General features: G+C 42.7%; 11 protein-coding genes across 23 annotated transcripts in view; 6 read left to right on the plus strand and 5 right to left on the minus strand.

The window, feature by feature from the left end:
* Positions 1-384, plus strand: part of LOC139641706 (choline O-acetyltransferase-like) — a gene marked incomplete at its 5' end in the record, with an annotated part of 5,459 nt that extends 5,075 nt beyond the window's left edge. Inside the window, 1 exon segment of the mRNA XM_071516297.1 lies at positions 1-384. This exon segment is cut by the window's left edge and continues 48 nt beyond it. Coding sequence (XP_071372398.1) covers positions 1-384 — 384 coding nt within the window.
* Positions 385-2,593: 2,209 nt separating this feature from the next.
* cunh10orf53 (chromosome unknown C10orf53 homolog) lies at positions 2,594-3,218 on the plus strand. Its single transcript, XM_071512989.1, has 3 exons — positions 2,594-2,687; positions 2,811-2,930; positions 3,154-3,218. The coding sequence occupies exons 1-3, from the start codon at positions 2,594-2,596 to the stop codon at positions 3,216-3,218; spliced, it is 279 nt and encodes a 92-aa protein (XP_071369090.1).
* Positions 3,219-4,553: 1,335 nt separating this feature from the next.
* Positions 4,554-19,431, minus strand: ogdhl (oxoglutarate dehydrogenase L). Of its 2 annotated transcripts, XM_071515212.1 has the most exons (22): positions 19,222-19,431; positions 18,517-18,687; positions 17,529-17,631; positions 15,596-15,711; positions 15,333-15,487; positions 14,342-14,488; positions 14,124-14,214; positions 13,843-14,022; positions 13,586-13,714; positions 12,749-12,928; positions 12,486-12,638; positions 11,798-11,900; positions 11,483-11,611; positions 10,827-10,977; positions 7,888-8,015; positions 7,635-7,813; positions 7,058-7,129; positions 6,128-6,253; positions 5,376-5,448; positions 5,134-5,297; positions 4,846-5,000; positions 4,554-4,677 (listed from the first exon to the last, which is right to left on the minus strand). In XM_071515212.1, the coding sequence occupies exons 1-22, from the start codon at positions 19,429-19,431 to the stop codon at positions 4,554-4,556; spliced, it is 3,039 nt and encodes a 1,012-aa protein (XP_071371313.1). The 2 variants fall into 2 exon arrangements, with proteins under 2 accessions (XP_071371313.1, XP_071371397.1); XM_071515296.1 differs by lacking the exons at positions 12,749-12,928; positions 15,596-15,711; positions 17,529-17,631; positions 18,517-18,687; positions 19,222-19,431 and having other exon boundaries at positions 15,333-15,454.
* Positions 19,432-22,868: 3,437 nt separating this feature from the next.
* On the minus strand, positions 22,869-54,350 carry parga (poly (ADP-ribose) glycohydrolase a). 2 transcript variants are annotated; one of them, XM_071515637.1, is made up of 19 exons: positions 54,214-54,350; positions 53,602-53,704; positions 53,346-53,408; positions 52,373-53,032; positions 52,105-52,249; positions 51,083-51,205; positions 50,863-50,943; positions 50,457-50,531; positions 43,925-44,017; positions 42,272-42,426; positions 37,708-37,787; positions 37,526-37,586; positions 35,692-35,767; positions 33,532-33,679; positions 28,397-28,475; positions 28,115-28,223; positions 26,513-26,618; positions 24,936-25,064; positions 22,869-24,163 (listed from the first exon to the last, which is right to left on the minus strand). In XM_071515637.1, exons 3-19 carry the CDS (start codon positions 53,372-53,374, stop codon positions 23,982-23,984), a joined length of 2,331 nt encoding a protein of 776 aa, XP_071371738.1. In that variant the 5' UTR covers positions 53,375-53,408; positions 53,602-53,704; positions 54,214-54,350; the 3' UTR covers positions 22,869-23,981. The 2 variants fall into 2 exon arrangements, with proteins under 2 accessions (XP_071371738.1, XP_071371817.1); XM_071515716.1 differs by having other exon boundaries at positions 53,346-53,411.
* Positions 54,351-54,774: 424 nt separating this feature from the next.
* On the minus strand, positions 54,775-76,719 carry myofl (myoferlin like). 5 transcript variants are annotated; one of them, XM_071516173.1, is made up of 53 exons: positions 76,564-76,719; positions 75,928-75,983; positions 75,658-75,749; positions 72,223-72,331; positions 71,589-71,682; positions 71,110-71,267; positions 70,493-70,621; positions 69,999-70,061; positions 69,768-69,818; positions 69,566-69,596; positions 69,357-69,472; positions 69,095-69,221; positions 68,898-69,001; positions 68,732-68,800; positions 68,586-68,629; positions 68,415-68,505; positions 67,804-67,914; positions 67,548-67,661; positions 66,785-66,962; positions 66,150-66,274; positions 65,908-66,017; positions 65,469-65,661; positions 65,196-65,351; positions 64,926-65,057; positions 64,661-64,824; positions 64,094-64,208; positions 63,631-63,733; positions 63,358-63,497; positions 63,100-63,264; positions 62,686-62,773; positions 62,363-62,440; positions 62,006-62,187; positions 61,729-61,887; positions 61,429-61,530; positions 61,073-61,234; positions 60,779-60,944; positions 60,593-60,663; positions 60,481-60,495; positions 60,302-60,400; positions 59,629-59,757; positions 58,615-58,770; positions 58,274-58,365; positions 57,954-58,124; positions 57,680-57,828; positions 57,310-57,449; positions 57,065-57,153; positions 56,887-56,982; positions 56,548-56,689; positions 56,327-56,426; positions 55,737-55,930; positions 55,539-55,648; positions 55,272-55,419; positions 54,775-55,087 (listed from the first exon to the last, which is right to left on the minus strand). In XM_071516173.1, the coding sequence occupies exons 1-53, from the start codon at positions 76,649-76,651 to the stop codon at positions 55,049-55,051; spliced, it is 6,105 nt and encodes a 2,034-aa protein (XP_071372274.1). In that variant the 5' UTR covers positions 76,652-76,719; the 3' UTR covers positions 54,775-55,048. The 5 variants fall into 5 exon arrangements, with proteins under 5 accessions (XP_071372274.1, XP_071371948.1, XP_071372103.1 ...); XM_071515847.1 differs by adding an exon at positions 68,285-68,317 and having other exon boundaries at positions 63,100-63,497; positions 67,804-67,928; positions 68,423-68,505; positions 71,110-71,285; XM_071516002.1 differs by lacking the exon at positions 60,481-60,495 and adding an exon at positions 68,285-68,317 and having other exon boundaries at positions 67,804-67,934; positions 68,423-68,505; positions 71,110-71,285.
* Positions 76,720-78,451: 1,732 nt separating this feature from the next.
* On the plus strand, positions 78,452-81,837 carry LOC139639584 (centrosomal protein of 55 kDa-like). Its single transcript, XM_071514061.1, has 9 exons — positions 78,452-78,622; positions 78,792-79,049; positions 79,482-79,529; positions 79,815-79,965; positions 80,262-80,388; positions 80,510-80,702; positions 80,824-80,895; positions 81,288-81,410; positions 81,634-81,837. Exons 1-9 carry the CDS (start codon positions 78,452-78,454, stop codon positions 81,835-81,837), a joined length of 1,347 nt encoding a protein of 448 aa, XP_071370162.1.
* Positions 81,838-83,736: 1,899 nt separating this feature from the next.
* On the plus strand, positions 83,737-85,808 carry LOC139641118 (free fatty acid receptor 4-like). Its single transcript, XM_071515412.1, has 3 exons — positions 83,737-84,276; positions 84,420-84,551; positions 85,221-85,808. The coding sequence occupies exons 1-3, from the start codon at positions 83,737-83,739 to the stop codon at positions 85,596-85,598; spliced, it is 1,050 nt and encodes a 349-aa protein (XP_071371513.1). The 3' UTR covers positions 85,599-85,808.
* A 1,487-nt stretch (positions 85,809-87,295) lies between these two features.
* Positions 87,296-94,210, plus strand: LOC139640574 (cone cGMP-specific 3',5'-cyclic phosphodiesterase subunit alpha'-like). Its single transcript, XM_071514994.1, has 22 exons — positions 87,296-87,763; positions 88,293-88,445; positions 89,149-89,238; positions 89,410-89,550; positions 89,763-89,837; positions 89,955-90,019; positions 90,193-90,259; positions 90,383-90,430; positions 90,539-90,688; positions 90,901-91,044; positions 91,182-91,247; positions 91,472-91,618; positions 92,034-92,141; positions 92,276-92,385; positions 92,549-92,636; positions 92,807-92,907; positions 93,032-93,139; positions 93,325-93,388; positions 93,478-93,552; positions 93,659-93,742; positions 93,926-94,073; positions 94,170-94,210. Exons 1-22 carry the CDS (start codon positions 87,296-87,298, stop codon positions 94,208-94,210), a joined length of 2,541 nt encoding a protein of 846 aa, XP_071371095.1.
* A 5,901-nt stretch (positions 94,211-100,111) lies between these two features.
* LOC139641201 (leucine-rich glioma-inactivated protein 1-like) lies at positions 100,112-106,313 on the plus strand. Its single transcript, XM_071515525.1, has 8 exons — positions 100,112-100,308; positions 100,538-100,609; positions 101,329-101,400; positions 101,493-101,564; positions 103,162-103,233; positions 103,771-103,940; positions 104,092-104,256; positions 104,408-106,313. The coding sequence occupies exons 1-8, from the start codon at positions 100,112-100,114 to the stop codon at positions 105,223-105,225; spliced, it is 1,638 nt and encodes a 545-aa protein (XP_071371626.1). The 3' UTR covers positions 105,226-106,313.
* Positions 106,314-106,407: 94 nt separating this feature from the next.
* Positions 106,408-133,948, minus strand: mark1 (MAP/microtubule affinity-regulating kinase 1). 7 transcript variants are annotated; one of them, XM_071516814.1, is made up of 19 exons: positions 133,765-133,948; positions 130,520-130,720; positions 126,794-126,847; positions 117,664-117,712; positions 116,902-116,967; positions 116,416-116,486; positions 115,351-115,407; positions 114,939-115,175; positions 113,870-113,989; positions 112,830-112,929; positions 112,623-112,735; positions 112,361-112,514; positions 111,298-111,479; positions 110,928-111,019; positions 110,536-110,672; positions 109,647-109,887; positions 108,899-108,925; positions 108,225-108,269; positions 106,408-108,091 (listed from the first exon to the last, which is right to left on the minus strand). In XM_071516814.1, the coding sequence occupies exons 1-19, from the start codon at positions 133,813-133,815 to the stop codon at positions 107,746-107,748; spliced, it is 2,343 nt and encodes a 780-aa protein (XP_071372915.1). In that variant the 5' UTR covers positions 133,816-133,948; the 3' UTR covers positions 106,408-107,745. The 7 variants fall into 7 exon arrangements, with proteins under 7 accessions (XP_071372915.1, XP_071372761.1, XP_071372684.1 ...); XM_071516660.1 differs by having other exon boundaries at positions 109,647-109,898; positions 110,532-110,672; XM_071516583.1 differs by lacking the exon at positions 108,899-108,925 and adding an exon at positions 112,187-112,192 and having other exon boundaries at positions 109,647-109,898; positions 110,532-110,672; positions 112,346-112,514.
* A 6,933-nt stretch (positions 133,949-140,881) lies between these two features.
* LOC139640878 (EGF-containing fibulin-like extracellular matrix protein 1) overlaps positions 140,882-141,457 on the minus strand; it is a 5,854-nt gene continuing 5,278 nt past the window's right edge. The window contains exon 7 of the mRNA XM_071515105.1: positions 140,882-141,457. This exon is cut by the window's right edge and continues 1,543 nt beyond it. The gene's annotated coding sequence lies outside the window, so the exon portion shown is untranslated.

A 141,457-nucleotide genomic window follows, 5' to 3' on the forward strand; every position in this document is an offset into this window, starting at 1 on the left:
AATGGTTACGGGGCCTGCTACAACCCTCAGTCAGACCACATTATCTTCTGTGTGTCCAGTTTCCGGGAGAGCTCACAGACATGCTCTGGAGAGTTTGTCAAGGTTGTGGTGCAGGGACTCCTGGACATGAGGGATCTATGCAACAAATGCAACACTGGCTCCAATCCAACGGAGCAAACAAGAGGCAAGACACTGGAGATGCACACACAGACCGAAACAAACTGGCAAAGCAAAACGCAGGAGAGACCAGCTGACCCGACCAAGAATCAGCAACCACTGCCACAAGTTCTGGTGGAGACAGCAGACCAGACCAAGGCGGAGGCTCAAACCCAGACTTCATCTCAGGGAGAGGCCGGAGCTTTGAAGAACGGAAGTAAGTCATAGGAAACTGTAGATGCCATTGAAAATACTCAAGAGGTGTGATGTTAAATTGTGTTGTCGTGCTGCAACAATATATTCCTCTTGAGTCACTCACAAAAACACTGCACAAACTAGTTATACAAATGATCTGTAAACGTGTTTTGTGATATATTGTAAAATGTAATAAGTGCTGATGATCCAATCTGCATATTCTAACAGTTTAGAGATGTTTGGCTGCTAAAGAGGACCTTCTGTGCTGTTGTTACAAAAATGTTGCCCAGTTAAAAAATTGCAACAGGGGTAATGGGGAATCGAATTTGAGTTTTTAAATGAAATACAAAAAAAAAAAACTCCAGATAAAATAGAAAATCATTGAGTATTGTTTTGCACTAGATTTAAGTGAATCAGCCGAAGAAGTAAATTTATTGTTGGAAGGCTATCTGACTGAGAGTTAAGATCATTGGTGAAATTAGAGTTGTAGCATAGTACATGTAATTGAAAAAAGATGCCGACACACAGGGATAAAGCCCCCTTTTTTATGTCTGCAACATTTCACCCACAAGATCTCCATCATCAATATGATGATAGGGCAAAAGACATCTAGTCTGTGAGTTAGTTTACTGGTTGATTGTTTTACTATATGTCAACTGACATGTTGCATGCTGCTCTCTGAAGATTTATAGCCTACATTGTGAAACTAAAATCTTCTATGCAAATTCCATTTGTGTAGTCTTGATAAATTGCTGTGTCTATTGTACCTAAATGTGGTATTTGTAAAAAGGCTGTTTTAAAAGTATCCTGAGTTAAAATCAATGATCATATTACTAGACATTCAGTTCTACTGTACTGCCAGTATATGTCCTACACTGGGATCCATACTGTGTTAGTGTACATAGACAATAAAAAGCAATTGTCCAAGCTAAAAGGGATACTTTTTAGTTTCTTAAAGAATGTTAAGTGTGATGAATTGTGTATTTGTAAATTTATGAGAAGAAAATATAATATGAATTAAGTTATTATTTATTTTTGTATGACAGCCTAATGTTGCAGTTACAGAGTGTAAAATGTGAATTTGAAAAATGATTTAAACTTATTAATCAGAGGTGATCACTGTGTTTATGGCTATAAAGTTTAAAAACAATAAAGCTTTAAATATTGTATAAACATATCATGAAATAACATACAGTACTTGATATCTTCACATCTGTTCATCTACAATGGGCCACATTACTCTGCCTTTCATCAACATGTGACTGTTCTTGAACTGTTGTGCAAAGTAAATTAAAACAAAGAAACCAAAATCAACCAAAGACTTATATTTCTGTTTATAGAGTAAGAGAGCATCGTACCGTTTTTAAGAATGCAAAAACAAAAATCCTCCTGTTATGGCACAATCAAGGAGTAAACCTGACTGATCCTAAAAAAATGCCAGTCAAAAGCCTTTATGAAATGTAGCCTATTCCTTACACACACTCACTTGTTGTACATTACAAGGACTGAAGCCACTGGATTCATCAGAAACAGGACTACAACAACAAGCAAGTCCTCATCCATGTCTCATAACACCAGTAAACATTACTACATTACCCCCCCCCCCACACACACACACACACACACACACACACACACACACACACACACACACACACACACACACACAGAGTTCTATTTTTTTTCCGCAACACTAGAATGTATGTAAGCTGTGATGCAGTGAAAATTCACTGAATAGGCTTGCTATTACAGTCAATGTAGAGCTAGTAGAGCCTGGGGCAATGTGTCAGGGAAAGCTGAGAGACCTTTCCAAGAAATGAAAGAGTAACGTCCTGTGTGTGTAGCGTGTGTAGTGCAGTGTGTGTAGTATGCTGTGTGCATAAATACAAATAAAATACAGGAAGAGCCTATATCTGGGTATCTAATACCTGAGCAGCACACAGCTGAGAAGAAAGCATGTCGTTGTTTTAGTCGAGGCTTGATCATTCCGTTTATGGTTGAACTTGAACGCACCATGGAAACTGACATAGGCTAGAAGCTACTTTAACATGCTAGGTCTGAAGTTTTTCTTGCTCAAAGTTTTTTTTTTTCTTGCTCAAAGCGGTGTGTCGCGCAGACCAGTTGCATTATGACGTCAGAAACTAAACACCATTCGCTTCCTTGGAAACGAGGTCGCTTTAGCAACAGGTGCGTGAAGAGAAACAAAGAAGAAGATAGGGGGGTAACCTAAGTGTTCACAACAATGCCTAAAAACGCACAGGTGACCCTGCGTTATGGACCATATGAATCCAGCGGGCTAGTAGAGCACAGGACCTTCCGTCTGGAGGGTCTGCAGGGTAGCTATATCTCTTTTCTCATAGGATACAGTCGTCTGCTGCCTCACTGTTGTTGAAGTGATGTCATACATGTGCGACCATTGTGTTAGGTAATTAATTTCTATATATTTCTATCTGACAAAGCTGCATTAAGAGAGCATGGGCATCAGTGTGTCTTAGAAGAAACGAGTGACTGGAACATAGTGGAGCTCGTGGTCAACGGGGAGAGTGTCTACACCTGTGACGTAAAGCAGCTGGAGTTTGGTGAGTTTGGTTTCCATAGGCAGACAGGGTGAAAGATTCATGATGCCATAGGCTTCCCACCACTCCATGGTGATGTCAGGTGATTGACTGTGATGTAAGAAATAACATGATGTGTGAGAGTGTGATGCTGAGCTGAATTATTATTGAGTCACAGAGGAATAAAGGAATAAAGAAAAATAATGTATTGATGAAAGCCTAACAATCTGTTATTCTTTTCCCCAAGGCGGAGATGGTAAACTGGACCCTCTTTGCAAAGAGGCTGTTATTGCCGTGGACAATGCTTACTGAGGATAATAGAGGCCTCCAACTTGGGCATTAAATTAAAAATGCATAACACCCACAGAAATAGCTTTTTTCCATATAGTTAAACAGCAAAACACAAGGGGCTGTTATTTTGTGTGTTATTGCATTTTATTGTTGCATGAATTCACAGTTGTGTCGCTGATGATTGTGCTACTACTGTATGTTTTTTGCAGACAGTAACATTGTACATATTCCCTTCCTTTACAAATCTATACTTTCTTTTACAAATAAAATGCTAAGCATCATCTGCAACGAAACAATATCATCAAAGCATTTTATTAAACTATAACATGTTATTGCTCTGTTCAATCAAGTGTAGTGCAACTGCATCCAGCTGTGCAATACTCTTTTTCAATACCTATGTTTCAGTACCCACACTGACATGTGGATATATAAGCTTATTATTCCAATAACAAACTAAAGATACATAACCATTTTTTTTAAATCATTAAAATATGTAAAATTATGTTTGTGCACGGCTTATGGCTAAATCTCCCAGCGTTAACTGGAGAAGGTATGGCTGAACAGGAAGCATAATTATATGGAGCATTTCTAAACACAGTGATAACTAATATCAACTCTGTTAAGTACCTGGGGATTTTAATGTGACAACCGAGTGTCAATGTTACCCTCATCCCAAAGCATCCAAGGCTTTGCTGTGTTTACGTGTGTGTATCCCTCAGCCTCCGAAGACGAAGCTGAGCCGTATGTCCTCGCTAGAAAACATGGCTGCCTGTCTCCCTGCCAGCTGGCTCACGTCTCCTGGTGAAGTGAGGTGTGACAATAACTAGAGACTCTTTTACTAACAGCTAAGATAACCAAGGCAAATACAGGCAATAAACCTACTCAGAACTGATGTGTTAGATTTCAATAACAGTCTTCATACCTGTGATATGTGATATCATTCACATTCATTGTGTAGGTACACCGGTGCGGTGTTTTGTGTGCGTCTTGTAGCTTGTGCTATTCATCTACAAAAACCGATCTACAATATGTATCTCTAAGATTCAGCATAGAGGCAATGGAGGTATCTACTGTGCTAAAGCCACGGAAATTACAGAGATTGTCAGGAATCAGAACTTTGGTATGTGAAGGTTTCTACGGGTAAAATGATGTTGGCTAAATTAGGGACCAAACTGTCCGTAAGCACTCGGCTACACTGCAGATTGTCACAAATCTAAACTAGTTTGTAAAAATGTATAATTTTGCCACATATCAAAACTTAATCAATGGTCCTGGGTGGTTGCAGATGGAACTGCTCCTCCCTGCTTCTCGTTCTGGTTCTTGTTCTGGTTCTTGTTGTGGTTCTCCTGAGGGACACTAGAAGTTCCTCCCCTGGAAGGCGCTCAGGTTGAAAGCAGTGTCCATGAATCTCTTGAGCTCATTGAGGTGGGTGGACTTGTTCCCTGTGGCGGGAGCAGCTGCAGGGTCCCGGCCCACATACCTGAAGGAAACACAACAGGTTAGTTATATGGAGACCGTGCGCACTGTCACCAGTGACAGTGCGCACGGTAAAAATCCTTCACCTGATTCTTTATCTCCATTCTTACTGTTTGCCTGTCATAACACCGTGAACAAATCAGACCATATGACAAGTGAACTAATCCCTTACCAGATGGGCTTCTTATTGGCCACTACAGTGAGGAAGCGTGGCCGGACGTAATCATAGTAACCCATGTTCTTGTGCTCCTCCTGACACCAGATCAGTTCAGCGTTGGAGTATTTCTCCACCTCTGCCCTGACCAGGTCAAAGGGGAACGGAGAGATCTGTAAAAACAGCAGCAGAATGAGTGGGATATCGACAATGAAGTGTCTGTGAATTATTCAACAAGATCGCATCACGCCCTCCTCAAACTCCACATTGCATCACATACTCAGACTGATGAGAGGGATTAAGCACCTGTTCAAGTCTGATGATGGCGATGTCACTCTCCACGTTTTGCTGTTTCCTCTCTTTAGCCAGTTCATAGTAGACTTTGCCGGTGCAGAAGATGACTCTTTTCACCTGACCTGGGCTTTGACTTGCAGGGCCCTCGTCAGGAATCAGCCTCCTGAATTTAGTATCTGCAGACATGTGATCTCTATAATAGTATCCCAAAATTTAGGACTGTCACATTTCACAGAAAATAGGGAAAACTTTACCTGTGGCAAGGTCATCAAAACTGGACCTTGCATCTGGGTGCCTCAGCAGAGATTTAGGAGTGAATATGATCAACTGTGAGAAAAAAAGTGAGAAATTTCTGTCAAGTACAAACAACAGATTGATTCTGTCATCCGTATCTCCATTGTGTGCTTTGAAAAAACTCAAGAGATAAAAGTTTTTATCTCTTTTCACGCTAATTTGTTGCCACCATATAGCACGCAACGTTGACATTGGGGAAAACAAAACATTTCTTTAACAATCAAATAAATAAAACCCTTTGCTGCTCAACCAGCCGAGTCCATAATTTCAGACTTCTTCATAGAAAACAAAACAATATTATCCCCTATTGGCCCCCTCTCTAATTTGCTCAGGAAGTGATTTTCTCATGCTCCACAAAGCATTGCATTTACGTGCGACAGGGGATCAGTTAAGACATTCACTGTGGCTGAAAACTGTAAGAGACTGAAAAAAGAACTGTGCATATTCTAGGAAAGAATGCTAAAAAAGTTTAGACCCATACTACTGTTACTTAAATTACATTACCATATTTGTTGTTGGGTTAGAAATGCTATCAAAAGGTTATAATGTATAACGATCACGATAGGTCCTGCAAACAGACTATTTTCCTATTGAAGCATGGTTGTAATGTAGTTATTACAGTATTTCTGTCACTATGAAGTAAAGGCTCTAATCAATACATAGATCAAATATTTTCAAGACAAAGCTTTAGTAAACAAATGCTAAACCTTACCGGTTTTCTGAATGGCAGCAGAATCTGCCGTCTCAGCACATGGCAGTAGTTAGCAGGCGTGGAACAGTTGACCACAATCCAGTTACAGTCATAAAGCTGCTGGACTTCAAAATCTCCACTGAACTCCTTCACAGAAAATTAATTAAAAAAGGATTATGAAGGCTATCACAGTCAAAAAGAAAAAATCTAACTTTATGGATAGACAAAATTGCAGAACAGCCATGTTGGTTTCAGCCTTGGTTTGTTTTTTTTTCTCTTTCGTTTGGGTAGAAGATGTAGCGCATGAGCACAGCAGTGCACAAACCATATCACACACACACACACACACACACACACACACACACACACACACACACACACGGTAGAGAGAATGTTAATCCTCAGTATGCTCCCACTAATAGTTTGATCAATACCCCATTTGGAGATGAATCTAGTAGGCTTCTGCAGAGACTGCCTGCTGTGGTTTGCTCCTCCAATGCTCCCCTGTGCCAGCTCACCCTTGGGACCTGACTTATTGCTGAATGCTGAGGCTTTGAGGCCATAATGAAGAGACTTTTCAGCTCTAATGAAATGGACAATCATGCCATCACTTAAGTGGTCATGAGATCAGAATGGCCCATTGAGAGAGGAAGTTATTGGACACTAACCCCAGTTCACTGTGCAATGTAAATGGGTTCACAGTGGACCCCATTTCTTGGAAATATACGATCATAGATCGCCACATTCATCAAAATGGTATATATAGTATATATACGTATATTGGGGGCGTCCTGGTGGCTCAGTGAGGTAAGGCACGTACCATGTAAGTGTGACGTCCTGCGTTAAAATCCCAGGACCTTTGTAACACATCACCCCCCTCTCTTTCCTGATCTTTCCTAAGGTAAATGTATTGGGCCATATTGTAACTGTAAATTGTACATGCAGACATACAGGGAAGCGATCAGGGTCGTCTTTGCTCATCTGCAGGAAGCGCTCAGGTCGAGCTGAAGAATGTTCTGGACCCTGAAGAGGGAAGAGAAGAGAGGAGAGGTGGATATATAACAAGATGGAAGCAGAACTCACCCTAATATATACAGCGTTTCCTCTGTAATTGTATGCAGCTGTGGTGCTTGGGGGGATAATTCTAGTTTTGTCCCATATCTGCCGCTGCTTGGGTCTAAGTTATGTTTCAAGATGAGCTTGTGAGGTTCTAGTGCTAAAACAGTTTTTTAATTATAATAAAATCATTACTTCTAAAACATTTGGACTACATTTATTTTAGTTTTAGATGACAGTAAGCCTAAATTACAATACTGATTTTCATTTCACATTTTCTCTAGCGGTTGTAATTTCCTTGCAGTGGAGGCATACCACTGCTAAATTAATACAGAGGAAACACTGTATACATATATATATATGAGTCACCTCCAATTAATCATTCTGTAAACTCTAGAGAATGTGATATTTAATTATCAAATTCTATTTTCCAAAGCAGCTTATTCACATAACAGTCACGGTGCCTTCTCACCATTCCCTCCATGCCATGAGGCAGCAGCAGGACAATGCCGTTGTTGCGGACCCACTTGGCCTGGCCGGGGCTGATGAACTGGTCAATGATACACTGGGCTGTGTTGTGGAAGTCTCCAAACTGGGCCTCCCACAGGATCAGAGCATTCGGACTGGCCATGGCAAAACCCAGCTCAAAACCTGGAGTCACAGTCATCATTAACAGCCACAATTAACAGAGGACTTATCATGCTGTATTGTGTTTTCAGTCTTACCTAGAACTCCGTACTCGGATAAGGAGCTGTTGCAGACAGTGTAGGGGGCCTGGTTGGACCACAGGTGGTTCATGGGAACACAGAAACGTTTGTCCACCTCTTGATCATGTAGAACATGATGACGGTGACTGCCAAAAAAAAAGAGGGGAAGGGATGAAAGAAAGGACACAGTAAAAAATAATCGTTGTGCCAAGTCATCCATTTGTATATGGTACTTAAAAAGATTTTGGAGCGCATAGAAAATAAATCACTATAATGGCAACATCTGTTACTAAGAGAGCATAGCAATGCATCACATCCAGTTAAATGAATGGATGAACTGGATTCCAAAACAAAACCAATCACGCAAAACCATTTAAGAAGCTGTGACGCTTGCGTTGTATAGAACCGGGAGGTTTCCTGAGGAGAAAAGACGATGTATGGTGCGTAAAACTAGGGAGGAATATTGCCACAGGATCCAAAGATTTTCAGGACACCAAGCTGCCTTAAATGATGATGGTGAAAACAAGAGGTTTACTGAGGCATGGGGGATTTGTCAAAGGGTCGTCACACAGCAGGAGATGCATGCAAACACACATACACACACTGCAGTCAGTCTCCCAGCCCGGGACAGCCAATCCATGAAGAGCAGCCCGCTCACTCCTCATCTTCAGTCGGTATGGGCGCCGAGGCCCAACAGGAGTTGATGGGAGCAAAGAGCCAAGCGTTAACAAGCTCTGCCAGTCCGCTCGCTCCCAATGTAGGAGTCAGCCATCAGAACCAGCACGATGAGACAATCACTTAAAACCCCTTTAACATCACCCTAATGATGTCTCCACACACACACACACACGCACACACAGACACACTGAAACACACACACACAAAGTACTTGAGGTTATGCAACGGTCAAACGGAAGGGCTTCAGGAAATAACCGAAATGTATTGATTATTATCTTGCATGTGATGTATACTGTACACAAGAATATATGATTGTGATTTGATTTCTGTGACTAGTATCAACCATAATTATGTACTAATGAGGGCAGATACTGCATAATTGTTTTGTTTGATCCTTGCTCTAGATTTGCAGGATATTCACTTTCTCTTCAAGAAATCCTTTGATGAAGGGATCAAATTGAGAGCAGCCACCGCTAATTGAGGTAACATAATTTCATGTTTTCTTTTCTCAATACTCTCATACACTATGAAAAGAGGATCCAAAACCCTGATAAGAGTAGGGTCTTTCTCTGGGATTGCCTCATATACTGTGTCCCCACCTCACTCTTCTTCTTCTTCACACACACACACACACACACACACACACACACACACTCACACTTCCTCTGCCTGGGGGCCCCATTAGTCAAGGAAAGGGGTGCTTGGTGCAGCACACGCAACCCACCCAAACACAGACGACTGAATCCATTAGTCCACGCTGTTACGTACATCACAGAAACGCAAGCAGGCCCAGTCAGCTGTAACACGCCAATATGCTCAGTTCCTAAGAACTATGAAGGGAAACGAGGGGAGTGGGGGAAGAAAAAAATGTGTAGGTGTGAAGGAGGAGGAGAAAGTGAAGGGGTGAGGGATCCGGGGGGGGGCGGGGAAGGCATAGCGAAAAGGAAAGGTAACAGGAGAGAGACAATGTGCAGTCCAACAGAAGACAGTTGATTTAAATAAACAGCAGGTGACACAGAGGTGAGTGGTGGACGTAGCGCTTGGCTGCTGTCTGCAGCCCTTGTATCTGTGAGTTTATTATTTATTTATTTATAGCCAGGCAAATGATCCTGTTGAAGGGGACGCTGGAGGGAAGAAATACATGTCAGTTTTAAATGCGAGGCAACACGAAAGCCCCGTAACTCTTGTTAGTTAGTGTGATGTACGGTCTGTGTGCTGGGTGGAGAAGCGGTAGGGGACAGATGAGACAGGCGCAGTGAGAGGGGGAGCTGATTTTGTTCACGTGTCACTCGTTCCCTCCGTACCATGACAACACCATGTGGGCTTCACTGTTCCCAGGAGACTACGCTGACGTCTTTTGTCTGTTAGATTCCCAGCGCCCCACCCCCTTGACTCCTTCATACAGAGGAATGTTCCTAACCCTGTAACGCTGGTCAACGCATACTGGCCTTCACACGTGGCACAAATGTGCCAATTTGATCTCAAAATGGAAGTAGTTATCAATTTGGGGCAATATTAGGGGTGGGACAATACATCAAAATTCAATATATCGCAATACAAAAATGTGACAATACGTATCATGGGGCAGAAAAATGAATCGCAATATTAGCTACATTTTACTCATCCCAATTTTTCAAGCACTATCAAAATTATATTATTTGCACTGCATTGTTGTTTACATTCTAGCAAGCCAATGTCATTTCTAGAAAGATTTGTGGCTCAGAAAAACATAATTGTGCACAGCCAGACTTTGTTGTCATTGAACTTTTATATATTACATCGTATCGTGGTTGCAGTGAATCGTGAACCCCATATTGCATATCGAATCATATCCTCAGATAAGCATATCGTCCCATCCCTAGGCAATATCAATTTGAATTTCATTGTATGGGAATGATCAAACTCATTTTTGATTAAAAAAAAAGCTCAATTGGAGCAGTAGACAAGCTGCGACTCAGCTCCCAGGCCGAACAAATATAGGGTTGGTCGTAGCCTACAGATTAGAGAAACAGGCTTGTGACTTGGGAAAATTTGGATGGGGAAAGTCAGTGTGCTTTCAACACTCCCTTCCCTCAACAACTACACTTGAGGTGCCCTTCAGCAAGGCACTGCTCCAGTAGAGCTGCCCAGTGGCCAACAGCAGGAGGTTTTGCTGTGAGTGTGAAGCAGGGGGTTGCTACAAACAGACCTGAAACTTTACCTGAATGAATAAAAGTTCAGAAGCACTGTTAAAGAGAGTACCGATGCAACATCTGTCTGTCGTCTTCACATACACTCACCTGAAGGTTCCCCGCTCCACATCCTGCCCGCTGAGTCGGACATGGGTGCCATCTTTGAGAAGGGAGCCAAAAGCCATGTACTCCCCTAGAGCCCAGTCCATCTGACGCTTCTTCACCAGGTCCGCTCGACCACGCAGGATACGAGACACACCTGGAGAACACACACACACACACGCACACACACGGTCTCAATGACTGACCACTGTTTTTACAAGCAGCATGGGGATAGGGGAACAAAAATTAAAAGAAGTGATAGCTTAGGGAGAGCAGCGGGGAAAGGGGATGTAAAAAGCAATGGGCTGGCATACTGTATTGTAAATAAAAACCTCTGTGGTGGTCTAAACTGCTACAGCATGTGCCAAGCCAGCTGTGCAGGCCAGACACCTGCTGTTGGGGAGGGATGTGTTTACAGGTGAACTGCTTTTATTGACTTTCTGAAGATTGTCCCGGTAGAAATATGTCTATGCAAGGTAATAAAAGAAAAAAAAGTGGGACTGAGGTTTATGTGGTTTGAGGATCTTTAGTGACTTATACAGAGGTTTGAGTCCCATGCTTTTTCATGACGATGCAGATGTGCTCCTTTGTCGCATCAGCACCTCCATGGCGGCTAGACGTTCTGACTGCTGTGTCGTCCCGCACAAGGCAACGAGACTCACCAGTGTGGATCTTAAAATCTTCCAGGGGCACGGAGCTGGCTGTCTGGCCTATGTGCTGCAGAACCTCCTCATCCAGTCCTGTGGGGGGACAACTCATGCTCTTGGGCTCTCCCTCAGCTGTGAAGAAATCTACAGAGACAGACAGGGAGTTTGGAACAGAGAAGAAAAAAGTTGTTCACAGACAAGGCAGTCAATCAACAAACAAAAGCAGAAGTAGCATAATAAACAATTTAAGTCAGAGTGCAACAGAATGAATGTATGAATTGTTGACCAGCTATCTCTTGAAAGTTGACAAAGACAAGATACAGTATTTACCCGGCCAGGGGGAGTCTAGCCAGTGACGGATGTGTAAGATCTTTTCATCCTTGGAGCTGGTGTATGCCTCTTCGCATATCTTGTCATATTTGGCAACTTCTTCCTGTAACAAAAAAAAAAAAAACTAAAACTGACAGACCAAAACTGTGTGTGTGGCAGAGAGAGAGAGAGAGAGAGAGAGAGAGAGAGAGAGAGAGAGAGAGAGAGACATTAGGGGAATGAGGGGGGGGAGTCTCCACCAGCAGCAATGGTTCTGCCTTGTATTACAAATGGGTTTTTGCAAGAGTCCAAACACCAGGCAACACAACAGAAAACAGTGTCCATCAAGGTTCTGCAGTGTTGCTCTGGCATGCCTGTATAAAACAACATTCAGAATGGATGTTACCATCAAAGTTTCTGTTTTGGATGAAAAGCTTGAGTTATTCCACTGAACAACACCAGAAACTGACTACTTCAACTTCATTCAGCAATATATGAGTGTGAGGGATTGTGGGGCCGGGTGATGGAACTGAGGCAGTAAATTGAAACTCAACTACAGCAGTGCTGGCGCAACAAATTTACTTGCAGGGCAGGGTAATATTTAAGTATGATTTAATGCACTTAGTCCAGCGGTGATACACATAAAACTGCATACAGTAGCAGCCACCGATATATATTTAACAAGAGCAAACAGCGTTAGATCACAAACCTCAAATTCCTGCAGTGTCACCACTCCCTCGGCAATGAGCTTATCCGAATACTTTTTCAGCACATGCTCCTGCCGACGGATCTGCTTGTACATCAGCGGCTGGGTGAACATGGGCTCGTCCATCTCATTATGACCAAACCGCCTGTAACACACCTGTAAACACACACACGCACACACCGTAAAAACAGAAGCTATTACCACAAACAAAGTTTTAATTTTCTTTGCATTCCTCTTTAAGGCATCAAGGCTTGGTGATGACTCACCAGGTCAATGACGACATCCTTGTTGAAGGTGTTCCTCCACTCTGCAGCCACCCGGCACACGTACATGACAGCCTCAGGGTCATCGGCATTCACATGGAAGATGGGCGCGTTGACGACCCGGGCCACATCAGTGGGGTAGGGGGAGGAGCGAGCCACGCGAGGGTCTGAAGTAAAACCAATCTGAGAGACAATAATCATACACTCAGTCTGATAATAACCCATTTAGAGTCTGTAAACTTAATACAGAGGTATTTGCTGATATAACCTTACCCCACCCACCCCAGCCTTTACGCTAACCAGGGTCCATATCCTGATGAGTATGTCTTTGTTTTTGTCACTTTCCTTTTGCTTATGTGACCATGTTTCTGCTTGTCTTGATTGTGAAATACTTTGTACATTTTGTTCTATAAAAGTGCTATAAAAATAAAGTTATTATTATTAGTATTAGCAGTCGAAGCTAAACTGGGGCAGAGTTTACAGGCGCTGGGGCGGGAATAATACTTCATTTAGAGCTGATTGGTCGATTTAGACAAGTCTAGTGTCTACAAAAGACACTAGAACAAAATCCGAATGGCTTGTACAAGAAGGTGATTTAATAAGGTTGGGGAAATTACATCACTAACGTGATACAGATTTTTTACTGCTATTAGTACCTCCAAGTACTAATATCACCAGAAATATTAGGAATTGCTATATCCTAGGATACCCCTCCTTTTTTTATAGTAGCAGTAGTAGTAGCAGTAGTAGTATTAGTGAGTGAACAACAAAATTTGTGCATCATGGTATATGTGTCAGATCATGTTACAATATCTATTGAATCATTGAACCCTCCCATACCTGATTGTTGACCACCACATGGACTGTACCATGTGTGGTGTAGGAGGGGAGCTCACTCAGGTGGAAGGTCTCATATACAACCCCTTGTCCGGCAAAAGCAGCATCCCCATGCATCAAGATGGACATGACCTGGTAAACCACATCATGGACTCAGTGGGACCAAGTATTCATCTATGTGCAAATCTACATTTACATTGCCTGTACATCATGCCATCATGTTTCAAAACACAAAATATGCCCCCCTTGCCAACTGTTACCTTCTTTCCCTGAGTGTCTCCTCTGTAGAACTGCTCAGCTTTGGCCTTGCCCTGCACCACCGGGTCCACCGCCTCCAGGTGGGACGGGTTTGCCATGAGCGACAGCGTGATGTTCTTGTCTGTCTCACGGTTAATCCTCTCGTGGTACATCCCCAGATGGTACTTCACATCCCCTGAACCCTAGCAATACAGAAATACAGATGAAATAATGCATGAGTGGCGTCTCCAGAATGCTTTCCTCTGATAGTTTCCCACATTGTCGGGTATCTACAGGCCCATACCTCATCAGCAGCCTCTAATTTGGGGTCAAACTGGCAGAAGATCTGATCCAGGTCCTTACGAACCACATTGGCCAAGACATTCAGTCGACCCCTGGTAGAAGAGTTTACACTTAGTTTTAAAACATCCATTTCAAATGTGGTCCTTAGTGGAGATGAAGGACAAATGTAACTGTATGAGTGACTCAACCGATAGAAGAGAGAGGAGTAATGCACAGTACCGATGAGGCATCCCCATGATCACGCTGTCGATGCCTGCAGCGCTCGACTTATCAATGATGGTTTTCAGAGCGGGAATCAGCACCTCACAGCCCTCCAGACCAAAACGTTTCTCAGACGACCACTTCCTAGCCAGGAAGTCCTCAAACCTAGACATAAACACAGTTCAGATGTCGGGTTCATGGAGGTTTGTGCCACTAAGGGCAGCTGTAGGTCAGTCAGTAAAAGATCATGCCACTCCTGTGTATTTTTCAGTTAGGAGTGATATGTACAACAGCAAAGGCAACGGGTTTAATCAGGGATGATAAATCACTAAGTGCAGGCTGGAGGTTGTGCATGTAGTATATCAGCGTACATTATTCTGAAATGCAATAAGCCAACCATAAACAGAACGTAATTAATGTTGGGGCAACTTGACACCAAATGACACATCAAACATCGTCTGTATTGCGGTGTGTCTGTTATGTAGACTGATGAGTCCTGATGAGAACAACAATGTGCCACTGGCCCATTACTAAAGAGGATTTTTAGAACAGTATTATAAATACTGTATTTGGGATGCTGGTATTCAAACATTCAGCAAACTACTAAAAATTGTAAGGTCACATCCAAGAACCCCCAGTGACCTCTGAGTTCATCTGACAGAGTTGGAAGTGAGCGTAAGTGAAAGATAAAAAGCTGATCTTTCCTATTGATATTTTTATTAACAATGATGACAATAATGTTAATATCACTATTATTTGTTTGTTCTTTCCTCTGCTGTGTATATATATGTATATACTGTACATATACATATATCCTATTTGCTTGTGGATTTTAAGGAAAAAGGTAAATAAAGTTTAAATCATAAAAAAGAAGCTTATCTTTCCAAATTTACCATATAAATGCAGTTTTGTTTATGGGGTATGGGGCCCTGATGTGAGCTATTACTAAAAGAGAGGTGCAGTGTTGTCACCATTAAATATGAGTCAGTAATGTTTATTCAGTGCTAACCGTGTGGATCTGACCAGCCGGGCCAGCAGAGTTCTCTTCTCAGCATTAGTGAACTGCATGATCCCAGGAGTTTCAAACTTCTGACGGATCCACTGACACTGATCCACGTTGTTAATGAACATGAATTCCACCCCGATGTGACCACAGTAGGATGTCTGAAAAAGAAGAGATAAAAACATAGGGCAGAGTGTTATGACTTTCCCCCCACTATTCAGTACACACATGCAGAGACACAAACACTCACACAAACACTCCCACAGTACCTCCAGTCTGCGGATGATCTCTCTCAGGGGAAGAGTGGCCTCGTCTCCTCCGATGAAGGTGGTGGAGGGCAGCTGGAAGCTTTTATCCAAGTCAGACTCATCAAGACCATAGAAACCTTGGATAACAACGTGTGAGACAGAGACTGATTTGATTAAGAGACTCTCCAGAAAATCCAAAAACTCTCCAAAAATTCAAACCCAAAACATGTACTTGTCAACACAATAATATTGATAATGCAATGAGACCTGCCTACATCCAAATTTCCAATTATCCATGGCCTGAAATTTGAGTATATTGCAGTTTTAGATATGTTATATGGCAGAAGACCAGCATATCTTGTGATAACTGTTCAATCACAGTTTGAAGATGTGTAACTGCAGTGTGACTGTTATTGTGTTGAAAGGGTATGTTTTATTCACTTTTTGGGATTTACTTTTTGAGTTTCCCTTGGATTGTATTCCCTGCAAACAGAGGTACAGTATGTAATTTACAACAGTTTGATCTGAATAAATCGATGTGATTACAAAAACTAAGAAAATAAGGCCTTCGTTTTAGACGTTGCATTTTCAGTCAGTATTACAGGCTGTGGCTGTGGAAATAGAGCTTCATTATCGGCGGCCCCACATAAGTTTCTGTGCTGACAAAGCCCACCTGAGAGAGCTGGTCAAGCTCAAGATCCCAGGCAACACAAGAGGAGACAGGTGCAAATCATATTACGAACACAGCAAAGACAAAAGGGGCCGAGAATAGACTCATGTAGTATCAGCTGACCAAATAAGGGGCCACTGAGGCGGTCATTAGCTTTCATTAGTGAGCTATAGGCCTGGTGACAATACATAACGCAACGCTATGTCCTGACACACACTGATCACTGATAATAGCAGCCAGCAGAAACAGAGAAGTCTCTCTCTCTCTCTCTCCCTCTCCTCTTTAGTAGCTATTACTCTAGCCTTCGATCGGTTACAATGGCCGTCCCGCATCCTCCAATCCTCAGTCCGCTAAATGAAATGGAGAATGACAGCAGCTAGGCCTGAGATTAATGACAGCATTAGGCTGGCCAACCTGTATACAGACTTTGTGGAGAACTGTGATGGGGCCTGGTGTAGAGAAATACTGGACTTACACCCTTGGGTCTGATCGGCTATGCAACCCTGGATCAGAGAGGGTGTGTATGTATAATATGTGCATGTGTATGTGCTGTGTGTGCATTCATATGTGTATGTGCATGTATGTGTTAACCCTCAGTTATACTGAAGCTATTAGTGTAAGTGGGTCTATATATATAGAAATATAGTGTAACAGATACAAATCAAACATTTACATGACTAGCGTAATAAACCTTTTGATGTAAGCCCTGCCAATAAAAATAGCTTGGCTATGACTGAAATCCTTAAGAGCTAAGAGTATCCTGCGTTAATTAGGAGGAAGGACGTCCACACTGGGAATCTCATGAGCATAGGCCTATATACCGCCTGTGTCTTAAAAACCCCATGTGCCTTTGGTTAGGCAAGGAATTATGTTCGGGGGATGTAAGCAGGAATCCTGTAGCACATAGAATAAGAAAAGTAAAGTCTAAGCCTGTAAAAAAAAAACTACATCTAACACTATGCAAACAATTTATAATTAGGATGAAGACCTTGCATCTCTAGTCAACGTTTCGGGAATTAATTAAAAAAATATTTTCAGGTTGCCACGTATTTTTGAAATCACATAATCCGTTTTTAACAAATTCCATAGGAGCCTAGGTTTATGAAACTATCTCAGTAAAAGACCATGAAGAAATTCAACTCAAGACTAAGAAAGACAAAGAATTTACATGGTCACAATTTCCACTTTAGTTAGCTGTGATGTGTGTGTGATGTGTGATGTGTTTGTGTATGTGTTTGCGATGCACAATGTGCCTGGGATGAGCGCAGAAGCTGTGAGGCTCACCCAGTTTGTCGATGGTGGTGATCAGGTCAGAGGGAACGAAGGAGTCCAGGTCAGCTTCCAGGATTCCCAGAGGGTCTAACTGGGCAACATGGTGACCACGAATCTGCACAGAAAGACGGAGATGGACGAGGTAGGGATGGGGAGGCAGAGAAGAGGTGAGGGGGAGAAGAGGGGGGGGGGGGGGGTAACAGAGAGAAAGTGACAGGCAAGAAAGAATAAGGAAAGGGGCAAATCAGCGAGGAGCTAACTTGAGGACATACAGTATAAAACAGCTGGAGAATAAACTGACCCTCAGGAATAGGTCATCCTTACTGAGAAAACAGCCCCTTGGGAGGGTTTTTATGTACGTACAGTATGCACACACACACACACACACACACACACACACACACACACACACACACACAGACACACATTCTCACCAGGCTCGCAACAAGCTGGGAATAAAAATGACGCCTTTGCCAAAAGACAGAATTTAATAAATCCCTTGGATAGGTCCTCTAATTAATTTGAGGGCGAGGGGAAATGTTACCACCTGTTTTGTTTAAGTAGTCTCTTTGATATTTCCATTTTCAAAAAGCAGCCAGGCTAAGTAGGTTAGAGTTAATCTTGCAATTTGCATAACCTCATGCAGTGACAAACAAATTGTATATTCCTTTTAATAAGACGACACACAGTATAAACAGCTTTCATTGCCAATTGCCTCTGCTCTGGCAAGTCGACTGGATTTTGTTTGATACATTTTTCACAGATAGAGATACAAACAGTCAGCCAATTGTGGCTCTGGGCGGATGACATCATGACTCTGTACACATACTGACACTGTATTAAGATTTAAATGGATAGTGCCCTTGAGACATGTGATCAACCCGTTAATTTGTAATTATAATAAACCCACATTACATCATAAGGCAATAGCTGGCGTGTGAGTGTGTGTGTGTGTGTGTGTGTGTGTGCATCACAGCTGGGCTAGGTGAGTGTGGCGTACCTGGTAGGCTCTAATGAGTGTGTGCACAGCCAGGTGGTCCTCCACCACTTTCTGTGCCATGTCTGGTGTGTGGGACAGAGCGCGGCCCTGCAGCAGAGTGGAGGGCCGTCTCTCGTCCGCCTCACCAGACGGACTGGAGGCCTGGGCGTTACGGAAGAACGCGTCCCAAGACTGGAGAGACACAGAGAGACAGATGCATCAGAGGTAAACAGGTCCATCAGAAATATGGACTAAGATTATCAGAATGGCTTATTATTGACTGGAAAAACTCACATTTATGGACAGTTTGAAAGTGGGCTCTGGCCGGAGATATGGTGACCAACATGGGCGAGAGCAGTTACATCCTAACTGCAATCTGGCTACTAAATCAGCTGGGGTTCCCATGGTTACCCCCCCTCTTGATATGACCAAAAGACTGAAAGACTAGTTTCTAACAATGCTGGACATTCTTAGGCCCCTTGATTATATTTTTAAATAGTTTGAATGGCATCTTATCGTGTTAAATTTTCTCCACTCTATTCTTGAGTGAATGTGTGGCCTCTGTTCAGTGAAATGTGTTTCATTCTATGCTTGTCAGCACAAATCAAATTTCCATTCATGGACAAGAAAAGCTTCTTTTCTAGAAGCTTTTTTCTGTGGTTATTCATCCATGTATGAAGACAAGGCACATGTTGCACACCGATTTGTTTGATTTGATAGTGTTACCTCATGGACGTTTTTATGATCCTCCAGCCAGGCAAAGTACATCTCCTCAACATAGCTGGAGCTGCTGGCCACCGCTGAGGGAACCGCAGCCCCGGAGGAGCAGCATCTTCGGGGTTCAAACCAGCGCCTGGCCGCCCCGCCGCCGGGCCCCCGCAGCCACTGGCGCCCCCCACCCTTCAGGACACCCGCTAACGCCCGGAACTGACTCATGGCTGGGGGAGAGAGAGAGAGAGAGAGAGAGAGAGAGAGAGAGAGAGAGAGAGAGAGAGAGAGAGAGAGAGACCATTCCAGCTGTCACTTTCCGACTCAGACATCTCTACAAATTATTCACCTTTTTGCATGATCATGATTTATGTAAACATGGGAAACTGGAGTGCACGCCTGGGAGGCGGTTGTCACAGTTTTATACATCTTGCTAACTAGTTTCCTATTCCCTACAAGAGACATGTTTTCAGCGCACAATATCCAAGCTGCATATACTATGCATGCCAGAGCGCCCTGCACCTATAAACTAATTATGCACAGGCTCGTGGTTTAAATTAATTACAGGCGTTTATTTTCGATTGGAGTTCCACAGGATTTCGCAAATGCAGCACAGATTTTACAGAACAAGACGACAGCGTAAGAGTAAATAAGGTTACGGGATGGCCTGCGCGTCTCTTTCTGCGCCCAATCGTTGCAGCTGTAAATAGCGCGTAACCGCGAACCAAAGTAGGTCTGCTGCAGAATCTACCACTTCTACTTCACATACAAAGGCTTTCTCACCTTTTTCCTGTAAGATGCTTAACACAGAGGAGCGGCTCCTTAGGCTACAGCACCGAGATCAATGCCGTGACATTGCCTATGTCATTCTGGGTCTGTTACGTTGCGCAGGACCGCTAATCCCTCAACGTCAAAATAAATCTTTGTAATCTCCTCTCTATTCTGTGCCATTGGAAAAGCGCAGTATCACGGAACAGGAGAATGGTTCAACAAGCCGTCTATGCTCTATTCTTGCGATTGCATTTACCTTACCAGACAGCAACTCTCTTTTACTATTTTGTCATCGCAGAAGAGGGCAAGTAGGACAGGTAGCAGTGAAGGTGACACAGATCCGTTAGCAGCCGCGGCACGACACGCCCCCCTGTGTCAGGTGGTGCTGCCTCTGCACAGCGTACAGCCTGCTGCACCCATAGGTGCTGATGGAGCCCAGGTAACAGCCAAACACACAGTTACCATCATTACCTACAACTAATGATGTGATGGTAGATACAAATTATAATATCCAGTGAGTGATCATCATTAGGAAAACAATCACCAATACACAGAAAATCAGTTATATTTTCAGAAAAGCAATATTTTATTTAATGTTTTCCCTTGAAAGACTCAATCCTATTTTAGGCCTAATCTCATGCAGATTTGTGTCAGCATAAAAAGCAAATAAACTATCCTCTGCAGATACAAATTTGGTAAACTGAGTTCCTCCACTATACATCCTTGCCCACAAAAGAGCAACTATTTCTAGAGTAAATCTATGCTTGGGTCTTTGATTCCACAATAAAAACACTTTCCCCTCTCAAATGATTCCAAGTTAAAAAAAAATCTTAGAATCCATTAATTACAGTGTTATTTTGTTTATGGTGTTTAACAGTAATAGATGACCATAACCACTTTTTGTAATCAGATTACTTGCTGTAATCCTGTCAGTTTAAATCTATTAGTCCTCGCACACACAGCACTCATCATGAAAGGTATAATTTTTCAGTCTACGTTACATCATACATATGTCTTTCCCCTCAGTGTTAATTATATGAACCAATTAAACTTTTATAAAGACTGAGCATGAGCCATTTGAGCAAGTGGTTTCAGATTGATGGGCTTCTACCTTGAGTGGGTTAAACAATAAGATAATTGGCCATCCCTCCCTCCCTCCCTCCCCAACCCCACTCTCTTCCTCATCTAGATTTCCATCATTCATTCTTGCTGGCACTGAAGGAAGCAGTATTATCAATCATAACACAAACACACCATAGGGTAAGGGGAAAATGGAGTTGGATTGTGTTGCACTAGCCTCTACTAGAACAGTGTTTAGTGGGTCTAAATACCAGCACACCACATTAACAACAGCATCACAACTGTGTGTAGTTTCTGAATTCAGGCTAATCTGTTATCTTTTGTATATACTAGTAACATACAGTGCAGTCTCTCCTTTGAACAATACCAAAATGTATACTTTAACCATTAAACTGCTATTTATCTACATGCTTCTCAACACAGATAACCATAACAGTGAGAACAAAATGGTTTCTCCCACACTAACTACAGCATAGTCACTATACTTTTGACTCTAAAACTGTCTCCCTGAATAATAACACTCAGTCTTCCCTAAAAGAGAATTCTATTTCTTCCATTATTTGCATCCTCAGAGCATTTCTGCTTGCCGCTGCTCTCTAGGTGACCTGGAGAAGGTAGGGTCAGGCAATTATGAATGGAAATGCCATTTTGTGGTAGTGGCTCTGCTGCCTGACAAAGATGGAGTGAAGTCCAGTTTCTTTCTGGCGTTTTATTAATAGTGTTCATCGATGAAGGGACCTGTGCCGCTGGGTAACATTAGGCTTTGTGGTAAATTACATGCTGTTTAGAATAATTACCTCACTATTCAAGCCAAGCTTGGACCAGTTGTTCAATATTACAACCGTTTCTTGTCTAGGAAGTAATTGAACAACTGACCGCTCTCTCACCACCTCCCTTTCAGATTAAAATTGCTTCTGAAATATGCCAATTCTAGTTTGGGTTAAACAAAATACGTCATATTTATTGACTGCAGTTTAATATTCAGAGGAGCCTGCAACATTCAGTTAACCTTCAGTGCCACTGGGCGACGACCAACCCAAACAAGCCTTTTATTTGATCCAGGTGGAATCAGTAACCTAGATAAAGTTCATGTGCAGGCGACCCGAGCTCCCAGCAGCCACCAGCAGCCGGGTCTGCCAAACCAAACTGACTTTAGACACACATCCACAGCTCGTTTAGGCAATGTGGGGCTCAGTACAAAGAGCAGAAGAAGCAGCAGATAATGTGTAATCCACTTACCCAAGCCTACACACCATTTAAGGAAGTCCACGTCATGAGGTTATTTAGGAACCCTAATTCATCTAATAAAGCATGTTGCAGGCAGAATTAAATTTGTCTGAAAGCCCTAGGTATATGTGCCGTCTCACAAAAAATCATATTTCAAATTATTAAGTAATGCATGTATCATGATATTAAGTGATAGATCTGTTGTGTCAAAGCGCTGTAACAAACATGCAACATAAAACAGGAATTCATTCCCTCTGTAGAGCTGGCAATAAAACCTGCATTTCTAGATGATCTATGAATAATTTAACTAAACTGATGTAAAGAAAACATGCTCAGAGTACAGCAGAATGGCTTCTTGACATCATTTTAGGTTATCATTAAAGTGTTTGAGTTAATCGAAATAAGGCTATACAGTCCATAAATGTCTGATTCCCTTTTCTCTTTACCATCCCATTTATCCTTACAAGAGAATAAAAACGTCTTTGATAATTTTGCTTTGTATTGATTTGGCAATATAGCTGCTTCAACAACTTCCTCCATTTTGCACATCTTAATGACTTAAGCAAAGGAATACACTTTTAGCAGGACATATTTTAATTAAGAAATCATAATAAAAAGAGTACAGCCTAAAAACCTACAGTACTATGCAATACATTTACAGAATTTAAACCATTTTTTTTTATACCAACCCCATCATTAAATAGTATCCATATTGTCAATCAAAAATACAGTAAATAATAAAAAACATAACCACATCCCTAAAGCAAATGTTGAGTAAAAATATAAACAAAAATAATATTTGCGTGCACAAGTATTTCTATATCTGCTCACCCTTTTCATATAGCAGTAGTGTGCTTAATGCTGTACTGTGAGCTTTCAGTAATGAATTAATTTGGAGATGATTAAGTTACTCATAACAACAGAATCAACAATCTGAGATGAAGCCAACCATAAATTACTTGCGCCTGTGTCTCTTTCATCTCTCAAATGATTCTCTGTGACCATTTTATCAAATTTTTAGACTCATATTAAAATGAGCCATAAAGGGGATGATAATAATAATATGTGATGAAAGTCAAACAACCTAGAGGATAGAAAACAGCAGCATATATTGTGTAGAATATTTGAGAAATAAATGTTACCCATGCATAGACTACAGTATGGCATCTCATCTTTCTGCATTCAGGAACCTCACCACTGCCTGGGTATGGTAAATAGAGAAGACAACTCATCTAAAAAGTAGTAAACACAATATAAGACAAGATAACCAGGGAGGGTTCATCATGCCCTTGATATCAATATTGAAACTGTCCAGTCCGCACAACCATGCATATTTGGCCATATTTGGGTTTGATCAACCATTAACTCATGTAAAAACAAAATTCTCCACATCACATCTAGGCTAAAGAAAGGCCTAACAGCAATCAGGATTTACTATTGCTATAAGTCTCTGGAACGTCTCAGCACATTTGGTGACTCACTACAAGGCTCCTATAGTACCACCAGCGAGAAAAGGCAAAATCGTGTTTTGGTAGTTTGTGTGTTGGGATCACAAACTTAAAGGGAGTGTGTGAGTGATTGTGAGCAAGAGACTGAGAGGCAGAGCGCGCTGAGGTTTTTTGAACCTGGAGTCTCTTTTATAGAGTTGGTTGAGAGGGAGAGGGAGTGGGGGGGCGGCCGAGTTGCTGCTCCCCCTGGTGTTAATGACAGTCCGAAGTTAGGGGGGGCATCCCAGAGTCCTTGGTGGAGTCCGAGGCGTCGGCGGTCGCGAGGGAAGAGACCCTCTCATGGATGAAACCGTAGAGACTGACGTCAGGGCGGATGGTGCGGCAGTTCTTACACACCACACTGGAGTATTGGTTCAGCAGGCCGTACAGCCTCCCTGGGAAAGGAGAGAGAGAGGGAGGGAGAGAGAGAGAGAGAGAGAGGATTGAAGAGACAGGGGGTAGGGGTAAATAAAGAGGAAATATAGAGTGACATAAAACACGATTTGAGAGGAATAGACAAAAGGACATAAGGGTTGAGAGACACAGAACAAGAAAGAGACCGAAATTGGAACCGAAAAAAAAAAAAAAAAGAAAGAATGTTCAGTCTCATTTATAAATCAAACGCACATACACACGCACACAAGCCGTGAGCTTTTTCTCTGTAGCTCCACTTTAGGAAATGGATGGCTGCAGGGGAATTTCTCTGAAAGGCTTCAATAAATGTCAGCAGAAAGAAAAATGAAAGGAGGGGGAGGGGAGAGGCGGGGGTCAGCTCAGGCAGTAATCCACTCTGCGGCGGAGGCTGAATGGATGGGCTGAGAAAAGGAGATGGCCCATAAGGTGGAATAACTTAACATAGAGATGGACAATGTTCTGTTATTTATGCGCACTGTCCCTTTAATGAAGCCAGCAAGGACAAACTGCATGTGCTATACAAGCCTCAAGAGCCTTATAAGATACAATCCCAAGAGCACTACTGGCTGAAATCATCACCATTCCTGTCCATGATGTAATCTACTGTAGGGACTCAACAGATCTGTAGAGTGACCAACACCTAACAGTTTGCTGTGATCGCAGTATGGCCAGCAAGCGTAACTCATACAGTGACAGTACCGAGTTTGTGTGTGTGTGTGTGTGTGTGTGTGTGTGTGTGAGAGACAGCCTTACCCACAGTGATTTGTCTCTTGGTGAGGAAAGTGTGCATTTCATGAACATCTCTCATAAGCTGAGCGTCTCCAAAGGTGAAGTAGGCCACGTCTCTCCCAGCCTCTGCTGCAGCCATCAACTGAATCAGTGCTGAGAGAGAGAGAGAACAAGAAAGCTACAGAGAGATTCAGGCAACAATAATTTATCGTATTCGTTTCCTTCATTTCCACAAAGGATCATAAACGTGTAATCGACCACTGAAAATAAGTGGAGGGGACTAAGTAATTGGGCATTAAGCTAGATAAGGTATGGCTTCTGGCAGAAAAGAACATGAGTGACAAAGGGCAATTTGTATCGGAAAAGTAAATAATCCACCACTGGTAGCATTACCTCATCAACGGCGCTCAATCTTTTTAGCCCTTGCAAATTAGGTCTTAAGACTTTTAAATATTTAACAGAATGGATATTGGCTTCAGATTAATGAACAGACAAAACAAATCACCATTTGCAAGAGGTCTATAATTTTTACATCAATGTAACGGCCCATGCTTATGTAAGTACCACATCTGAAGTCAGCTGCGCAACATAAATGTAAGATATAGTTATTGCCTTCTAAAAATACCAGCTATGCTAATTCAGTGCTAATAGTGGGGGACCCCCGGAAGCTAATATCATCCTCAGGGACTTTGTCAATGAGTCCAGTGGATCTATTCATAGCCTGGTGCAGAGGAAATTAACACCTTCAGCTCTAACGGAAACTGTACACACAAATAACAACGTAACTCGAATCTAAAAACATCCATTTGCATTCATAATATAGAACATTTATGGAATATGTGTTTTTAGCACAGCACAGTCTCCATGAATCCAGGCTCCTTGAGCAACTATCAATGAAAACTCTTGACATACTTGTCCATGAACTGAATTAAACGTAATTAAAAGGTGTTGTGGTCCAGAAACACAACTGGCTTCCTCAGAATGACAAATGTTACCTGCGGAGGTGTGGAGTATCGAAGGGGACAGTAAGCGACCCCTGCCTATGCAGAGTGTAGTGTAAGCCAGCAGAGACCTGCCTCAGCCTGAATCTATGGAGTCCCTACCCTGTAATCAATCGCCCTTTTAATGGAAACCATAAATGTGTGTCAGCTGATCAATAAAGGGAGGGAAGGGATAGGTCTTACGTAAATGAGTGAGTGACACCCAAGGAGAGGGACTAATTGACCAGAGGGGATGAGAAAGACCTGCTTCTGCTAACTGCTGTACAGTTTATACAGCAGAAATGCCGAATGTCCTTCAACAGGGGCTGGGGAGGCTGGGACGAAGGGTGGGTGGGGTGGGTGGGGAGGCTGGGACGAAGGGTGGGTGGGGAGGCTGGGACGAAGGGTGGGTGGGGCGGATGGGTGGGGGGTGGGCGGACTCCAGAATGGGTGATCTTGTCTGAGCTACTGTGATTAAATCCCAGCTTGGGAAGAATCCAGGGTTATTAGTTTGATTTAAGCAATATGATGCATTTGCCGCCCTACATCAGTAGATCTAATGTATGAAAGAATGTTGATTCCTGCATAATTGGCTCTTGTTTGTAATTTAGCCAATGATACCTTTGAGCCGTGTGTCTCCACCAAAAGCCCCGCAACCCCAGTTGCCAGTGGCTACTGCAGAGAGGTGCTGGTTGTTGCTGTTATTTCGGAAGAATCCACAGTATGCCTGGGATAAATGCACATAAAGAAGGAGGGGGGAGGTGGGGAAGAAAGAGACACAAGTCAAATTTTTTCTCAGTTTTCTCCATGATACAGACATTCTTCTTTTCTGCTGATAGATGGAGATTGAAAAATAAATCAAGATTTTTTCCAGGATTTAAAAGGCTTAGGTGGTGTTGTCCTCAATATGGTGGGTTTCACATAGGCTGGACATCAAATAGCACATGTAACAATGTTAAGGGGCAAACAGGAGGTTACACCATAAGCACTTAAAAGACAAATGACAAGATTACAACCCAATCAGGAGCCATTTATGCAATGGACATATATGCATGATATTTTGCATGATACTTTACCTAAGACTTCAATGAGCAGGAAAAACACTGTATCATGTAACTGACCATACCAACACCTTCAATCGCTGTTGTGTAGTACAATGGAAACCAGCTGTTAGTATCATTGAGCTAAATACAATGGTGTTACAGATCACCGAGTCTTAAATTATCAACTCTGCAGCTGGTACCTGACAATATGTCAAAGGTCAACCCCATGAGCTCTGATGTTTTAAATAAAAAATGTCCTCCATGTCCAGTAGGGATGGCACAATATGTTTATCTCAATATATGATTTAATACACAATATGGGATTCACGGTTCGATACAACCACGATACGATGTAATAAATAAAAGATCAATGACAACAAAGTATATATTTCTGAGAGACAAATCTTTCTAGCGATCCCAGTGGCTTGCTAGAATGTAAACAAAAAGTGCAAACAATATAATTTGGATGGAGAGCTTGTGAAATTGTGATGGGCAAGAATAAAAAGGAGCTAGTATCACAATTCTTTTTTTTGACCCACGATACGTATTGTCACATTTTTCTATCGCGATATTTAATTTCAATATATCGTCCCATTCCTAATGTCCAGCATTATCCTATACTTACCTGAAATAAATATCTTTTCAAAAGTATCAACAATTGAGGCTGTGTTTTTTATGCATTTCATTATGCATTGTGTCCTTTAAGGAAAATCCTTGTGATAAATTGGCTCCCATAAAAATGAATGTGTACTGTTGAGGCCATTAGTGACAACAGCTACCTGAGTGACAACAGTGATGCTAGTAGCTGGACAGCTGTGACAATCCCGTCAATTGAAAGTGACAGCTGCTGTCATAGCTGCCCATTCTAAATGGCTTCAACTGTTACAACTCAATTCATGAAATACTCAATGTCTCGGGGCGTATTCAATACAATGAGGAAGATACTTGACAGATATTCCTCAACATGAAAGAGGTTGATGCATATTGAGAAAAGTTCTATGAGATGACAGCAGATGTCAAAATATTCCCAACTTAAATAAACCAATTCCTCAACTTGCCTTTCAGGCCTTCATTTCAACAATATCTGGGTATGCTTCTATTTTGGGAATGCATGATATTATGCCAGCCAACACCATTCTCTAGATCGCTGTGCCCACACAGACTGGGGCGTCTCTCTCACCTTGTTGAGCTCTCTGGTCATCTTCTCAGGGTGGAACTGCTCTAGGAAGTGCCTGAACTTCAGAGCATCCAGGGCCACAATCTCTGTACACCGTCTCTGCCAGTCATCCCTGGAAATGAAAGAATGAGGGTGAAGTAATGAGAGAGGTGGGACTGGAACTGCCCCAGAGGGAAAGATCCTCCCCTATTAACTCCATCTTGACTGTACTGGACTGAAGTTTGGATTTATCAGAGCAAGAATCCAAAAATATTACTATGTCATAAAAAAAAAATAGGCTAATACCTGGGAGTCTCATCCTTGTGGCTGTCCTTCCATTTGTAACTCTCAGCATAGCCTGAGTATTTACTGTACTGCTCTGTACCTGGAGAACAAGACAGACAAAGCCAAGAAAAAACTTACATTTAGCAGTCAGAGCACACAGTGCGCCTAAATCTATTTCAGCGCCTTATTTCTTAAATCAAATTTGGTGCTTTCTATCCTCCCCATGCGAGTACACAGTATCAGCTTGTATTGGATTGCCATAAATAAAGGCCATTGATTAAATAAGTAATCCGCTTTAGGGTTCGAAATGAAAAGCTTTCAGCCATAATAGGAAGAAATGGTTAGAACAGAAGAAGTTAACCTTGGCCACATTTGCAAAAGGCTTGCAAAACATTAAAGATTCTTCCTGAGGGAAACAAGCTCACAGTCTCACACATTTAATAACAGGATATTACACCTTTGTTACCAAGGAATTCGTTTTTTCATAACTTCCACTGGTATGTATTTGGGTCTAGCGTTTGAAAGATTTCATCATTCGTCATTATTATATGTAGTACTCATTGCAGAAAACGATGCCCATTAAAGCCTACCATATGCATTATGTATGGGGTACCTTGTTACACAGTATTTGAATGAACAGCAGGAGTTAAAATATCTGATTAACATAGCCTTTGAGCTTCTAGGTACTGGCAGAGATAAGTGTGCTACTAGCACAGTGGGGGAGTTTGCTATTTAAGTTCACAACAACTACAAAAGCTCTACATACAGTATTTCTAGAGCAATGCTCAATTTCATTCTGAGAAGGAAAGTAGCAAGTTGCTCTTGAAAAGCTGTAGGAAAATACCAGTGCCAAAAGATAAATACTTTTTGTTTTTAAAATTGAGTTAATTCAATTTCAAGCATAAAGAATCTACCAAGTTTTGCTGCTATAAAATGGGGTTGAAGGCTAAGGGTAAATTATTTCTTTCTGCCTTCCTATGCCAAAGCATGACTCAAGCTAATGGCGCTTTGGCTGGTGCCAGGAGACACACCAACAACAGACAGTACACTTAGGCAACTGAGAATTATGTTTCTATATAAAGCCTTGGCTGAGTGGGCAAAAACAGCCTTTTTGAAAGACCAAGGAACCACATCCCAAGTCCAGACAGCCAAACGAACCACAGTACTTGATACAACACCAGCGACTCCTAACGTCAAAAGGTAGACTGCCCATATCTCTCTCCATCAACACAGCTCTCCTTCTCATCCTTCACCTTGATCCTATTTATCCTGGTGACCGCCCATGACAGCATCCAGGCATACAGGCTGCCATCACTAGATTAGATCCTGGCCCTCTGCCTTCCAATCCGAATACGCCCATGGACAAAAAACGATGTGACGTATAGGTTCCCCATGCATTAGAAGACGCATGTGAGGACACCTTTACTGGAAAGGGAATATGATTAACCCGATAGAGGAGAAAAAGAGAGAGAGAGACAGAGAGAGAGAGAAGGAGATAAAGAGAGAGTAGAAGTAGAGACTTGACTGAAAGCGGAAACGGTGCATACGTGCAAGGAATATCCTGCAATGTTTTAATGAATCTATGGCATAACTGGCCCATTCCATTAGTGGAGCAATGACCTTAGTTAGGTTATAAATTCCTCTCTGTCCAAATGTAATAAAGTTAAGTGGAGAGGAGGAGGAGGGAGACAGGGAGGGATAGATGGAGGAAGGACAGGGAGGGGGACAGTGACTAACCGCTGAAGGTGACTCTGAAGGGACATGTGTGTCATAGGAGACAACATGGCACCATACAAAATAAAATCTTGGCTTTGTGGGTTTTTATATTGACTGAAGGGCACTGGCAGCTGTTTGTGTATGTGTGTGTTTGGTGGTGTTATCAATATGGGTTAGGGGCTCTGACCCTACACTGGCTCTTCCTCTCTCTCTCTCTCCTGCTGTTCAACACCACTCTGCTCCAGCCTATAAGCACTAGGCCATGTAGAAGATAGAGGGGGCTACGAGAGTGGCCATCAGACCATGCAAACCCTTAGTCCGTTCATATTTCGCTTGCCCACATGCAATTTATCTCCTCTGCTTGGCACAGCTTCAAAAAAGTCTGCAGCAACAGAATCAATCAAGTGCAGACATTTGGGAGCGGCGGTTTCTATTCGAGTTTCAGTGCGCAGACTGCTAAGTTATAATACCTGCCCTCATGTCAAGAGGATGGATTTATCAAACGGGATAATGATGCCTCTTGTGACGTCAAGAGCAAAAATGAAAGCCGGTGTCACGTCCCTGCGAAGTACAAGTACCAAAACACGACAAGCGGATGTAAAAGATTTGTTTTGATATGCTTGTTAGAGAGAAAGGGGCAATAAATTGGAAGCAAATATGGAGCTGTCATAAATCGATTGACTAATGAATCAATTCACAGTGTTTCTTTGTTTGCTGAGGGTAAGAGCATTTCCACTGGGGATTCAGGGTGTACAGGAGTAAATGAAGAGAGAGATGAGACAAAAAGTGATGAGGGAGCAATGAAAGAAAGCTCTTTCTTCATGACTATCTGGATGAATGGGGGTAATAAGTGATTTATGCATGCTCAATGATTAATGATTAAAAACACCTACACACATCCTATGTGCATGCTGTAACTTCACACTGTTTTTACTCATATTCTCATTTTGCCCTCATTTGTTCTATATTGCATATAATGATATATTTTAGTTTTTTTCACACTGAAAATATTTCATACTTTTTATACCGTTTATATTGTACATTTTGTCATAAATTTTTCTTTGCCACATTAAGTTCTGCTGCTACTACTGCTGCTATTTTGCACACTCTTTTAATGCAGTAATCCATACATTATATACTGTTTTCTACTTAGATTGTTCTAATGCTGAAATTAGGGGTTGTGCACATTTATATAACCCTCATTTTGCTATGTTCTTATTTTGTCATTTTTTCTTTGCTGTATCCCACTACTATTAGCTGCTGCAACAGCCTAAATTCCCCACAGGGATCATTTAATTTTCGTCTTACATTGCCATCTGTGGTCCAGAGCAAAGGCAACAACCCCTGACTCTAACCAATGGTGGACGAAGTACAGCTGAGAGGCAGGAGGGAAGGTGGGATGCTGAGAAGGGGAGGAGGGAGGAGGGTGAGAGGGAACGAGCGAGGGCGGGTCACTTAAACAGGTTGACTCAGGCACAGTGAGTTGGAGGTTGAAAAATAGAGCAATTCTGCTGGAGAGAAATGAAGGATAACTGGGCAGTCCCAAGTGAATCAATGCAATGGATTTACCTTCAGACTGGATGGAAGGAGGGAAAGAGAAAAAAATGAATGGAGTCCAATAAACACATGGGGCTCAATGAACGGGAGAAAATAACTCTCAGAAGAAAAAAAAAAAAAGGAGAAATAAACTCCTGAAAAGCACTGGACATTGGGTAATTACTGCTGAACTAGCCTAAAAAGAAGGATGGCATACACAAGAGGGGACAATATGCCATTAGGTGGATAACATTTGCCATTAGGTGGACGCTTTTATCCAAAGCACCTTACAGAACCATGAGCACATTTGTTTTTCACATGGGTGGCACCAGTAGGAACCAGTGTTAGAGCTCTGCTTTACCGTCTGAGCTGCAGAACGTTTACAGGGTTTGACAATAAGGACTGCTAGGGCCAGTTCATATGTCAGTCAGTGCCCGTCTTACTATTCCTCATCTGGTGTTAGCCTATTATCTTTGCCTCTCTGCGTTGCTACTGGCCCACCCTCCTCTCTGTTGCGCTTTCTCTAACCAATCAGATTGGGGTTGAAAATGACAAATCAATCCTGTACTGTTTGTACGTTTGTTGATGAATTCTCAGTAAGGTAGATCGAGCTGGCTCATTTTTTTGAAGGCACCAACATTACCGTAAAACACACACTCAATGCCCATGACACACCAGCCAACAGCAGCTAGCCTGTATGTTGTTGGCACAGCGGTTAGCTAACAACCTTTCATCATGTCTGATTAATGTACTGGCAAGATGGATGAATGGAGAGACTTAGCAGGCTCATGAATTTCCACTCTGGTTTAGGTTTTTTCTTCTTTTTTCCATTTTACTGATGATTCTGTTCATAGAAAAGCTTTTATCAGTTGGTTATGAGGGCTCATCCAAGAATAGAATAAGAGCAACAAGGACACATTTATAATGTATGAAAAAATTGTTATTTTCATTTTTGCCTGCTGGGCCAGTGAAAATATGCTAGGGGCAAGTAGAACTCTGACCTACTGGCCCAACTGGGCAAGTGCTCCATGACATCTTGTACTTGTAGGTCATCTCAGTGTAATCTTTTCATATGTTGGAAAATGACATTACACCTATGATGTGAAATTAAAAGCTTAAGCAGTGACAAATAATTTAAGTAATTTAAGCATATATGTGATACATACAGGAATCATACTTGTTGGCAGATGTACAGAAATGTGTACATATCCTAGATTAGATTTAAAGCTATGTCCCGATCTTTTGTGAGTAGATAGAACCCTGAAATGTACAGAATTAATTATTACATTCAGTCAGGCGCTAACTAGGATAATATAACACTGTACATAAGGCAAAACATAAAGATGTTTGCATGTTTGTGTGAGAAACGTATATGCCACTTTTAGGAAGTGACATAAGAGGGCAGGTGTTCCTCAGAATATGTGTCTGCACAACCAGACCACAGCGATACCTTCAATCTATCCCATAGATGAAGGGAGGACAGGGAGACAGCAGGGGAGGAGGGAACAGACAGAGTCAAATGAAAGAGAGACAAAGTATCAGAGACAGAAGATCACAGATGAAATTGAGAAAAAGAGAAAGAGTCAGAAATCGAGAGAGAACTTGCGACGTGGGAGAAAATATCAGGCACAGTAAGAAATGCCAGAGAAAGCAGAGTCTGAGAGCTGCTGAGACCAAGAAAAACAAAGAGAAGAAGGAGCAGGCTACAGAAAAGACTATTTGTTTATTTGTATGCATTGTGGGATATAAATAGGGAACATGGCCTGGCTCATTGACACCATTATGATGAGAGCTTTGAAGGGCTAATGGTCCAGCGTCAACACACAAAGAACCTGCTGCTATGGCACTCACTGCTGTGCCAAAATTCTGTCACTCTTCAAAACCAAGGAGCGTGTGTGAAGTACCTGTGATAATGAGGCATTCGTTGTATTCCAAAGCTTCTGTGAAGAGGCGAGAGACGATGAGTTCTGGGTTGATGAGGAATCTGATCTCCTCCTGGACCAGCCCTAGTCCTGTTACTCCTCCACCAACCAGCCTGTTAGCAAAGTCCACCTGGAAATAAACACAAATACACACAGCTCATTGAAATTGTGACTGAAATTAGTTATAGACATTTCATACTTCATTTTCGCTTCTTAACAGCTTTCGCCATCATTGGACTGTCAAAATGGAATGGGAGACCCTTGCTGAACTCAATTTATCCATGGTGTGCAAGAAAGGTTGAGAATCTGTTAAGACGTTCTGCAAATGCTTCCTAACAAAGTGATAGGCTAGGCCTTGTATTTACAACAAATCTTGGTTCAAATATGTTAATATATTGCCCTTTGTCCTGCCCATTCAATAGAGCTGAGGAGAGTTGTGCTGCAAGGTTTGGCTACCATCACTCTCTTCATTTAAACAAATGACTCTGTTAGCGTGTCCTTATTATCTGCCACCCACTGTGGCCATTTAACACAGATAAATATCTAAGGATCACAACACTGCTTCCTGCTCGGAAATAATCAACTTAGTGCATCGTAGCAAAACAATATACATGAAAATCAAGTCCACAGGGAGAAGTGAAACATGATATTATTATTTGCACCCCGGGCGGGATTGATCCCAGGCCAGCGGTACACATGTGGTTCCAGATGCTGAACCATTTCTGGGCACTCCAAACAAATTTTCTCAATTTCTCATGAAATGCTACAGGCTACAGACAAAGAAAACGTTACTACAGGATAAAGGATGTGTGCTTCCACCTTCACCAGCAATATGATCCCATTTAAATTGAAAATAGTTCATGAAAGTCTGCCAATATGGATTTTATTTTTACCATTATTAAATTTTCAGCTTTTTCAGTGTTTGATTATTGGCACAAAATCTGTTAAACAGCATTCAAAGTCTGCGATACACTAATTGTCTATAAACCCCAAATTGTTAATGGAGGACTTCAACATTCCCATATAGGCTTGAACCCCTGAATTGCAGCTTGTGGCTAGATGTAATACTCCTTTTTTCAATGCAAGAAATATTTTGTTGTGATGCTGGAGCTTCAAGCCCTGCAAGCTCCCTCCTTGTTTTTGGGGCATGAATAAGAGGGCAACCCATTCACTCACAATGCTGCTATTTAAACAGTCTGTCAGAGGTGAGGGTTGTGCTCACTGGCCCACAGCCACGTCACTCTGTGTGACAGCGGGAGCGTGTGTATGTGAATGTTTTCTCACAATCGCTCACCTCGTCATCTCCTTCACTCGTTTACCCCTAACCTCACCCCCTCACCCTTCAATCTCACCTCCTGACAGAATGACAGCCCGCTCCACCCTATCAAAACTCTGCACCCAACCAGTGTCCAGCCTGCTGAGGTAGCCATCAATCCGCCTGCAGAACTCTTGGCCCATTGGGCCGCCCCTGTGAGACAGCTCACCCCCCGTCATCTTTTTCTCCCTGCGCCCCTCTCTCCTCACCCCACCCCAGGGTCCTCTCCTCTACCCGAGCCCCTCTGAGCTACTCATGTGTACACATCAGCTGTCAAGCCAGAGGAAAAATGCATCAGCCACCGTGGAACACAGAGGGGAGCGAGGAGCAGAGGTGAATCAATGTAGACAGACAGGGAGCCGGAAATGTACACAGATATGCACAAAATTATACACCCGAATTTGAGCTAGAGAAAGTAGACAACTAGGCAGACAAGCAGTAGACTGGGTATGACCTATGAAAGCTGAAGGAAAGGCACGGACAGCCAGAAACATGTAGGGCTAGGTAATTTTTGTCAGGTTTTCTTTTTTTTTGCCACAGTAACAATCGCACAAATAGATGTAGATGATAGGCAGTCCATGGTACTCTAAGTCTATGGAGCCGAGCGAACAATCTTGACATTGAGTTTGTGTTGTCACTGTCACAAAATGAAGTGTTTTGCCATTGACTGAGAGGCATAGGCAGGTGTACTGACTTTCATAAGGCCAGGTAGACTGACTTTCATAAGGCCAGGTAGACTGACTTCAGTTACATCAGCAGTGGGTCCTCAGTACTGCAGTATAAATGAATACCAATCACTCAATGCAAAACTCCAAAGGAATTCCCACCTGCAGCATCCCGTATCCATCATCCTCAATCGTCCCCTCACAAGTGATATGAAGCCGTGTCAGCTGAGTCTGGGAACTGTGTAGAAAGATGAAAAAACTTTCAGTTACTCCTTCACTAAAGAGTAGTTAACACACAACCCATCATACAGTGGATGGTGAACTTGAATGACTGTCAATGTGCTTGTTTCACTGTTCCAAAAGGGGTAACACCACTGGATCCTTAGTCAATCATTTGTGTACCTGACAAAACCAAGCCTGCATTACATAACTTGGAAACACACCTGTGTGGAAAGATGTGCACAGTTTACAAAGTAAAGTCTGTGCATATTGAAAAAAAAGCTTGAAAAAAACATAGCTCTTGTTTTGAAGTTAAATAAAAGAATGACTTGAGACCCTTAAAAGTCATCTTTATGAATCATTATGCCTTGGGGAAAATACTAGGCATGAAGGAAGAGAAATGCCAGGGGACTGATCCAGCGCTCTACGGGTATTTGAATGCAATAATTTAATGTGCTATACCAGAATTACAGCTATTCTCTACAGTGCCTCCAGAGACTAATCAACCCACTTGACTTTTTCTGTATTTTGTGGTGTTGTCAAGTTGGATTGGGAGAGTCTGAACAGCTCGCAGGTAGCCAGTTTTCAGTTTTGTTAGGAGGACGCCAGCACACAGTTTTTCAACCACTTTTTATTATAGTATTATGGTCTTATCTTTATAAGTTGAAATTATCATCCTTTTCAATCAACACTACACTTCTTCTACCACCAACCTGTGTGGGCCAACGCTACAATCAACCACTGAAAGGAAAACCTGCTGTGGCTCATCTGTTGTGGCTAAGAAATTATGTGGAACATATCTGCTGGAAGTCACACAAGGACTTTAACATGCTTGTTGTGAAACAATTCCTATGCTGATTAGGTCATATGCTTAGGGGTCATTATCCTGTTGAAATATAAATATATATAAAGCACTTTGAAGTTCTCCACAATAATTTGCCTGTATTTAGTTCCGCTCATTGTTCCCTCTATCTTTAAGTCTCCCAGTCCCTGCTCTTGTAAAGCCCCTCCTCCCCCACAGCATAATTCTGCCACCACCATGCTTCACGGTAGGGTTGGTGTTAGATGGCTGATGAGCTGCGCCCATTTTTCACCAGACATAGCACCTTGCATCACAGCTAATGAAGTCAATTGTCGTTTCACCACAGAATCTTTTGCCTCATGCTCTCTTTCATGTGCATTTTTGTGAACAGGCTGCTGTCATTTGCCTTTTTTCCCCAAGGAGCAGCTTCCTTTTGGCCACTCTGCCACGCAGCCCAGATCTGTGAAATGCTGCACTGACTGATGTCCTTCTGGCAAAATCTCCCATTGCAGCCAAGGGCCTCTGTAGTTCTGTCAGAGCGGTCCTTGGGTTCTTGGTCAACACTCTGACTAAGGTCCTTCTTGTTCGGTAGCTCAGTTTGGTTGGATGACCAGTTGTAGGAAAAGTCTGGGTAGTTCCATATTTTTTTCCATTTTATAATGATGGAACCTACAGTGCAATCCCAACACTTTAGAAATCATTGTACACCCTCTCCCAGATCTATGCCTTCTCACAATTCTGTCTCTGTCTATTGACAGTTCTTTGAATTTGGAGTGTCACTGCATAGGAATTGAATACTGTGTGCAGATCACTGACAAAAAATCTATCTATTTTGAATTCAGGCTATAACTCCACAAAAAGGTGGAAAAAGGCAGGTAACACACTGTGTCTATTGGCTGCACATGTAAATGATTGGATGTAGACTAAAAGTATCCGTCATTAAATTCATACATGCAGTGGAATATAGTGTAGTACCTTTCCCAGTTTGGAGAGCTACTCAAACTTTGTCTTGTGAATGTAACAAGACCTCTGGGCCCTTGGAAAGAAGAAAAAATCAGAAATCAACAATTGTTCAACAACTAAAAAAAAATATAAAGAACAGAGGAGGAGCATTCAGTACAACATAACATGAGATATATTCTATATTTGACGCTTACTGATCTTTGTGACTCTCCTGAAGTAACACAACAGAGTTTTCAGTTTCTCGATCTTCTTTGGTGAAGAACCCTCGAATAATCTGAAAAGAAAGCAAAAGACAGTTTGAGTTCCCAAAAGAGATTCTTGTGGGCCACTGACATAATATAGTGAATTAAATGGTGTTTAGAGTCTCTGATCAATGCTATCTTTTTATATGAAATATAATTTTTTGGTATTAAACAAAATTCTGTTTTAGTACATTTTGGGGGATGGGAGGCATTAATGTTTCACTCAACATCATTATCTATAGTTCAATGCACAACCACGTTATGGCATGTCATGAGTCAGGTCAAGCTTTCAAACTGGCACGACTGTCTCTCCCATCTCCCTCCATCCTTTATACAATGGCACTGCCTGAGGCCCTGTTTCAGTTCTTCAGAGAGTCAACATAAAAACTAGAGGGGAGAGAGCGAGAAGGGGAGACAGAGAGAGAGTGAGAGTGAGAGTGAGAAAGAAAGAAAGAAAGAAAGAAATAAAGAAAGAAAGAAAGAGCGAGAGAGCGAGAGAGAACGAGAGAGAGCGCGAGAGAGCGCAAGAGAGCGCAAGAGAGCGCAAGAGAGCGCAAGAGAGCGCGAGAGCAAGAGCAAGAGAGAGAGGGGGAGAGAGAGAGAGAGAGAGAGCTTTGGGTGGACAGCTTAAACCAACCCCATTCTGGTACTCTCCCTCCATTAAAAGCAACCTAAGCTGATGTCTAATCACAGTTCAGCATTCATCTTTCCCTCCCACTGCCTTCTACCCACAAAAGGAAAGAAAGAAAAACAGAGGGGACAAATGAAATGACAAAGGTAATGCACTAAAAGCCCGTTAGCAAGACCAAAAAAAAAAAGCAAATTTATTGAAGGCAATCCCTGCTTATCGACTAGAGTTTTTCCCACTCATTCCATTTCTCACTCGCTGCCTCACTCTCACTCACATACACCCCCAACACCCCCCCACTCCCTTACTCAGTGAGGACAATTTGGCATAATGTACCCTGGAAGAGAACCTGCCTGTGACATAAGTGAAAAACTAGTGGATGGGGGTGAGCTTTCCAGTATAGCCACAAATCAGAGGTTGTTGAAGAGAGAAAAGCAATTAATTATGAAGGATAAAGTTACACCAGTAAATAAACATAGGAGTTGGTTGGAGATAGTTTTTATTCTCTACTGTAACCTTACCTACTAAATAATGTGCACCAGGAAACATAAAGTTTCTGACAACTGGACTAATACCAATTATTTTCTTGCAGATGAGGTAGGGCATCACATAGTCACACAGTTCATGAACAAAAAAACAGGATCTCATCTCAATAATGAGCTTTCATTATTGAACAAATTGTTTAACGGGTTTTCCTATGTCATTCCCTTCTCAGACAGAGTAAAACACAAGCCAAAGAGATAACTCTCTGGCTCCCTTCCTCCCCCTCGTATCTATCCATCACTTAACAGAGGACAAACCTTGACAGTTCTGCCAAAACAGCAATCAGCAGATTGCTTGCTGCTCTGCTTGTCCAAGACAGAGCGCTACTGTAGCCGATAAGCAAAGTGACGGACACTCCCTCAATTACGGGGGAAAGGGAGGGCCAGTAACGATCCAGGGCCCATTTTAGCCGGCGCTGGTTGTCTTGTCTTGTCTCATCTTCTCAGAAACACTCAGACTATTTTTTTTCTCTTCCTCTTTCCTGCAGTTGGCTGCAGGCAGAAATGCTGATAGTGAAGGCAGGGCCAACCTCCTGCAACCCAGCGCTGGCATGGGTCTTAAACAGCCAGCCCTGCCATCAGAATCAATGCTTACATTATTACACAGGCCTTCCCACTTAGCCCACCACTGACAGTTGATGGGGACGGAGATATCATGTGCTGATACAGGCACATTGAGATGACTGATTGTGACTGTAGGATTAGGGTTTAGATAAAATAAGGCAGTTGGAGGGGGGAAATGTGAGCCAAATCAAATGGTCACACAGATAATCAATATGACAATCCCTGGGATTCATAAAATAATACTGTTGAACCCCCAAGGGAGAGCAGATGGCTAATTAGACTAAAAGATAACAGTTGGGGCCTATGTGGATTGCTGGAAAAATCTAAATTACACAGTGCTAAACCTACCCTTCATGTTCTGTAAAGAGTATAAGCACTATCATAATAGAGTATGACCAAACCAACGTCTCCAGCTGTGTCTCCAGCCGTTATTGCATACCACTAATGAGAGCTAGGGTGCCTCAGAAAAATTTGGGAAAAATGAATTGTGGTGAAATCTGGACTATGTCCAGTGTTTATGGAGGTGCCTACAGTCCATGAGTATCAGAGCTGGTAACAAAATCCTTCAGTAGAGACAGTGCTTAAAATAGGCCACGCCCATCGTGGGGGAAACCGCTGCACCGCTTTCCATTCACCTTGTGTGACTGAATGTACATCATTGTCATTATTCCCCAAATTAAACATGCCTAAAAGCTGTTGTGTGGTGGGCTTCACAGCCAACAAACTTAACAACCGTGAATTACAGTGTTTTGGGCTCCCGAGTAAAACAGGGGAGCGTTGAGAAGAAAAAAGGGGATCTAGGCCGTAAGGAGAGAGGCACTGACAGTGGTACATGGTAGAAGAGGGGGGAAACTTTGGGACCCTGAGACTAAGTACACTTATAATGTGGCCAGTATTTTGTTATTTTGTCACTGGTCAGTTTACAGTTCAGTTTACTTCAGGCCACTGTGTGGATCATTTATCCAGCTTTATTGAAAAAGGACATTGATGGAGGCCAATTAAGTTAATTTTTTCAGTGTACCTTCTCCTCTCTGTTGGTGGCAGTGTGCTGAAATAATTCTTTGACAGACTTGTCTACTCAAAAACAGGAAGAACCTTGTCAGGCTGTCCATCTTCCATGTTCCTCCCGATCACCGCTTTTGCCGGTTTGTTAGCGATATTGTTTTCCCGCAGGGTGGGCGTGGCCTTCAAAGTGTGACATGCTCTGCAGTGTCTATAACTCTGTTTACCCCCCCGCAACAAATCCACTTCCTAGCTATTACCAACCCTGGCCAAATCTAGGTAAATATTACAAAATATTCCTATCAAATGCAATTGGGTGTCTGCTGAACACTTTCTTACCAAATGTCTTGAGCGGAAATAATAAAATAATCTAATCTAGACAAATACAACAACAATTAAGAAACCATTATCCAACAGACTAAGCCTGACTTCATTAACAAAGACGGATTCCAGAAAACTGTGAGGATGGACTGGAGTGCAGTAAGTGGAGTGTTGCCTGCACACTTTACAACAGTATAGTGGAGGCTACATACTTCAAGTATAACAATGGGATAGCTATTACTGTCATACATTTAGGCCTGACTAGAGACATGTATCATTCAACTCACTTCCACATAAAGTCAGAAAGATGAAGAGAGGCCACAAAGAGATGGATAGCTGTACACTTTAAAACATACAGTCTATCAAAACATTCATTTGTTTCAATTAGCCATCCCAGGCTTTCTTAACACACCACTGGGTTTGAGTAGGTAGAAACAGAAAACACCAATGAAACACTCCTACACTGACACTCTCTCCCACACAAAGCACACAACAGAAACCGGCCCAGAGAGATTCCCACTGCAGTCGCATCCTAAGCCTATAAGGTGACAGAGGCAGTTACAGCATACAATGTAATGGCACACAACTCAAAACAAACATAGATCTGCTGTGTGACAAAATCAAATTACAGACCACATGCTGGAGCTTTCTTTAAAGGTCAGATAGCTTTTCATGACCATACTGTATGCCAGCTGCAAAATATGGCAGTTATTTTGAAGAAACTTTAGTGCTGCACTGGAAACACTCAAAACACATGATGTTTACACAGCACTGACTAAATGAGCAGAAGCTGAGTGAAAATGTAGAATCCATCGTTTTGGGGTTTTCAAGGCAGTAGTGCCCCCTTATGGAAATATGTTTACTTCCCTCTAGATTCTAGGATCACTAAAAACAGAGCCACTCAATCCTTACACATGACTATGGTGGTTACACATGACTCTACCTGACTATGGTGTATAGCCCTAATAAATCATAGCTCATATCTTTAAAAAAAAGTATTACATTCCTACTTATTCGGGGATTCCACTTTTACTCAAAACATTGTGAGAAATCTGGCCCTGTAATTTAATTTGCTGTGTCTGTGGCCAACAAAACCTTGTTAACATGGAAAGTTCACACAGTGGTGGAGGGCTAGATATGAGCATAATGACCGCAGTGAGTCCAATCATGCTCCTGTCTGACAGCATTGTGAACTTCTCTCATTCTTCTTCTTGAAGCTTATGGACTACAGCAATGAAGCTAACTGAGGATCAATATCTGAGTCTGCTAAGGCCTACTCAGTCTTCTGCTTAAAGTAATGGGTTACAGAGGGACTCAGAGGGGGAATCTCATTTTTGTGAATGAAAAACATAGAACTCCTGCAGCGCCGCCCTGCCAACATTATGCTGTGAATTACCTTAGTGAGCTATTGATCATTGTTTTGTGTCCCTCCAGTTTGGAGGCAATGGAGTGTCTTTACCTGTAGAAGTTGATCTCAGGGTAATTGGAGTACTCTGACTTGCGGGAGTTGCGGCGGGGGAATGTGCAGAAGAAGGCATTGGCCAGCAGACAGGCTATCTGCTCCTGAGACAGAGTCAGGGAATGGTTCATCCTTGACTTCAGTAGGGGAATGGGCTGAGGAGCAGAGAGAACAAAACAGAATGAAGAAACAGGGAGTGCAAGGAAGGGGTGGCGACAAAGAAGGCACAAAAAAAAGAAAAAGTAGAGGGACAGGAGATCAGGGCAGGGGGGGAAAAGTGGAGACATGAGGAACGAGGCAGAAGAAACACACAAAGCTACGTGGGTGGGTGCAGTAGGGTCGAGGGGCTGATGGGGGAAGATAATTAGTTTAGCAATCCAGCAAGCAGGAGAGGCAGGGAGAGTTCCATTAGGTAAATGGGTGGTAGTAATTAAGGTCATGGGCTTCTTGCTCTCCCCCAGGCTGGCTCAGTCAGACCCACAGGGCCCATCCATCTCTGTTGATTAGAGCTAAAGAGCCTCCCAAGGCTGCCCTGATGGCTGATCAATACCAGCTCTAATAACACACACATAAACATTAGCCTTGCCGCTAAATACTGCAGAGAAAAGGGAGACAGTAGGAATGCTTCATTATCCAACCACCAGAAACGGTGCTCTCCGGAGGTGAGATCTGTACCAGAAGGGCCGTCCTTTAGGTAAACCTGAAGATGCTTTGACTTTCTGGCCGTGGTTTCTGTCTCCAATCACGACTAGAATGATTCTCATCTCCTGACCAAAGTGGGGGTTGAATAAACTATTAAATTAAATTGAAAAAACTGAATAGAGAATTGAATTAGAGACATACAGATCTTGGCATTCTTGTGTGTCCATGATAGATGACAGAAACAGAAATGAAGACAGATGGGTATGACATTTAAAAGATCTGTGACATCAGTCAGCTCCATTTGACGTGAATAAAAGGGCTTGTCAGGTTTAATGTTACCCTGGTCTTATGGAAGGGGGGGGGGGGGCTTTTTTCACATTCATTAATCTTTTTCTTAGCCAAACTCCAACATGGCAGGCAGAAATTGGGTATCATTCCCTATTGATTCCCAAAACACCGTTGCTCACTGTATCTCATAACATTGGAGGAGAGTGGTCTAGTGTGGAAATCAAAGTGAACAGGCTATATTGAATTTTAATCTTAAAAAAGAACTGGCCCAAGCTTAGTGAGCACTGGATGCAGCAGTATGTGGCCTCCTGGGGTGAATTTGTTCAAATCCACAGGCATTACACATCAGACAGATGACTGGACATGAGGCAGACCTCTCCTCCTTCGCTCCCCTTTTCTAATGAAGCAGTTCTTGCTACAGACGGAAAAGGGGCATTCATTACCTACCAGCTGTAACTCACGAGCAGATCCTGTACGACATCCGCCGTCTAATCCTCCTCTCCTGCCTTCTTATTGCCGACACTTACACTTTTCCTCCTCCTCCTCCTTACCTTAATACTGCCAATCACTTGACTTCCCACAACCTTATCTCAACTGCCCACCTTTCTATCTCGTCAGTCGTCACACAACCCAAACATAAACAACCCCCGCACATATACATAAACATACAAAAATCACAGACACACACACCTGAAGTACTAACACACAACATATAACACGTACCATTGTGCAGAGGCGAGGAGCACTGAGCGCCAACTTCACCATGGCTGGGAGGACGACGTCTAACAGGTGTTGCGCCTCACAATGCTCAAGACACTGGAGAGAGGGAGACAGGCAAAAGTATTGTTAAAATGGGACATCTCTGTGGAGCTGACTGCCTACTTAGGCAGACAATTACTCAGAGCCAGCAGTTTGAGTGACTGATTAGATCTCTAGTGATGTGCCGTTTGTTAACACTGCAGGTTTCAACCAAAAAACAGTTAATGTAAAGGTTGTTCTCGGATGAATGTTAAAGTCACAATGAAAAATGAAAAAAAACTACAGGGGTATCACTTTACTCAGCCTCCCTGGGAAAGTCTACTCCAAGGTGCTGGAAAGGAGGGTTCAGCCGATAGTCGAACCTCAGATTGAAGAGGAACAATGCGGACCAGCTCTTTACTCTCGCAAGAATCCTGGAGGGGGCTTGAGAGTATGACCATCCGGTCTACATGTGCTTTGTGGATTTGGAGAAGGCCTATGACCGGGTCCCCCGAAAGATATCGTGGGAGGTGCTGCGGGAGTATGAGGTGCGGGGGTCACTATTGAGGGCCATCCAATCTCTGTATGCCCAAAGCGAGAGCTATGTCCAGTCTTTCGGTAGTAAGTCGGACTTGTTTCCAGTGGGGGTTGGCCTCCGCCAGGGCTGCGCTTTGTCACCTATCCTGTTTGTGATATTCATGGACAGGATTTCAAGGCGTAGTCATGGAGGGGAGGGGTTTCAGTTTGGTGGGCTTAGGATTGTGTCACTGCTTTTTGCAGATGATGTGGTCCTGATGGCATCATCGGTTTGTAGTTGGGTCTGAAGCGGCTGGGATGAGGATCAGCACCTCTAAATCTGAGGCCATGGTTCTCAGCAGGAAACCGGTGGATTGCCCACTTCGAGTTGGGAATGAGTCCTTACCCCAAGTGAGGGAGTTCAAGTATCTCAGGGTCTTGTTCTCGAGTGAGGGGACCATGGAGCGGGAGATGGGCCGGAGAATCGGAGCAGCGGGAGCAGTACTGCGTTCGCTTTACCGCACCGTTGTGACGAAAAGAGAGCTGAGCCAGAAGGCAAAGCTCTCAATGTATCTTCATCTCAACCCTCACCTATGGTCATGAACTATGGGTCATGACCGAAAGGACAAGATCACGGATACAAGCGGCCGAAATGGGTTTCCTCAGGAGGGTGGCTGGCATCTCCCTTAGGGATAGGGTGAGAAGCTCGGTCACCCGTGAGGGACTCAGAGTAGAGCCGCTGCTCCTTCGCATAGAAAGGAGCCAGTTGAGGTGGTTCGGGCATCTAGTAAGGATGCCTCCTGGTTGCCTCCCTAGGGAGGTTTTCCAGGGATGTCCAGCTGGGAGGAGGCCACGGGGTAGACCGAGGACCAGGTAGGAGGGATTACATCTCCATGCTGGCCTGGGAACGCCTTGGGATCCCCCAGTCAGAGCTGGTTAATGTGGCCAGGGAAAGGGAAGTTTGGGGCCCCCTGCTGGAACTGCCACCTCCGCGACCCGACCTCGGATAGGCGGCTGAAGATGGATGGACAATGAAAAATGAATAAATGTTTTTTAACCATGTTAGTTAATTGTCCACCCACTTAGCAAGAAATGACAAAAAATGTAAAATTTCTATATTTATATCAAACTCTCATTACTTTTCCTTCATGGAAAACCAGTGTGTGTACCAGTAGGCATCCATAAAAATTGCAACCAATAATACCAACACAGATTTTGAGCAACCCTCTTCTCCACCCCTCCCATTATATAAAACCTGCAACTTCACAACTTTCAGTGTGATACGAATGGCAACATGGTATGGTGGTGCATTTTTGGGTGGTCACCCCTAAAACCCTGTTTTCTTAAGACACCATGGTTGTGTCCCGGTGGCTTGAATTTATTCATTTTGAATAGTCCAAAATTTGTGACAGTTTGAGATTATGCGCAAAGCATCTCACAGTGGTTGCTTCACCAACTACACAGAGCCTGCAATGGGTCTCACTGCCTTTCTCTTTCCATGTTTGTTATAGTCCAGCCCACACACTTTTGAACAGGCCCTCCCTATGTTACGTCCCACCCCAAAATCTTATTTCAACCGGAAATACATCGAATTACGGAAGACAGACACCACTGAAATGTTTTTTCCTTGTCACTTTAACTGTGTTACACTTGAACTAATAAAAGCACAATATCAGATATTTTGAAACTTCAAAGCCTCCAAAACATATTATGGTTAGATGGCCAAATTGTACATTTTTACAAGCTGAATAGCACTTTTTTTTAAATTTCTATAGGGTTTAATAATGTCCGGCTAGAAAAAGAAACACAATGATGAAATAGGTGAGGAGTAGCCAACTGCTTGATGGACAGTGTAAATGGTCTAATAGTAATGTCTTGGGAGCGAGGTTGTGGGAATAACCTAATACTACCAACACCCAATATCTAAGGAAGAGGGCCCAATTCTCTCATATCCACCAAATGAGTGAGCCAAGTGTCAGCAAAGGTTGAGAAGGTTTATTGTTGTTCATAGGGTGAACTCCCACTGGTCAGATATCAATAATCCCAACACTATGCTTCAATTCAGCAGCGGGAGAACAAAAAGAAATGCAGCAGAGCCGGTCACGACGCAGAACTTGTTGCAGACCAGGCTGCCATCAATCTGGGAGCGAGCCTGCCGCGGCCGGGGCATCCATACTTCAGCCTATAGCTTACCTCAGCATCCATCTGCGATTCCCTCTAAAATAAACACCCAGTTATTCCATCATAGACCCTGATTTACAACGCAATCACTTATGAGTGTATTGGCTCCGAATGTCAGTGTCATCAATCACTTGCCTTATTCCATCAAGGTTAGCGGGAGAGCTTGCCTGATTAAATGGACCTTCTGGAACAAATGCAAATGACCAATTGTGGAGAGAGAGGCAGGATGGTTTGATTTCAAACAGGAAGTCTTTGGCGGGTAATTTGGCCGGGGGCATTTATATGGCTGCAGAGCAGGCCTGACTAAATGCTGTCAGAAGTAATGAGCTGGCAGACATCATAAAGCGCTCCTGCGGGAGTAATAGATGGTAGTGGGTGACGGGGCAGGATGAGGGGAGAGAGATGAGCCCCCAGCCTTCCCACAGCTGAAGCAACCAGCCACTAGAGTGACACACAGGTTAGGCTGCACACACACACACACACACACACACACACACACACACACACACACACACACACACACACACACACACACACACACACACACACACACACACACACACACACACACACACACACACACACACACACACACACACACACACACACACACACACACTATACCTGCTGTACCACATCCATACATCATAACAGACTGATATTAGGATCAACTGAGGCAGCAGGTTCCAGGACGACAGTCCAGATTTACTGCTGCATAGGCTAATGATCCATAACACTCTCATCCTCCATCCGTTCTGGTCTCTACAACTTATTTTCATTCCCAGGCAGCTCCACCTACTTAATCTTGATTTCACATTATAATTTACAAGATCTAGCCAATGATTTATTTAGTGGAAATGATTTATTTGGTGAAGGTATGAGACGTTAAGGTGAAACGCTCTCCCACTACAATACTTCCTTAATATCACTATGTGCTATGTGTGCGTGAGATAGAGAAACAAAGCAAGTGACAGAGTGCAACAGAGAGAGGAACATAAGTGTGTTGTCTGTCTGGCTACATTTGAATGTGGATGTGGATGTACTATATTTGAACATCCGCTGTGCTGTACTCTGCTCTGTACCGGGCTCCTGCTCAGACTTCAGACATTCATCAGAAAGTGACATCGTGACAGTTTCATTTGGCAGGGGAGAGACACTAAGACAATTTACAGACAAGCCCTAATTTGGATATTCTTTTTTTTCCCCCCACAGCTATTACACGTGGAGTGGAGTGTCAATCACTGGCCCAGGGGCTATGTACCTCTTGACAATTACCCTAGTGCTGCACAAATGTTGCTGTAGATTTAATTAGGTCTGTTTGGCTGAGGTGAACGGCAGTAGGGATTCAAGCTCACCGCCAACTACAGTAGAATTGGATTAATAGAATATTTTGTTAAACCTACAAAAGGAAAATGCCATCAGGATGGCAGCAGAATAAAATACGTAGAAAAAAAGGTATGACAATGAAAGCATTAGAAATGCCCCTCGTCTCCCAGGCTGCAAGAAATTCAGTCCGTGAGATTGATTCTGAGTGAAAGAAATATTACTTTGGATTGTTCACATCTGTTGTGGAATGGCACCTGTTAACTTAAAACACATAAATCACTAATGCTCAAGTGCTGTCAGGATGCTCTGAATGCTCTCATTCTATGGACGCTGGTATTGTGGATTTATGTGCAAGTATGCAATTGTCTGACTAATGTGCTATATGCACATTAACTGCTTTAAGTTTGTGACCCGTCAACACAGCTTGATTCTTGACATTCTCCTTACAAATAATAATGAATTGGATGACAGCAACTCATTCTGCCAACATGTAGAGCTTGAGAACGGTCACAACCAGTAGCCGGCAATCTGTACTTTTGCCACATATTCATGTTTTGATCAGAAATGCAAAGTCAATGCAAAACTTTTACATACTGTGAAAGTTTGAGTTCCATGGTCTTTGGTATTCAAACCTTGACCTGTCCTCCTCCTGTCAGCATCAGCCCTCCCTTGCTAAATGCCTGAGCAGTGAAGAAATGACGAGAGCGGAGGAAATGCATCGCTCGTGACCATGAGTGGACAGTTGGAGTCGCTGACGCAACAGACTACGCTCTACTGGAAGGGGGCTGTACTTTCTTGCTGGCCTTACTTAGTATCCTTATAGATTTAATGGCCCCTTTTAATTAAATTGGATTGAGCTGTAAAATGGCTCAGGCAGCTATTGATCTACCGAGCTCTCTGCCTTACTCCGAGAAATTATTTCGGGGAGGAGAAAAAAGACCAGCTTGGACAAGAGTCGGAATTTGGCCATGCAATTAGTACGGAGAAGGGATGAAGACCCGATTCGACTATCAATCTGAGTGGACCGTAATCAGTATCAAACTCTTCCACTGAACTGTAAGAGCTCCATTAGAAGAATCATCTTGTTCTTAATGGCCCTAACCTGGCCATGAACTTATCCTGACTGGATTTTATAACAAACCACATGCGGTTACTAAATGCAAGTCGTCAAACTAGGTTTCTACTTGAAATTAATTTGCTATCTATTAAAAAAGTGTGTCTCTTTGCCACTTTAGATGGTTATATGGCCTGTCCATACATGAAGGTACTGCCTGTGTATGATTCTCCTCCAGGGACACAGATGGCACCTATGGCACCTACAAGATATTAACTGCTGTAAAAGTAGGGGAAGCCATGTTTCTACTAGACATCATCAGAGTAAGACTGATGCTTGTAAACTGGGAAAAAGAAAACAATTATAACATATAATAAATTTCACTTGTAAAACTGCTTTTAATAAGTAATGTGAAAACAATGAATAAAAGTATTCACCCTCATGGGAATAAAACAGAACTTTCTCTAACTACTGGTATCTAATTACAGTCCTTTATTGTGTAAACAGAAGACAGGGAGTGTTAAAGAGAAAGCAGGACAGAGACAGAAAGAAAGACAGGCATTCCCCTGGTTCATCTGCAACAGCTGCTGCCGCCATGCTCTGTATCCATCTGTCCTAACTGGATGATACACGTTTGCTCCTGTGAGACTCACAGGTACTGGAAGGGGAGGACTCACACTGTTGCCAAACGGATAAGAGCACGCTTCGCTCTCGGTAAAAAAACTATTGTTAGCATTAACTTAGTTCCTCATTAGGGTAAATGACAAAAGACAGAGTTAATCGTGGTGAGGTGAACCAGCACTGCCAGCCTCTACAAGGGAAAGCTCAGGGGGACAAACTGTCAGCACTGTGATGCACACAACTGGCTGCAGTTCAATCAGGAGATTATTTTTTTTATATGCCACTTCTCTTAAAAGGACTAATATGAAGGCCTATTATATAGGAAATAAAAAGAAAATGATACACTCGTGGCTGAGGTTTCCCATTCAAAGATTTGGATTCAAATCTCATCTGCTACATGTTCAGCTAAAACGATTTCTCAGCTGAGACATTTAAGTCATTACTATACAACATAAGTATAAAAAAATATATAAATGTTTGACAAATACTTTTACTTTTTTACTATTTGTCAATTGAAGTCTGAAAATAGCTTGGCCTCATTCACCAGACAGCTCATATTTCAACAACAATATAACTGTCTGGGAATTCACTTTTTCAAAGTAATTTATCAGGTGACCCAAGATGTCCTGTATTTTCAAACAAAATTGCCACCAACATTTTAACCAGAAAACCTTACATTTCAGGGCCTAAGGAAGGCTTTGGCAACATAATGTAGCCAGTTGGTTTTTGGGAGCCTATTTTAATCTTCCTGCATGCCACTTTAATGTCCCAACCTAGCCTTTAAAAATCAGTTAACTGCTGTATGTGGGTACAGCTTACCTCTGTGCAAAGAAGGTTCAGGGCAGTGAAGTCCCATCTCTTTGCATGGGCTGTGTTGTATCTCAGTATTGCATCCTGTATGTGGAGAGTTAGAGTTGTTTACTCACAATGGACAGATTTAACAGGTTTAATGTACAAAACTACACAGGATCTCAGATTACAGCTACATTCTTCCTTTAACGTGTGCCTTTACCAGCTGTGATTGTTGCAAACACTGCCATCCTGTGGTTGTTAATGGAATCACTTTTTGTTTGCTATGACTGATCAATAGGAAGTATGTACTAAAAGCAGATGGACTCCTATATCAGAGACATGCTTTCATGACCTAATGAGGGTCAAGAGTGATGAACGTTATCACTATATGCGGCCAAACTCAACCCAGTCCAACTTGGCACAGTTGTCTTACCCTCACATCCAGAGAACTTTTGAACTCTCCCTCCAAGGCTGTGTGGATCAGCTCCCATCGACTTTGGACGCCACCTCCATCCTACACAACACAACACAAATGGGAACTTGCCAGTACAACAACGTTCCTAACTAATTTTATCCTACATGGGCACCTTTGAATCAAATGCTGCACTGAACAGCTATAGAGCATGACTCTGTTATCCACATGTCTAGTCTACCTCACTCTCCATAGGAAACAGATTCTTCTCAGAGCAGGGCATCTTCACAGACACGTCATCCCAGGCATCCTTGAACTTGGTGGGGTACGGGACAGGAACCTCTTCCTCTCTGAGTAGATCTGTCTGTAACGGGGAAACAAAGAGGCAGAAATATGAAGATGTATCTGCAGGTTGCTGTTTGTAGAACAGAGGTGATTTAGATGACTGCTTCCTCTTTGCTTGTTAGGGGTAATAAAAAAGATGTATGTTGCAATAGCTGGCTCTTAATAACTTCTGAAAGATCTGACATGGTACATGCTTTAAATCTAAGAGGTGATGTGGAATTTAGTATGACACACTCATTTAGACTAAAATATCACAGCAATATTTCTCCTGAACCCAATTAACAAAGAGGTTGCTATAAATATATAGAGGCATGGTTTCAAACCTCAATAAACAACTAATCGGCATACAAGCTTGATTCTTGCCTTTCCAAAAAGTCAGCTTAATAAAAATATGTTCCACCTAGGCGGTTGACTAAACAACTGAACACAGTCCTGTGTTTTTCATTTCTAGACTTAACTGTCTTCCAGTAGTAACTAAATACTCAATATTGTTCTTGAGATTTAAGAGGAGATGGGAGAGCTCAGTTTGGTTTGGGGTTGATGGCTAGACCAAGTTGTAGCTGCATAGCAGCACTGACAGTGTTCCTGTGGGGCTAACAGTGGAGGACAATCTGATAGGAGCTTTACTGACAAGAGGCCCTAAGGGGATGGAGGATGACTTCACTCTGCCCAGCTCTGTTTCCTCATTCTCTGCTTGTATGCAAACAGGCATAGACATCAACCAACACAAACCCTATATTCTCTCTCCCACTAAATTTTCCCTCTCCCTTTTCTCCTTTAAGAAGCACATTACAGTTTCACCCCACAACACTCAAGTCACTCACATCTGCATGCTTTCTTTTTCTGACAGCAACAGCTTTCACAGCATAACACATGCTAACAAAGAACACAAACACAATAAAAGGCTGCTGGACTCACCCTGATTGTGACAGTGTGGTTAGGCACTGCCTTCAGGTGTGAGAGAGGAGGGGCACACTGGGGCATTCTTTTCAGCTCATCAATAGGTGTCCCCAACCATCTTCTGTCCATGTCATCAAATGAGAATGGGACACTGTATGGGACACTGCATGGGACAACAGCAGAACAGCTCAGTGTACCACACTATCACTGACGGGCATGGGGAAGATGATTCTACAATAATGAAAAAGTGGTACTAAGTGAATATGTTGAGGAATGATATTTGTACCTTCCTACAGTGGGCCCTGTCTGGCTTTCAGTGAAGTCCTGATTTATATCAGCTGATCCACTGCACTCTGCTTTCTCTACATCCTCTGCTCCCATGGCAACCGGCTGAACTCTGTCTTTGGCCAAACTTCCAGAATCAGAGTCTCTGACAAACGGCGGAGGTTCCACTGGTAGGCCACAGCGGCCTAAAAACACAATGCCATCATGATCCTTGTCTGCAGAGTTAGTGATGAGCGGGGGTTTACAGATGGGGCTGTCAGGACTCAGCATCTCCATATCACTGGGAGTACTCACAGCCTTCTTGGGACTATTACTGAGACAGAGGGTGAGTTTGGGATTGGAAGAGTGTGCAGCTACACAGGTTGTTTTGACAGGGTGGGGATCAGGTGAGTTGGGCCTCTTAGATTTCTGTCCATTGGAACAGTACATCTGAGCTGCGATATTTTCGCTGCCCGCAACACCAGACTCTTCCAGTCCACTTGCACTCCCACAGTCCATGGAGTTCTGAGATGCTGGTTCATCTTGTGTGTTCTCCATTATCACACAATCATTTTTCGGTTCATGCTTTGGGAGTCCATAAAAGAGGTCATCTTTTCCATCTGTAACATTTGTTTTTGGAATATCATTCTTGGCACCTTCTGGCTTGACTTCGGTAGTCACACTGCAGCAAGACAACAAACAGCAAGACAACAAATTATGAGAAGATCTCATTAGCAGGTTGAATCTACATATTATTCTTTCTTTCACAGGCAAATATTACACACTGTATCTTATGTGTGCTCATTTCATTTTCATTTCACAAAGCGCAATTTGCATCTCCCTTGTTAAAATAATACATGCACATACCCCTTATTAGATTAAAAAAAAAACCATCAACTCAACCATCTGCCTTTAATTCCGGACAAATCATCCACAGCTGCCACACATGCACAAACACATTTCCAGCAATCCCAATGCTCATTAGACGGTTATACCTTCTTTGAGAATCCATGGCTTCATCCATCTTTGACAGGTCAGAGCAGATGAGGCAACAAACGCTGCTTAGGGAGAAAAGTCATATATGTCATATAACAGTAAAGTCCTCTTCCAAAAAAGTAGTTTATTGAGCCTGAACTGCAACAGTTGTGACAATTCAACAGAAGCCTATTTACGTGTGGATTAGGCTACACATTGCCCTTTTCCCCTCTGTCACTGGACTTTAAACAAAGCCAAGAACAACAACAAACATACCTTGATATAGACAGCTAGGAAATAGGTGTTTCTGCAGTTTGTTTATCCACTTTCACATGTCAGGAGGTGGGGCAGCTCCCCGGGGACAGTCGTGGCCACAGAGCTGTCAGATAAAGTGATATCAGCCTCCAATTTTAGCTTCTAGCCTAACGTCTCTGTTTCAGTGTCTGGCAGTCATTTTGGACAAACAAGCACCCTTTCAGCATGCACATCGCCAAGCAAATGAGCTCTTAAGGGGGACAAGCTGCTGTTGGCAGGCTCCACATCGCTAATATCAGCTAGCTAACTAACCTTAACCAACCCATACACTGTTTTTAACGTTAGATTCACGGTAAAAACAATAGTTAGTTAGTCGGCCGTCAGTGACACATTATTTGGTCCCAGCGCTTTGGTTACCAGCTAATTAACTTGATACGAACATAACGAACAGGAACAAGACGTGTAACGTTAACGTTAACATTTGTCGCCAAGGAAGGTTTAGCTAGCTTTGACTGGCTGAAAATCTCAACTTAGCTAACGTGAGTTCGCTAGCTTCGATGCCCACAGATAGCACTAATTCAAGCTGATTAAGCTAGCAGTACTGTCTCCATGAAAAAGATCGATACAACTTACAAGCATGTCCCTCTTTGTGTTAGACGTCAAAGTTAGATTTATTACATTTTTTTCTATTTTTAGATACACTGATTTATCTTCAGACAAGAGATCACTCCAAATGTCATCGTTCGGTATTGTTTCACTTCCAATTCGTTGCTACTGTTACACCTTGACGGCAAAGAAAATTGAGACCAATCAAAGAACTCTCTTTCAGTGAAGAGGCGGGATCATAAGTAGGTATCTTAGCAACTGGATCGAAAAGGAGTTTACTGTCGTGCAAACCTTGAGGAGGATCGAACGATTGGTCTATTTTCCAGCGGGGCGTTTCATGTTATGAAAGCAAACGTCTTCATCCAGACAACGGGAGCTTTGCAGTGTTATTGCTCTTGTAATGACGATAATATAAAACCTCCTTGGTAATAACTGCTACATCATTAATGCAGTAAAATGAAAATCCCATCCAGTCTATTTTGAGCAAGTAGAGATAAGAGCTGCTACTGCTAGTATAGCTTGCCAGACTTTGCTACATGAGTCACCCATGCGCAAAATAATACAAAAAAGGAACAATAAGATTGTTACAAAGTTTATTAAAATGTCTACGATTCTTGACACTCTTGTAAAAGTATTGGCTACAAGTTGTGCGATACCATAGTGCAAGTGATAAAGAGAGTGCAACAAATAAAAACAGACAGCAATTATTATGTGAGGGGAAAATCCAGAATTGAGTCAGTCTGCTATGGAGGGCAAAGTCAGCAGAATAAGTAATTGCATATTTCCAGTGGGACTATGTACAGTGAAGAGGACTTGTGTTGCTCCTGCAGCAGGAAGGCAGACAGCGTCTCTGCAGTTCTCCTTATGAGAACGGCTTCACAATCTTCATTGAGATGTAATTCTGGGGAAACAAGAACAAATGTAAAAGTTACTGGATGACATAACCACTATTTTTGAATAATGGACATTAGACATCAGACTACAAAATAATGTAAATAAAAACTGATTTACTGTACAAAGTTAAAGAAATAGTCAAAAGGTACAGTAGATAGTCAAAATGCATAAAGTTTAATGAGTAATCGTACAGGAAGAGAGTAGAGCAGGATCCCCAGGAACAAGAGCACCAGCAGAAGGATGATCACACCAATGAAAATCCATTTGAATTTGCGCCAAACGATGAACTTCATGGTCTTGCAAGGGTTCGTAAACCAGAAGAAGGACGTGTCAGGGCGACTGTTGAGTGGAAACAAACAATAATGAGGGAAAATGTTCACATTTACTTGTGCAAATTAATAAACAATTCATAGGCCTACAGAATCATTTTTCTGAATACGATTTTCCACATTTCTTACTTGGGTGGGTCTAGTTTGGGATTCATGTTGGGCTCATCTCTGCCTTTCCCAGCAGGTCTCTCCTCCTGCTCCTTCTCCTCCACGATTTCCAGGGTCATCTCTACTTTTCCCTGTGAAATATTGAAACACGATCACAAACAGAAAACTAGAAAATAGAAAACAACCTTACCAGAGACCGAGTTGTGGACTTAAACGTACCCCAAGCACATGTTTCCCGTCCTGCTCGATCATGCAGGGCCACCAGCCTCGCACAGACTTCTGGGAGAAGAGGGAGTTGGGCAGCGGCCTTTTGTTCAGAGATGAGCCTGCCGCTCCTGGCAGCATCTTCAGGCTGCACTTTTCTGGGCTCTTAGCAGGGGGAATCAGATTGAGAAGGTCCAGCTCCACCGTACCTGTGTCAGAGATATGGATAGACAATAAATGTTTGTATTTCAGCTGTACTGTAGATTAGGGCTGGGTGATAATTCAATATCATCGTTTATCGTCTTTCAGTGGAATAATATTGTGATGATATGGTGATTTTGGGATATTGTGACACACAAGTATGCAGTCTAAAATGATGAAAAAGCAAATGTTATTTAAAAACTCGTGATTTTGCATATGTGAGCCATATCGTGATATATATCGATATTGAAAATAATCCTTACGATTATCATGATATTGATTTCAACCATTTCGCCCTGCCCAACTCAGATACAATGCTCACATTATAGTAAATCTCTGTCTTTCAAGGATTTCCCTTTGTGTGGTCATGCAATAAACTGGGGTTAAGAGCAGTGCTGTCTCACCTAAATAGTCATCCAGGGAGAATTTGTCATTGTCCCATATCTGGAGGATCAACTTAGGGGGAATCCTGAATTCAGTTTTGTCCAGATTCCAAAAGTGTGCCTGTGAAAAGAAAGAAACTTCCTTTAGATCCTCTCTTTCCATTACACCATTACCACAAAAAGTCTGCAGTCTTAAACAAGAATCACTTGGCGCTTTGTCCCCACTCCATGATCACACTCACTTTCTTGGAGACAAGACACAGTTGTTCTGCAGGCAGGTAGTCGAACCCAAAGATGAACCTCCAGTTGAAATTTCCATCTCCATCCAGGGATCTGTAGTGGACGTCAGTCTTCTGCTTGTCGTCCTCCATGCCTGGCATCCATCTGGGAAACATGGCACAGGCATCTTTTATTCAATCTAGCTACGTGTGAATGAGTGGAATGGGTGAACAGATGTAAAATAAAGTACAGCCTGTGTAAATAAGCTTTGTCAACATTAGTAGTCTGATGGATGGAGGACAAATCAAACAGGAGAGGCTTGTGTTTCCTCTAGTTGGTAAATGACAGGCAAAGCAACGTACCCTTTGACATAGATGTCACTCATGTTTTCTCCAGTGATGCTTGTTTCATCCAGAATGACATCAGTAGTGTTCCAAACGATGGCCCGCAAGCAGTACCTGTGTCAAATACATTGTTATATTTCATCCTTCAATGCAATATGTTAAAGTCTCTTCATTATTTTGTTGTTGGTTTCTTTACCTCTTGGCTTTGCGTGGAGTGATTTCACATGGAGGTCCAGGCAAGCCCAGGCTCTTGGGGAAAACGTCCACCCACATTTGAATTCGTCCCTGCATTTGGGAAAAAGGGGTTCTATCCTCAGCATAACCACCACACAATGTCATGCATATGTTAACTGCACATAGGTTTACAGCCCTAACTCTTCTACTTGTAAGTGTACTACTTCTGCTACAAAGTGCATCCAGGTGTACTGCTGTGTGTCTGACCTGGGACAGGGTGGGTTGGTAGGAGCTGCACAGGGTCCTGGTCTCCACATGCTCTGGTACCAAGCCCTGGTTTCTGAGTACATGCAGGGCCAGCCTCTCTCTGGCCGGGCCCAGATGCTGATGGACCACAGTGTTCGCCTCTGCACAGAGCACAGCACATCAAACACACAAGGATGAAGGATGAAGGATATTATGCTATATAAGGCAGGGCCTCTCTCTCTTTAAATGACACATTTATAGACACAGAACCGCTGCGTCTTTATATCAAAGCATTTTTTTGACATATTGAGACATAAACAAAATCAACAAAATCTGACATGGCAAATGAATAAAATCAAGATAAGTAGGTGCATTAGACAAATGACAGTACCGAAGTCTTGCAGACTGTATTGTTTTCCTGAGAAGGACAGTGAGCTGGCATCTGCCTCTGTGCGTGGAGGAGGGATCCCCCTCAGCCTGGCCAGGTTCTGGAGGATCTGAGAAGGCTTCAGCTGGTCTCTCCACTTGTTGATCCCTGAGCTGGAAGAAAACGGTACCTTTGAAATCTTGGACATCTAATTTTACCATTCCCACTTTGCGGTATATGTCAACATAGATCTGGCATCTGTAGTCACACTACACACAGATACAGAGTAGATACTCACATGCAGTAAGTCTGTGGAAGGCCACAGTAGGAGCCGAAGCGAGAAAGGAGTCTGTTCTCCAAGTCGATGACCGTCTCACCCACTTTTTCATCTCTGCTCAGTAAGTCGTAGTCATACACAGCGATCTTCAGGTCCTTGTCTTGAGGGAGGAAGCAGGACAGCTCAAACATCCTGGACAAAAAGGGAAGGCACCGTTTTATTTTCCCACACAAACTCCAAAAATGGACTCAATAATGTATCTGAGAAACAGAAAAAAAGTACACACACACACAAAATCAATCAAAAAATGCTATGAGGTGCACACACACACACTGTCTCACCTCCCAAACTCTGGATTGAGGGTGTTTGGTTTGTAGTTATCTCTGTCGTCCACTGTTTTCTTTCCCAAAGTAATCTTAATGTATGGGTCACACTGAAAAGGGAACACATAGACACGACACATAGATATGCATAGAACACAGAGATATGACACAAAATACGACACAAGATATCAAAAGCATCTTAGCTTCAAGGAGATATTGAAAGCATCTGAGTTTATTATGTGTTGGATACATGACAAATCTCATGAAGGCTAGGGCATAGTTATGATCAGAATGTGGACAGAGTTTGCTTACTGTTAAACCTGTGTGGTTGTAAGATTTTAGCTTAATACAAGACTCACCATGCCGTTGTTATCCTTAGGCTGCAGGTCAATACAGCGCACCACATAGATTCTGACCAGACATTCCTGAGGCCCGCTCTCAGGAAGCTCTCTGAACTGGCGGGGTGGAGGCGGCACCCCAGGGTCATCAGACAGAGGGTAAATCCTGAATGAGCCCTGTATGCAACCAAAGAGTCACAGGTCAGCACCATTAGTCACCTCTTCACACTCTTCTTTGGTTAGTGATTTTAGACTCAAAAGTCATTCTACTCGCACAGGACATAGCTGGAGTCCACATCCCAACTCAGGTAAAAGCAGATGAAACAGAATCTTTATTTATTAACTGGACAGATTACAGAATTGGAGATGAGAAATGCCAACTCTGCAGTCTTCATTCTGGGTGACCTTGACCTCCACCTGAGGAAAAAACTACCTAAATATAAGCAGCAAATATTAACTATCCCTTAATCTGTGAGTGGATAACTGACTTACTGACTTACTAACTGACACTATATTTAGTATATACAAATAGTATATACTAATATACAAATAAATGTTGTCTTAGATATTTATTTGTCATCTGCATTAGTGTGTCAGTCGCCTGCTCTTTGTAGTAATTTTTTTATATTTAGAAACTTTTAAAAGACTTTTGCACAGTACTGTATATTGTCTATATGAGAGAGATAAAGATGTAATATGTTTAACCTGTAATAGTCTACTGTCTATTAAATGTCCTGCTGCTGTGTTGACTTGCATTGAGTATGACGTTCTGTTTCTCTGTATCATGTGTGCCAGCATGTACTTATGTCACTTTCTGAGTGTCCCTGAATCAATCTCTCCAAGACAAATTCCTATACTTCTATTGTATTTGACTAAATAAAATAATTCTGATTTTCATAAAAGTTCATAAAATTACCACCAGAGGGCAGACAAAGGCTAGGAACAGAAGTTGTACAATGGCAGCGGTTGCACACAACATTATTTCAGGTACAATGAAATGCTGTATGACAGTTCCTCAAAATGTGTCTTCTTCACCTTGAACTCTCCCACCACTGAGGGATCCTCTTCGTCCTCTTCAGTCTTCCCTCGCTGCAGTTTGAAGGTGCTGCAGAAGTCGGTCAGGCCCTGGAACTGTGGAACCTCCTCAAGCTCACTGTTATACACCTGAGAAAAACACATAACACACACAGATTCATGGTGACATGGCACATTCAGAATTTTTAGTTGGTTAAGGTACTTACACAAACCATTTTTCATCAAGAGGCACAACAGGTCAGTAAATCAGAATCATCAAACTTCATCATGGTTTCTAGCACTTGAGAAAATTGTTTTCTACAAATTACATCTGTTGTTCATTCAGCATTATCCAGAAGGAAGTTAAACTATTATTGTGAAATATTAACTTAACTGTGAATAATCACACCATGCCTGCAAACTCCCACATTCCTCTTTTCATATTCAAAAAGTAACTCCTCTGTCTACTCTATTGTCAATACTATTGGAAATACATATCTTATCTACCAAAAGGACTATGACTAGGACTTTTTGGTCATGATTCACTCTGTTTGGCATGAATTATGGCTATGGTTTGGGTAACATTTTGAACTAGCCAGCTGTAGCTTGCAAAACTACAAGTGTGGGACGCCATGGGACTGTGCAGAACCTGTACTTGTTGTGTTTTGGGCAAAGTGCGATGACATGTCCTCACCTGTAAGGTATCGTATCCTTTCTTGAGGTAAGGCCCACACTTCTCCTGCTCTCCGAGGGAGGCAAAGAACTTACTCCACCAGTCTACTGCCTCCTCCTCCTACAAGAGGGAAAGCAACAATAGATTTAGTATTTTTACAGACGTTGCCTATTAATATCCGTAGAAAGAAAATATCTCACCTTTTCTGCATGCAGCTGCATAGAAGGAAGCAAACAGAGAATATGTATCAATAAAAGAATTAGTTGTGAAAATGTCTCTCTGGACTATGTATGTGACTGCAGCATTATTTACCTCAGCACTCAGAATGGGTCTCTCTTCAATGTCTATGACAACATCTCCCTGGGCAGCTGCTATCATCGCCACTAAAGAGACAAACAGGATATGATAAATACTGTATGTAGCCAGCGTGTGTGTGTGTATATGTGTTTATGTGTGTGTCCATGCACGTGTGTTTAAATATTGATCAAGTGTGTATACCTTTAGCAGACATGACCATTTCGCTGTTGAGGCGATATGGGTCACAGCGGAACTCCTCCAGGCAGTCGATGGTACACTGACCCACCACAGGTTTTCTACCGAAGGGTCGATGGTCTATTACCTTCAGCACTATGGGAGGGGTGTACATCTCCTCTTTGGGCAGGAGCTAGGTGAGGAGCAAAAGAACAGCCCGTGCAGGGAAATATGGGAAATCTAGATACCTAACAGTAAAAGGTGTCATATTATTTGGAAAAGAATAGCTGTGTGGGCAATGAAAAGTCTGAGGGTTTGTACCACTTTGAGCAGCAGCACAGATCCGGGGAAGTTGGGGTTCTTTTTGAAGTTTCTAATGACAGCTGTTTGAATAATCTCGCCACCACATTCCACCACCAAACTGGGGGAAGAAACTGTGGCCATCTGGTAGGTCTTCATGTTCCTCAAACCCCAGGTCAAGATCTGGGATCAGACACATAAACACATTCACGAAAACAGATTACGAAGATTAAGAGATTACGAGAGAGTTACAGAGGCAAAAGAGAGCACTGTATTGAATGCTACAAAATAGATATCTTAGGGTTGGGCTTGTCTTGTCTGGTCATGCCATGTGTGTGAGCATTTATAGCATCTAGCAGACTGGCTGGATGGCAAACCTCAATAGCAGTAAGCTGCACCACAGGCCTGATTCCCTGGGGAACCATGTAGAGCTTCTCCCCCCGCCTGGGAGGAACCAGGGGCAGATCTCCTTCCGTCACCTGGGGGCAGAAGCAGCAGAGCGTCACCTTCTAACAGTTTCATATCTAAATTTCACCTTAAGGCTCAGTCTGAAGCTTAGTTTTAGCTCTTAGTCTCCTTTTGTCACTGCTTTCCAATAAATTTATAATCACAATGTGCTCTTTGGCAACACCAACTTGGATCAAAAGTCCTATATTGCCATGCCACCTGGTCTTTACCTTGTCCTTCAGTAGGAGCTCAGCGGCCACCAGCATTTCTCCAGCGCTGCGGCCCTTTTTGGTGACTGGGAACCACAGCAGCTTGGGGCTGACAGCCACACTGGGGTTCAGCTTCACTATTGGAGGGCAGGTACAGCGACCCATGGGCTCATCTTTACCCTGGGGCACAAAGTACAGCAGTGCAATCATAACCGAGAACCACAGCGCATTTTCAGAAACCTGTTCCGTCTACGTCTCTGATAGGATTAGAAATGTGATCAAATATATAGTAACATACCACTTGATCACTGTCATACAGCTCCAAGACCACATCAGGAGGGTTGCGGGCGATGGTCTGCGGGTCTCCATAGATTTCAATGTCATCAAAGATGAGACTCTGGTCCCATGTGGGGTTCAGAGTGGTCCTTATGACTTCTGTGGTCTTACTGACATGTAGGAATGACACGTGGGCATAGGGATCTGCAGAAGACCGGGATATGATTGTGAAATGAAATGAGAGTTGGATCTGGAACGTTTAGGCTAATATTCAATGTAATTACTACACTGGCAAAATTGTACATCACCGATAGATTTAATTTGTTTCTCTTGACTGCAGTTGATTGTACTGAATCACATTTCACTGCTTTATTTTTACCTGAGAAGCTGTCTTTGTCCATGGCACAGAGATTCCTCGCCTGATACACGTACACTCTCAGATGGTAAATGTAAGACCCTGAAGGCAGATTATGTTTATCAGCTCAGATCAAAATGTATCACCACTAAACAACAATCTAATCTTGCCAGATACCTGACACACTGCTAATTAGGAATGTGTACCTATTTATCACTTGTTTACCAACAGTATGATTTAATGTTATCTTGCATTAGGCCCAGTCACAGAGGAAGCAGTGTTAAGAGGGAACCTGGAGTCTTTAATCAGTAGCGGTGACCGGGCATGGATCTGGCATAACTACTTACGGCTGAAGTGGCAGGAAACAGTGGGTGTGTTGGCACCAAACAGTTTGGCTGCATCCGTTTTACTGGCCTTCTCATCAACATCAACCCCCTGTAAACAAAACACAGGGCTTAATAGAACATTTTTGAGCAAAAATTACAGTAAACACACAGTTGATGAAAATCTGAGCAGAGAGAGTGTGGCTTTAAATTGCAGAACAAATGCAAACTTCCCGAGTTGTGTGCCAGTCTCAATCAGCTGACAGGAACGGGCAGATGGAGCAGAATAATGAGAGGATATGACTCAGATGGCATATCTTAACTCTGTTGCCATGACTACAGCCTCAGTGGGACATTTGTAGAATACACAGAGGACTTAAGGCATTTGTAACCACATTAATTTGCCATTATTACTCGGGGGACCTAATTGGGACTCACTAATGCCCCCTCCAGTCTGAAGATGGCGGAGGCCCCCATGCGGTCTGATGGAGCCATTTTTCTTCTCCAGCGACGGCGGCGGAACGTGTCAGAGGTGCGCTCCTTCCTGTGGAACTTCCAGCCAATCAGTGAGGAGTATTCCCAGCCTTCCCCGGGATCCCGCCGCTGTTGAAGAGACGAGGAGAAAAGAGGGATCAGAAACTCTACTCCCAACATAACCTTCCACTTCTTCTTACTTCTCATCTTTCTTGTCGTCACCTCGGCAGCGGCCGCTGTATCAGATATCTTCCTCCTTGGTCTTATGAGTCTCTTCCTGCGATGGACATGGTACATCTTCTCCGCTGCTACCCAGGATTTGGGTTTATCATCAGGAGGAATGGTGACTCCATACTCCCAGCCTAGTGCCAAAAAGACACACAGACATACCCACAGACTTACTTAGATCCACTGTATTTTGATCCTGAAAAAAAACACATAAGTAATATCAATAGAGGATTTAGATTACACATTTTTGTTGTTTTTGTTTCCTACCTCTCTCATCGACAGCTCTGTTGCTGTCAAAGCTCCAGTCATCCTCCCAGGTCCATCCAGGAGGACACTCAAACTCTCCTGGGTTCTGAGCCTTTTCTCCATTCTACATAACAAAGGCACCATCACTCATTTATACTTGATGGACAAAACGCATTTGGAAAATTACCTGCTTCAACATTTGAATCAAAACAGTTTTTTCCCCTTTGAATCCATTGAAATAAGCATCATTATGAGACCAGACAGACATAATGCAAACTAAACAGCTCAACCTCACAACCGAAGAAGACTCTCGTTCACAGCCATAAAAAGCCATATGTTTATTTATGTAATTGCAACAATAAAACAACCTGCCTGTCTCGAGTATTTAATAGTGCTGGGGTTATCTACACCTACATATTTCACGTGCGACTTTTAAACCGGTCAATGTTTGTGTGTGCGTGTGTGAGAGACCACTGTGACTTACCACATCCGTGTACGGCTCCGTGGCAGGCTTCCACTCCCCACCAGGGAAACGCGTCTCATTCTGAAACACTTCATCTGTGAACTCTGTGTGCCCCGCATCTGCTTCTGTCAGCAGGCTGCAGATAAACACAGCACACAGGTTGGGGAGAACGAACCTTTGTGACTCAGACAGTAGCTATGTAGGGCTCCAGCAAACGGAGCGGAACAGCTCAGGAAGACGGGCTTTTACAGCGCTAAAAGTATTTACACAAGCTGTGGTGGAAGAATGTAAGCACATCAGGAGCAGGAGGCACCAGGGGGAGGGAAGGAGATTTCATTTAACCACAACACAGGGGGACGCCAAAATTGTAGTTCATTTCCTCTGATTGTGCTCCTGAAATATGGCTTTGTGCTGTGGCTGGCACAAGCATTGATTTATGATTTCTGCTTGTTAATACAGGATAGTTCTGAAATATGAACCGCACTCAGCACAGGATGTTCGCACTTGAAATCGTACAAGCCATGAATCACGTACAAACTGTGCAAGCGTGCATGCTTATGTGTGATAAAGTAAATTTGTTATACTTACCATCGCTCAGGGTCAACAAACCAGTCGTCCTCCCACTCCCATCCACGTGGCGGCATGAAGCGCTCCTGTTTTAGTTTCACCTTCCCCGTCACGTCGGAGAACTTGTGGCGACCGACCAGGCCTGTGGTTCCCCACTTCCCAAACACTTGGGCCTGGTTTTCATACTGCAGAGGGAAAGCAAGAGTGTTTGGAGGAAATCTAATACACAAAGCATCTAAAAGCCCCTACAAAAAAACCCACTAAGGCCAATGTTTGATGTAGCTACCATTTCAGCGAATACACTGAAGCTTCCCTCTGAGAAGCTGTTGAACTTCTTCTCGTGGGTAGAGAGACCCATCCACATGTTGACCCGCAGCTGAACAGGGATCTTCACACCTTTGTTTTTATCCATGGGGTACTGACAAAACAAAAATGAAATAATAAACAATAAAATACAGTATATGATTTGAAAAATGTAGATGGTGAGACCTGCTGAGTGATATCAATCATTTGAAGGTGTTATTCAGTGTTGACTGGTGTTGGACTAGTTTTGTACCTGCATGAAGATGGTCTGGGTCCTCCCGCAGTGTTTCCCACAGGCGTGCTCACTGAATGTGGAGTAGAGGATCTGGTTGGCCGGGACTCTGGCGTAGGCCACCCGCTTCTCTCCTCTCAGCATCCAGAAGATCACGTCTGGTACGCTGTTCTGAGGCTGGTGGAGCAGGAGTGGGAGACACATAACGTCCCAGTTACAGAAAAGAGTCATGATATGCACATCTCTATTCAATTCTCTTTCAGCCACATCACATCATATTTGTACTGTCCTGACCTCCTCCGCCAGCTGCTTGAGACTGTCCAACCAGTCTTCAATGTCGCTAACAGTGGCCTTGACGTCTATGGCCTCTTCTTTCATGCGGCTGGCCATCTGTTGGATACTGGCGACGGTAGCATCACGTAGTTTCTTTATCTGCAGGTCCAGTGCAGTCACGTTAGGCTGGCCCTCCAGCACTGGAAGCTGGAAACTGTCAAAAACCTTTTGTTAGTGAAAGTAATGATGGATGAATTTCTTTCAAGAGAGCACAAGGAACAAAACATACAAGAACAGAATTCTATCCAAGACAGCTTCCCGCTACCGTACTGGACAAACCAGGAATGACCACACTACAGTTTTTCTTATGATAATTTTACAAGATTAGTACGTTTGGCTTAACTCCAAGTCACAGGCCTGCTGCGGGCTCATACAGTCAGCCCAGTGAGCGTATGCCTACCTGTTAAGGTCCTCAATCATGTGGTTGATGAGTTTGAGCCAAATCTCTGCCAGACGCGTCTCAGACACTTTGGCTAAGATGGCTGTTTTTAAAGAGGTAAGGTGGGACTCCTGGAATAAATGACAAAAGCAGGTAGGAAGAGGTTAATGAGCAGTGTCCTGTATGCAGAAACATGAACAGTATGTATGCACACATTACAAAGCCACAGATGTGGTCAGTGTGTCACTGCGACCTGTTCTCACCAGTCTCTCAGCAATGAAGAGGAGAATATTGACAGAGTCCAGACGGTGGCTGATGTCTTCCCAGAATGAAGTGAGGATCACTACAGGCTTAGTGTCAGCCCAGGGCAGGTAATAGTAGTGATTACCTGTGGGACATACAATTAACACTCAGTCAAATCAAACACAAGGTAGGGAGATAACTGCACACTCTAAACGTGCTGCCCATGTTGGTTGGTTCTTAACCTTTTTGGCTTATGACCCTTTTTTGCAATCCCCCGTCACAGGCTCTGTATTCAGAGTGGTTAGCAGTTCAGCCACAGAATGACTTTCCCTTTTCAGGTTGTTTCATTTGATTCATTATCAGAGGATTCTTAGAGGCTCAAAACTACTTAGTATTTCACAGGAATAAAACATAAATTTGAGAAACATTGGAAAAAATAGACAAGATAATAAATTTGTATAGTAGAAATATGTTTTTTTCTTATCGCATAAATCACCTTGCAACACGCCAAAACTATCTCACGACCCCCAGGATGAGAACCATTGCTCTATATAATTACAATATCTATGAACTTCATCCTCAGGTTTCTGTAATGATTATAGCATGGAAACTTTGAATATCAATGTTGCTGACTTCTTCTGCTGTGTTTTCTCACCATCAAACACAGCAAAGCTGAACTGGGTGGTGGATGCCAGGGGCTTGCAGGTGGAGTCCAGCTTGTTGCCGTAGTTACCAATGCTGACCTCAAACTGGATAGGCTCGCCCGGCTCTTGGAGCATGCAGGCACTGTGGAACACAGCGCAGAGGGAGTACTTCCTCCTCCGCTGGTATTTCTGCTCTCAACGAAAAGGGTCACGATAGTGTTAGGTTACGGAGGGCATATTTCTTTCTTTTCCCTTCTCCCTTTCTTTGACTGAGGCAGCAGTTATCTGTGCACTGACATGATCTGCACTGCTCAAGGAATTGAAGGAGGAAAGGAAGCAGTGTTGGTGTGACATGTGTCAAAAGGAAATATTTATATTTGAGCAAGATAGGATAGGAGTCATGTCTGCCTTGAGTTACATCTAATACACCTGTAAGCACTCTCTCTCTCTCGCTCTCTCGCAGTCAAAGGCATCCTCTCTCTGTTCTTGACCACACACCTTTTTTGTTAGAGATTGAGCTATTCTTATTTCCCCTCGACAGCCCCTTTGGCAGGCCCACACCGTAACAACAGTGTCATGGAAACAGCTTCATTAAGGAATGTGCTAAATTATGAATTCCAAATCCCAGAACTGTACCATAATGGTTTGTTTATGCATGAATCATGTAAAACAGCATTGCCCAGTGCACAGCGCTGATAAGTACAATTTAAACCAATTGAATAAATAGACAGCAGTAGTTACAGTAACACAAGGTTTATTCAGTGCAGTCTGTACCTGTGCCACCAGGATGTCATCACTGGAGATGTCATCCACCTTCTTATCAGCTTTTCCCTCCAGCTGAGTGGACAGCTCAATGAGGACCCTCCCTCTGTAGGCGACCCCTTCACCCTGCAACAAAATGCAATATACAACCCCATGTACACACTCCATAAAGCAGTAACACATCACATGAAGGTGGAAAATCAAGTGAACAGCAAATAATGACATAACAAGCCACCATTGCAGTATTGACCTAATAGGGTGGGCTTACCATGCCAAAGTTGAGTTCCTCATACGGGTCGGGCAGGCCAGAGAATTCTCTGGGACTCCCGTACAGGTTGACATAGCAGGGCCCAAAGGCTGGGAGAAACCCAACCTCGGACTCTGCAGTACTCACTGTAACACACAGGCGTGTTAACTCTGTTAAAAACCCACTTACAACATGTTTGCTAGACCTATATAAGAGTAATGTGTGTCTGAGTATGGATACGCCTGGAGAAGCAGGGCTAAGTGGGAAAAACAAGCGAGAGGGTACACATTCCCACATGTAGATTCCTATCTACTTATTTTTTCAGCACTGGCTACCCAAGTCTAAACATCTACTGTGTAGTTTGTCATGATGTTATCTTTGTTGATTTTTACATTTTTGGCAGGTCCCGCTGCCATGGGACTGTAAAAACTGATAACTTCGTAAGCGACACAGCTAAGGTTGTGTGTATCTATTCAAACGACACATTGAAGCTGTTTCTTACATTCAGATGACAGTGTGTTTTCAGCAGGTGTGCCTGTTTCAAACAGAAAAAGACAATGAATGACATTTGATTGAATGTGATTTTGCAATGTTACAAAACATTTGAGTGATATCGATCCATTACAAATGACATCATTACCTTCAATCTCACCCCCAGAGGAGGCTATTTTGCTCAGATTCAAAAACGTTGTTCCTATGGCATCATTCTTGGTTAGACGATCCCTGCCAAGAGTAAACGCTGATGTCAAATTTTGGTTATCACCTGTGCAGCTGTCCACTGTATAAACGGGTCTAGATCTTACCAGTCAAAAACAGTCAACTTGATGCGTTCACACATGGAGGGAAACTATAGAATAAGAAAGAGGTGTGTGTTAATTGGTGTTGAATCAAGTGCTGCTGAAAGCTGGATGAAGTCCATAAGGTACATCTTAATGTGCAGCTCTCATACCTTGACTTGGAGATTGATTAGTTGGTTCCACTCTGGATTTGCATTTTTCTCTACAATTTTGGTGCACAGCTAAAACAAGGACAAGGAATCAATAATATCCATAGGTGTGTGCACACAATAAGAACATGATAATCTGTTTTTTTCCTTCTACATGAACATAAAATACCTTTTTGCCAGCAAAGCTGATCTCCAAAAATGGATCCACCAAGTTTTTCTTATCTCCGTCCCCTCCAAAAACTTGTTTCACTGTCTGAACGAACGCATCATCCACTGCAACACAAGATCATTTTATATGTAGAAGATTCTCAAGGACATTTGACTGAAATAGATTACCGGGTGTATGTGAATGTATGGGTGGCTTACTCTGGGGCATATCCTCGGCACGGTAGACTTTGAGGTTCAGAGTGGCCCATCGCAACGTGACACCAGCTGGCAGCAAGAGGTTACTCTCTATGTCATCCTGCTCCTCATTTCTGTCTCTCTTCTCCGTCTGCATACAGAGGAGAGGAGAGGAGAGGAGAGGAGAGGAGAGGAGAGGAGAGTTTGTTATGGTCTTTTTCTGTACTGATCTGTAATCTGTATCTAAGAGAGATGTGTTTGGCAGTGTGTAAGGAGGTATTCGCACCGGTGGCTCATCCCCAGTTCCCACAATAATCATGCTGACTTTCAGGTAGCCCCTCGCCCCGGAGCTGGAGTCGTCAGGATCACTCAGGAGAAGCCATTTCCTCATTACAGCATGGCCTGGAAATGGCACAGTATAAACACTTTCAAACATGCACAGAATAAGATCTAAAATAATGTTTCAGAGTAAGCATTTTATGTTGAAAGACTGACCAGGTTCATCGTAGATATAGCCAACATCCAGCTGGATAAACAAGGAGAACATGTTAAGTTATTGGAACAAAACTGAAATCTGTCAGCCAACTGGTGATAAAGTGCCATGATTCAGCTACACAGAATCCATACTAAAGAGTGATGAATCTGGATGTTTCCACAGAAATAAATAAATCAGAGGTAAGTACTTGAAAGCCCTTACCTTGAACTCCCCCATTAGACTGTCGGCTCTGAGGGAGAAGGAGTCGTAAACCTGCATGGGGAGTGGAGAGAGATATAGTGCTGTCAACAGAAAATAGCATGAAGACTTCAGCAGATCTGTTGAATTGAGTTGATCTTCCATTTTCCTTTTGATAAGAGTGTGTTTAAGTTATCCAAGTGACTACACAGTTTGAGATAGTGTGCTAGAAGAACAAGAATTATCAGTGCTCACCCGAAGAGATATGTTCTCATCAAACAGCTCTGAGGGAAGCATGTTCACATTGAAGAAAAATATCTGAGGGCCAGAAAAAAATCATAATTAAGAAAATGTCTATTTCTGTAGTCACTGTATATACATTTTTATGCCACAGATTTAAACAAAAACACTTGGTTCTCACTCCAACACTTGGTTAAGACAAACATCATAGGACTTACAACTCATTAAGCTGAGATGCTTATGCTTTTGGCATGGACTGAGACTGAGAGGAAAATGCAGATGAGAAGTATTAGATACGAGAGAAAGCTGAGGATACTGGGTTAGCGCTCCGCTGTTAAATCACTGCTGCGGATGGAGAGAGAGAAACACATCGGGAAGTTATTGAAGCTGGTGGAGGGTATGAGGGGCATCAACAGGCAAAGACAGAAGATAAGAGGAAGTTTAAAAAAGTCAAGCAAGGTAAAAGGCATCATGACATCAGTATTTTTATGTGGCGATGATCTCATTACCTCATCGAAGAACGGGTTATTCCCTCTTCTGATTCTGGTCCTGTGGGTGTGTTCACATACATTCACCTTAACCACCGGCTTGATGTTGTTGCCAGGCAGCTGTCGACCCTCAATAACTCGAATACGAATCTGGACATTGCAAGAAACAGCAAGGCAAAAGTGAGACAGTTCATCTGTGTCATTAACGAAAGGCCGCTATTGATAATGTATTCAGTATAGGACCAAGCCTGCTCATATACATTTCCGGACCTTTCATGAGATTGAAAATATGCAAATACATTGCTTATGGAAATAATACTTGTGAATATGTGTGTTTGTCTTTACACCAGACCAAAAGGATGCTCATTTGATGCTTGAAATCATCTAATATGGAAGATTAACAAAATCACTCTCTATTGGCTTTCCCCCCTGTCACTGGTGAGCGTCACGGTGACAGTCGTGGTCCCAGTTGTGGTCCCGGTCTCTATGTCTCTCTAAGATACACTGGCTGTCATTCGTATCATAAAACAATAAGAATTTCCTCCTAACTTGACACATGCGATTATCAAAGAATGGAGTGCGCTCCAAAAGTAATCAAAACTTGCTCCCAAAGGCCATCCCAGTGTTCCATACAATACCTGGAAGTCCTGCGGCTTGTTGGCCAAGGCCCTGTGCCTCTTACGGCTGAGACGGATGGGCTTCTGGCTGGGCTTCCCAGGCTGGCTTGGTGTGCCAGCAGCTCCTGGACTTCCTACCTGACCCCCTCCTCCTCCCTCCATGTCCTCCTCCCCCTCTTCTGCCTCCTCGCTGCCTCCTGCCATGCAAAAACACAATAAAATAACAATCTGCATATTCTTGCTACACAATAAGATACATACTCTAGTTTATATTGGCTTATGTTGACTGTAGATTCTTTTAAGTTATAATAAAAATCTGTGGCAATCTTTTAAAGCAAGCTGATTGTTTGGTTGTAATATAATGTCTGTAATTCATTGTTTACTTCTGAGAGCAGGTGCTCATTTCTCAACCTGATTTGCAGTCATTCATTACAAGGGAAAAGGCACTTCATCGCCATATTTGTTAAACATGTTGTTAATATTTGTTAAATGTAGCTCACCAGCATCTCCATGAGACATGACTCCATCAGGTTCATTTAAGTTGGGAGTGCTGCTGGCAGGCGGCTCATACCCAATGAGCAAATTAATGTTTGCCTACGAAAAAAATAAAAATAAATTAGCATCATTGTATCTAAATGTCTAATACAAAATTATGTACAATAGGCTAGTACAGATCCCAATATTTTTGTACTTAAGCTACCAATACATATTTTGTGCCGATATCCAATGTCATTAAATTTGACCATTTTCTAGCCCAAAAAAAAAGATTTAAGAAAAATCATATTGAGTGTTTTCCCCAGAATTGTATACTTGACAGGGTGGCAAAGCTTCTGAAACAGTATTTAGACCATGATACACTAATTCTCCATTGAAGCCCAGGACATCAATAATAATAATTACATGAAGGTTAAGGGCTTCCCATTGGTATAAAATTGATCAACTGCTAAATAAATATGTAATCAAACAAACTGCATCATATCCATCATGTCAGAGGTGGATGACACTGACTGGACAATATCAGATTTTTCATAAAAGGCCCAGTACATTGGAAAATTGATATATCAGTATAACCCACATGTGTAAATGTTTAAAAAAAAGTGCATGAAATCAATCTACAGTATAATAATTATTCACCCCAATCGCCTGTTGTTTCTCATTGACCAAGGGCACATTCTTGGATGGGAGGGACTTTGTGTGACCGCTGGCCAAGTCTCTCAAGGAAATTTTCGCTGAGCCAATGAACCTGAAAAGCAATCAGATAATTACTCATTTAGCAAAAATGCACTTGAGCCTGTATTTAGCCATACGTCAAGGTAGGGGTCGGTGCACGTGGAGAGAAACAAGTGACTGTGCTGGACACAGTGGCGATGATGAATATCTAAAAGTAATCATAGGAATGATGCTTTGGTTCCACGCTCTGTGACGAGCCTGAACCATTACCTCCCCCACATGAGGGAGCTGGTGACCTGTGGTGAGGCATTGTGTCTATGGTTATAAATTTCTCTTGTTGGTGTTCAGATTCAGTTAGTTCTGTTTATTGTACTTCTGATATCATAGCCACTTCCCAGTTTCACTTCTTCACATATGAGAAACCGAGAAACAATGCCTACATAGTGCTCCTCCTCCTCTGCTTACCAAACAGAAGTCATGTAGCAACAGTGATTAATAACCATAACGTGACACTTACATCTTTTGTTCTAAATGTGCAAATTACAAAAAAAATACATTTACTGAAAAGTTTCCAAGCCATAATCTGAATTTATTGATTTATTGTGGTTAATGGATGGATTCCAGTGGAACTTGTGAATATATTAGTGATAAGACATAATTCTGTCTTGGTTCCTGATAAACATTTACATCTATAAAAAGCTGTCTCAATGACAAACATCGGCTTTGCTCTGCCTATTTTGGCAATAGAGCCATTTAGGAGTAGCAGTAGCTTGTATTTCAAGGGACCAAATGTCACACGTTCCACAGGCAAGCCTATGATGAAAGACTGGACAAAAAAAAGCAGAAATGTGGAAACAATTAACATGCGCCACAGGCATGTGCCGGGCGTTCTGTGCCAGCTGAGGGGTGGACAGATATAGAGACTAGAGGGAGGGTGAGGACGCAGTTTAAGAAAGCAATGTACAAAGCAATACAAGAGCATCCACAATCATACGCACTAGTCCATACCCGGGGATCCGCGCAAACTTGCCAAAAATGCGCATAAACAGCGTAAATTTTGGGAAATGGAAAAATCAGCTTCGTCAGTCCCTGCCTATGCATATGCTCAATGCCCATGTGCAGTTTCAGATTGATTGGCCAAACCATTGAGGAGCAAAATGGATGCAGCCAGACAGACAGACAGACAGAGTTTTCCTCATTTTATAGTAGGATGATATGCATGTTTATGCTCAGGCTTGCTCATTCGCCCTCTTGCTCTCTCTCTAGCACACACACACACACACACACACACACACCAGTTGTGATTTGTCAATGTACAGAGCTTTAAAAATCTTGGGTTGACATGGACTTGGAGTGCAAAGCTCCATGGACAGCAGGGTCAGCTGTGAAGCATCAGACTGAAAGGAAATTCCTGGTGTGACAATTTACTCTTCCTGCCACAGCAGAGGCCAGCAGAGGTTTGCATGAAGCTCTGATCAGCGCTGTGTGATTCATCCAACGGTTCAAGTTTTGTTTCTTGGTGAAATTAATTCTCGCACTGATTTTGTAGTGTATTTCCCAAAACAGAAACCCAAAACTCTAGTCTGTGATGTCTTCAAGCAACATATTTGGAGCTTCTCCACTAACAATGAAAAAGAAACCAAAACCACAGTGACAAAGTGGCAGTACCGAGGGTGATTTTTCTGCCATACTGATACCACTACTTCCACATTTACCCTGCATTGAAAAAAAAAAAAAAGCTAATTTAGGTGTAAAGCCTCAAACAAAAATTCCTAGCCCACAAAGTCAGCAGTCACCATTGCCAGCTGAGCATCTTGAGACGGTTTCTCTTGATGGCTTGGCAGAGTAAATGTCAGGCTTTCTGAGTCACATTCCTTCTCTAGATTGCAAAAGTAGGGGAGAGTTATTCACAAATGTTGCCTGAAATTTCAAACATTATAGAGATACTGTTTCAGGCTGCATTTACATTTAAGTTGGTATTTTCTCTTTAGTATCACGGCGCTATTCCTCTATAAACAGATTACGCACATATACCACGTATGAAGGTCATTTTGCAGCCACACAGACTGAGCTACTAACAGTCATCCCCCATCTGCCAATGACAAGCCAGTGCAAGCTCTCCAGCTCTGCTCCCCCTCCCTCTTCCCCGTGTTGCTAGGTTACACCAGGCAGTCATGGTGGAAAAAAAGTGTGCCTGGCTCTGGCAAACCCCCCCCCATATGTTACACACAACAATAACTAAGGTGACTCAGTGGAAATGTTATTAGAAGAGCCGACTTTAATTCTCCCTCCCTGTCTGAACTGCAGAAACACAACGGATCATAGTCGTTGCATGTGTTGCATGTTTATGTTGAATAGCAAAGCCAACAATCCAGAGCATGGGTAGAGAGCAAGGCCTGGTTTATAAACTCACACACCCTGATATTACTGGCAAATAGACATCCACATGTGGCATATTCTGAGTCTAATCAATGAATACTTTGAAGGGAAAGTTAGAGAGGATAGATACGCTTTCCTCTTTAGGCAACAGTCCTTGTAAAAGCTAGAGTGCTATTATATTCACTGAAGGAGATTCCGCCCCTCCTTATAGCACAGCAAGTCTGAACATGGTGGCAGGGAGGTGCTGTGGTAAAGGAGCTTAGTGAGGTTAGAGCATGCAAACTCAAAAACACATAAAAATTAAGGTTTTTTCAACAATATGATTATAATTAGTAGTAGTAGCAGTAGTAGTAGTGTTAGTAGTAGTAGTATTGGAGTAGTATAAAGCTAGATTTGCATTTTTCATAACAATGTTACAAAGTGCTGTTAAATAAAAGGAACAAACAACAGTGATCAGACTAATCTGCAACACATTAAGCCACTGCACCTACAGCCTAAAGTGTCAAAATGAACCTGTGCTGACAAAACGAACGACCGCTGAGAAACACATACTTTCACAGACTATAACCACAAATCTACCTTCTCAAGAGGTAAACCCTGAGAGGGCGTCAACTTTCCCTCTTTCATTACCTGTACTACCTACACTTAACATGGATGTTTTTCTGTAATGACCGCCTAGTGCTGCAGTCAGTAATGGCAGGAAAATTGCAATAAAATAAAGTGTACAAGTTAAGCTCAGAGATCTCCTCCACGAAGTGGAGTCAGTGTCAGTGTTTGCATGATCTGTAATTTGTGATAATGTGTGCGAGGGGGAGGGTCATGTTTTTACTCATTCTTAAAAACAGTATGCCATTTTAAGCACATCTGTGTGTCTGCTTTGGGACAACGCACATTTGTGTTACTTTTCAGCACAACACATGTTGAAAAGTAACACAAACATGAGTTGAGGATGTACAGATGTGTTGAAAACGACACATCCTTTTCAAGAGTGTTCTTTCAGATGCTTGCCATAATACATACTTGTCTTTGCCAATTGTCTCATAGTCTTTCACAACCACAGATATGAATGAGGAAGAATCCAAGGAACAGCCTTTCAGATCAAATTCAAGCACCTGTAATTACAGTAAAAAAAAAAATGTTTACAATCAGTTAAGACAATAATTCTTAACTCTAATAATAGCAACTCTACTATGTGTCATCATTTTACAGTAAACAAATCCATATAATATCTACAGTGTGTATTCCAACCATGACCCTCTGTCACATTACAGTTACTAATTCCCCACTTACTTCATTCCAAACGGGATTCAAGTCATTGTCGATTGCTTTAGTTTTCTTCTTTTCACCTGTAAGCACAAAGGCAATGTAAATTCTACCAGCCAGTACTCATGTCTTAAAGGGGCAAACCAGTACAATACAGTGCCATTTCTATGGTCTTGGAGAGTTTACTTTATAATTGTGAGCAGAACTACTTTGTCCCAAAAGAGCCTCATGCAGATGTGTGTGTAAAGGAATTACTGAGTTAACAACACCTAACAAACTGCAGGCCAACTGAAACAACTGAGTGACTTTTTTGCATAAAAATTTGTCAAGAAAAAAAAAAAAAAAAAGAAGAATAGCTGCAGCTGCCCATAGTTCCTGCTGAGGACAGAGAGGGGCTTCCTGACCTTATAAGGATTTGTTCTTCAGTTTGTGTATGAATCACTGGCAAAGCAGCCAAACTGGGGTTTAGGAGTATATACACAAAGCGGTGCAACATTTAACTAAAGATGTCCTAAACTTAGAGGATGAAAGGAAATATGATAGTTTGATCAATAAAAAAACACCTCTCAGCATAGAAATATGTGCAAGATGAAGGTTGACCGGGCAAACATTCACAGAGCGCACTTGAATAGTAAAAGAGTCGTACAGCCAAGGATGTCTCACCTTTAAACACAACTGCAGCTATTGGATCTGGGTTTCCAAGTTTCTTCTTGGGGATGCCACTGGCGGACTCAACAATGACCCGCAGCATGCTGACAAACTTGGCTCCAATTTATCAAGACAAACGAGCCATATTCCTTTGACAGAGGCAACACTGGTAGAGGGAAATGAAACGGAGAGATGTGAAGGAGAGAGAGAGGAGTGGATACCGGAGGGCAGCCTCTCCAACATGAGTCAGAGGCAAGTAACAGGCTAGCCCGGGCGAGGTGGTATGATAAGCTAGAAAAGGACAAAGGTGAATGGGTAGCCTATCTAGTCTACTTACCTTTTTTAATCAGATTTTTATTATAACTCAGTTTTGCTTAATGTAACTGTGGCAAACAGTAGGTTATACACCATCCAGACAAAGTAGTGGGGGCTTCAGATTTAGCTCAATTTCGGTCTCCTTTACTGTAGCGCCTCCCAATGGTGATGGGAATAATGCTTCATTCCCGTGCTGTCGGAAATATCGAAATTACAACATGACCGCATATGAACGACCCTGCAAGGTTGTAAATATGACTGATAAAGTCGTATTTTGCTTTAATATCCGTGATGCGACGTTTAGCAGGTGGAGAGCTTGGAAGCAGTGACACCTGTTGTATACAATACACATTTTGAAAATTAACTAAAATATCAATTACATGTTTTTGTCTGTCGCTGGAGCACAAAGTAGTCATGTGTCGCTTGATTTCTAAAGTAATCAAGTCACCAACCAGTCACAAAAAAAAAGTTGCTCCAGTCAGGGTCCATGTTGTTATTTATTATATTTTTTGCCGTGGGAAGCGGGAGCTTACGAGAGGCAATTGAAGGCAGCATGACACTCCGAGTACTGTTTGGTACCCGACAGCTGCCCTCCGGAGGGAAATATGAGTTATGACACTGTGAACGTTGAAACAATAAGTTGCAGTAGTTTAAGAAGTCTATATGGTAACGTTATTGCTTAATACTCGACGAAGGTTCAGACTTACTGTAAGTAATTTACCTGTAATGCACACTTACACCTGTAACTTTGTTTTACGTTAGCTAACTTAGCGGCGTTAGCTAGCTTGAGCTTCTGTTTGCCACCTGCATCAACTGACAGCAACATCATCAGTCTTTCTCTGCTAACAGACAGTTTGTATGGAGCTTGGTAGGCAACTGAGTTAACTTATGTAACCTAGGTTTAATGTTAAACCTGTTAAATCCATTTCCTGCATTCTAGGGCCAAAGAAAGCAAATCATGACACTTAGGCCAATGATCAAAGCAGACCTAATCCTAAATTTGATTTTCTATGAACAGTCAGAGTGTGACAAGACAGAGAGTGTCTTCAAAAAGTAGTTATGAAAATAAACTCCAAAAATAAAATACATAATATAAAATAAATAATGCAAAATAAAATATGATATACAGTATACACAAATAACAAGCAAGTAGGCCTACAATTCAATATAAATAAAATTTCATAGACTGATTTTAACTAAATATGACTATTTACAACAAATTGGAAAGAACATGAAGAACCTGCTCATAATAGGTTTAGTGATAGACCCGTGTTTCCAAATATACAAAAATGGCCAAAAAATGTAGAAATACAAACAGATGAACATGTATAGTTACATGTAGATGACATTCATTGGAAATATATTTGGTACACTTGTAATGCATTCTTTTGCTAACATACTGCATGTATATTCAAGATATATTTTGGCCATCCAAAATATATTTCAAGTGAACGGCATACAAATAGTACAAATATATGTTTTGGCCAATTTATGTATAATTTAAACACATCTCTAAATATAGTCTGAAGTACATTTAAAATGTATTCTATTTGTGTTGGTCTCTTGTGGTTTAGTACAGGTAACAGAGATGGCATCATCCAAAAATAAGGACAATATTTTCTTCAGGCTGCGCTGTGCCAAACAGCCTGACATGGATGTCATCAATCTGAGAAACGAGAATGCCTGTCTGAAGAAAACACTGGAGGAGTTGTCTCGTCAAACGAAAGAAGCATTGGATTGTGAAAATAAGCTACTAGAGGTAAGGTTAGGCATCAGTTATATAATGTGTGCTATTACTCAGTTATTCACCCAGCATAAGTCAACTAGCCTCCACCTAATGACATTGTCTGTCACAGTACTATAAAATGTTTGTTTGTTCGTAGCCGGGCTTTTAGTGAAACCACCATTTTCTCTATGTTTGCTGGCAGAGAATCCTCTCTCTTGAAACAATAAGAGAGAAGAACTCTCAGCAACTGATGGCCAAAGATGAGGAGATAGCTTCTCTGTGGAAGCAGCTGAGTGTGAAAGGAGGGGGGCAGATTGACTTCTATGTTGAGGAGAAGGAGAAGGAGCGGCACGAGGAACGTATCCACTTCCTCCAGACTGAGACAGAAGAAGTCAAGAACAAGTTGGCGACCATCACGGCTAGGTGTCAGTATCTGGAGAGCAGAGATGCAGGGCAGCAGGTATAATAGGGCTTAATTCTTATGTGGGTTATTGTGCAGAATAGTGATTGCAGTCTTGCTTACTGAGTATGGCTTTTTGAGCTCCTCCCTTATCAACCAGTGTTTACAACACTAGGTGGCAGCAACTGTTTTGAAGTGGTCTTCTCTTACACCCACTTGAACTGGTGAGAGGCCATTTAGAAGAAGAATATTGTTCTCCTTAAAAAGCACAGTTCCTCATACAGAGCGCTCTGTGTGACAAGGCCATCACAGTGACGTTGCAGTCACAGGTCATATCTCTAGACCATATGAGAGTCTAAACCAACTGTAACTGTGTTTTGGGCCTCATTTGGATATTCGTTTGGACAATTGATTATTGCAATTGGGGGATTTGGGTAACTGGGTTGTTATATACTGTATAAAGCTGTACTGTATTTTCCTGTTGTGTCATAGGACTGCAGTTCAGACGCGGTAACAGTGCTCAACAATCACCTCACAGATGTAAGTATGGTTGCTACACAGCTGGAAAAGTTCTCTTCAATTAGTTTTGGTCTATTATTATCAGGACACACTTCTTTGCCTAATCCAGCTTTCAATGAGATGATTTTGAATTACCCTAGTTACTTTTTACTTCTTGCTTTGTGGGTGTGCGTTTGTTTGTGAAGATGTGTGCCTATGTATATGTGTCTTGCTGAGCGTCTGTGCTGTGGAGCCATCCCCCTGGCGCGGCTGTCTTTCTGTCTTTCCCCATTATGTGCTTCTCACTCCCTTATTCAATTCCCCGAGGCCTTGGAGAAGAACAGGCAGTGGCTGGCGTACGACCAGAAGAGAGAGGCCTATGTGAGGGCAATTCTGGACAGAATGTCATGGCTGGAGCAGCAGCTGAACGAAGCCAATCAGGCCCTCTCACAGCAGCACAATGAGGACCATTCAGATGGTGAGCCACAGGGACAGTGGGCAGTGGACACTCACCACTGGGACATCTGCTAACAAGGGACAACAAACTGTCACAACAAGGCTTCCAAGAAATCAAAATCCCTCTAGAGTAGTCCTCTGATCAGACTCTGTGGCCTCACAACTCAATTTCAAATTATTTGTTGTATTGCCACGTTATGCATACATATGTCATGCTGTATTTAACATCTTTGATCTGAATGTGTAACGTCCTCTTCTTCTTCCTCCTTTCTATTTTCCCTGATGAATTTCTTTTCCACCCTGCTTCTGTCATTACAGAGAGGGAGAAGATAATCCAGATGCAGGAGCACTATGACAATATGTTGTTTCAAGCCAAGAAACAGCTGGAGGTGCTAAGGGAGCAGGCCGACACAGCCCGCCATGACCAGAGTGACATGCAATGGAGGTGGGTAACAACAACACAAAACTGGTATGTCTGCTGCTTAAAAGTACCAAATAGGGTCCTCATGAAAGTTTTAGAAGGTTAGGGTGCTGGCCAGCTACATGACAGAGCGATGGATGTGTAGGTGTGAGGAAATGGAGAGAGAGGTGGATGAGCTCAAGCAGCAGCTGCAAACTGAGAGGCTGAGCAGGAGGACGAGTGCACAGGAAGAGAAGGATTTCTCTGGGAACAGAGAGAGGAGGTTGAGGGCCGAGGCCAAGGACCTCGAGGGCAGACTGGATGAGGAGAAACGCAGGTCGGCTGAGCTCCTACTGCAGGTACAATGTTGTAGGATCTTTTGTTCAGCGATTGAAATGCTCACTGCCAGGATATGAGGGCAAGGAAGCCACTATTGTTTTTTATTGCAGAAACCCAAAAACTGATTTTTTCTCCTCTAAGGTGAATCTCCTTCAAAAGTCTATGTTAAATCATGATGAGGACCAGAAAAAGATTACAATCCTGGAGCAGCAGGTATGGCCACAATGCTTTGTATCAATCCACTAAATCTTCTTCCTCGTCCTCAATTAAACTTAATTGAATAAACCCTTGGTATTAACTAGAAACCTGGGGTTGCACTAATCCATTCACTCTTTTAAAGAAACCCAAGATTAATTCCGCTTTGATAAGCATCAACAGCTTCTGTCTGTCAGTCTGCTCCTCTTTATGAGTCTGAGCCTGGCTCATCCACAGGAACAGGCATGCCATACTTCATTTAAACTTTACAAAGCCTCCCTGCTTTCCATGTAAAGGAAATTAAAAAAGCCCTTACACAAACAAAGGGGCTAATCCTTTTAGAACAATGTGATCTATACACATATACTATATTATAGGTTTAATTGTAATGGTAACCTTGTGAATTCTAGATCCAGGTACTTTCTCAAGACCTTGAAGACGAGAGGCGAGATTGTTTGTATTTACAAAAGCAGCTGTATAAAGTTCTCAAGGAGCTGCGCAGAAGTAAAGGCAATATGGCAAAACTGTCAAAGGTTGGTATGGATAGAGCAAAGGGCATTGACACAATTATTATATAACAACTTTCTCAGTGATAGAATTTAGGTTTTGCTGGATACATTACAGTATCATTACATACATACAGTATCATCATAATACATTACAATACATACAGTATTATAGAAAGTACTGGAAAAAGCTGATTCAGTTACCCAGAGTTGTGTTACTGTATGTGATGGTTGATTCCATGCGTGTTAGAGAGACCAGCAGGATCCCAGCTCGTATGAGGCTAGTTCTGACAACAGACACCCCCCCACCAAGCCCCCCAGAGTCAGTGTGACATCCCCCCCTCGCATCAGCTTGCTGGATGAAAGCCTTCAGGAGTGTCCCGGCTGCCGGGCCCAGTATCCCACCAGCCAGTACCGAGAACTGCTGGCCCACCTAGATCACTGTCTAGACTGAGCAGAGCCTAGACAGTTCAGTTCTACATCTATTCTCATTATATGGATTGGTTTTTATCCATACTTGTTTTTATGTTCTTTATTTAGTCAACGATAAATCAACTAACATGTTTAAAACAGTTATTCATTTCAGAAAGGTAAAAAGCATAAAGCACTACCTTGAGTTTGCATTTCTTGAGTATTTTAAATGAAATGGTTTCAGCCACAAAGCTTTGATCAGTAGCCTTATGGAAAATTAGTTTTTTAGACTTTAATGTTTGTAGTTTTGTTATGTAATGTGTGTTTTAAAAACACTTCCTTGTTCTAATGGCAGATAGCAGCTTTTCTGTATAGGTACATTTTTCAAATAAATAATTCTGTGTGATACTGTCTTTGTCAGATCATGTCTGGATGCTGTTGGTCCTTGTCCCCCGCCCAGGTCTCACACTGTTCAAACCAGATCAGTAGCTCAAAACAGATTGTGTAAGTTAATCCCTGTCCCATACTATTTAAAGCAGAGGATTAGTATTGCTGGCCGACAATATGGGAAGTCAGAGGTCTCTGCGGTGACTGCAGACTTTGAAAGGGAACGTGACATAGAGGGTTAACCTATAGGCTAACAGTGTTGGAAAAAGATTATAATATGGTTTAGACACTTCTTACCTTTCAGGAACTTTTCATATAAGGACACGTCTTCATGGAAAGTTAGAATATGAGCTTAGCCTGTCTGAGAGGAAGACTTAAGAACCGAGAGAGTGTTTCTCCTTTAATCAACAGCAGACCTGCTATAAATACTGTAGGAGACAGGAGGAGGTGTGTAACTGTGTTATTGACAAACCACTGCAGTATATCAGTTGGAGCAATTACCATGCATTTGCTAATTTGTAAGACATCCCAGTCAATAAAAATATATCAGTAACATGTAGGCTATGAAGTCCCTTTACAGTCACTGACTGTAAATTTTTCATTGAGTTGTTAGTTAAAGCCCTCTACTTCTCAAACATTTTTCAACCTTTCACTGCAGGGAGTGAGCAGAATGAAATGCCTGTCTTTACAACAGCCACTGATCAATTACTGCTGGTCAGGGAGTAAACCCGGTAATCTGATTCACAGCCTACGTTAAAGGTAAATAAAAGTGGTGTTTAACTAATTAGATCACTGGAGCCAATTTGCGATTTACACGGCACCACTGCTCACCAACTGCACTGAATGAAGATTAGAATTTGGATTAACCTACTGGGATGTTGTGCCAATCCCGCTATACAGAAAACTGTAGTGGTAATTGTAAATGTAGAGAAATAGGATTCGCACTCCTCAGTGTATGAGTCTATCTGTGTTTCATACTTTAGAAACAATGCAAATACGGTTACATGGAATAAAATAGATTTGGGGGAACAAAAAGAAGAAAATGTGACCTTAGGCAAAGAATCTGAATTCCTCCATGCCGAAGTCTACTTCTGTTTTATACTGTTGTACTGTTGGAATAATGCAAAAAATGGGTTACATGAAATAAATATTAGAGGGGGTAGAAATCTTTAAAAAAATAAATGAATAAAAATGTGACAGTGCAGTAGCACAGAACAAAGACTGAAGCTTTAACTGCACAGGAGACAAAAAGCGTCTCACTATGTTTGACCTCTCTGCCTGTTCCTTGTGTTCTTTTCACTTGCTGTCATGGTGTAATAAAGCCGTCTTCTCTGAGCTGTTATCCAGGCAGCAGCTGGAGCAAACACAGCATCAGGAAGGCTAGTGCACCGCCTCCCCCCTCCTCCTCTCTTCTCCTCCTTCCTCTATACCTCAGTATGCTTTATGGATTTCTTTCCCCCTACACTTTCTCCCCAGAAGGCATCATCCACGTTGGCAGTATAGTCAGCAGTGTATTCAGTGGGTATCTTGAATCCAAAGACCCCCTTCAGGCGACATGGATGTTTACCCTCACACCCACTTTCTCCATTTGAGAAATTTCTCCTACTTTTCCTTCTTCTCGGAGCTGCACCACTCAGATCATGTTGCCAAGACTACTGTGGAGACCCTGGCTATCACCACTGTCTTCCTGGTCTCCGTGGCAGCAAATGCGGGAGCTGCAGCCCTGGTAACCTGGGAACGCAGACTGCTGGCCAACAAGACAATCCTGACCCTCAACCTCTTTGTGGCCGACCTGCTGTTTGTCAGCATGATCCCGCTGATTGTGGCGGTGCGGTGGACTGTGTCCTGGACGCTGGGATATACGGCCTGTCACACCGTGCTGTATGTCATCTGTATGAGTGGCTGTGTCACCATCACTACCCTGGCCTCCATCAGTGTGGAGAGAGTGCAGGCTATCCTCCGGCTGCAGGCCGTCCCCACTCTCAACCTCAAGACCGTGTGCATCACCCTCACTTTCATCTGGGCCTTTTCTGCACTCACCTGCATACCGCTCAGTCTCTTCTTCACTGTGATGGAAGTGGATTTCCCAGACCAGGTATAGATGAATGGATGGATGGATGGAAGGGTGGATGGGTGTATGGATGGAAGGGTGGATGGATGGATGGATGGATGGATAGAAAGCTCAGTCTCCCTGCCGTTAATGTACTATTTCACTGGTTTTCCATGATTTTTCCACAGGATAATATGCATATTTGCACTCTCAAGTGGCCTGATGCGACTGGGGAGATTGTGTGGAACGTAGCCTTCACTGCCCTGTGCTTCCTCCTCCCAGGACTCATCATTGTGATCAGTTACAGCAAAATATTACAGGTGGGGTTAGTGGACTGTGGACTGACAAAGACGCCAAGATTTATGAGGCAAGGAAGGGACAGTTCATGGGACAGTTACGTTTCCCCCAGTTGGCACGAAGAAACCTGTGTTAATCATTAATTCAACAATTAATGCCAGCTGATGCTTGTTCATTTACTGATATTTCTCTCTGTACTTTGGCGAAATGATAATCACTCCTGTGTCATTGGTGGAACAAAGGCCGCAGAGCGTTTGCATGTTCTGTATTGATTACTAAAGCTGAAAATAGTAGCTGTGTGTGTGCTTAGGGCTTAACACAATCATCTGTAAATATTGCATTTAATGTGCAACCGCTGCGGACTTCAACATTAAAGCGCTAGAGATAATGGAAAATGATTTGCCTGTGCTGAGAAGCCGCAAATCGATTCTATAGTTCAGGCAAAATTTTATGAATGTTTAAGACATGCTGGAGACAAACAAAAAGGACTTCATGCTCCATATGTGGATCCATTAAGCAAACGAGATGGTTACATCATATTACCCTGTCTCTTGTCCTCATCATATCACATCAATGTCACAATGGAGTGCTAGTATCATGCAAGATTAATGCATTTGTCATTGTTATCATGAATAAAAAGGTGATGACACTAAATTAATGATAACCATCTCTCCTCTTCTCTCATCTTCCAGATTACTAAAAGTTGTAGGCGAAGGCTGTGGCCCAGAGACAGTCAGTCCCCATTAGGAGAGTCTCCTGAGTATCCCGTCTCCCGCCAGGACATGAAGCTCTTCCGCACACTGTTGGTCCTCATGCTCTCTTTCCTCATCATGTGGAGCCCCATTTTCATCATCACCTTCCTCATCCTGGCCAGGAACTTCCACGGTCACCTGTACGTCTCCTCCACCATGTTCTTCTGGGTGGTAACATTCACCCTGGCCAACTCAGCCCTCAACCCCATCCTCTACTCTGTCTGCCAGTTCAAGAACGGCTGGCGTAGGCTCTGCTGCGGCTCTGTTGTAGTGCCATTGAAGCGTGCCAATGGTCATACGCAAGAAAGACAGCCATGACTATCACAGGTGTAATGTCAACCACAAACTATGTTCCTCTAATTATCTTCGTGCCTCCTCTGTCCATGGAAAAGAACAATCCAGATGACTATTTCAATCTGACATAATGTAGTAAACAGAGCAAATTGTCCACACCTCTAGTGAAATTTCTTATATGCAGAGTGAGGGGCTTCTGAAACAGCTAACACTGTATAGATAGATCATTTTGTTATGAGCCATTCAGCTATTTTATGATGTTCAATATTTTAATTTCCGTCCAATAAAAATGGATCTTCCCTTGCAATGCAAGGTAATAAATGTTGTGTGCGGTATCTGTTGTGGTAGAACAGCAGCAGTTGACAGCAGCTGACACGATAAAGATAACACGAAATACAGTATATAATGATCTTTGTCTAGGTGTGTAGAGCTCTAGTGTTACTATTAGTGGCATACAGTATATCTTGATGCAACTCAGAGCATCTTTATGAAAAGACAATATTTTTGTGTCATGATCATCTGGCATGGAAGGTCATGTTTATCTCTCCTGAGTAATCTGATCTCAACAACAAATGGCAGTCTGCTTGTCAACGAGGAATTAAACCCCAAGCAGCGATTAACAATCCTATTTACTGTTGTTCATGGATATACTGTACGTAGCTAGACAACTGCCCAGCAAGGCCAAACCCATGAGGTAAACATGCATCTTGTTCTGGAGTAGTGCCTTTATATAAATTCTAAAATTAGACCACAATATTGTTGCCTGCCAGAAGTCGTGCTGAGTTGTCCTTCTGTCCAACTGGAATACAGTCTCTTCAGGTGGTCCAGAGTCACTATCTCATTAGATTACCTCTGTGGTTGTCCGACGTGCCGCTGTCTCCTTGTTTTCTCACTTAACTGATGCTGAACATGTGCTTTTCAAATGCTGCTCTCTGTCTCTGTAGCCCTCCTGACTCTGAATTGCCCTGCACCTGAACTTCGTCTTGTTCCAGCTGTACGAGGGTCTCTCTACTATTCTGTCCGATCAGGTTGCTCACCCTCATACAAAGCCTCTCAGACTCAATAAGGCACTTAAACACAGCTTTTATCATGTAGGCTATGCCTCCCCTGACCTTCTTTGCCTGGTATTATTATTATGGTATTATCCTTATCCTCCTACACCACATTATACTTTTCAACACCACATGAATCAGTCATATTCTGGATACTACTTTGCCAAAGTCGTATATACTGCACATTTACAAAATATGAATGATAATGAGCCCAATATGTTATCAGGTTATTATACATAGCTTTAGAAAATCCCAAGGTGTAAGTGCAGTCTTGATTTCTTGCCTCCTGCCCTCTGCCACAGTGCAGGTCATAATTGCCATAAATCAGCCTGTGATGGGATTGGCCCAACTAAAATGACAAGCGGCTGGATTTACAAGTTAAGAAAGCTCAGGGGTTTATGACTCTTGCGTCACAGCCATTAGTTCCCCATGGGATCCCCTTACCCAGTAAGCCACTCTCTACCTTCTGTTACTGGGGAGTAGGTTGGAGCTGGAGCTTTGGTCCTGTGCTCATAGAAGAGACTGGGAGATGCTTCAGTAGGCTCTGCACCGGCACATCTTCTGGAAACCACTTTCACCGCTCTGCTATTCCTCTATCCAACTGGACCCTTCTGAGGAGTGCATCTCTGAGCAGTTAGAGAAGGGATCATTTATACAAACTTGGACACAATGGCAGACAAAGACAGTGTTGAGAAGTTCCTTGACAACAACCCGCAGTTTGCTAAGGAGTACTACGAAAAGAAAGTCAAGGCAGATGTGATCACTGCTGCCTTTAATAACCAGGTCCAGGTGAAAGACCCGGCCTCTTACAAGGATGTCACTTCCATCCAGGAGGCTGAGTTCATGTTTGAGCTTGTCAAGGAGCTGCAGGGCACCAACCCAATGGAAAAAGCATTGCACAAAGTTCTCCAGAGGATTGCTCTGCTGATCCAGGCTGACCGCTGCAGCTACTTTGCCTGCAGGTCCCGGAACGGCACACCTGAGCTGTCCACTCTCCTCTTTGATATAACGCCCACCAGTCCGTTTGACAAAAATCTAGTGAACCCCAATATAGAGATTGTGTTTCCCACTGACATGGGCATTGTTGGGTGGACGGCACACTCCAAGAAGCCTCAGAATATCGCAGATGTGAAGAAGGTGAGCTAATGTCAATGTGAAATTGAATGAGATGATCATTTAATACTACATTTATATGAAATGAATCAACAATACAAGTACCACAACAGTTAGGTTAGAAAGAAAATCACTTGTTTAGTTCCAGTGTATGGTCAAACAAAATGTGCATGTAGAGATAAGAAACATCAGTTGTGCTCAGGCCAAGTTGTATCCCTTGCAGTAATTGCATCCCATGCTGTATTTGAGATGAGGCATTTAAGTAAACATGAATTCATCTTGTAATTCTGTCTCAGTAAACCCTAAACACAGTCTCTCTGTACTAATGAATGTATATTGATGAAGGAACACAAATTTTCATGATTCAGACCGTATTATATCCCAACATGAATAGTGCTACTAATCCATTTGCATGAACTGAGTGTTGATCTGTACTAGAAACACATTTTGAGGGTGTTTTTCATACACTGTGAACCTTCATTGATCTTTGTGGTCAGTGTATTAAAGCATGAACTTTAACCATTCTCTTGTGGTTTTTCTTTGTTATTTTCAGGACTCTCATTTCAGTGACTTTGTGGACAAGCAGACCAAATATACCACCAAATGCATGATGACTGCTCCCATTTTAAGTGGAAAGGAGCCCATCGGTGTTGTGATGGCACTCAACAAGCAAGGTGCTAATGAATTCTCAAAGAGTGATCAGGAGGTGAGTGGGCGGGGTGCTTCTTTTTATGCCAGGTTTGCATAGTTGCTGGTCCTACCCATTGGCATTTATATTTGTGTTTTTGCCAAAATTACTCATAAACACAATCAAGTGCAGGGACTGAACTTGACTGGATTAAGAAACTGAAAATATGGCTTTAAGGTTGCAGGGTGTCAGTGCATCTGGTAGTCTATCACTGGATGTTGAGGTAGTAGACAGAAGGAATGAAAACAACTCAGCTGCTCTTGGGGAACAATCTGACAACGCTGTATTATTATAACCAACATGTTTTGGCTGCAATAGCCCTTATCATGGTTGCAGGATTACATGCATTGTCAAAGTAGTAGACCGAGACAGACCCTTTACAAAGGTCACATACTTATCTTGACTTGTAAAATTGCCAGCTTTATCCCATCAGCTTCCTGTCTCTGACCCATATATTTAGAGGCTTGACCTGGTACTTTGGGTCACCGTTATGACAGTTCAACTCATAATCCAGTTAGGGAGGAGAAACTCAGATGGTTATTTATTCTTCATAGGCCACTGTGTGACATTGCTTCTAGGAGTCATCCAGTTCACTATGAAGTGTTCCCAGAAACTTTTGTCCCAGAAAATGATTGTATATTTATTGTCATTCAAGGGTATTGATTGGAAAAATATGAATGTGTCTAATGAAACAATATGTTTTTTCCCTCATTTTCTCCAGCTTTTCAATAAATATGTGAACTTTGCCGCTGTGGTCGTTCTCCAGGCTCACACTGCTTACATGTGGGATGTAGAGTCCAGGAGAAGCCAGGTAAATAAAACACAATAAAAAAAAGTCCACTTCTCAGGTCTGGTTATTAAAAAATAAAGTATTCCAATTGTTTTCTTCATTTTCTGAATCTCTTAATGAAATAAATGGAATGATAAATGACTTCTGAGGCTTCTGTCAAAACCAAAGCAATGATTCTTTTCCTCATCATAGGTTATGCTGTGGTCAGCCAGCAAAGTGTTTGAGGAGTTGACGGATATTGAGAGACAGTTTCACAAAGCTTTGTACACAGTAAGGCAATATCTCAAGTGTGAGAGATACTCTGTGGGACTCTTGGACATGACCAAAGACAAGGTGCGTTTCACAAAATCAGAGAAAGTTTAAAACTGTAGCACTGGCAGCACTTAGTTGCTACATGCAGATTTCACAAGTTGTTCCACACACGCTAGCAACATTTTCATGAGTCTGAAATTTATCTGCAGCTGCATGTGCTGCAACACTCGTGCATTTATATTGATTATGTAGTGCAGTGCATGTCATCATGATTTTGGCCTTTTCTTCACCAGGAATTCTTTGATGAGTGGGCAATCAAACTAGGAGAGCAGGAGGCATACAAAGGCCCAAAGACACCTGATGGCAGAGTAAGCCCATGCCTGGGATTGTTATCGTAACATTATTGCCACTCCCCTACAAAGTACACTAATATGTGAACGTTTAAAAATGTAAAAAAAGACACTCTTTTATGTTATTCCATTCAGGAAATCAACTTCTACAAGATTATTGATTACCTGTTGGAGGGCAAGGAGGAGATTAAAGTTATCCCGTAAGTATCATGAGGCACTGTAGCACTGATGGCTTAACCAGTCATTTCAGACAGATATACTGTATAAGTAGGCTTCTTCCTTGAGATGCAACTTTATTTTAAATTTTTGAATGCATGCTTGGCAGTCTATTGAGAGATGTTGTACAGTAACACACTCCTGTCTGCTCTCACAGCGGCCCTCCTGCGGACCACTGGGCTCTGGTCAGTGGACTGCCAACATACGTGGCTGAGAATGGATTTGTAAGTTCCACATTCATTCCACTATTTTGTGCAAAAGTTGTATAGATGGTCTGCAATTTAATACTGTGTAAAATCGATCTACTCGTCTACAAACATGTGTATTGCCTTATTTTCTTTTCCCAGATCTGCAACATGATGAATGCCTCAGCAGATGAGTACTTCGCATTTCAGGTGAGATACTCTTGAGTGACAATTGCCCACTTGGCACTAACTGTATTTTGTCTTACAGATGCGGCACACTTGACTGTTGTTGACTAAAATAATCTTGATATTTGGCAGAAAGAGGCGGTGGATGAGACTGGATGGAAGATAAAGAATGTCCTCTCCCTCCCTATCGTCAACAAAAAGGAAGAAATAGTTGGCATTGCCACTTTCTTCAACAGGGAAGATGGCAAACCATTCGACGAGAACGATGAACAAATTACAGAAGTATGAACAGTTATCTCAACTCACTTGTGTCTCATTTTACAATTTAATTTTACATTGACCAATAATATTCCATTTTTTCATTTAGATAGTGTTGTTATTATGATAATTAACTTCTAGCCATTGTGGTAGAACTAGATAATAAGTTAAATTACATTATTCACCTGAAGTTGATGAATCTAATTCATTTGTTTTGTTGTTCTACTCATCACCAGGCCTTGACCCAGTTCCTGGGCTGGTCCACTCTGAACTGTGACACCTACGACAAACTGAACAGGACGGAGTGGAGGAAAAACGTGGCCCAGGAAATGCTCATGTACCAGACCAAGGCCACACTGAGTGACGTCCAGACCGTTCTCGTAAGCCCCACCGACATCGTTTCAACCAGATTGAAAAACTTGTCAGAATGTACACACTGTATACGAAACATGTTCTATTGGACATAGTTTAGCAGATTAAGAGATTGAGCTACATTTTAACTTTCATTTCCCTACAGAACACTCAAGAGAAGCTTGGCAACGCACCGGAGGACTGTGACCAGAAAGAGATGTACAAACTGTTGGTAAGATGATGTTGCTCTGGTGAAGATATAAGCCTAATCCTTTACTATATTGCTACTACCCATACTGTTATCAGTGATATGTAGATTTTGTGTACTTGGGAATAATGACATAATCTCTCCTCTATCTTAACGACAGAGCCATGACCTCAGGACATGTCACAGAAAAAGTCATATTTTGTTAGTGAAGCTATCCTGACTGTTTGGTCTGTTTTTCCAATGTGCAGAGGGCCAACATCCCAGAGGCCAAGAACGTGGAGCTGCTGGAGTTCCGCTTCAGTGACTTCCCCCTGTCAGAGTTCGAGCTCATCAAGTGCGGCATCCGCTGCTTCTTCGAGCTGGGGGTGGTGGAGAAGTTCAAAGTCCCAGCCGAGGTACAGTATAGTTAGGAAACCTGCCTGGATTCATTATACTCTGCCTGACGTCTGCCTGTTTGGGCAGCACACTACCTGTAATATACTGAACAGACCACCAGATATAGTTTTAGATATAGATATAGATATAGTGCATTTTGAGCTGGATGAGTTCAAAAAGGTAACAATTTCTCTAGAAGTGCTGTCTGCAAGGTTTCACTGAACTTTAGATAAAATCTGTTATTTGTGTTTGTAACTATGGAGGAATGACAGATGCTAAATGTGATGTTGCATTTTACACTGGCTGATATAGCTGGCTATGTAACCGGAGGTCCATGGGTTGTGAGTCAAGGCTCTGCATATGATCTACACTTTTGAACTGACAATGCAAAGAATCATCACAGTTCTGTTTTGCCTTCTCACTTCTGTCATTCAGATCCTGACAAGGTGGATGTACACCGTTTACAAGGGATACCGTGACATCACCTACCACAACTGGAGGCATGGCTTCAATGTTGGCCAAACCATGTTCACGCTGCTGATGGTGTGTCAGATATCTCTTTGGGCCCTATTATTATTTGTATTCATTATTGTTTGTGCAGGACCTGAGCGGAATGTACAAATTGTTTTTATGTCAATGGACTAATGTATAATTCAGGATTCTCTGTTCCTCAACAGACAGGTAAACTGAAGAAGTATTACTCTGATCTTGAGGCCTTTGCCATGGTTGCTGCCGGATTCTGCCATGATATCGACCACAGAGGCACTAACAACCTCTATCAGACAAAGTAAGAGTCCACTTGGTCATTTTCAGAAGAAATTACTGACATTTCGATGACTGACTGACATTTCGATGACTGAAAAATAATAAAACTTTGGAAAATACTGATCATGTGCTGTGGGAGAAAAAGTGATGTTGAGGTACAGATTTTCCTGGTGACTTTCTTGCAGGAGTGCATCCCCACTGGCAAAGCTCCACAGCACTTCAGTTATGGAGCGGCATCATCTTGAGTACAGTAAGACCCTGATGGAGGATGAGGTGGGTCCTTTAATATTCTGCTTATAAGCTTTATATATTTGCCATTTGTGTTTTGAAACAGACAAAAAAGCTGTTTGTGAATTTTTATTTACTGTAAGCAGATTTTTGGCAGAGACCTAAAGTACGCTGATGACTAACCTTTGGCGTCTTTCTTCCGCTATCGTCCACAGGACCTCAACATCTTCCAGAACCTTCAGAAGCGTCAATTTGAGACGGTGCAGCATCTGTTTGAAATCTGCATAATTGCCACTGATCTGGCCCTCTATTTCAAGTAAGAAACGTTTGCATTAGCTGTGAGTGAGATATGTCCCACATTATTTATTCATGACCTTCAAAGATCTTTGAAAAGACCAAAGAACCAATGCCCTGTAACTTCCTTGTGCCTTGTCTTTCAGGAAGAGGACAATGTTCCAGAAACTTGTGGAAACCGTAGAACCGATGGCAGATGAGAAGGAAAAGGTCGGCTTCATCGCCAACAATGCAACCAGGAAGGAGATTATCATGTAAATACATAATTCATCAGCCCCTTGAGACATAGCCACTTAAATAGTCTTGTCGTCTGACCATTTCACTGGCTTTACAACAGATGACTGCGCCCAATCAAGGAATTCATATATACCATTCCCCGTTGCTATACTACACTATCTGCCATTCAAAATGTCCTTGCATACTGTTGGATCTTCCACAGGGCAATGATGATGACGGCTTGTGATCTGTCAGCCATTACTAAGCCATGGGAGGTCCAGAGCAAGGTCTGTTCAGTTCTTAGTATGGCCGATGATTTTCCACACTCTTACTTCATTACAAACCATCAGCCACTCATCGGTTCTCTTGATTCTAGGTCGCTCTGATGGTGGCGGCTGAGTTTTGGGAGCAGGGAGACCTGGAAAGGACGGTTCTTGATCAGCAGCCCATTGTAAGAGCTTAAAAACTATTATTTTAGATGTTGCCTATACTGTATGTGTTGTGATTTCCACAAATCCTTTTAAAATCATAATAATAATTTCCTGCTCCTTCCTCAGCCAATGATGGATAGAAACCATGCTGAAGAACTACCCAAGATGCAGTGTGGTTTCATTGATTTCGTCTGCTCCTTTGTGTACAAGGTAAGCCAAAACATACAGTTGAAATCATGTTGAAAGGTCAGTTTGTACAATATTTCTTGGTTTGTTTTCCTGTGAAATCTTTCACACAATCTCCTTCTCTTTCTCTCTCTCCTTCCTTCTTTGTCTGCATGTGTGCATCTGCATGTATCTGTGTGCTTGTGTTTACCTGCTGCATGTCTGCAGGAGTTCTCTCGGTTCCACAAGGAGATCGACCCCATGTTTACCGGGCTAAACAACAACAGGGCAGAGTGGAGAGCGCTGGCGGACGTGCATGAGGCCAAGCTAAAGGCTATTGAAGATGAGAAGAAAAGGCTGGAAGGTGGAGACCAAGGTGAGTGCCGCTGTCTGAAAATCATCTCTTCTGCTCATGCCGTACTTGCATTGTCTTCCCTCTCTCACTGTCTTTTCTCGTTTGTTCCTCTTTCAGCAGAGGAGGGCGGGAAGTCAAAGACGTGTACTGTCTGCTAGACCTGCCACTGAAGCACTTATGAATGTTTGCCTGGATGTATATTTTATACAGTATGTGTATATGCATGAGAGAAAGAATTTCAGAGAATTATTTAACCATCCCATTCATAATATGAAAAATTTGATTATTTTTATATGCTGTAGTGTTTAACTCTTCTTACTCCTGATACAGACCGCAATTTGAATTGAAAGCAAGTCTTGAGTACATACTTATTATGAATACCATCATTTAGCATTATTCTTGTATATAGTTCTTGTAACATAAAAAAACGGCACTGAATGGAACTTTCAGTCATTAAAAGGAGAGTATATATCTGTATTTTATTATAACATGTATTTATATTTAATATGCAATAAGGATATTTAGCTCAATTAGACTGGATTTGGGCATCATGATATTAAAATAGAGATGTTACTAGAGAGCAATTTTATACTGTGAATTTGATGCAGTTGGAATTGGAATTTTTTTTGGAATATTAACACTAGTCTATACACTATTATTATATCACATTATATGAATATTTGTCAACTGAGTTTTTTATGCTCTGTGACAAATATAAGGTTGTTGTCTCTTACTTCTTGCTTTCATTTAGCAAGTAGTGCTTTCAAAATTTCAGACATATGTCCCTGGCAAATGGGTGAGAGATGTAAGAAGATTTGACTGAATTGGATTTGGTTATAAGCCAGTTGGAGCCCCGCGGCTTTCCTTTTTAAGTCCCTTGCTTACATAAAGTAAAACACTGCTGTCCTGCTCAGAAGTCAGGGATGAATGTCCACAGCACATGTGTCACTTACTGCACAGGAAGGTGGCATGAGGAAACTTTATGCAACTGGCAGAGTAAGAAGCCACTCTTTACTGTTTATAAAAATGATATTGTTTGGGTGTGCAACAAAATATTAATCATATTGTGTTTGCTTAACATTGAAATGCATTAAGTTTTCTCTTTCCAAATCCTGTCTCGCAGATTTCCCATAGCAGAGAAATTGTGACTTGTGGCTGCACATAGCAGAAAAAAATAACATTTTATTGTATTCTATTCTCAGATGCACCTGTTACGCTCTTTAACCTAAGAACATATTAATGAATGTAACCTTTGTGATCAGGTTTGACACTATGACACCTGTATATCTTTCAGTACATATGATTATGTGTGCATTAGCATCATGTTGTATGAAGCCTCAAAAAAGTGAATAAAGTTTATTTTCAAAGCATGTTAATTTTGTACCTTGAAAGTTCATTTTAGCACACTGTGCGTTCTGAAAACTGGAACAAGGAAGGTTGTGATTAATCAAGTTTGGCGTAAAGGAAATGTATTAATCGTGTTTAATTTCAGCTCCAGCATGGTTGTATTGTAAATGCTATATCAGCCTTTTTCTGTCTGTCTATGGCAATAGAATATAGTACAATATTAAGAACACTGCCTCAGTGTAAACTACAGTATATTCACTGCTGAAAGCCAGCTAAGAAGGGCTTGAGAGAGTAGTGTTGACCAAACATCTCCCTAATCAGCTGGCTAACAAGCTTAACAAGCTGATATTCATTCACCAAATATATACATCCTATTTTCAGAATGAACAGGATGGCTATATATGGCTATGGTCTGTTTCTGAAGACAACATACTTCCTGTAAAATATGATTTTTTTGTTTGTTTCTTTGTTTGTGTTTTATTCTTCCTATTCAGCTATATCCATAGCCATGCCTCGGCCCTCCAGCTCATTCCCCCTCACCCACACTCACACACCTCATGACCCATCTTGACCTGCATTATCTTTAAGCTCACAGGTTGCAAATACACTATCTGCAGCACAAGGCTTACTGTAAATGATTGGATTATTTCACATGTCTCCATTGCAGGCTGCCTTTCACAAATTTGTATTTCTGTCAGCCTGTCTGCCTGCTGGTCTGCCGGTCAGTCTGTCTGTCTACAAAGGGATGTGTGTGTTTATTAGCTATTTTCAGTATGCACACAGAGCCATGTGCTTGGAGTGTTTGGCATGTTGAATGACCCCAGCTTGGGAAAGCCATCAGATGTTGCAGTGCGTCATATGAGAGGCTGAGCCTGATTTCATGCAGGCTCAGCCTCCCTGCTGCCTCCTACTGCACCTGAAGACCTGAAGCTGAATGTAAACGTGATGTGATACTGACATGACTGGGGCAACTTCTTAGTACTACAAAAATGATCCAGAATATCACTGTACACATAAAAATGTTGAAAACAGTTTATTTTCTGTGATTTGGATGAAAGAGTTTCAGCAGTAGAATTTCGACATTTCGCAACATTCTGCACTGATGTCACACATTTAAATTTACATTTTTCGGTATTTAGCTAATGCTCTTATCCAAAACAAGCTATAACTAAAATAATCTTACATCTCTGGACTGCCAAGATTACAAGCAACCAATAGAAAGGAGTGTAAGGATCAAAGTCACAGTATCCCGACAAGAAAAACAAATATTCCTGTGCTTTGACTGAATGAATATGAAACTACTTCACCATCACAAAATAAATTCCTGGCAAAAGGAACACCAAAGATTCAGTGATCAGTAGGATTTTTCCACTGTGACATGATGGAGCAAAATAATGAGTTGAAATATTGTGAGTCTTCACAGAATCCCCAATTATTTCACTTTTAATGTTTTAAAATGGATGTTAAAATTGAGTTCTCCCTTTCAAATCAAAGCGTGACGATATAAAATAGCAAAGCAGTGCACTCTTTCGTATTAAGAATTCAGGAAATGTGTTTTTTGTGATTATCTCTTTGGCTGCAAAGAAAATAAACTTAGAGGATGGAGAGAGAGAGAGAGAGAGAGAGAGAGAGAGAGAGAGACAGAGGAGGTCCCCCTTGCTAAGCCAGTCTGGTGATTAGTGTTGACAGGTGGCGTGTCAACTTCATAGTTCATACGGGAAGCAGAAAGTGTTTCAGTTACAAAACCCCAGCAGGCGCGTCATAGGAGATAAGCCAGCTTTGAAGACTGACAGGACACCTTGAGACAGCATCCAGGTCAGAGGTCAAACATCAAAACATGACAAGGATGTGTCGACTCATCACTGCGCTGCTTTCATGCTTTCATTGTTGGGAGGTGTGTGGAGTTATAGCTGTGGTCCTTTTTATATCAGTTTAAAAATGTTCACCCCTTTTTCTATGGAAGAGGATTAATTAGGCCCACATGTGAACAATTACTTTGAGTTCTGAGATCAATCTCAGAATTCTGAGATTGAAGTCAGAATTCTGAGTTTAAGTCAGAATTCTGAGTTTAAGTCAGAATTCTGAGAATAAAGCCAGAATCTCAGAATTCTGAGAATAAAGCCAGAATTCTGAGTTTAAAGTCAGAATTCTTAGAATAAAGTCAGAATCAGAATTCTGAGTTACATTTTTTCACATGTGGCCCTAATCCTCTGCCACATTTTCCACCTCTGTAATTTAGAACATTTAACAATAATGGTATTATGATTATGATGATGATGATGATGATGATGATGATGATGATGATGATGATGATAATAATTATCATTATCATTGTTTTTGACTTTTTTTATCCAATCAAAAGAAATAACAATGGGAATTTTGAAAAGCAGAAAGCCAGGGTGTGATTAGAAAACTGAAACTCCTTCCAACTGAAATCCAAAGAATGAAGACCTGAGAACTCACACGTCAATCAACCTCTGACAAGGCCAAACCTTGGATCTACACTTCCCTCTAGTGGGGAGGTCGGCCCCTCAGTGAAGGTAGATGGCTGAATGGCTGTTATATACAGTATGTATATTGTATGTATATATAATATTATTATGTATATAATATTCCTTTATTTATCCAGGGAAAGTCGACTGAGCACACTTTCTCTTTTCCAGCAACACCCTGTTCCCCATTCATACAGTTGCACACATTCACACCTGGGAGCTACAGCACAATCACACCAAATGTGAATAACATGAATGTTTCAATGAGAAATGCTTTTATTTTCAGTCTTAGTCTTTTTTGGCCACCATTGACTTAAATACATATTAGTGAAGTCATCCACATTCATATATAGTAGTTATTAACAGACAGGAGGCAAGAGCAATCCAAAAAGCTGGGCAGCCTCCAAAAAGTCACGATCACATGAAGAAGACAACACCAGACTCAGAAGTATCAATAGCTGTGGACATCACTGTGGCAAAATGGTTGCTTGACAGTGTGTGTTCTATTCTGGTGATGAATGCTGGCATTTATGAAGCACAGACACTACCCATCAACTTCCAGCACAACAATAATATCCAGTGTTCTCCATTTAGTCCAATAGCTGCTTGGAAAAACAGGGTATATTATACATTTATGACTTTCATTCCATTCCAGCTTCTCCATATCCATATTTTCTCCTTTCATAAGTAAGTAGCTTCCTTTAAGAGTATCTTTTTCACTGATAATAGCTTCATTCTTCCACCCCATCTGAAACAGCCAGCAGCATATACCATGGAAAACTCCCAGTGCCTGAACTGCTACCAGGAATGCCGTGCTTTCATCTTACAGGCTAAATTGTATTATCACCATAAACAGACATTGGATATCAAATGTTCTAATCAGATCAGGGCTGGAGAGACTGGAGGACCAGAGCAGCACGTCTCTATTCAGAGGCCTTTTAAAGACCCTCGCACACAGCTCTTCCCAGAACCGTCTGAGGCAGGCCTGCCAAGCACAGTGGGTAAACATATTAATCTCAGAGCTCTGGGGGATGCAGAAATTAGATGGTCAGAACCTTTAGAGCTCCCAGAGGATCCTGGGTAGCCCAGCTGCGCACAGTCATGTCCGGCATGTGAGAGGACCAGCGTCTCTCTTCTGGACGTTCCCATGGTAGTTTTGGGGCTGTGTGGCGTTGTGAAATCAACAACATGACGCTGTGCAGTAAAGCAGGATGCACAGGGTGAGGGCCCAAAGACCCAGACTCTGATAACCTGGGGTGTGTGTGGGGGATGGGGGGTGTTTCATTGAGGCTATACTATAAGCAGAGCAGCTGTCAATAGGATGACAGTGGGCTTCCCCACACCCCTCCATCAGAGGGCAAGCTCACATTCATTATTTACATCCCCCAATCACCATGGAAACCACAAACCATGAAAGAAACCTTTGAGCTTGCTGCAAATTAAAAAAAAAACACCCAGATTGTGTATTAAATCTATTGAAGTGTTAGAATAGAATCTCAGTCATGAAATAGAGGGGTCTAATAATAATAATAATACCAATGATAATAATAATAATAATCCTAATGATAATAATAATAACATAATTTAGGCCCAATGTATTTGCTGTCCAATGGTCTACACTGAATGACATTATAATTCTGTTTTGATAATATCAGTTCATTTCCATTGGATTTCCCTCCCACTCCCCGCATAGAAAGACAGTATGCGTCTGCGCTATAGGCAACATCTGCTGGCTCATACATGGGCTTCCATCCCGACGCATTTCCACAGCTGATTCACGAAAAATTACACAAGCCGTGTCGGGCGGAATCCTCCAGGAGCCTGAATTATAGGCGTGGTTTTGGATGGAGATGCTCCGTCGGCTCCCGCTGGGAAACCCACCTGCCCTCACACCGCTTTATTGTCACCGTGCCAGCTGGTCTTTTCCTTGAGCTTTAACCTGAGCGTCTATTTCAATTGGATCTTTTTTTCACAGTATACATATTAATAATTTCTTCTCCTGGAGGTGTAGCGTATCACAGCACTCGCGACATACGGGGCGTCCGACTTGCTGGATGAAATTACCTTCGAGGCAGCGGCGCACGGCACTTGGCGATAATAAACAAGAGCGGATAAAGCCTCGCTTGGCCTCCAGGAGCAGATAGAGGGACCGCAGCGGAGACCCTGGTTCATGTGTAGGATTATTCGACGCACAGGTCGCGCCCGCAGCGGTTCGCAAGGATGGGAAATGCAAACAAGATTCCCAAAAGATTGCCGTGGCTTGGCGTACTTCTGGTGGCGTCTGTTTTACTTGTAGTGGACAGCAAGAGAGCCAGGCAGCCCCGTTGTCCCTCATCATGTACATGTACCAAAGATAACGCGTTGTGCGAGAGCGCAGGACTGATCCCTCGCAGCTTTCCCTCCGATGTCATATCACTGTAAGTCATATTTTTCATTACGCATGTTTTATTTCCCAGGGATAATAAATTCCTAACCAGTGATTGTCATTACAGACAATTAAAGCGCATGATCGGCCCTATTTGCTGGCTAAAACATGCATTTCATATGTATGCAGTTGCACAGTAACAGATCCTAATCAAGGAATAGACTGTAATGACTATTTCTCTGAGACAGTATGTTTAATCTGCCTGCCGTGTTTCCCCACAGATCATTCGTGAAGTCTGAATTCAGTGAAATCCCTAAAGAGAGCTTCATCCACACGCCTGCCCTGCATCTCCTGTGAGAAATCTCCCTGGAGCTTTTTGTTCTTCATTCTTTGTTACATGCTGTCAGTCGCCTGTGAGGTGATCAACGCCATGTTTAAATGGACAACAGATCTCTCCCTCATGATAATCCCACAGTGTTAGTAATGGAAGATATTAGGGTGTGTTGGTTTGATTGTGGAACATGAAAAATGTGATGTTCTTTTTGGAGAAGATGGAAATTCTCCCTACATGATTTCCCTACATGATGATGCTTTTGTCACGTTGGATATCAGTGTAGATTATGCTACATCCCCTGCTGGGCCTACATCCTACATGATGTTTCTGTTATAGCTTAAAATACATTGTGAACAAGGCCTTAGCATGATGCTTATTTAAGGGGGAATCCCTCCTTTGAAGAGGGAATCCCCTTCTCTCCTGTCTCATGGAGTGGGGTATTGACTGAGTCATTGTGTCCTTCAAAACAAACATGTAAGACTGGAGGAATCCTATTGGAGTGATGCTGCTTGCCTTTATTTTAGCTGAATTCATTTGTAATTAGTGGCAGGAAGAGGGCAGAATGGAAAAGGTTTTCTATCAGGCATGCTGGTTTTTCTAAGTATAATTTGGGATGGCAGTTTATTATTCAATTATGTGAACCTGATAATTCTTTCAATTATAAATATGCACATATTGTATAACACTTGTATAATGCATGTGAGTGTTAACTATTGATCAACGCTGGTGTTTCCACAGCCTTTTCACAGCCAACACCTTTGACTCTATAAACGAGGATGCTTTCCTTGGACTTCCTCATCTGGAGTATCTGTGAGTAAATGACACTAGTTTACCCATAAATCCATCTTCGTCATCAGCGGCATTGCTTCCTTCCTCATACATTTACTCTATCCCCTTTTCAGATTCATTGAAAACAACCAAATCAAGTCGATATCACCACATGCTTTCCGTGGGCTGAAAACTTTAGTACATCTGTAAGTATAAATTTATCAACGGCTAGTAGGAATAGTAGCTGGAAAAAGAGGAGATACTGTAGTAGACATATTTGTGTTTAAAAACTTAAGAACCATGTGATGAATTTATTTATTTCTTTTTCATATTTTTTTTTTATCACAGATGGTGTCTTGGGCAAGAGAGACAATGTTATTGTTATTTTTAGGATGATCTCTGCATGTTTGTATCAGTAGTTAGTATTATCCTCTGTCAGCAGGTGCAGTGAAAGTGCTGGGCCAGTGAAATTCAGGCTAAGTCGGTTTATTACACAACATTAATTGCCACATAGACATTTCCCTAGACAACAATAACAGCATGCAGCTGTGAAGCGGCTGAAGTAGCTGCTGAATATCTGCTGTTGTCAGATACTCTGTATCGTATTTAGTAGGACTGTCGTAAAACAGCAGTCCATGTCAATTTCAAGACCGGATCAATTCGAGTTCAAGTCAAGATCAGGTCCAAAGAAAGTTGACACCAAGTCAAGACCAAAATCAGAGCAAAATGAGTCCTGTTCAAGACAAGACCAAAATAGGCAGTAAATACTGTACATATCTTTACAAATGTCAAAATAACGATGAAGGAGTTTCTTAAAGATGAACAGAGATGTACATGTATTTGTAAATCCACTCTGTCCTTCAACTTCCAACTAATTAATGCATAGAAGTTTGAGGCCCCTTACATACATGTTTCTAAAGGTGAAATCCCTTTAGAAACTTTTGTATGTAGCACTGGGGAGAAAATAAACAAAACATCATCAAATTATCCATTTTTAATAGGTAGGGAAAAAGTCAAGTCAGCATCCAATGGTGGTCAACCAAGACAAGTCCAAGATTTTAAAGAGACTCAAGATCAAGACCAGACTTGAGTACTGCAGCCCTGATATTCAGTCTATCAAAGAAAAGCATGAGCCTAGTGTTGATTCTAGGAGTTTTAATATTAGAGCTGCATACTGTGAAAATACACGTACAGTATGCCATTATCCAAGCACAGCGGTGTCAACCGTCTTGTGCATGAGATATACTTTTTTCCTCTTATTTTGTAGCTGTGAAAGCCATAGTATGGCTGAGGTGGCAGATCTAAAAATAACTTATGTTTCCCCAAACTCGCAATAAGCAATTTTCCTGCCTCCAAGTTCCAGGGTGGCAATATGTGCCCAAGCTCTGTAACATCTTCTACTGCAAGGAAACGCTGCATAACCACATCCAAATTCGGATTGTGTAACTTAAGTTCCTCTCACATCTTGCTGCACTGAACTGTTTACATTTACATTTTTAACATTTACCTGACAGTTTTGTTCATAGCAACTTACAATTTGTATTATTAGCATTGTAGCCTTGTAATAAAACAGTGTAAAAACAAATGCTAAGAACAAGAAAGAGGATTAAGTGACTGAATGTTTTAGTTTTAGTAGTATGAAGAGGAAACTAAGAGCTAATTAAATGCAGGCAGGATAGGAATGTCTGGGGGAGGTGCGGTAAGGTGCATTCTGAAGAGATGATGGAAGAAGACCGCAGTCCGGATTGTGTTCAAGTTATCAATGACTACAGCATGGTTGACAATTTTTACTCTCATTTTCAGGAGTCTGGCCTACAACAATCTGGAGACTCTGCCCAAAGATGTATTCAAGGGTCTTGAGGCCTTGACCAAAGTGTAAGTATGAATTTTATAGCCACTAAAGCCATGGCCATGGCACTATGGTGAAACAGATGAATTGCATAGTGTTACATAAGTCTTACTGTACTGTATTGTGGACAATGTCTTTCTGTATAGTGTGCTATATATGGAACAGCTCATCATTATTCCACTTCAGCCAAGACTTGAAAAATGTGTGGGCAGCTGGTGCATTGAACATCATTAAAATTACATGCGATATTGCGGAAGAGAGAGAGTATGCGATCTATCACCCACTGAGGAAGTTCTGCTCTCCTTACCCCCTCTTGACATTAATGAGAGCGCAGCGTCCGTTTCCACAGTCACGCACAGATACCACTCGTCTGCATGCAGCATACTCCTCTCATAAGACCATTAAGGTGTGCTCTTTTCATCCTGAGACTGAGAGAGGAAGAGAGGCGATGCCAGCAATTATACTTCAATGCCAGCAGATTGTGACACTAAAATTAACACAGAGTTGAGAGCAGGCCGGCTTTTCAGGGATTAGAGACTAGCTTTTGTGGTTTCCTCCCTCAGAGACCTGCGGGGGAACCAGTTCACCTGTGACTGTAAGCTGAAGTGGCTGGTGGAGTGGATGTACCACACCAATGCCACCGTGGACCAGATTTATTGTAAAGGCCCAGCCTCCCATCTGGACAAGAAGATCAATGACCTGGTGCCGCAGTCCTTCGACTGCATCACCACAGGTGATTATAGGCTAAGTGACACAAGAGAAATCACTGTCAAAGATTTCAATATTTGTATTTTACGTTAATTCCAACCAGCTTTTTTAATGTATTTCACTAGATTATTGTTTTCCAATAAGCAACTTTCGGTGTGTTTTTGTTTCTCTCACAGAGTTTGCTTCCTACCAATCCCTCAAGTTTGAATCTATATCTGTGGAGGCATTTTCCTTTGGGAGTGACCAGTATGTGGTGTTTGCTCAGCCCTTCATTGGGAAATGCAGTTTTCTGGAGTGGGATCATGTGGAGATGGTCTTCAGAAACTTTGATGATATTGACAGTGAGTAAACAGTTTCAAATACATACTGTAGTTGTGGAAAGGGTGTGTGAGGGTGTTTGAGTGGGGAGGCGAGTTTGGAAGAGGAATGCACCACTAGATGGAGACATGCATCCATAGTATCTTTTTTATCCCCTCTCTTTCTCCTCCCTAGGCACCTCCACAGTGATTTGCAAACCTCTGGTTATTGACAACCAGCTCTTTATCATTGTGGCTCAGTTGTTTGGTGGCTCACACATCTATAAGCGCGACATCTCCGCCAACAAGTTCATCAAGATCCAAGACATTGACATCCTCAAAATCCGCAAACCCAACGATGTTGAGACATTCCGCATAGATGGAGAGTCCTTCTTCGTCATCGCTGACAGCTCCAAGGCCGGGTCGACCACCATCTACAAGTGGAACGGTAACGGCTTCTACTCTCACCAGTCGCTCCACCCGTGGTACCGGGACACAGATGTGGAGTACATGGAGATCTCTTCCAAACCTCACCTGATCCTGTCCAGCAGCTCCCAGAGGCCAGTCATCTACCAGTGGAACAAAGGCACCAAGCTGTTCGACCGGCGCACCGACATCCCAGAGATGGAGGATGTCTATGCTGTGAAGCACTTCCAGGTCAAGAACGACCTCTTCATCTGTCTGACGCGCTTCATCGGCGACTCCAAGGTGATGCGCTGGGACGGGGCCCTCTTCCGGGAGCTGCAGACCATGCCCTCGCGCGGCTCCATGGTGTTCCAGCCCTTCACTGTGGGCAGCTGGCAGTACGCCATCCTGGGCAGCGACTACTCCTTCACCCAGGTGTACCGCTGGGACGCCAAGAAGGGCCAGTTTGACCATTTCCAGGAGCTCAACATCCAGGCGCCCAGGGCCTTCTCCCCCGTCTCCATAGACAACCGGCAGTTCCTGCTGGCCTCCAGTTTCAAAGGGAAGACGCAGATCTATGAGCACCTGGTCATTGATCTGAGCAATTGAACGACTGATTGCTTGACTGGTTGGTTGGTTGGTTGGTTGATAGGTTATTTGACTGATTGGTTATTGTATATGAAGTTGGATGTTGAAGCAGACAAGGTGCTGTTTATACAGGAGTGAAAGGGATTATTAGTTGAATCCTAACTTGAGAACGACAGGCATTACTCTTATTCCTTTTTTAAAATCTTCCATTGATATCAGTGCATGATAAATGTGAGAGTTGAGTTAAATGCATGTATCTCAAGTTAGGATTAGACCCAATGTTGTCAGATGTTAATGCATGACCAGGCCTCAAGAAGGCCATCCCATCCTGATGAATGCAACGCTTGAAACATCCATGTTCGTTAATCCATTAAATCTAGCATTGGCCAGTAGGTTTTTTTTGTGTTCAACCATTCATGTGACTTAACACTGTTTATACATTTGTAATCTCATATATTTCTCTAGGGAAAGGAATAAACAAATGGTACTTTTTAATCTATTAATATGTTTAGCTGAACAAATCTGCCAAAATGAAATGTTTACATTTTTCTGTCTTTCCACTTGTAAGCTAAATGATTTGTAAATGAAGCTTTTGTAAGTTAAAGAGGGACCACGCCAGTTAGATACATATTTGTTAAGGAGATTGATATCGTTTTAAAATTATGTTTATAGTTTGGAAAATATCAACGGAAATGTTGTGTGAGGATCTACCTGTATATCCTTGCAACTTACATTTTTATTGTTAATGGTTTGTACAACATTTAAAGTATTGACAAAAGTTAACATTAACACTGTGTTTTTCATAATATGTATGGAAAAACTTTTGGAGTGTGTTTGGAACTATTTTCACAACTTGGGGAATTGAAATGAAAAACTGAGGATATTGTTAATAATGTTACCTTTGACTAACACATGTATGCAAAATACAACAATTGTATCACATTAGGAGTAAGTTATTGACTAATACCATGCTATTTAGACCGAATAAAGGTTTACGTCTCATCTGAGCTCCCTGCTGGCACTGTGTAGCATGACAATGCTTCAATGTGAAATATCAACCCCAGGTCCTCCAAGCAAATTGACACACACTGGTACATGCACTTCATCCCTTGAGCAAAACTGTCATCTTTAAGTTAGCTGTGTAATTATGGATTCAGACATGAGAAATTCAATAAAATAAATACAAACAAATAAAATCCTTTTTATTTTCTCCGACAAAGTGCACGCCTCAATTCTACAAAGCAGCACATTACAATGTAATGGAATAAATACAATAAAATCCGCTAAAAAAAAAAAAAAAAAGAAAACACAAGCAAGGAGATATACAAGTACCTGCACAATCACACTGGTGGCAGGACTAAATCAGGCTCTTTAGAAAGGCTCCAGGAGACGGGTTGCTTCTTTCATGATGATTGTTTGACTTTCATGCATCTTCATTCCTTTGGATAAAGACGGTCTGACCTCTCTTTCTAAAGTAAACCAATTTAAACCCTGCTTTATGTAACTGAGGACTACCAAACTAACATGAAAGAAATACAGGTGCACACTCTCATGTTCATACACATCACCCTGGAAAACTTGTGCAATTGCAGCAGGGTCTCCATATCACCTACCTACCGCTGAGAGAAAATAAAGTGAACACATTTTCAGTTTTAACTGAAGTTACTACTCAAGTCTATGTGGTGCAACTTAGTGTGTTTTTTCTTTAGGCAAATAAAATAGAACAATATAACATAAAAGGCAAGGGAGCTTGAACACATCCCTCAGTATTCCACAAAATAATTTAGTGCTCTTTAAATAAAATTAAAAACACTATTTTCATAATGGTGGCTCTTAAAAAAAAGAATTTAAAAAACTCACAGACCAAAAGGATAATGTTCTAAGAGACATCAATTATATTAGGAAAGAACTCAAATCTCAAGAGAAAAAAAAAAAAGACAGTATCGACAATAAAATTCTGTACAGAACTCAAAATCAATATACAATACAGTACCTGCAGATGTTATGCATACAGTACAATTCCTTTTTTTTTTTTTTACATAGTTCTAGTATGGGATCCAGCCTGATCTATATATTGACTTAACACAGGTGGAAAAGCGGCTATTTACTTCAGCTTTCAGTAATTTTAATGGTTATTCAGCGAGGAGAGTAGATCTTGTATTAGGCTCTTAGAAAAAGAGATTCAAAACATTATTGCAGGGATGGTCATCTTCAGTTGCATACTGCATGTGTTACATGAATGAGTCCTATGACGAGGAGCAGCGGGTTGAAGAGAGAGAGAGAGGGCTGGACGGAAGAAGAAAGGGGTCAGCTGTTTTTGCAATCTCTCCGCCACAGAGGTTAAACCTAGCGATATCTCTCTGATCCACTAACCTGTACAGTACATTCATGGCCAGTATTGCACACTACCAGCCTAGTCCACCCTGATTCTGCATGGTGAGGTCCTTCAGTGCTGAATTTTGTCCTGTAGTCAACACTAATCCAGTGATGAGATGACCAGAACCAGAGCTCACCAGAGACTGACTGAGACTCCATCTGCTGTCACAGTTTGAGCTCGTTGGCAATTTTGCAGGCGATATTCTTAAAGGCGATGGACGTGCCCGATATTCTCTTGAAGCGCACACCGTTGAGCGAAAGGCGGGGCAGCTTGCACACCTCCATCTCCCACTGGACCAGGTTGTCCTGGCGCGCGTCGCCATGGACACAGAAGAGCAGGAAGCGTTCGCGCTGCTCATAATCGCAGCTGTTGGCGTCCAGAACTTTGCGGATCTCCCTCATCATCTCGGCGGGCTCCATGGAGGAGGTGGTCTTCATGCTCCAGGTGAAACGCAGCGAGCGAGGCTTCGAGTCCCGGGCTCCGTCCTCCTTAGTATCGCCTGACGCACTCCTGGACGGACAGAAACGGGGGGAGAAGAAGAGGGAGAAGAGAGAGAGAGGGAGGGAAAGAGGGAGAGATGTTGAAGGAGGCAGAAGCTGGTTACAGGATCTCGGTGAAAACGACATCCCAGTCAGGTTCTCACCTTGGTGTTTCTGTCCTGGCACTGGCCTCTCCCTCACTAGGCACCCTGAAATAAACCAGGAATAGACTGTTACACCCACGACCCAATGCCAAAATCGTTTTCCCCCACCCACAAACAACACCACCCTCGTCATCACTGGACACAGAGAGGGGTGTCAGGCGTCATGCCAGGAAAGAATCCACACTCCTGGGTATCGGGGTTCAGCACACAATGAGGTGACTGTGATTCTGAGGCACATACTAGCTCCTTCGCAATAATCAAATGCATCATCCTTTCTACTGTGTGCTACCTTTCCTTAATCCCCATTGATCTGAAAGGAGTAGAAAGGAGGTATCAAATCGTTGATCAAGCCTCCGCAATTTGCCTGATGCTTTCTCTTAAGCTCAGCATGAAGAAGGGGGAGAGTAAGGAGAGGAAAGACAGTGACTTGAGAAGCAGATATCATGGCTTAGTGGCACGAACAGGAAAAGCTAGTGAGCCGGTCTCATGTGGTTTTTACTGAGAGGGGGGTGGACACAAGGAAGGGGAATACACTGCATAACAAGGGTGTCAGTAGGCAAGGGTGTAGTGGGCAAGTACATAAGGGGTTAAGGAGACACGGGCCAAGGTCATAGTGGGCACAGAGAGGTTTTTTTGGACAGGGGACAGGTGCAGCAAGCGTTGTATTCTCCTACCTCCGGGTCGACCTGAAAGACAGAGCTCTATGCAGGGAGAGAAGGAGAGAAAGCTGTGAGCCTCTACCAGAAGAAGGTGACACAAAGAGCTGACTATCTTTGGGATAAGCAGCCGCTATCGTTTGCTCGCCACATCGAGAGCAAAGAGTAACACTGTGAAGGTACAATAAGCGAGGAAGTGGGAAATAGACTAGAGAGTTTATGTGTTTTAAAGGAGCAGGGAGAGTGTGAGTGATACTGGCCTCGTTTTCACTGCAGAATTTTCTTTTTCACATGAACATATTTCAACACTAGATTCACCAAGTACTGCTTGAATCTCTTTAACACACTCATAAATACTTTTTGTCTCTCAGGCAGTACAAGATAGGATGCTTTAGCTATTTTCCTAATGAGTTCAATATGTAAAGTATTTACCCAAACCTAGCACTAATTTCACCTGCAAAAGGGAAGGCGAATATATAAAGCGTTATTTATATAGCACTTGTAACATAAAACATAAAAATAAAGACAAGAAGAATAACAATTAACAATAAAACACAGCAAGAGATAAGCAAAGCAACAATATATTGAATAAAAGAGGCAAATAAAAGTTAACCAATAAAACCATAAAAACAAAGATAAAACACAGGTAAAAGGGTGTAGATAAAAGAATAAATCAAAATTATGAGAAGGCTTTGTATATTAACTGTATAAGTGCTGTTCAGTACAATCTAGTGTATCCTATAAACAGTCGTATGCCCCCACTGACCTGCGTACAAACTTGGAGGTGATCTTGCTGATGATACCGGTGGACGTGCCCCTGCGTTGTTGGGCCAGAGCCCCTGTATCGTGGGACAGTGTGGGTGAGGCTGGAGGGCCGTTGTAGGTGGCACTGCGGCGGTCTCGGAGCTGAGCCCCGTGGAAGGTGCTGCGGCTGGTGGTGCCGCGGGGGAAACGGTTCTTCTCTGGGGTGCTGATACTGTGGGCTGACGGAGAGGTAGAGGGACCCCGCGGAGAGGAGCTGCAACACACACACATACAAACACATAATGTACACAAACTTAAAATACATAACACTGCAAACTCACGTCTCAACAGACGCAGCGTATCAGCTAAAGCATGAGATTTAGCTCAGTATGAGTGAGAAGGAAATTATGATGTCAACATCAGCATTGGACTCATGAATTGAAATGAGAATGCAAATGGTAAATTCCAATTCAGCTCCAGGAGTTGGAATTCGAACTGGAATGTCATCCAGCTCTAAGGAAACAGAATTGGAATGGTAGGAAACAGAATTGAATTCCATTAAATTCCATGAAATTCCACTTCTAAAAGAGGTTTGTCTTGACTTTCTAAACATGAAATATTATGAATCAAAGACAGTTAAACAAATCAAACACATTCAGTAATAATGTATGTATAACGATTACATTCTATACATCAAATAATCTCAGATATGTGGTAAGAAAAAATACAAAAAAAACATTTCACTGAATTTCATTTAACTGATTTAAACTTCCTCAAATTCCAATTCAATTCCAATTCTCCCAACTCTGGTCGACATCACCATCTTGTCCAAAACTGCACTTTTAGGTAAAAAATACATACAGATACTCATGATTCCTCATTAGCCACTGTGGCTTTGGCTGCTCACCTGGCTTTAAGCTCTGTGTTGTCGTCTATCGGGGGCAGTGTGCTCTTTGAAGGATGCCCCGACGACGACATGGACTTGGTGTGGCGAGGCCGCGTAGAGCTCATTGCAGTCGATGGGGTGCTGCCTGACACCTCCGTTAAACTGGAGACCGAGGGCAGAGAGAGAGAGAGAGAGAGAGAGATAGAGAGTGTAGAAATATGGAAGTATAAGAAAACAAGATGAAGGAATAACATCATACTAAAACCTGCTGGGATTTACATTAAGCATCTAAAAACACAATTTGAAGAGAAATGTCTATGATGAGACTAAATGACATGGAGAACATACTGAGCTAATTTCTCATACTGTAACTGGGCGTGAGTGCGTTTGTGTGTGTGTGTGTGTGTGTGTATTTACCTGCTGTCTTTGCCATTGGGAATAGCGGAATAGCGGTCAGTGGAGGATCGCTCACACACATACGTGTTCCTACGAGTCATTGACCCATTTGTCTGCTTGTTTGTGGAGAGACAGATGGAAAAGAATGTGGATTAATTATCATGTGGCTATGCATTTAGACAATGTGTGTGTATCAGTGAATGCTGGTAAATTGTGGGATAAAAGGGTGTGGTCCAAAAACATAAGGCTGTTAAGTCTACTATACTCAAGAGTAATCACATTTCTTCTTTAAACTTTGGGTAGGATCGGATCATCCTTCCTATCCTCTATGGACCAGCCTCCCCTGAAATGTATCTGTGCGTGAGTGTGTGTGTGTCCTCCACTCCCTCACCCCCACAGCACTGGTAGTTTTCTTCCTCTCCTGCACCCCCAGCGGGGAGGCGGGAACGTCTCCCTTGGAAGTGTTGAGCTCCAGCCTACGAGCTCCGTCCCATTCCTCCCTGTGGTCACTCTCCACACTGAGGGCCTGGCCCCGCTTCGAGTACGACACCGCAGGGGGCACAGACGGACCCACTAAGAGACACACACACATACGAAAACAGAGTTACACATGTTATACCAAGCATGTTTTTTGCAGCTCCAAAGTCAAGAATTCCCAGTAAGAAAGAAGAACAGACAACAGTGTCTGTTAAAATAGCATCAAGCCAAGCCACTCAAAGCCAGGATTTCACACGTGTAAAAAAATTACGAGACACTGTGCAACACCATTTTGTTCAATCAATCAATCAAGGTTATACAGTTGTGGAAGCCAGGGCGAGCAGGTACAGAGCAAAGCTATTCCCTCCTCATGCTTTGAGGTGCTGCTCCTGAGGGAGCTGCAGGAAAGCAGCCAGCCAACAGATGGCGCCAGACACAATGGCTCCACATGACGTAGGAGGAAGTTGCTACACAACCAGCACAGTGTTCAGGTTGAGTCACTGCTTCAGACATCTAAGTAGTGTGCGACAATAAAATATTTAGTGCAGAAACATGTTGGTCTAGGTTTGGTGGATGACTTTTCTCTCCACCGTAACAGTTAAAGCTACAGCTGAGAGAGACTGAAATGTGATACAATTATTGATCCACATAGGGAAATTGCTTTTATTTTTGCTTTCCCCCCTCCTGGGAGGGAAGAGTGCAGGGTCAGCTACAGAACAGCACTCCTGCAGCTGCTAGGGTTTCAGTGTCTTGCTCAAAAACACATCAGCAGGGTGGATACTTGCTGACATGGGGGCTTGAACTCGGGTCTCTAATCATTCGGCCATCCTGCCCCTCAGTATAGATGATCCTCAGTGACTAAGAGCAACTTCCCGCTACACAACACGCAGCCAGCAGCACTCTCAGAGCTGGGAAGGACGAGGTTACTTTACTTGGCTTCTCTACGACATCACCCCCATCACCATCATCATCCCCACCATGATCACTGTAGCGCCGCTGCTTCTGATTGGCCGAGATGCTGCGCGTGACCTTGGGGTGGGCCGGAGATATGCTGGAGCTGTTGTTGATGTCACTGGTCGGTCGTTGCCGCTGACCCAGGGCGCTGTTAGTCAGCGGCTCGCTCCCCTCGAACTGAAACATCCACACACACACACACATAATGCATTACCCCACTGGTGATGCTATTAAGAGACACTTGGCCTGAATGAAGATGAGGCAAGTCATTTCAAAGCCGCTGACCTCTGGAGCTTTTCGGCCCAGCAGCAGGTAGGTGGCCATGACATCATCGTACTTCTGGCCAAGCAGAGATTCTGTGATCTCATCCTTAGGGAAACCCATGGTAACCATGAGCTCTGTTGGCAGACAGAAGACAATACAAGTCACCGAATCAGTATACTGAACATTAAACAAAGGATGACATCTGCACACACACACAGTCACAGTCACCTATTCTGGATGAGTCATTGAAGTCTGTCTCAGGTTCGATGTATGGTTTCAGCTCTTCCTCCTCGTGACCCACATTCATCCAGTGATCTTTCATGATTTGCTGACAGGGAAGAAAAGACATTCAGTATTCATGAATGTGCCATAGTTTCAATGTGGTGTCAGTGATTAATCTTTCAATGGTAGATTGATAATTAACTGCACAATTGCAGTAAATTACATGTATAACCACACTGGGTAAAAAGGCACAGATGTTCCCGATCTTTATAGTCCACAAGTTCAGCCGGGTCCAAACAACAGTGTGATCAATTCTTATTATTGGTGGAGAAATCTTTACTATTGAACTTCAGCCTGGTCCTGAGTGGAGGGGTAATGCTGTAACCCTGGACAGATTCACTGTAACTGTGACTAACAACTACATCATGTTTGCAAAGGAGAAACTGTTTGCTAGCTTCAACCATCTGGCCATGTATAACTTGGGTGCAGTCACAGTATGATGCATGCAGATCATGTTAGATTAGCCCTGCCTTACCTCCTTATAATGCCTCAACAAATTCCTGACTCTGATGAAGTCGAAATATTAGTCGTTTACACAAATTCAGCATATAATTGAAACAGTGTGCTCCAGTACTTCCTTTGGGTTAGTCCCAGAGACTCTTATTTACATGACTGTCCTATTCTGTGAAGCACCCATTTCCCTGTTTGGAGAGGCTGAAGTGTGTGATCCCTTCCTTTTACTCAACAAATTCCATTTAGCTGTATTGTGATTACTGAATCCTTCATTCAAAGAATCACTCAACAGACTCTAATATCTCAGAAGAGTAATGTTTCCACATCTCCATATAAAAAATCAAATGTTGTGTTCATTCATAATGAACAATGGTAGAGGTTATGTGCTTATACAGTAGATGATGTACAACATTCATGCTCCAAATGATTTGGGTTGACTGTACAACTGCACGTGGTTTGGCTCCGCAAAACATTTCAGAACAGACTGAAGACTAAATAACTTTAAGGATGTAAGGATGCAAAGACTTGAGTACCTCCAAACTGCCTCGTTTCACAGGGTTGAGCACTAGTAATTTCTTCAGCAGGTTTTCACAGTCTGTGGACATGTAGAAAGGGATACGGTACTTTCCCCGTAGGACCCTCTCTCTCAGCTCCTACACAGCAACACACAGACAGAGATGAAACCAAATCATGAGTTAGCAATAAAAATTGTTTCCTAAAAAAGGTAAGAGTACAGATCGCTCTCCTCCTCCCAACACCTATTAACATGTAGCAATTGTAGAATTCCCACTTGCCTTGAAGAAGGTCTCCGACTGAAAGCTTGCATATTATAAAGATTCTTGCACAGATTTGAGTGTGCGGATGCTTTTTTCATTCAGTTAGAATTCCCACTTTTAACATGACCTTCTGCACTAATGCCACACTGTTGCTTCAGATGCAAGAGGAATATTTGGAAAATCCTGCATTATTGAAGCAGGGTGGGTGGACAAATAATCCACACTGACTACATTTAAAATCACAGGGAATTATCTTCTTAATCCTGATACTCAAGTAATCCAGGTTTGGGTCAACACGTGTAAGCATCATAACTTAGAATAGCCCATTTAAGCTCATACTAGGTTTTGAAAAACCTGGTTGAGATGCCTGACTTACTCCCATATTAAATTAGTTACTGTAGCATGTAAACATGTTACTCCTTTCCCTTTTGTTTTTGCCGTCTGCACAAACTCAGACTCGTGCAGCATTATGGGTACATTTTGATGTTAACAAAAAACATGGCAGCGAGCAGCACTTATTAATCTATTATGACTGAGATATTTTTTTCCCCCCAGTATTATTAATGTCCTACTATTGCTCAGTCAAAGAAGGGGGTATGTGGCAGCTGAACCTTTTCATAATTATTTACAGGCGGACTCTATCTTTGGTCTGGATGCCACAGGTGGACTGGAATACTCTGTTAACTGGTTTATTCATGGCAACAGGGAGACTCAATCAGAAGGTATCAAATGTTTACGTAAACAGCTTAACCTGAATAAGACCTTTACTGGTGTATGGCCAATAGCCGGGTTACGTAGCCAGTGACACATGAAACACACAGCACACCTTTAGGTTCTGTCCGTCGAAGGGCAGCGACCCGCTGACCAGTGTGTAGAGGATGACCCCGAGGCTCCAGACATCCACCTCTGGCCCATCGTACTTCTTCCCCTGGAAGAGCTCCGGAGCAGCGTAGGGCGGGGAGCCGCAGAAAGTATCCAGCTTGCTGCCCAGAGTGAACTCATTGCTGAAGCCAAAGTCAGCTATCTTGATGTTCATGTCTGCATCTAACAGCAGGTTCTCTGCCTGAGGTGGCGAGACATGGGACAGATCACCATCTGGTTTTCAAGTCACTGCCATCGGCAGTACATCGTTCTGGCAGGTTTTTCTCAAGATAGACATTCCAGATATAGAGAATAGTCAAGAGAAATCAGATATCCGACTACGGCTTAAACCTCTGCAGTGCAGTTTAGATTCTTACCTTTAGATCCCTATGCACTATCCTCCTCTGGTGACAATACTGCACTGCAGACACGATCTGAAATATAGACACACACACACACACACACACAGACACGCACACACACACACAAGCACACACACACACACACGATACACTACAGATATAGTATTCACTGTTGTGTGAGGTTGCAACCCCAGCATGGTCTGTCATAATATTTATCAAAGGTTCATGACCTCCCATTTTTCATTGGACTGACTAGGATTGAACTGTCTTTTTTCAGGCCCAAATGTCTCGCAGGCCAAAGCCACTGCATTAGTTAACACTCAATATGCTGTTGTGATGACAGATGACGGGGAAATCTCACCGACATATGCCAGAAAAGCTATCAATCAAATGCTGGTACTTTAGTAAAACACACTGCCCCTTGATTATCACCACCCACATGCGCATGCTCACACGCACACACACAAACACACACCTTTCTACGTGCATAGCTGCCCATGCCGCACAGTCACACACACTTCCCACGCTGTGTCACACACTGTTCCTCTGAGTCATCTAAGGCCGTCACCGAGGGTTATTAAATATGGACAGCATGGACATGAAAGAATTGGATGCCGTTTTTTTTTTTTTTTTCATTCTGTGGCTGCTGGCAAAAAGATCACGCTTACAGGTTTACTCAGGATTTTCATAGAATAAAAAGAAAATCACCAAAAAATGTCATTTTGAGAACAATTACCACCCAAGTAAAATGTGATGAATGCTTTGATCCTATTCGTTTTCAGGGTATAATTATGTGCATGAGAGAGATTAGTAAACACTCGCATTACCGAACTACAGTAGATTCCCTAATGCTGTGGTAGCAACACTAGGTGTCAGAGCAGCATCTACAAGAGAGGTTGTTCCCAATCCCCTTCCTCTAGGACCGAGCTATCTGCTCTCCATCTTCCCCTTGCAGTTGGTGACTAAGCGAGGTCTGGGAATAGAGCTGGTGCAGTCTCCTGACTGCAAATGGTGAGGGAAATAATGGAATGACGACAGAAGTGCAAGTCCTGCTACACTGGCAGGTTACTGATGACTCACCTGCCTGAACTTGGCTCTGGCCTCCTTCTCCTTCATCCTGCCATGAGCCACCAGATAGTCAAATACCTCGCCTGGGGTGGGAAGAGAAAATACACAATCATCATCATCTTACCATTGGCACTGTCGTCTTCATCTTACAATAAAAATGTATGCATTCATGCCTGCTGTGAAGCACTTTAGATAAAAGCATCAACTAAATGGCATGTTTTGATCAGCACGTCCGCACTCAAACATTTAAGACGCTGCACAGCTAAAGTCACTTTCAGACGCGCAGAGATCAAGTGCTTCTCTGTTGAATATTACATTAGGGAAGATGCAGCTTATATTTACGCAGCCATATGGTATACAGTCAGTGTCTTTGTCTGTTTGCATACTTATTCAATTGCTGCTTGCACCCATACTGTGGGGATAACAAGCAAAAATATCCACCCACAAAACCCACCAAAAGTCGCATACTGAGTGGATATACATTAACGCTTCACTCACCACCACTGGCGTATTCCATCACCAAATAAAGCGTCTTCTCTGTCTCAATCACTTCAAACAGTTTCACTAGAGGAGAAATTGGGAAAAGGGACAGGACGGACAGAAGGAAGAAAAGGCAAGGATCAAATAAGTAAGGAATGTAAAAAATTAAGGAATCACTAGTGGTCAGGCTTTGCTCAATGATGGGAGCTCTGTATTAGTATCAGTTGCTGTTCCTGGCATGGTTGGGGTCCTTTCATCTCAGCAACATCAAAACATAACTAACATCATGAGTTTGATAATCTCAGTCCTCTGAACTTTGTGAAGGCAGTGGAAAACAATCTCTGATAAAACATTATCTCAGATAAAAGTCAAGAATCTTCCATTAACACGAAACTGAAGCAAATTCTGGTTATTAAGAAAGCCTTATCATGTACAGTAGCTAGCATTATTGTCACTGATGAAAACCTAAATACTGTTGATGGTGGTAATTGCTTACTGTACAATATCACTCTGTGGTGGGACTTTAGTTTGGTATTACTTTTATTTTGAAACAAGCAAGAGATTATACTAAAAAATTAATCTTAATGCATTTACTGCAAAAAGCAGCAGCAGGGCAACAAATACCACAAATGTTTCAGACTACAAGGCTTCTTCAGTGGGTCTCACTTTTTATTACTTTTATTTTGACCACCATGCACTAATAGGTAATCTGAGCTAATCTGAATGAAAAGGGAATGTGACTGCAATGCTATCATCATGTATTTCCAGTTTTGAACTTACCTATATTTGGATGATTTAATATCTTCATTATTCGGACTTCCCTGAAGAGCTGTTGAGATACAGAGGAAACCATTAACGCGCCAAAAAAACATGTCAAACAACATTAAAGCAGTCATTTCGTGACCCGAGTCTGTCAAGTCTGTCTCTGCTGGGAAAGCACTGTTAGAAATTGTTATTAAGCACTGATTAGGGAGCTGAGCTAAGGGAGTTGAGCAGCAGTAAAGTCAGTACCAAAGTGTGTATTCATCTGAAACTGGACTATAGCCCTATAGGAACATGAGGAGGCCCGGATATCATGGGGCGACTCTGTGTACAGCAGTAGGAATGATGCACTAACAACCCCACACTCAACTCTGCCCTACACAGACGAGGAGCAGAATTACAACTCTGCAGTCCAGCCACCCAGCCAAACAGCCAGCCAAACAGCCAGTCAGCAGTCTAACAGTGCTGCCACTGCAGTCTGAGTTGCAGCACCCAGGCTTACAGGCATCTGCTGCCCAATATAATCATCTTAACATGGACATGCACAAGAGAGCAGCAGCAGCAGCATATCGATGCGGTGTCCACAACCCAAAACTACAATTCTAGACAACTGGAACATAGCAGAGCTGCATATGGGAAAAGTCTCTATCCAGACTCAGGACAAACCTGTAAAAAGGGATAATCTAGTCAAAAATCACATTTTCCAGTCTATTATGTCCAAAACCGTGTATGACAGTCGAGTGCAGAGTCAGAAAAGTGTGAAAAGTGAGCATTCAGTGATACTGGAGTTATAAGTCTCCTCTGTCTTGGCGTGACTGCTTATGTCAGATGAGCTCTTCCAGCCACTTAGAGGTGCTGTTCAATCATTTACACACAACTGCTTCCCAGTTGTGCAGAGGCTGGGGGTCGGTGTCCAGTTTCAACACTCACTCAGCTGGGATTTAGCATCCATTGCTACCTGAGACAGAACACAGATTCTGCCATTTGCTGACCATTTTGATTTACAAGAATTTGCTGTTGGTATCATCTCAAGTCTATTTTAAAATGAGAAAATGGATGACTAGATGTCATTATCTAACATGTTAGAACCTGAACCTGAAAGAGTGAATACTGTAGTGGTGTGTGTGTGTGTGTGTGTGTGTGTGTGTGTGTGTGTGTGTGTGTGTGTGTGTGTGTGTGTGTGTGTGTGTGTGTGTCTGTACGTGCAACTTTTCTAATGGCCTTTTAGGCCTTACGTAAGTGCTGGGGCAGCCTGTTTCTAGGTCATTAAACACAGCCATTATTCCAATGTGAGCAGGCCCAACTCTGTGGACCAGCTCAGCTACAGTCTGGTTCAACAGTATGCAGGTACTCTCTCTCTCTCTCTCTGTCTGTCTCTCTCTTTCTCTCTGCCTGTCTCTCTCTTTCTGTCTCTCTCTTTCTTGCCGTCTGTCTCTCTCTCTCTGTCTCTCTTTATTTCTGTCTCTTTCTCTTTGTCTCTGTCTGTCTCTCTCTTTCTCTGTCTCTCTCTCTCTCTCTCTCTCTCTCTCTATGTCTGTTTCTATCTCTGTCTCTCTCTCTCTCTCTGCCATTCCTCTGCTCTCTGTCTCTACTTGCTTGCCTGCTTCTCTCTAATTCTTTCTTTGTGACACCTCCCATCACATTAAAAACATACACACACACACCATAGTTGCTGCAGAGCGCTTAAAAAAGAGTGCTTTGTAAGTGCAAGTAACCTGATCTGTGTACAGGATCAAGGGCAACAGTAAAATGTTGTATGTACAAATAGAAGAATGGTAACAACGTAACAATGTGAAAACATTGAAATCAGTTGAACAGAACTACTGGATTCCCCTTGCTAAGACCTATAATTAAACTCCATTTTAAGTCCAAATTCTCTTTTTTAAATTAGACATTTCAAAGGAAGATTTTCAATGCATTTTAAGAGTCCAAATATTTCACAAACATCTTCCATTCCTGAGCGGTTCAGATTAGTGTGTTTCTCCTGTGTGGCAAGTCGTACTCCATATTCATCAGCCACTATGCTGGCCTGAGAGGTTCCCCCGTGGAAACAGACTCAATTAGAGTGGAAACACACTGACACAATAACCAGATGATGTCCTGCGGTACACATGAATACACACATAAGTCACAGCCACAAACACTCATCCATCCACGCACGTGCTTTTAAATGTGACGCACCCGTCGCTCAAGGCAGGGATGCTTTATTATTCTGAATGAGTGATGGCCTGAAGAGTCAGACATTCTTTTATCTCTCTCTCTCTCTTCCTCTCTCTGTCTTTCTGTTGTTCTCTCACTTTCTCTCTCTCTCATTTGCGTCATTGCCCTAAAGCCCCTCACATGGGAAGCACGCGTGCAGCCACTTGGAAACGAAAATTAGAACAGATCTGAGAAGGGCGGAGTGAAACAATGACAAAATATAGTGCCAGCCAATACAGGCTTGATAAAGATAACAGGGTTGATAATTTCTTTGAGCCAATCTGGTATTAAAACCAATAATATCTAAAAGTATCAAAGTATCAAAGAGAGGAGTCAGTGGTCGAGAGGAGTACAATGGTTTTGAGGGTGGATCTGGACGAGGCAAGCGATATGTGAATCCTACACTTGGACCAACCTTCCTTTGAGGTAAAGTAACCGTCTTTCAAACTAAAATGAGTCAAGAAGTCAATTCAGATGATGAACTGTCAGTGATTTAAGTCAATAATAAAAAGGATAGAGGCAAAAACATACCCTGTATCACACACATGAGCACACACCATCTCCAGTGGGCCTGAATCTCAGTAGTCTGTGCCAGTGACCTACTTCCAGCCACCCAGGGGCACCCAGACTTCCAAACTAGCCTTAATTACAGCAGTGTCCCCATGCAGAAGGAGCAGAACAGTAGATATCAGACTGGGAACACTCACAGGAACTGGCTGGACTATTTCAGTCACAGCAGCACAGCTGCTCATTCAACATGGGGATTATTGATAGAGTAGCCTGGGACCCCTCATCCCCCTAATAAGTGTGTGTGCGTGTGTGTGTGTGTGTGTGTGTGTGTGTGTGTGTGTGTGTGTGTGTGTGTGTGTTTCATGCGTGCAAACTGTACACTGTACTTCAACTCCATTTGTTATCAATAAACAAACTACTGCTTTCAGTTTGTGAGAGAAAGACAACAAGAGACTAGGGCTGCAACTAACGATTATTTTCATTATTGATTAATCTATTGATTCTTTTTTCAATTAATTGATTAATCATTTAGTCTATAAATTTTTTTTAAAAATAATGACAAATGCCCATAATGAGCCCAAAATGATGTTTTAAAATTGCTTTCTTAATCTGACCAACAGCCCAAAAAATCCTAAAGTATTCATTTTATAAGCTAATGATATGAAATGGAGAAAAGCAACCAAATCTTAGCATTTGTGAAGCTGTGACCAGCAAATGTTTGGTATTTTTACTCGATAAATGACTAAAACGATTAATGTGTTATCAAATAAATTTTCTGTCGATCAACTAATGGATTAATCAACTTATCATTTACACTACAAGAGACACACAGAACCACAGACAGAGACATCAAGAGAGTTTATTACTGACATTCGGACAAGTCATCCTTCCCTGTCCTGAGCTGCTGTAAATAAACCCAATCACACACTGCAGCATGAATTAAAGGCACATCTTTCTCTCAGGCTTCTGGAAAGATGTGCCACTTCTTATTCATTATCCACAACACTGAGAAGCAACTTAGCAACAGACATCATCAGTTAGCTAAAAGTTTATAAGTCGTGGCAGCACTGAAAACATTCATGCACATGCATATAATTGCAGATCTTAGCAGCCTAGACATTTGGACTTGTTTTATGATTCACCTCAGACAACAGTACTGTCCGTCCAATCACATTCCACTCATCTGAACAAGACCAAAGCTCCCCTCGCCCATGGGCATGACAGCATTTCATTGGCTAATGCAGAGTGGCAGGCACAAGACAGACATAAACAACAGCCATTAAGAGGGCTTGACCCCATGGTAGGCCTTTTGCAATTGGCAGAAAATACACACACAGGGTCATAGCACATTATACCGAATGCTCACCGACTGCCTTGAAAATGAATATAATGGTATAAACAAAGCACACTCAGATACAAGATAGGAGGGCCGAGGGTCAGCAGCGTGGCTCAGCCATGTTGAGAAAAGGGATTCTGACTGGAAAAGCTGGCAGTGTTTCTGTTGCTTTACTTACTGTCTCTACTCTCTCCAGCTAAAGCCTGTTTCGCACCACAGAAAGCAAACCGGTTCTGCCTTTTCCAAATGTGAATTTGTGTGAGCTTGCCTAGGTCCAGACCTTTGAATCCGCCCACTCCACCTAGTTGACTGATTCTGGTCTGGCATCGTGACATGGAACAGCGGTTTCTCGGTTGAAAAATGATCGGTCCAATGAGCGCCGGGTGGGACTAACGATTAGCCAATCAGCGCCATGGGATTAATGCCGTTGTCAAGCTGTTGTCAAGTGTTGTCAAGCTGTGCGCCGGAACCAAGGGGGAGTAATAACAACAATGGCGACCGCTATAGACAAGATAGACGCTGCTATTGAGGCTGTTCTAAATCGATTAAAAGTACCAATTACTTTGAAATCTGAACAGCACTCTGCTTTGTAGCCATTTATTCAAAGGGGAGATGTATTTTTCGCAGCAGTGTCGACTTAAAATGACGTTAGATTCAGGCGGATACGTTGGTCTCTAGTGATTGGTTAGGGAAAATCGAATCCCCCTCCCCCACGGAAATCGGTTAGAGTGGAGGCAGTGTCAGACTGAAGATGGAAATGGAGTGTAACAAGTTGACAATTCTGTCTGATATCAGGCAATGTGTGAGCTACAACAGCATATCTAGCATGTCATGTTAGTGGAATAATAAGTTCTTTAACCTGACGTAGTTAGTTGCAATTGCCTACTTTATTGTGCAGAAATAATGAAAAGGAATGACTCTTATTTACAGATTAGAAAGACACAGAGTGCGGTGGGATGGCGGGACGAGAGCAGGGTTTGCTCAGTGAAAGGGGGGATTAACAGAGAGGTCTATTTTAGGGATGAAATGCCTAAAAACCATGACAACGTCAACATCTCTGACCACAGATGACATGTGATGCATTTCCTGCGGCAGATCTCAGGAGGTGCTCTGGGAGCTCAGCTGACCTCATTTCCTGTTACACTGAAACCGCCACAAAGTCATACCAGGGCAGAGGATGCCAGTGGGCCATGAGGGGACGGATCTTGGATAATCACAGATTCGAACCTTATGACTAATTCTGGTCTCTTCTAACCTTTTTAAAATGAAATAATTGGGAGGGAAAACGCCAGATTGACAAAGATTAGCATCTGCTGTAAGGAAAATGTTAATCCTGCCATCAGCAACCCAAAATAATATCTCAGATGAGCGTAGACTCTGTGTGTCCATGATGTGCCTCGTGTTGTGCGCTTTTCAAGACCTGCTAAATCTTATTGGGAGATAAGTGAGTAAGTGGGAGAGTGTCTGTGTGTGTGTGTGTATATGAGTGAGCGTATTAGCGAGCGCACGCACATACAGGAATGTGTGTGAAATGCTGCCAAAACTGTGGCTGAAAGCCGAGAGCTGAGGTCCAGAATGGGAATATGCCAGCTTGACCCTTCGACATAAAGCGAAGCATCTCCTGACTGGAAGAGCACCGACTTCATGACAGACCACACGCTACGTGCGTGTGTGTGTGTGTGTGTGTGTGTGTGTGTGTGTGTGTGTGTGTGTGTGTGTGTGTGTGTGTGTGTTCATGCGTGTGCTTGTATGAGATCTGCTAGAGCACTGGCTATGCCTGCAGTGCCAGATGGTGTGCCCACCAGCCCGGCTCCTTTGAGACCATAAAAAGAGAGATCAGTGGCATTTTGACAGGCTAACATGAAAGAGCTGCCATTAGCAGTGAGTGGAGGAGTGATGCGGCCAGATCAGACCCCTCAAACCTCACTCGCCCACGCTGAGAATCAAACAGAGCCCTCCCAGGACAACAGAGAGAGGAACAACACTATATACTATACTACTAACACTATCCTGTGAATCCACAGTGCGGTTCTTCCCTGTTACCCTCTGTGCCCTTCAGTCTAATCAACTCACACCGAAGCAGTCCGAAGGGAGGAGACAAGGTCAGACAGCAGATTTGGAGACACACCAGAGAATCCCTCTGCCTTTACTCTTCACCCATTTAAAAAGACCTGAGTCACTGAATCAATATTATGTCCCCCTGTCGCCTATAGCCTCCTCTAGAAATCGCCTAGCCAGCTAATTACAATATGGCATTTTTTAACCATGAACATGTCTGTCCACTGTAGCCGCAATGTTGTAAAACTACACTCTGTTCGACGACTATATGTGTTGGACCTTAAATGGGAAAATCCATTCTAAATCAGAATTGAAGTATTACTTCTTTCACTTAAGGAAGCCCATCCATTCATCCCACCATCCATCTGCACTTCCATTTTCTTGCCACATATCCGGCGTCAGCGTTACAGTGGGAACAAGCCAAGCAGTGCAGCCCAGACGTCCTTTTACTCAGCAACTTCCCCCAGCTCTTCCTGGGGAATCTCAGGAGGTTCAGTCTGGACTTGTAAACATGAACAAGCCTTCACCAAAGGACCAATACTTTAATCACTGATGTCAGTGAGAGATTTCAAAACTGTTTTGTTGACAATGAAAGGAAGTCCAGTGTTGTGGAAACTGTGTCAGTACTCAGTGGGAGTTTCCAGGAATATTGGTAGATTTTTTGTGTTTTTTCATTGTTAATCCTGATCCACAATAATTCTATAGATTCCTACAGTCTGTCGGTCTTCATAAGGAATTATTTTGATATCAATATGTAACAATATCTGCTGACATATACAAAGTTAAAAAGTCAAGTTGATGTTCATCACATTGAACTGCTAGGTAATATAAAGAATGGCAAAACTGAAATTTTATATTATATAATGAAAGACAATAAACACTAATATTGAATTATTGCCCAGCCCCACTGTCTTCTATTCACTGTCACTGGGGCAACTCCATCCAGGATGTGTCTCCTGATGAATTCATAGAGTGTTGATGCTCTTGTATCTAGCTTTGACATGTTCATGTTCTCAAATATTGACTGACCTGTCCAAGATCACAGGGGTAGCGCATGTGAATTCTGTATTAGGGTCGATGTTCCCTTTAATGCATCCAGAGTGGAAAGGTTCACAGGGATAGGACACTCTGAGTCAATGAGACAATCGATTCAATCCCGGAGACGACTGCTGCATTATAAGACAGGCTTCTGCATTGCAGATGGTGCTTCCGTATACTATTACAGCAACCTATAGTACTGAGCAGAGGGCATTAAGATATACAAACATATATACATTACACACACAGGGAAGAACACGAGCTTGCAGGCCTCTACATGAATGTGCCAACTCAAACACACACACACTCAAATACATACGCAGACACATGCAGACCCATAAACAAACAAACAAGTTAAAAAAAGGGCACACATTCACATGTACACACAAACACAAACACGCATACACCTACTTATACCAATTATAGCTCGTCCCTAATAAAACGCTGTAAGACCTCTACATATTGACCCCACTCAGGTCTACTCTATCTGCGGCTGACATCTGAAAGGAAATATGAATAATTAAATAGAGGGACCCAATCTGTCTGCACTCTCACACAACACGTCAGTTCTGCCACATTCATCACTGAGCAGCGGACAACCAGGCCCACCGGCGATATAACCGCTTGTGACCCAGACAAGACGGTCCTCCCAAATCACTCCAGTTATGCAGTCAGTTTATATTCAGAATCCTAATGCCACACACTACCACTTTAAACGTCCATTACCCCACTGTGTGCACAGATTAGAAACCGCACAATGGGGCGTTTAACAAAAGAGCTCGCGGCACAATGACATTCATCTAGCTCAGATTAGATGCCTATGGAACTGAGAGCGTGGAATTCTCACAAACTCTTTGCTCTGATTGGCTGAGGAATCAGAGTTAGATTCCATTAAAATCCAAGTCAATTAAAGAACAAGGCCAGGCACAGTATCATGATTAAGACTCTCCGACTGGCCGGGAATACTCTGCTGATGTTTTACAGATCTGAAAGTAGGATTTTAGCCAAGAATCAAATTTGTCATTTGCTCTCACATCAGCGCCACAGTTATGCCCGGTTTGATTACCTCAGCCTTCATTTACACCATTTAGCTCAGTAACACTCGCTGAGTTCACTCCTCTCATCTCCACTCTGCCCGTAGTGAAAGGGCAGACATTTTGGGAAAGCTATTTGTTGTTATTATGTTATCATTAAGAAGCCTGAAGCAGCCATTCCATCAAGTTACAGAGAGATAGAGGTCAAGAGATCCATCAAGACATCTACTGCCATTTATGTAAGTGCAGGGGGTTACAATTGCCCATTACTACAACCAATCACCACACAAGATATTGAAAGAGCAGCAGTGAGTTATGAGCTATGCTATGATAATGTCATACACTTGTGTGAGGGCCATGGAAATTCTCACTGTCAGTTGCACACCTGCAACTCACTGTGAAAAAGCAGAATTATACTTTATTTTATTTTTAGTTTTCAAACTCACAGTAGGTGATGCTGATACATAGCAGCAAGCGTTTTCCTCCACACAGTCTAATCTCACATGAGGATTGTAAATTTGTGTGTGTGTGTGTGTGTGTGTGTGTGTGTGTGTGTGTGTGTGTGTGTGTGTGTGTGTGTGTGAGCGCGCGTGTGTGTTTAATCAGCAGAAAGAGCTGGATTTGGACTCAGTAATCAGGAAACGGTCCCAAACCCTGTGTTCTAATTGGTTATGACTGCTAGACAGGAGTAAGTGACAAACAGGCAGGGGTATTTTTAGATGCTCCTAACCACAAACCAACAGAGAGAGAGAGAGAGAGTGTGAGTGAGTGAGTGAGTGAGGGGAACTGCAGATTAAACAAGCCTTGTGGTCTCTCCTGACTACATCTGATTACATTATGTAAAACAGCCCATTCTGAGTTCAAAGAGTAAAGAAAGAGCAGCAGGAACTCTTAGGACTAATGGAAAAGCCAGCAACACAGTCACCAACACATTAATGTTGCCATGTGGCTATAAAGGGCAGATACAACTTACCTTCTGTAGACTGGTAGGATTCAGCTGAGTTTTGTCTATAATCTTCACAGCCACCTAGAGAGAGAGAAGTGGGGAGAGAGAAAGAGAAAGAGAGGGAGAGAGAGTGGGATGTTGAGACAGGGAGATAAAAAGTAACTTAGATGTCAAAACAAATTAGAGTTTTGGTATTTTGGTTTTGTTTTGATTGTACGGTGAAAGCCGCAGAATTGAAATGAACTATCCTCGTTATTTTACTATTCCTCTGTAAAGCGACGGTGTCAAAACATGTCACAGTTGGATTTCTAAAGCTGGCCATTTATGAATAAATAAAGCTTTCATCGGCAGCACAAAAAAGTAGAACGAGATATTAGTTCATAAGGAGGAGTGTAAATAAGGGCTATTACATACATCAACAAGCACTATATACACATACAGACACTCGTATGCGCATACACACAAACACAAGGCAGACAGACGCAGAGAATGGCATAGGTAAACTCTGTTCTGTGGCTGCCACAGGACCAATGGTTGGAAATTTACTGCTAGCTTGGACCCCTGATCTTACTGGGCAGCAGTCTGATCCATCCATCTCAATAATCACCCCTAAGAGCATACTGACACAGACCTGTTCCCCTCATTTTCTGATGGCTCAGCACCTTTCACAGAGCCACTAGCTGAGCCACACTGCAGGCTCCCATTTCCCTGTTAAAGTGTAATGAATCCATACATTATGCCAACAAAGTGATTGACTGAACATTTTTACTGTAATTATATTGAAATAAGACAGATGGGCTTTTGTTGCTACGCAAGATGAAACCAGCCCTAATTTGTTTCTCTCCTACACTGTGTAAGCAGATAACAATCGCTAAGAAATCACTACATTTCAGCCTTATTACACAGACTGAAGCATTACTTATAAGTGTGCATGCCACTAGTGTGCTTCAGTGAATGAAGGCTCAGGCTGTGGTCTAAAACAATACCTGCCATTTTTACAGAATGTAACCACAAAATAATTACAACAAAATATTTTAGGGAGATGTGAATAACAAGGCTGGGGTGGCAGGGTGTACAACCAAAAAACCCAGGTTGACCCCTCAAGTGAAAAAGTATTTTTCCTATGGGGATTAATAATAACAGTATTACTATGACCACAGCCTTATTACACAGACTTAATAAGCATGCTTCAGTGGATGCAGACTCTGGCTCTGATCCAATGCAGCCTGTTAAAGGGGAAAACCAGGAAGAAAGTGCTGCATCATAGTAGATGGAACGGAGGTCATTCATCCAAATCAGGGGTTTCCCAAGACCTGCAGCGGCGCAACGCAACATCCAGGAACTGCTGCTGCCGCTGGGACATTCATTTAATCCAAACCTGGAGGCTAAGCCCCCTTAGGACGGAGACTGTAGCGGCTAGGAAAGGCCAGGAAAGGAGTGTGGGAGGGAGCAGGACAGAGTGAACGAGAGGAGGAGAGAACAGAATGAGATGCTGCAGAGAGACGCGCGGTGTGTAGACACATGCAGTACGCAGGTGGTGTCTATTTGCGGCCTGTCTTAGGTGGGCAGGTGCACAGACAGACCTCACTCCCCTCCTCCTCGCTTCCTCCTGTCACGGACAACGCTCGGGGGGAGGCGTGTGTGTGTGTGTATGTGTGTATGCAGTGTATGCACGCGTGCCCAAAGGTGCTTGACCTGGCGAGTTGTCCTCATATGTCGCATTATTGTTCCAACTTCTAACGACTCTCTTTGCATGAGTCAGAAATTATGCAGGGACATTTCATTTCCTCTCCACTACGCTGTGCCAACATTCCCCTTGTTGTGCTCAAATTATGAGTCGCGATGAATGTGTGGATACCTGCAGCGGCACATCAGTGATCGGATGCACCTCTGAGTGTGTGTATTTGTGTGTGTGTGTGTGGGTGAGTGTGTGTGTGTTCCCTCACTAATGGATTTGAGGGTGAATAATTCAGTTCCACAGTGACAGAAGGGCAACGTGCATCACTGTTAATTATTCAGCGCATTTGTAACACATGGGCCATATGCTCTTCACCGTATGCACATCTTACCGCTGCATGCACAGACACACGCACACACACACAAACACACACATATATGAAACACATACATGTGAATATTCCCATGGAGGACATAGAGGGCAAGGTGAGTCACAGCAGCACTTGTGTGTTGAGGTGCTTTACATGCTCCTCTCTCTTTTTTTTCCCATCTCCACTCTTTTTTTTTTTTCACGACACAATGGGGTCATGATCTCAGCCCCCTGCAGGGAACGATGTGGGCAGAGACAAGGTCATGCCACACAAAGAAAAAGATAGGTTGCACTGTTGTTAGGTAGGTAGCAGACGAGGGCATATGGTGGTTGGCAATGTTTCCATCAGTGGAGGTGAGTGTGTGTGTGTGTGCGTGTGTTTGTATGAGAGTTGGGTGTGCAACCACAACCCCACATACTGTAGCCGCTCTCTTCAGAAGAAAGGGGACAGTCTGTCATCTAGAGGTGACTGCTGCTGCCTCCCTTCCTTTGTGCTGCAGAGACTTTTTTTTGTTGCCTTGCTAATACAGCTGAAGCTTCTTTATTAGCTGTGAGCAAAAAGTGTGCTGGCTAGAAGCGCTAGGCTAAAGCCCAGATAGCATCGGTTTTAGTGGGTTGCATTCTTTCCACCTGTTCTCTCTCTCACTTCTGATCCATGCCTTTGCATTCTGATGAGCCAGCTCAGGCGCTCAGGCACACAAAGCAGCGCCTGACCTTCTCAGCAAGTAGCGGGTAGCATACCCAATATGCCTGTTTAACATTATCATGAAAGGAGGCTGAATGGATCAAACCGTTACCCGTTTGACCTGAGAGGATATTTGTGCGCTTGATGCTATGATATGAGCAGGTACTAAATGAAACTCAGAAGAGTAAAAGGATGCTAGTGGTGTGAAATAGACATTGGGGGGGACATCTGAGGTGCTGCAGCATCAGAGCTGTCAGAGTGAGGTGTGTGCTGTGCCTCCTGCTGAGTGAGAGACAGTGAACAGATCACAGGTCATTGTTTTCTCCTTAGGGAAAGAGGAGCTTTAATTACCGACTCACCAAAGCAGGGCGTCTATCACTCTGACAGGTCAGCAGTGTATGACTGTGTGCGTGTGTGTGTGTGAGAGAGAGAGAGACAGAGAGAAAGAAAGAGATAGAGAGACCATTATGTGGTTTGACCTGACCTAGGACAAGTTACATGGTCAAGTACAACATTTCCATGACAGGAGATTGTTCTGTCTCTTCTGTTTCCGAGTCAACCTGGTTTCATCAACATTTCCAGCAAATTAAGCTACGGATCTCACACATAAAATACCAATTCAAGCAATTCTAATTCTAATTGTGAAAGAGTTCATAAAGCAAATGAAAATGATACGGTCCCCTTGTTACAGGCTACAGCGTCAAGTCTAAGAATACCTTGAGTGAATAGCAACACATCTATTCTCTCTGGTGGATGCTCAAACTTGTAATTCTAATCAGAAATGTCACCACAACAAGCAAAGTGGGACTGAGCTGAGGACAGCAGATGAGAGAAAACATGCAATCATTTCAAGCGCAGTTTAATTCTAATATTTTCTCTTCATGTGAACTACATTGTTACTGAGCTGCATTTAAAGGACAGGTAAGAGATAGGCTGAAGTGAGATGCAGAGGATATTTCTGTGTAAACGCACAATAGAACAATATCTCAACACACAATATATAAATACAAAGTTGCCTCACCTCTCGTCCGGTCAGGACATGTCTTGCCAGCTTGACCTTGGCAAAATTCCCCTTGCCGATGGTCTTGAGGAGGCGGTAGTTGCCGATATGGGGGTGCTCCTCGGTGGAAGTGAAAGAGTTGCGGCATCGCGGCAGGCTGTGGCGACTTGCAGACTTTGTCGGGGGGACAGGCGGGTCAACGAAGCCATCCACCGACGAGTGCTGCAAGAAAGCCACACGTGTGGAGATCAGCAACATCCTCACTCCCTGCCTGGCACTGAGACGCAGGCTGCGTGTGTGTGCACAAACACTAAGCAAACCCCATGATTGTGTGCATAAAGATCAGAAACTACTAGCCCAGCGCTCCTCTCCAGCTTTTCACACACACACACTAACTTCAGAAAGGACCCTTTGCTCCTGCTAAAGCACTCAGATACTTGGGCTGCACACATACACACAATGCAGCAGGGTGCCGCAGTGGAGGTATGTGTGTGCCAAGGCTGGGACATTCACCGTGCAATCAGAGATGAACCCATTAACTGGGTTTCAGATCCAGGAAGGGGATCCAATGTTCTTTGAGTGTATGGCGTGTGTATGTAAGTGTGTGTGTGTGTGTGTGTGTATGTGTGTGTGCCCTGAATGCGCGTGTACCTAGGTATACATGCACACACACAAAGCCATACCATGCATCCAAGCCCACTTAGCCACTGTATGGGAGAGAGTCAGGTTCCCGTCTCTCCCTTCATGACACCTTAACCTCTTAACCTAAAGACCTTATCAGCCACAAGACAAGATGGTAGATAACAAAAGAAACTGAACTCTTTTGACGTTCTGTGTTCAAGGGATCCTTTAATAACTTACAAAATTTGCCGAACAGATCCAATAATTTCTGTTTTTAAACTCCTAACAAGCTTACTAGCTCAGTGGCACACCCAAAAGAACCCGGGAACAAAAGTGTCCCTGTCATGACTCGGTATAATGACGTGGCACGTGAAGGTGAACCAGGAACAGCTTGCCATAAGTACAACATTGGCACAGAGGACACACAGTCTCTGGTCTATTTCCTCTCCTCCACAACAGCTGCTGATGTCACTCCAGGTCAGAGATCCTATGATCCACTGCTCCTGTGCACCACACCCAGCCAGAGAATAAAGCCTCGGTCTAGTTACCCAGGCTCCCCTGCTCCCCTTTCACCGGGGTAACGCTACACCCAGCAGGGAGCGCGTCATCACAGCTAGTCCACATCCTGACAGAGGGAGAACCACAGCACATGATCCAAACAGCCCCCTGTGACGGTGTGTATGAGTGTGACAGAGAGAGAGAGACAAGGGGAGAGAGAGATTTTGATTGAGTGCCAATCTAAGTCAAAAACCTTGTGTCTAACGCACCAAAACACTGTCCCAGATAGCCGTGATGGAGGAGTGTGTGTAGCTCCTGCTGTGATCGGAACAGCTGTCTTTCTCATATTTGCTGCTGGTCAATGTCTGGCCTAAAGTGGCTTTTCCTCTTTTCATCGGCTTTAGATCAGATCTGTCATTCGGCTGTTTCATCCTTTGGCCACACATGTGCGCACACACATACACACACACAGTTGGCCTGGCTCCACATTCAGTAAATTAACTGAGGAGCATCTGGACAAGCAGGTGATTCAGAGTGCTAGTGCTTGATTAATACACAAAGTTGGTTTCACTCGCCCATCCATTAACTCGCAACCACACACGCAAACACACACAGACACAAACACACACTTGCTTTGAGCCTTCAGGGAGCCATACATTAAAAAAAATGACACACACCTGCGCAGCCGCACACACGTATAAATAAGAAAGCCAGGAGAAAGCTTCTTGTTTTTGCTGCACTAAAAGCCTCTCGTCTCTCTGAGTAATAAGCTGTTATGCAATGCAGTTCAGCAGCTAGCGGCCCTGGGGCTGCATGCTGGAGTCGAATGGAGGGAGGCTAGGCTTGCTGGCTACTGCCAGTGTTGCTGAGGCAGTGCTTACCAGCCTAGCAGGCTACGTCTATGTCTGTGAGCCATTAAGCTAGCACTCCCCTAAGCTACTGCATTGCTGAAGATTGATTAAAACAAACCCGGATATTTGAAAAGTGGATCAGATAGCTGATATCATCATGTTATTGTGAAGTTAGTAACAATGATGGGGTTTTTCAGTAATTTGACACAGCTAAAAAGGGAATGCAGTTAAAAATTACATGACCTGAATTTAGTGTTTCACATGTAGGCCTATGTCTTTCTGAATGAATAGAGAGCCACAGTGAAAATTCCATGTCTAAATCTAACAAATGTAATGATCTACTAAAGATTATTTCCCCTACAGATATAAATAAACTGCTTCCAGCTATTTCCACGGTCTGTGCTTTGGAAACCAATACAATAAGGATCCTGATTATGATTGAGCAGTCTGTGTCTAGTCCTGTTTCCAGGAAAATGAGAAGAACCTAGATATGTCAGACCCTGTCAACATAACGCAGTCCTCATTTAGTCTGTTCTCGGGAGGTATTTTATTATACGCTGTGTGTGTGTGTGTGTGTGTGTGTGTCTGGGGTGGTCGTTCATAAACATTCCATCACACTGTCAATGGGAAATCTCCAACGGCTTAGAGCCATTTCTTTGCCCTGTTAATAGATGGCTGGATGTTGCTTCAGCTCATCACTGTCGTGGCAGCAGAATGGTGAATAACAACGACCCCCCCCCCCCCCCCCCCCCCCCCTCCCAGTCCAACACAGAGCGTGCAGTTACAACAAGGCCCAATAGGTGATGGATGTCACATTGCGATGCTACCAAAGCGTTGCCATTGAAAAGTAGGGCAACACCCCCCCACCCGCTCCCCCCCAATATTGACGTTCTAGACTAGAAAATACCCCCGGTTGCACGACTGGAGCAACACCATTTTCTCGCAGCTTACATCAGGCTTATAAGTCTCAACATTTCGATTCAACCATCGCATTAAAGCCGGCACACTGACGCAGTGCGTTGTTTAGGCTAACCATATTGTGCATAATACCCTGGGAGCTACATGACAAAACTGCACCTAGCCCATTCCTTTATTCTAGGCTACCATGCCTTTATTCCCGTCAGAGAGAAAAAAACACCCTGAGTGCTCATTGGTCGAGTCCCTCTGCAACATTGTAGCCTAAAAGCGCTGCCATAAACCTGCACCGACCAGTGCGCAAAATAGCCAAATCCCTGGTAATTATGAATCCGTTACGACGTCCCAACATACATCGGTGTCTCCGGATACAACACTTACATTCTCGGTATCACGTTCGTTGACTGTGGGCAATGGCGTTCTGGTCGACATCTTGTGCTTCGCAGGCCGCTCAGCGATGCAGCAGGCTGGGCAGAGCAGACACGGCGCGGTCCGACGGGGAGAGCGGAGCCTATAGTCCTCTCTTCATCCCCAGTAAACACCGCAAACAGCGGCCTTTACCGCAGCATAGTGCACAGGGCCCAGCCGACACGCCAGATTTTCTTATTGGCTTTGTGCACTTCCCTCAGGTAGGCTAGTGGCAGACAGAATAGGAGGAAAGATAGAGAGAGAGAGAGAGAGAGAGAGACAGAGAGACAGGGGAGAGAGAGAGAGAGAGAGGGGCAGGCCAGGAAGATGCGTCGGGAGCGGACGGGTCTGCGCAGCGCATCTCAAACCTCCCACCAGGAAGGATGGAGGGATCTCTCTCTCTCTCTCTCTCTCTCTCTCTCTCTCTCTCTCTCTCTCTCTCGCTCAATTCAATTCAATCTCTCGCCCTCTCTCTCTCTCTCTCTCTCATACACATACGGTCCTTTTGTCTCTTACGATAGCTTATTCAAGTCACCGCAAAACAGTTATCCTAATTTTGCTATTTCAGTGTCATTTCAGAATTGGCACATAGACCACTGGTTAGACCCTTTACAGTCTATGGTTAGACCTGGCTGTACCAAACAGGTCCTTGCTACCCAAAGATATGCCCTGTTACCCTGTATACCCTTCAGTAATATTTCATCATTTAACTCTTCAAGGGGCGTTTACATAAAGTATGTAGAAAATGATTAATTGGGTTTAAATTACACAAAAAATAAGCCTAATTTATCTTATGGGTATCCTTGTCTTAATTTTATGAATGGATCTATCGTTCCATAGCTCAGTCATTTGTCATGTCATGGGGTGTTAAAATTTGACTGTGTGGTAAACACTGTCAACATAGAGGCCTAGTTCACGGCAAGGCCTGCGTTGCACGTCAAACTGAGCAGACTTTGCCATCTGTTGGACTGTCACAGCATTACATCCCTCCTCATTCCTCCAGCCGTGACTGATACTGAGCTTCATTGACTGGAGAGGGAATATAGGATGTGAGCGACTGTCTGGTAATGAGGGCGAGAGTTTTCATTTCTATTCCATGAAAGCCATACCTTGGATTTGCTGGGTGTGGTGATGATCGCGTGTATGTGTGTGCGTGTGTGTGTGCTCGCTCGCTCGCTCGCGCGCGCGTGTGTGCTCGCTCGCTCGCGCGCGCGTGTGTGCGTGTGCGTGCGTGCACAGTTTGTCCACTAGGTGTCAGACTTCACCTACAGTTCCTTTGTTGCAGATCTGAAGTAGTAGGCTCGGGAGGCCCAAACAATTAATGCTATTGATCATTGCCTATCGGATTGCTTGCATTATTTTCAGCTTTTATCTTCAGATGTTCATAATCTCATAGATTAGGATTTTACTCACATGTCATCCTGTGATGGGGAACAAGCAGTGTAATGGGATTTCATGTCCATGACCCTGTGTCTCTAGTATTAGATGTCATGTCTTCATTGTCTCTTATTATGGGGTGCAGGCACATGGTGCACCTTCTAATATGGCTGATGATTTGTCTCACACAGCAGAGAGGCCCCAACCATAACAATGGACACAGCATGACTGTAACTTATCACAATAACTGATGGATATAGGACCTGAAAGCCACTGAGAACATTAGGCCTGTTTTTGTGGTTTCGAGGAATCCGTAGTTTATTTTTCACTGACCACCAACTCAATTCCAACTCCACACCCACTCAAAATGCCCCCCACCCCCTTCCCCCACTGGCAGAGTCAGGTTAGAGTTCCTATGCGCAGATAAATTTCATACAAAAATGTTATGTCTTCAAATTGTTTTTAGGCAGAGATACCAGAACAAAATGCAAAGAGATAAGATAGTCCAACAAAACAAAATGGGTCCAACACTGACTCTTGGCATGTAGATGGACATTTTTGGAATTCTGCATCTGATCCCGGTATGGATCAGGTCCCAACATAGCAGATTCTATCCCCCGGAGCCCTAACAACTGGGACCAGCTACCCTAGGCCAGCCAGATACATCCTTTTGCTGCTAATAGCGAGATATTTGGCTGTGTTTGGTTATCAGCTATTTTAGATTTGATAAAATTTTTCCCTGGTCTTCTGTTTGTCTGAAATGATCCAGTTTCACAATGAAATGAAACTAAATGAATGCTGTTTTTTTCATTCTTATACATCAAAATGAGCGACTTGTTTACTTGGAAAGCAAAGCCTCACTCAAAAATAATCAGTGCAATACAGTTTCCTCCCATGGTGTTCTTTTCAGCCGAAGTGCCCGGTGCTGAAGCATCTCCAGAGCACATTGTTCTCGTATGGGATTTGCATACTGTACCTGAGTTGCTCTGCTCTGGAATGTAATGGGCACTGACACTGGTTTAATGTGTGCATGTACACCCAGGGCAAAATGCAATTACATGCTCTCACAGGCAACCATCAAACAGAGGCAGCTGTTAACAGCCATTCAAAGAGGATGGTCATGCAGTTAACTATATTTGCAGGGCAGAGGGTGAGAGGCAGAGAGAGAGAGTGGAATGACAGAGAGAGAGGGAAGGCTAAACTCATTATGAGACAGATAGTGGAGTAGCATCTGTCAGCATTGGCGCTGTACCATCCCTCTTGTTGCCTGACTCAGTTTCACCAGTGAAAGTCAAGCCACGCTTTCCAGTCAGTACAAAATGTTTGCACACGTCCTGCAGAAGTGTGGGAAATGCCATAAGCAGATAGGCCTTGGCTTATCAGAGAAGAAGAAAAAAATACAGAATGAAGATGTCTTATAGACCTTCACATCAGTGGTGGAAAAAGGACTCAAATCCTTTGTTTAAGTAAAAGTAGCAATACCATGGAAAAATACTCCATTAAAAGTATACGTCCTGCATTCAAAAGTTTAGTTAAGTAAATGTATAGAAGTATTAGCAATAAAATGTGATTAAGTATCAAAAGTAAAAGTACTCATTCTGAAGAACAGTCCCTTTCAGAGTGTTATATTACTGTAAGAAGTATTTTAATGTTGTAGGTCAAACTACTCCATATACTGTTGGGGAGTTTCAACTCTAACAATGCAACATATTCATATCATATCATATGTTTTGCATGTAAAACCTTATGCAAAGTGACTGGTAACTACAGCTGTCAGATAAATGTAGTGGAGTAAAAAGTACAATATTTCCCTCTGAAATGTAGTGGAGTAAAAGTATGAAGTATCACAAAATGGAAATACTCAAGTAAAGTGCCAGTACCTCAAAATTGTACTTAAGTACAGTAGTTGAGTAAATGTACTTAGTTACTTTCTACCTCTGCTTCACATGCACACATTACATTTTACAAGAAGGTATACAGGTCCAATTTGGATAAAGACTCTCAAATCCCTGAAGACTATATACTGAACATCAGAATTACCTCTGCCCCAGCAAATATTCTTATCTCTATAGTTGCTGTCATTACTTATCACTTTCAGTAAAAAATGCAATGTCTATTATTAAAAAAGCTCATCCTCAGAGATTCTTGCTTCAGAAACCTGTTAGCTGCACACGCCTTACAAGGCAGAGCTTGCTCTCCCCTGTCTGCTCTGACAAGTCAATAAAACCCACTGGTATGCTGAACATTTTTGGAAGGCGAGATAGATATGAGGCAGCGTTGGAATTTGATCAGGCACAGAGCCAGCCTTCTGTTCATTATGGAGCTTTCCAACAGTAACACACCCTCCTGGTGAGCACACCTCAACCTGAGGAAAAGTATTACTGACTGGCACGTCAGAGACCTGGGCCCACCCTTAGCCTCCCCTTGCCTGCCTGTCTTCATCCCTGTCACACACACATGTGCACACGCCCACACACACGCTACACACACACACACACACACACACACACACACACACACAAACACACACACACATTCTCTCTCTCTCTCTCATTCTCTCTCTGTGTCTCCAGGGTTGCATGGGGAGGGATGGCAGGAAAGTGGAAAATATGAAAAGTGGATCATCCAGCTTGAAAATCCAGGGCAGATGTGTGCTGACAGGGTGGGAGAGATGGAAGTGGATGGGAGTGTTGGGTGTATGTGAGAATCCCGAGATTTAGTGAGAGTTGTAAAACGGTGGCTTTCCACTGTGTTTTTTTTTATTTATTTTTTTTAGATAATTTCACGGCATTACAGCCCCGGGCTCCAGGCTGATGAGCGGTGACCAGTTAGTGGTGGATTGCAGCTGGGTATGAAGATGGGAGAGGGCAGCATGTGGTGCAGGTTGGGGATGTGGTGGGTGGGTGAGTGTACTGTACATCTTAGGTCATTCCTCTGGCTTGCATTATTCATGTTTTCTGTACCTCTCCCAATAACAAAACAATACATTTTCTGGCAACATGCCCCCCTCCAGTGTGCTTCTCTTAATGCTAAGAAGCATTTTTATTGGTCTTCTGCTGTTTGCATGCGTGGCCTTTGGCCTCCACTTTCCTTCTTTATTGTTTTCAGCAACTGATAGAAATGTGGAGTATATATTTGGTGCTATGGCAACAGATGGAGCCTCCTCAACCTTATCTAAATAAAGCAAGACTTTCATGGAGCTAACAGTGGCTTAATATGATGTAGGCCTACTGCATGTTCAAGAGTTAGCATAGTTCATTGTTTTAACCTCTGCTACAGATGTTAAACACCACACTGTGCAGTAGGCACTCTGAGAAGAAAGATCGACTTTTCCTCAGAGTTGAGCACATATCAAAGGCAATGCCGTTTACCGTACCTCGGGATAATTATCATCTTTCTATATCATGTTTTCCCTTCTAATTATGTCATAATTCAAAGGCTTCCCCAGCAAGCTAAAAGCGGTCAGGTACGTCACCATATAACAAACTCTTCTCTGAGGAGCGGGCCTATTAATTGTCAGGATATAATTACATTCACAACACCCCGAGGGCCCGTCTCGTTTAGTCATCTCAGAGTTACTGCTCCAGAGTATAATTAGAGAATGTAATCACACAGGTATGGACCTCCAGGATTTATTTTTCAGCCTGACTGAAGGCCGATTGAAACGACATCTGTGGTTGGGCACCAGGCGGGGAGTGTTTATGGCCTGGCAGATGTTCAACAGCCACATGCAGTGGCACCAGGCAGCATACCATACCTGCAGAGTTCACCACAGTGACACAACTTACGTACACAAACACACAAACATGCGCACACAAATGGGTGGTTCTGCTAATTTGTTAGACATGTGTATATTCTTGTTCCCTTAAGAGTGATTTCTTGAGTGGTGTGTTTGTGTGTGTGTGTGTGTGTGTGTGTGTGTGTGTGTCTGTAAATGCCCATGTGTGGTTATGCCACCCTCGTGTGGCACTTCTGCCAATGTTAACAGGTGACCTCATCCCATTATATCTTTCCGATCTCAAATGCCATCCAATAAACTACTCATTTCTCACCTCTTCACACACTCTCTCTCGCCATTAAAACACCTCTTACCTCTCGTAGACAACTCTCCCTGACACCCGCTCTGAAAGACCCCAAGGCAGGCAGGGGAGAACATACAGTAACTGCACACTATGAAGTGTTTGTGAATTATTTTCCGGAGAGAGGTGATTTATCACATCGGTTTCAAACAAGGTTTTGTGATGTAGGTTCAAACCCAGATTCCTCCGAGGCTAGTGAACGTCTAAATTAATTAAGTTATGCGGCACGGTAAACTCCTTTCATCAGGGAAGACTGGCGGGCATTCCAAAGAGGTAAAAGCACGATAAAAGGTAACTGGGTTTGAATCTTCCTGGTATCACATCTGTCCTGCATATGCATCTGCCCTGCAGGTGTGCCAGTTCCCCATTTAGAGTAACAGATCCTGGCCTCCAGGTTCTGTACAGTAGACTATATATAGATGCCTTGAGGCTGTGTTTAAGGATCAGCTAACCCCCCACCCACCACCTGTCATCCTCACTGACTGATGACTTGATAGAAGATTGATCTGAAACATCCCTTTATCTGTTTTTGTAAATTTGACAAAATTGGGAATTTGAAGACTTGACTGTTGAAATTTGAACAGTCCTCAACCAAGCTGACTTGTGTAAAGAATTATGCATATAGTAAAAACAATGGGGAATGGGAAACCATTATTTTTAACCAAGCTAACATTGCATCACTGGGATGTTGGAGTGGGAGGATGACGGAGGGCAACAAACCCTCAACTTACTTACAGTTAATGGCTAATTCTTTTTCTCCTCTATGATCTTCAGCCAATGACTCGGGCTTTGATCTATTTAATAAAGCTTATATTGATTAATGAAATGTCTAGCTACACGGAGGGAGATTAAGTTTAATATCTTCACCGCTACCCCTGTGGAATATTAATCAAGAACAAGATGTAGAAAATGTTGTTCCTCTCGAGAACTTGGAGAACAGTTGAGTCACTGCAGCAGTGGGTGAGTAGTGTTTTCTCCCGGGGGTTGAATCATGCATGGACAGCAAAAACACAGAGCTCCAGTGAAGATGGGGTTAGGGGAACAATGACACATCATGTATCATCTTACACATCCCAACACGGCTCTGACTAAAGCTCAGGACAGCAGAATGATTGAGTAACAACTTACCATAAAACCACTCCCAACCAATTTCAGATTCTAAATATGTTTGTGTGTATGTGTCGTGAGTTGTGTGTGTGTGTGTGTGTGTGTGTGTGTGTGTGTGTGTGTGTATCTATGCATGCATGTGTGCCCCAGTCTGTTTCTTTGTCTCACAGGCTTCACGATTGTCCCTTGGCACACACACACACATACACACACTGACTGAACATACTATATCCCCCTGGATGTCTGTAAATAAGATAGATATGATAGCTAGGGCATTATGTACACTGCATTTTTCATCATTACATTCAGATGAAATCATCTTCACCTTTTCCCAAAAGCATGGGAAAAGCAGCAGAGCGTTTCACACAACATTTTCCATTACATGTGAAGACAGATCTTGTTCACTTTGGTGCATGCGGTGCGCAACTGCACCTCTTACCATGAGCTTTCACACATTTCATAGATATTTCTCTGCTCTTGTTGTGGATATGCAGCTTGAGAAGAAAACAGCAAGACCTGGACCCATTTATCCATCATATTTTATTCAACAATATAACTTTTGCTCTTCAGCGTACAATCAATCAAAGATACATATGAAAAAATATATCGGCTATTTTAAATAGAGGAGAAAATCAAAATAAAACATTAAGGCATTTCAATGAAAGAAGTAACAGTCTTGACAGCATGATTAAAAAAGTGTGTTATATTTGCTGTGTGTATACCTCTAAGGCACTATATTCATGTGGATCCCTATTGCATGCTCACTGCTGAAACCACAGAAACAAAATGTAAGGCTAATGATTCACTTTCAGCGAAGACAGATAGCTTGCTACACTGAGAGAGTGGTGAATAGTTGAACAACATACTGGTTTTCAATATGGGTTTTCAGTGCTGCATGTCTACAGTGTACAATGTTTCAGCAATAAGCCAAAGCAGACACGTGGAGTCATGAAAGGTAAAGCAGGTAGTGAAAGGTTTCTCATTCTGCCGAGAGTGTGGTGGCACTGAATTAATCCCTTGTGTCTTACATGAGCCAGCTACAGGGCAACGCATTGTAATTATCTCTCTCACGTAAGCCAGCTTGGTGCCAGTGTGACTTCTTG

This window comes from Centroberyx affinis, unplaced genomic scaffold (genome assembly GCF_046629955.1).
Source record: "Centroberyx affinis isolate AG114_WGS23_722 - 3 ecotype Tasmania unplaced genomic scaffold, CSIRO-AGI_Caff_v1 ptg000004l_1, whole genome shotgun sequence".
In the NCBI taxonomy this organism is placed as follows: Eukaryota; Metazoa; Chordata; class Actinopteri; order Beryciformes; family Berycidae; genus Centroberyx; species Centroberyx affinis.

Bases quoted from the DNA above. Each gene is read 5' to 3' on its own strand.
- cunh10orf53 (XM_071512989.1), top strand. From the start codon at position 2,594: ATGCCTAAAAACGCACAGGTGACCCTGCGTTATGGACCATATGAATCC. The intron at 2,688-2,810 runs GTAGCTATATCT...TATCTGACAAAG, and splicing joins CCGTCTGGAGGGTCTGCAGG to CTGCATTAAGAGAGCATGGG. The intron at 2,931-3,153 runs GTGAGTTTGGTT...CTTTTCCCCAAG, and splicing joins CGTAAAGCAGCTGGAGTTTG to GCGGAGATGGTAAACTGGAC.
- ogdhl (XM_071515212.1), bottom strand. From the start codon at position 19,431: ATGAGTCAGTTCCGGGCGTTAGCGGGTGTCCTGAAGGGTGGGGGGCGC. The intron at 15,488-15,595 runs GTACTGTGGGAG...CTTCTTTTTCAG, and splicing joins AGATCATCCGCAGACTGGAG to ACATCCTACTGTGGTCACAT. The intron at 8,016-10,826 runs GTGAGTGTATGT...TTTTTTTGGCAG, and splicing joins GTGGAGCGGGGAACCTTCAG to TCACCGTCATCATGTTCTAC.
- parga (XM_071515637.1), bottom strand. From the start codon at position 53,374: ATGGATGAAGCCATGGATTCTCAAAGAAG. The intron at 52,250-52,372 runs GTACAAATATCA...TGTCCCATGCAG, and splicing joins ACAGGGCCCACTGTAGGAAG to TGTCCCATACAGTGTCCCAT. The intron at 24,164-24,935 runs GTAAGGCTGTCT...CTCCTTTCCCAG, and splicing joins CAAGAGACAAATCACTGTGG to GGAGGCTGTACGGCCTGCTG.
- myofl (XM_071515847.1), bottom strand. From the start codon at position 76,651: ATGCTGCGGGTCATTGTTGAGTCCGCCAGTGGCATCCCCAAGAAGAAA. The intron at 69,819-69,998 runs GTGAGCACTGAT...CTCCCCATGCAG, and splicing joins ATGAGAACATATCTCTTCGG to GTTTACGACTCCTTCTCCCT. The intron at 56,427-56,547 runs GTGAGTGTGATC...TTCTTTTCACAG, and splicing joins TGTGTCTTGTCTCCAAGAAA to GCACACTTTTGGAATCTGGA.
- LOC139639584 (XM_071514061.1), top strand. From the start codon at position 78,452: ATGGCATCATCCAAAAATAAGGACAATATTTTCTTCAGGCTGCGCTGT. The intron at 78,623-78,791 runs GTAAGGTTAGGC...GTTTGCTGGCAG, and splicing joins GTGAAAATAAGCTACTAGAG to AGAATCCTCTCTCTTGAAAC. The intron at 80,703-80,823 runs GTACAATGTTGT...TTCTCCTCTAAG, and splicing joins CGGCTGAGCTCCTACTGCAG to GTGAATCTCCTTCAAAAGTC.
- LOC139641118 (XM_071515412.1), top strand. From the start codon at position 83,737: ATGGATGTTTACCCTCACACCCACTTTCTCCATTTGAGAAATTTCTCC. The intron at 84,277-84,419 runs GTATAGATGAAT...ATTTTTCCACAG, and splicing joins AAGTGGATTTCCCAGACCAG to GATAATATGCATATTTGCAC. The intron at 84,552-85,220 runs GTGGGGTTAGTG...CTCATCTTCCAG, and splicing joins GTTACAGCAAAATATTACAG to ATTACTAAAAGTTGTAGGCG.
- LOC139640574 (XM_071514994.1), top strand. From the start codon at position 87,296: ATGGCAGACAAAGACAGTGTTGAGAAGTTCCTTGACAACAACCCGCAG. The intron at 87,764-88,292 runs GTGAGCTAATGT...TGTTATTTTCAG, and splicing joins ATATCGCAGATGTGAAGAAG to GACTCTCATTTCAGTGACTT. The intron at 89,551-89,762 runs GTGCGTTTCACA...TTTCTTCACCAG, and splicing joins TGGACATGACCAAAGACAAG to GAATTCTTTGATGAGTGGGC.
- LOC139641201 (XM_071515525.1), top strand. From the start codon at position 100,112: ATGGGAAATGCAAACAAGATTCCCAAAAGATTGCCGTGGCTTGGCGTA. The intron at 100,610-101,328 runs GTGAGAAATCTC...GTGTTTCCACAG, and splicing joins ACGCCTGCCCTGCATCTCCT to CCTTTTCACAGCCAACACCT. The intron at 103,234-103,770 runs GTAAGTATGAAT...TTCCTCCCTCAG, and splicing joins CTTGAGGCCTTGACCAAAGT to AGACCTGCGGGGGAACCAGT.
- mark1 (XM_071516496.1), bottom strand. From the start codon at position 133,815: ATGTCGACCAGAACGCCATTGCCCACAGTCAACGAACGTGATACCGAG. The intron at 113,990-114,938 runs GTGTGCTGTGTG...GTTGCTGTGTAG, and splicing joins TCGACGGACAGAACCTAAAG to GAGCTGAGAGAGAGGGTCCT. The intron at 112,930-113,869 runs GTACTCAAGTCT...CTTCCCTGTCAG, and splicing joins TGAAACGAGGCAGTTTGGAG to CAAATCATGAAAGATCACTG.